Source organism: Epinephelus lanceolatus, chromosome 10 (assembly GCF_041903045.1).
Source record: "Epinephelus lanceolatus isolate andai-2023 chromosome 10, ASM4190304v1, whole genome shotgun sequence".
In the NCBI taxonomy this organism is placed as follows: domain Eukaryota; kingdom Metazoa; phylum Chordata; class Actinopteri; order Perciformes; family Serranidae; genus Epinephelus; species Epinephelus lanceolatus.
This window is the reverse complement of record NC_135743.1, coordinates 4,368,690-4,488,220: the sequence shown is the minus strand read 5'-3', so window position 1 is coordinate 4,488,220 and position 119,531 is coordinate 4,368,690. Positions and strand designations below refer to the sequence as shown.

General features: G+C 40.4%; 3 protein-coding genes and 1 long non-coding RNA gene across 5 annotated transcripts; 2 read left to right on the top strand and 2 right to left on the bottom strand.

The window, feature by feature from the left end:
• Positions 1–1,599: 1,599 nt before the first annotated feature.
• On the top strand, positions 1,600–14,803 carry cfap418 (cilia and flagella associated protein 418). The gene is made up of 6 exons (XM_033640192.2): positions 1,600–1,795; positions 3,502–3,604; positions 4,505–4,569; positions 4,989–5,054; positions 5,298–5,393; positions 13,970–14,803. Exons 1-6 carry the CDS (start codon positions 1,650–1,652, stop codon positions 14,127–14,129), a joined length of 636 nt encoding a protein of 211 aa, XP_033496083.1. The 5' UTR covers positions 1,600–1,649; the 3' UTR covers positions 14,130–14,803.
• A 6,761-nt stretch (positions 14,804–21,564) lies between these two features.
• On the top strand, positions 21,565–31,170 carry wdr73 (WD repeat domain 73). The gene is made up of 8 exons (XM_033639817.2): positions 21,565–21,696; positions 24,491–24,558; positions 24,768–24,853; positions 24,947–25,035; positions 27,019–27,086; positions 28,695–28,853; positions 29,118–29,477; positions 30,308–31,170. The coding sequence occupies exons 1-8, from the start codon at positions 21,638–21,640 to the stop codon at positions 30,550–30,552; spliced, it is 1,134 nt and encodes a 377-aa protein (XP_033495708.1). The 5' UTR covers positions 21,565–21,637; the 3' UTR covers positions 30,553–31,170.
• Positions 29,369–50,805, bottom strand: LOC117265367 (uncharacterized). 2 transcript variants are annotated; one of them, XR_004502408.2, is made up of 6 exons: positions 50,445–50,805; positions 50,231–50,353; positions 32,960–33,024; positions 30,687–30,736; positions 30,300–30,566; positions 29,369–29,505 (listed from the first exon to the last, which is right to left on the bottom strand). It is a non-coding gene; the product is annotated as an uncharacterized LOC117265367 (long non-coding RNA). The 2 variants fall into 2 exon arrangements; XR_013492146.1 differs by lacking the exons at positions 29,369–29,505; positions 30,300–30,566 and having other exon boundaries at positions 30,687–30,756; positions 50,445–50,597.
• A 9,879-nt stretch (positions 50,806–60,684) lies between these two features.
• plekhf2 (pleckstrin homology domain containing, family F (with FYVE domain) member 2) lies at positions 60,685–105,205 on the bottom strand. Its single transcript, XM_033641564.2, has 2 exons — positions 105,035–105,205; positions 60,685–62,446 (listed from the first exon to the last, which is right to left on the bottom strand). The coding sequence occupies exon 2, from the start codon at positions 62,433–62,435 to the stop codon at positions 61,701–61,703; it is 735 nt and encodes a 244-aa protein (XP_033497455.1). The 5' UTR covers positions 62,436–62,446; positions 105,035–105,205; the 3' UTR covers positions 60,685–61,700.
• Positions 105,206–119,531: the final 14,326 nt, after the last annotated feature.

The following is a 119,531-nucleotide window of genomic DNA, read 5'->3' as shown; positions in this document are numbered from 1 at the left end:
GATTCAACAAGGTGCTGCAAACATTCCTCAGAGATGTTGGTCCATATTGACATGATGACATCACACAGTTGCTGCAGATTTGTCGGCTGCACATCCCAGGTGCTCTATTGGACTGAGATCTGGTGACTGTGGAGGCCATTGGAGTACAGTGAACTCATTGTCATGTTTGAGATGATGTGAGCTTTGTGACATGGTGCGTTATCCTGCTGGAAGTAGCCATCAGAAGATGGGTACACTGTGGTCATAAAGGGATGGACACGCTCAGCAACAATACTCAGGTAGGCTGTGGTGTTTAAACCATGCTCAGTTGGTACTAAGAAAATCTCCCCCACACCATTACACCACCAGCAGCAGCCTGAAGCGTTGATACAAGGCAGGATGGATCCATGCTTCCATCTGAATGTGGTTTTTCCAATCTTCTATTGTCCAGTTTTGGTGAGAAAACCCGTGTGAATTGTAGCCTCAGTTTCCTGTTGTCAGCTGACAGGAGTGGCACCTGGTGTGGTCTTCTGCTGCTGTAGCCCGTCTGCTTCAAGGTTGGACAAGGTGTTGTTGCTTCAGAGATGGTCTTCTGCACACCTTGGTTAGAACCAGTGCTTATTTGACTTCCTGTTGCCTTTCTATCATCTTGAACCAGTCTGGCCATTCTCCTCTGACCTCTGGCATCAACAAGGCATTTTGGCTCACTGGATATTTTCTCTTTTTGGGACCATCCTCTGTAAACCCTAGAGATGGTTGTGCTGAAAATCCCAGTAAATACTCAGACCAGCCCGTCTGGCACCAACAACCATGCCACGTTCAAAGTCACTTCAATCACCTTTCTTCATCATTCTGATGCTCCGTTTGAACTTCAGCAGCTCGTCTTCACCATGTCTACATGACTTAATACACTGAGTTACTGCCACGTGATTGCATTAAGGAGCAGTTGAACAGGTGTGCCTAATAAAGAGGCCGGTCAGTGAATATTGCGATTTAAATATATTTGTGTTATAATAAATGCATCATAACTTATAAATGTCAGTTGAAATACAAACAGGACAGAGGCCAGCATTAAAGCTCATTATTATTTACATTAAATACTGGAATTATTATCAATCAATCAATCAATCAATCTTTTTTTTTGTTACATGAATCCATGAATATAATTTCAGTGAAATGTTAATGTGTGCATTCAAAATAGTGTAGTCATAATAAATGAATCTCTATAATAATAATAATAATAATAATAATAATTATTATTATTATTATTATTATTATTATTATTATTATTATTATTATTATTTCAAAGATCACAAGGTTAGATTTTGGATTAGTGGGAATGAGGGTAGTGCAAAAGGTAATTGTTTCATTTTCTTTTGTAGCTTTCTGCAGTTATATTATTTTTAGATATATTATTTATATCATTATATATTATCTTATATAAACAGTATGTTTTCCTACTTCTTTACCGTGCTGCTTTAACGTCTGAATATATGTTAAATCAACAGAACCGCAACATTTGTTTTTTGTGACCGTTGTAATCAAACATGACAAACTCTGAAACTCTTATTTTGAAGGCGGTATCGCTTAATTTCCGCTTCTGTTACATAGCAACGACGAACGCTGTGAGCGTGTTGTCTGGCTGCTGCTAGCTGGGGTTAGCACCAAACATGGACGATGAAGACGACCTGGACGAACTGCTGGATGAAGTTGAAAAAAAGTTTTGTAGAAACGTTTCTGTCGCGTCCGTCGCTCGCGTGGAGCCGAGCGAGGCGGGAAAAAGTGGGAAAGACAACGAAGGACAGAAAAAACACAGGTAAACGATGCTAATATGGCAGCTAATGGAAGCTAAGCTAACGTCCAACAGTGGGCTGTGCTGTGTGGCTGAACGTTTTATTTAAAGTTATCTGTGTTAATAACGTCTTAAGACCTTTTCCGAAACTTCTATGTGTTGATAACGTCTAAAGAGCTGCATACTCGGGGCATTAAATGGCCTAAACGTTAGCCAAGTATGCTACATGCTAAGTAAAGAAGCAGAATGTCAGTGAAGTAAGCTTGTGTTGATAAAGATACTTATCTTGTTGGATTTTGTCTACTTGTGGATATCTTGATTGCTGTAAGGAATTTAAGCGTTTATAGACATTTGGCTCTGTCAGAGGTTTTTGTATTGTATATTAACGATATATTGAAATATTTCTCAGTTGTATATCGTGGGCAATTATTTTCTGAATAAAGCTTTAGTTAGTTAACCTCCTAACCAGAGCTGTACAAGGTTCATATATTCATCATTTTACAACAAAGGGTTGCACAGTGAAATTTGAATTGTAACCACTCAGACACACAAACGATGCATACAAATTTTTAAATTGAAATAGAATAATAATAGAACATTTAATGTACAAATCCGTAGGGACTGTTGGTAGTTTATAAGGGTTGAGGGGGTGGTGCAAAAAAGGAGAGGCATGTCAAAGTTTTTTAAGCACTGGGGAGGAACTTGTGTTTTTTATTTTGGCTTAGGGTTGGCTTGTATTTTGTTTTTGCTATTACGGCATATTTGAAGAAAGGCATGCAGGCAGGTTTGGAAAGCATGTTTTCTTAAAAAATCGGCCAAATTACACCATTTATCACAGCCAGAAAAAATTATCGTTGGATTGTCACATTTCCAACAGTCCTTGGACACACCATGTGAGATGAATTCTTCTGTCAAAACAAAAATCAAATCAAATCTTAGTTTCAGTGATATTTTATCAAAATCTCTTAATTCTACATCTCATTTAACATTTGGCCAAAAATAAACCATTTGCACGAACTAACCAGCAGCATGACAAGAGTGAAAAATCAAAGCTTTTTCAACCCCAGGATTTAGTCTTTAACTTTTAACTCTCAAACATAAAAGAGTAAGTTTTAGAAATCTAATAAATCATTTACGGTGGAGGGAGGGTCATGCATTTTCTGCCTGTCACTCAGGGAGGCTTAAGGAAAAATATTTGTAGTTTATGGGGAGGGTAAAAAAAAAAAAAGTCACACCTCAGCCACCCCCTCCTCTGGTAAGTAAAGAACAGCCCCTTATATACCCAGAGAGACTTTGGTTTCAGTGGAAATGAGGGTAGTGCAAAAGGAGGTGGTATTGCAATGCGGAAAACCAGCATGACAAGGAGTTCAGTGTAATTTATCTGCAGCCAGTATTTTAGAAACATTGAGGTCACAGGAGTCCACCTAACACACCACTTACTCCCTGAAAAACATTAATCAAAGTTTTTATACTTATTCCCTACATGAAGCTCTGAATGCTACCTTCTCCAAACTACCAGGACTAAAATACTGGAGAAATACTGGACCCTTAATTTATTTATTCAACTAAAAACAAACGTTGTGCCTAAAATACTTGAATCCCCCAGGAAAAAATATCCAGTAAGTGTATGTGTCAGAGTTAAATTAATGAATTGTAAACATAGAGGGTTACTGTTAAAAATATTTTTTGATGTTTGAAACTTATTCACAATCTGGTTTCCTCTGTTTTAGTGCCACAAAACCTGAACAGCCGATAAGCAGCGACACCAACGATATTGACGCCCTCCTGGAGGAATTACTGGAGGAAGACTACAGCGAGTCGTCTCAAATAAAGGTGAACATGTACTTACACACAAAGACAAAAAAACACACTGCTATCGCGTTCCCAATATTTATTTATTTCCACAAGGACACAACAACTTCTCAACCACAGATGAACCTTCCCCTGAAAGCTGGGGATGAAACATTTCATTGAATGAAGCTGTGCTGTGAAGCAGAAGTTCTTTTCTTTTATGTTTTTGGAGTTAAAGTATTAAAAAACAAGGGAAACACTTGAACCTTGGTTTTGGTTTGGATGTTGATGCTGGAGAAAAAAAACTGTTGTTAAGTATTAATAATTTAAGAACTCACTGTGTAAACCAATGTCCAACACGTGTCACCTGTCTGCTGTGCACTGCAGTAGTTAACGGTCCACTTCAAGCATCATAAAAATAAATACACTTACAATAAATGAAACACTTATCTTAAGGGATAATCAGAATTACTTTATTGATCCCCAGGGAGAAAGATCAGGAAACCCTGATCTATAATAAGTATTTTAATGTTGTATTTGGTAATAAACAGTACAGTTGTTGGATCTGAAACAATGCAACGGTTTTAATTACAGGGGCACTGTGGATTTGTGTGTGTGTCTTTGAAGTCTAACAAACGAGAACAGTTAATTTCTTTCCTCATAAAATATTTGCAAAGCATTTTTAAACTGTTTTAAATCCAGCTTTGTTTTCATCCATATGTGCTTGTTTGCAGTCATGTTTGCTGCCACGCGGCAGCATAAATACAGTAACTACACTTGCCATCAAAGTAAATGTGGAGGACTGAAATAAAACATTTGCCTCTGAAATATACAAATTATTGTATGATGACCAAAAGATATCCTGGGTTAGTTGAACTGGCTTCGTAGTTCAGGCCTCAGGATGTGCAGATGTGTTACCTGCTCTTTTACCTTTCATTTCAGACTGAACAGTTTCCTAAAGGAACACAAGTGGAGAAGAAGCTGTCGTCTCAGTCTGGAGGGAGAAAGTAAGTCATTGAGTTCATTCTGAATAAAGACAAAAACGTATTGGTGGGAATAATAATTACAGTGTATAAGCACTGTCTTCAGCACTCAGCCTGCAGTACAACAGCATGACCTCTAGTGTGATGTTGCTGAACTGAAAACACAGTTATGAGTGAAATACCATTTCAGCCTACAAGCTTCAACCTTTAATCACCATCTAATAGATAATTAACCACAGTGACTTTTCTTTGATTGTGTTTTTTGTCTGTTAAATTTGTGTATATGAAAATGGAAACAAGGTTTGATATTTCTCATGATGTCTTCCGGATTCTGCTGTGTAAAATGTGTTTGTGTTGCTCTGTCGGCTCTTTTGATTCTCTTAAATGTGGATGCTGTTTTATGTGTGCTTGGAGTCGATCTGCGCTGTCTGTTTTGTGTCCAGGTGCTGCCCTGTGTTCGTTGGTGGGAGCTCCGTCACAAACGGTGTAGGAACAGCTACATCCAAGAGGTGTGAAAAATGATTTCATACCACGAGCGTCTGTCATGTTTGTCCTGCTTGTTGGTTTGTAATGATACAGCACTCTGATACCGATTGTCTCAGAGGCACCAAGTTTCCCCTCCACATACCTTTATTTGTTTAAATCAGTTTTACAAAGGTAGCGTGTCTGATATGTTACTGACACACTGATGTGCTATTTTTACAATAACTTTTCAAATACACTTCAGTTAATAGTAATTACTGTATCAACAGGTCATGTGACCAGTTGAGGTGTACGTCCTGTGACTTCCGGGTGCTGATGTTTGATGACTGTGAGTGGGACGTGTCCTGTGATTACCTGTTCCTCAGGTGAGTCTGCACACGCTCTCTCTTTACAACAAGACATAAAAATACAGGACATGTTTAGAGGTAGACTTTAAACATCATGGATCTTCATGTGCCAAGGGGGCTCGGTTGTGCCCCTTTTCTATGAAGCAGCCCCTGCAGTATGTTTCACCTAGAGGTATGAAACTTTGTAAGCATCTGTAACGTCCCAAGACATACAAAAAAGGGAGCCACGCCCTAAACCCAACAGGAAGACAGCCATTTTGACTTTACTCTGCCACTTTTGTGTATTTTTTGGGGTCGCACTTTGTCGAATTCCTCCTCCAGGCTTTGTCTGTACCATCTTAAGACCTGGGACATCAAAAGTTGCATAAAGCTTGAGGTTTCGTCAAACCGTGTGACCATGGTGAGGTGTCAAATGTCAGTGTTTCGCCACCAAAGAGGAAGTGGTTTGTAAATCTACATTACATGGTCCAATCTGCCCTAAAGGTCACATGTTTTTTGAGGCTTCAGGCCCAAAGCCACCTACGTCATCATGCACGTTTGCCAGTTGTGGCCAGTCCAACCAAAGACAGATTATTTTCTCTTGTTTTGTTCCAGAAGAAGTTAAATTGTTTTGTAGTTTAGAAAGAAAAAAAGCAAAACTTTGTGCAGCAGAAATGATTTTCCTTCTCTCCTCTTCTGTTCATCTCACGGCCCTTTAAATTTATCTGGTCAGACAACCAGAAATGATATTGGCATTGTACGATCCTGCAAACCACAGATTCGTTACATTTGCACGTTATTATGTAGGTCTGTGTGATGTGATGATATCGTGTGACGAGAGAAAAACGTCTATCGTTTCATATTTTTCTCTATCGTTTATAACGTTGCGATGCAAATTACACTTTTTACGTCAACATTTTTCGTCATTTGGAGTCTGTCCATCTTTTGCACGGATCACATTGATAAATTACTCTTACGGCACTTACAGTAATATAATGAGTTTATATTATATCATATTAATATTATATTAACTCCACCGCTGTCTGTCTCTGCTGCGCTGGCTCAGCCCCGCAGCGCTGAGAAAAAGCAGACAAGCAGCGAGACGGCGACAATATTCAGGGCCTATGTGAAATGACCTATATCGTGATATAAGTTTTTGATCATATCGCCCAGCCCTATTATTATGTAGTGGATACGTTGAATCCAGGGTGTAGGCAGGTCCTATGTAATTATTAAATATTAGGCCTTAATTGTCATTAAGTAGTTTTGAATTTTATTTTGTGAGGTCTTAATTGCCACAAACGTTTTATCTAATTGTATTTATCCACGTTTTAATTTGTTTTTGTCAAAATGAGTCAAGCTTTTCTGCGTCAAAGTCCACATTTCTTATGTTACAAATCTTTAAACCTACCACTGAACCTAATACTGTACTGTATACTTGCACTTACCTGTTGGCAAAATGTAGATTAACACGGTGATGCAGTGGTTAGCATTGTCGCCTCACAGCAAGAGGGTCGCTGGTTTGAACCCAGGGTAGTGTGGTCTGTGTAGAGTTTGCATGTTCTCCCTGTGTCAGCGTGGGTGGATATTGGATATTGCCATATTCCTTTCATGTTAGTCATCTTTTGACTGGGTCCGGAAATCACAGTACACCAGACTTTAGATATTGTGTCATTGTTTGTGTGATACTCTGGTATATTCACCTCACCTCACCCACACAGACACATAACATCTGTCTCCTGAAACAACCTCACCACCACAGACGTGGCTGAATCATCTGCACACAGGGCTGTTTTCAGTCTGAATTCTCACTTCTGTTTGACGTGTGACTCCCCTCTGATTCATGATGAGTCTGTCTCTGGTGACGTGGTTTGTTGTTGTTTACTTGAAGAAAGATATTCGCACATATAACTGTCTGAGATGAAGGTACGGTGGAAAATATCACTCAGGTCTGCCTGTATCACTATTCTGAAGAATTTGAGGCTTATGTATTTTGGGCAGCGTGTATAGCACTGGGCATACAGGATGTTTACATTTCACATTAAACTGTGAAGCTGATTTTCTGTTCAACCTCTTGTTGTTGTTTACTGAACAAAGTGCTCACTGTGTCACCAAACAGAAAGTACGGAGGAGTGTGTAGGAAGCCATATGAAACCTTTTAGTGCCTGCACAAAAACCTCTCTGTCTCAGTTCGCCTGTGGGCCTTTTTAAGCACCATTTGGCCATATTATGAGAATGGCTCCTCTAGTGAATGTTTTCACCTGCTGTATGACTGATAATAATTCTGTGCAACTTTAATTTATATAGAATATAGACATAGGAGTCACAAGCATGTCTGTACTACAAAATGATTAAAATCCCTACATTTTTATGGCATTTTCTACAATTTAAAAGAAAAAACGGTAGTCATGTGCCCAAAGACTAAATAGCATTTTTAAGGTAAGAAAATGGCTGTATCTCAGAAACTACAAGGAGCACAACCAACTATAAATATAGTTTAAAAAACTCATTTTTCAAACATCTTGACTTTGACCGCTGCTTTAGTGTCATTTCTTTGTGACCTAAAAAGTAGTACTGTTAAATACTTGCCCAAAGTCAGTCCATACCAGATTTCAAGACTTTAGACCAAGCAAAACATGTGTGGCATTTTCTGTCAGAAATAGTTTTGGGTGATCTTTCTCAGTTTGCCCGAAGGTGGCAGTGTTGAGCTGTGAAGCCGACCTCTTCTTCCTCACACACTCTGCTTTATGTCCACTGACAGATTTCTTGATCTCAAACAAGTGAGGAGGTGTAGAAATACATTAAAAATGCATTATTCATAAAAGTACAGAAACACAAATTAGTGAAAGTTTTGCCGTTACTGTTCAGAGCAGACTGAGTCACAAAACCTCATTAAACCATTTAGAAATTTACACATTAAGTTATAAAATGTGTTTTTTTTTTTTCACACTCAGGTTCATTTTTTAACACCCACATTCATGTCAAACAACATAAAAGCTGTTACCTTTTATTTCACAGTGGGAACGACTGCAGCTGCAGTCCACTCTGACCAGAATACAAACGAGCTGAGGCATTGTTGTTTTAGACCCCTGAACACAGCTAAAACCCACAATCAAGTGATTGAGTGTAACAATGAGAGGTTTGTCTCCAGAGTGCAGGTAGACACTCTGCACAATCGACCACAACCAACCCAATCACCAGAATAAATGCTGCCATTGTGCGTTTCTGCAAACCACAGATATGTGACATATGTCATTATGTGGCAGATATGTTGGAGCTTTTCGTTTCAGTAACGCTGTGGTTAATGCGTGGTTATGTTCAGGCACTAAAACCACTTGGTTATAGTTAGGTAAAGAACTTCAACAGTGGTCTGCTGCTTGGCAGGCATCTCGCCGAGGTGACATGCCATCCACCTCCCGATGACAAAGTCAGCTCACATTCCACGTCATTTTAGAGACACTGATATAGCAGCTTAGCCGAAACGTAAAGCCACTGAGGGGCTGCGTAGACAGTCTGCTTACTAATGGACGTGCTCGGCAGACCTATCCGACTGCTGCTCATCAGGTGAAAACAAAAATTCCACTTATTCTTCTTTGATAATAATTATTTATTTATCAGCGCTGTAGTCTTCAATGAAAAACTTGCAAACATTCATGAATCTTTTTCCATAAACCATTCAAAGGTACAAATTTTCACCATTACATTGAGCAGCGCACACCTGACCTGACGTGGCCCGGCATTGCGGTCAAAAATCCATGTGTGCTCCCCCGTTTAGCAACACCTGTCCCTCGACCTGTCCTACCGATATTAACAGACACCCATGATATTACAGTGCCTCCTACAGGACAAATAGCAACCTACACACATTTACACCATGGATGGCTCCTATAATTAATAAGATAGGTATGAAATGTACAAATGTAACGTACAACGCTAACATTTTCTTTTGGCGACTGGGCTGCTGTAACAGGAGGTTGCTCCTAAAGGGTTAGTTGTGTATAACCTTCAGCAGATGATGGTCAGTGCTTCCCCAGTTTGGAATTTCAGGCAGGAGTCTCACCAGGGAAGCTCAGCATCACATTGCTGTGGACGGGGGTTGATACCAAAACGTGCTATAGTCATCTTAAGAGACAGCCCTTTTCTTTGACACTACATTTTCTCAACTATAAAACTTTTGCATTACTGTGCCACCGCTGCCGCGCACTGTATTACTCCGCAGCTCAGCTGTTTGGATTGTCAGTGGTTTATGGAAGAGACAACAAAAACAAGTCTGATTTTGATGCCAGCTCCAGTTCTCGGTGGTTTTCGACACTCGATCTTGCGGACACTGTTAAGAATGAAAAAGGTTGACATTTAATATCCAGCCTAACATTTCCATCAAAGTAAGGAAATGTGAGAAATCAGCTCTTAATTACTATCACAGTATAAAACCACCCAGAGATCATGTGGTGACCGCTGACTTTGATTTCATATGAAAACTACAGCGATAACAGTCCTGTTTGTGTTCACCTGCAGCAGCAGGAAGGACTAGACTAATTCCTGGTGACACAGTGTTGTTTGTTACAGTAACAGGGACTGACAGGAAACACTCGGGTGATGGAGGTGTGTGTAGGCGAGGTGAGAGTTTGACTGAAGCTTGTCTTTTCTTTTTGTTCTTTATTAGACAGTAAGAAGAATCACAGAGGTTTATGTTATGTGTTTGTTCACGTGTGAACGACTGCATGTATGAGTGTGAGTCTGTCCGCAGCTAATCTCACCAACTAATGAACTAATCAGCCTCATATTATGTGTTCACAGTATGACCATGTGCTCGAGGACCTCTCATGTTTGCGGTTATTCAAAATAGTTGAAAAACCTTTTTTATGAACAGTTTTAAACCTTAATTGGCCTTTAACTCCTCTGAACCTGACGATAAGAGCCGCAAGTTTTCTAGAAATCTACCTGACTAAAAACAGCAAGCTTTACAATCTGTTGCAGGACACAGTTTGGCCTGACATTCATAGAAAAGTTATGATCCACTACAGTTTATGAGATGAATTATTTAGCTGTTAACGTCACTGCCATCTTGACTGTAAGAGAGTAAGAATGAGCAAGTATAGCTGCGGCTAGAGCAGCTATCCCCCCACCCAACTGTTGTATGATTCTTGCCTTGCAATAGTCTGGCCACCTGTCCAGGGCGTACCCCATCTCTCATCCAATGTCAGCTGGGATAGGCTCCAGCCCCCCCCCCGTGACCCCCAACAGGATACACAGTTACGGAAAATGAATGACTGGATGCCCTTTTTATCCAGAATTTTAACGTATCATCCAGCTTAGTTGGTGTAAAATCCAAATCATATGCACACATACTCAGAATTTTTATATCTTCCTCCAGTTTATGCTTTTCTGTCACAGCTCCCCACACCCTCAGAGTAGATCTAACCCAAAGATTTTCCAGTCTATCTATGCATCTCTGCAAGTTTTTATCTGGTAGTATCCTGTACATGGGCATCAGATATTATTCTACATTCAATCTCTTTCCACTGTGCTATATACAGTAAGATGGGTCACACCAATACAGTAACGCTCTAATCTGTGCTGAGATATAGTATGCTTTCTAAGATCGTAAGCCCCAGCCTCCTTTTTCTTTCAGTAGTTGTAGTATTTTGTGCTGTTCTCAGGGTCTCTTTCCTTGCCATGTGAATCTTGAGGAAACACGTTTTCTAAATGAAAGCAAAACACAAACATTATTTAACGTAACATAGCTGAACCAGTGCACATGAGGACATGTTGTTTGAAAACTTGGTTCATTTTATCACGAAACATTAACAATGAAAATATAGAAAAGTCAGATTTGTGTGTATGAATCAATCTGTAACAGCCTGTCAGCGCCTGCAATAATTCACACATCAAAATAGAGCGCCATTATTTCAGCACTCAGTATGTTTTCTTCCACGTTTCCTTTTAGAGTGATGTTGGTAAATTGAGAGCACTCAGGATGATGAGTCTGTCCTTCACATCCTGCAGCGGCACAGCTTCAACCAACCAGCTGCGAAAGGCAAATAATCAGATTCAGGGAGTGTTGTACTTCACTTCACCGCAGCTTTATTGCTAAAATAAATGTTATTTGTATGTTTTAATGTCCAGTTAGTAATTAAGTAAACACAACTCACTGAAGATTTACCTGCTGGGATGTGATTAAATTTCACTTAACCTGATTTTTATTTATAAATTGTTAAAAAAATGTATTTATTTCTTTTAATAATATCATTAAATAATATTTATATTTATATTCAGTAAAATAATTTATTTATTTTTACTTTATTTGATGATTTTATATCCCTGTAACCTTTGTCCTGTTGTTTTTTAAAAAAATATTTGCCATGTAGTTCTGATATCTATTAGAAACTGTGCATCCATTTCTGAGGCCACTTTCACATTTGTCTTATTATTTCATGTTATATAATTATTAATAGGCTTACCTGAGAACATTTACATTAACAAAAGTGTTTCAGTCTGTAATTTAATATAAAAGGTGAGTGTACATGGTGGTTTTATAAAAGCAATTACGACTGGAGTGTATGGATTTATGATTGTTAGTGATGCACATAGGCGTCATGAATTAATATGCAGCTTTTCAGTGTTAATGAAAAGAGATTTATTCGTATAAAAGACTGAAGTGACTTTGCTTTTATTTCCAGCAGAAAGCAGCAGCCGCAGCACATTTAAACAAAACCAGGAGAAAAACATTGCATGTGTGTTAAGTGCACTTACACATCCTCCTCCTCTTCATCATCACCCACCTGAATGTTACTATCTGACCTGTTGAAAGTAGTAGAGATATGAAAGGATACTGTGCGACCTGTTCCTCTTTCGTCGCGGCTGTGTCCTGCCGCCACATTTTTGTCACTGATTCTTGGTCAAATGTCTCTAAAGGCTCTGATAGACTTGAAAAACTGAGAAAATTGAGTCTGTTCCGAGAACTTTTATGACAGATGAAAGTTTCGGACTCAGTGTATAAACATGATTGACACAGCGTGGTCGTATTTAATTTTAGGCGTGTGACAATTTTGGACAAAAGAAACTGACTCAGTGTGCAAAGGCCTTCAGTGTGGACCTTACAGATATCAGGGCATGACGACATTTAAGTCACACTGACCAAAGCAGACACTCATGGACAGGCTGAAATGGAAACTATGAATTGGCTCTAACTGTTTATGGCAGTTAGCAAAAAAACTGCAATGCATGGAAGCAGTTACATACGTGGTCACTGCTGTCGCAAATTCACGTTTATCTGTTGTCAGTAGCAATGCGGGGTTCAGGATCTTTCAAAATCTGCAACAACCCAACCTGTTACGAGAGCCAATCTGCCCGCCCAGTGATGATAATGACATCGTACTTGTTGCTGACTAGATGTGTCATTTTCAGTAAATATCAAAACCTAGACCAACATCTGTTCAGAGTTGAATACCTAAAGAACACTACTGGGAAGTTACAGAATGATACAAACAACAACAACAACAACAACAACAAAATATAGATAAACTAGTTCATACCCATTGGTAGCTTTGTCACCTTCTACCTATGCCAGTCCTCAATGCCTATGTTCAGTTTCACATAGATTGACCACGTCAGTGAGTAGAAAAACGTGGAACAGACAGAATGACTGACTGACAGAATGACACACTGACAGTTTGCGTGATTATGTACAGCATACCATACCATGACTTAGTCATACCAAACATTAGAAACAACACCAACATTGGTCCACAGGGGGAGCCACAGCGATCGGTCGCATTTTAGCCATTTTGAAGCATTTTTCTGTTGTTATAGCGCCACCCAGTTGCCAATTAGAGTTAAATTTCTCCAGTCACCTTGAGGCGTCCTGTTCTACATATCTACCAAGTTTAGTAAAAATCCATATGGCGGTTAGGCCTAGATAAGAAATGAGCTCTCCAGCGCCCCCATTTTGTTTGATGGGGTCAATAATGGAGGGGTCCCCTCAGATTATGTGTGGTCATATGCCTACAAAGTTGCGTGGTGATGGGTGAAACCCTTGAGATGTTATACACCTTTATGTGATGAGCCACGCCCTCCGCAATATTCATTGCCTTATAGAAGCTCAGTTTTAGTAAGTTTTCCAACTTTTGCCAAGAGGGAACTTTAGATATTGGTCCCTAGATTATGTTCACCCAGTTTCATGCAGATGGCTCAAACTTCCTAGGAAGAGATCCATTTGAAGTGTTAAAAAAAATTCAAAATGGCGGAAAATCTATATAAGCGGAAGTTATGGGTTCTTGAGGCAAATGTGTTCCTCATGAGGAGAGGCATCTCTGTGCAAAGTTTCATGTCTCTACGACATACGGGGCATGAGATATGCCCATTCAAAGTTTGACATTTCAATGGGTTGCTATAGCGCCCTCCTTTGGCCAATTGATGTAATATTGCTTCATTGGCATCCTCCCATGACCCTCTACCACTGTGCCAAATTTCACATGGACTGACCAAGTCAGTGAGGAGAAAAACATGGAACAGACACACACACACACACACACACAGAGTTTTCGTCATTATATAGTAAGAAGATAAATAGAAGTGGAGCTGCCCTTTAAACGACTTTCTGTCTGTCTTTGCAGGAACAACATGCCGGACCGTCAGAAGCTCAGAGCCAAGCTGAAGAAGAGGAGAGGTTTACGGGCGTACGCCTGCCAGTGCAGCTGGTTCTCCACGTCGGAGCCGACGGACCTCAGAGACCAGCCTCAGCTCAGATGGGTCTGTGGAAAACACCAGGACTGATGGTCACTCCTCACTCTGGATAACAGAAATGTTATGGACAGAGAAACTTCTGCTGCTCATCTGTTCAGCTGATCCCTGTTTTTTACTCTATTGACTTTAGCAGCGTTTCAGAGGCGAAATCCGTCCTCAGACAGAATGAATGGATCTCCAAGTAGGAAACTTCAGGAAGGTTTCAACCCCAAGTATTCATGAGAAACAGTCGACAGCTTCATTATGGTGGTACATGATTTTCACACCACACAACAGTCACGTCTGTCATCTTCAGTATCTCAAATTTATACTTCTGAAACCCTGGAATTACTATCAAGTCACTGATGTGTTAAATAGTCAGACACTTGTGTTTGATAAAGCTGTACATAATAATATAATGTGTTGAGCTGAGGGGAAGTGCAGACTCGTTGAGTTTATCGCTACAGGCGACTCTCCGTTATAAAGTAATCGTGATCCAGTGTTAATATAAAACTGTTGATTAATGTAGCTTTAATCATGAAACACAAATTCATATCTGTGTGAAAAAGATCTGAAACATGTTAGGAAATGTTATTTTATATTTCAGCTGATGAACTTTTTATCACTGTGTTGTTAGTTTGATGCAAACACATTTATTATTTAACTTGTGAGCAGTTACATCACTATGGATGTGAAGTCTAATATTAAAACTGTTCATATATAAATGTGACATGCTCTTTTATAGACACACATAATGAATCAGTGACTCAGTCAGTGCAGAATTAATGAACTCCAAACTGTGCAGGTTCAAATCAACTGGTTCATTAGCGTTTAATTCTTTCCTGTAAGTTAACGTCACGTGTGGCCTGGTTTTATTTCAGAAAGGATTCATGCAAACAGTCTGTCACTAACACATAATCCAACAGTCCTGCTGTGTAACAGGATATTAACCCCCTCCACTTGTCCTGTTACTGATGATTTGTTAAATTAAAGTCACATAAAAGCTGTTTTGATTTTGTGATTTGATGATTCTGCAGTTTGTAGTGATGAGTTCAGGGAGCTCCAATCTGTCTGTTTAGCTGTGAACTTAAACAAAGCCATGCGTTGTAACAGCAGCAGTGTAATGATTCAGTGACGAGCTCTCTGCTGTGGGTTGATTGCGGCGGGTGGAAAGGAAGTGAAGGTTTGAGGTGATGGTTGTTTCTCAGAGTTCCATCCATCCATTTTCATCTGCTTATCCGGGGCCAGGTCAAGGGGGCAGCAGGCTGAGCAAAGCACTCCAGACGTCTCTCTCCCCAGCAATGCTTCCAGCTCCTCCTGGAGGACCCCAAGGTGTTCCCAGGCCAGATGAGATATGTAATCACTCCAGTGTGTTCTGGGTCTGCCCCGGGGCCTCCTACCAGTGGGACGTGCCCAGAGAACCTCTAACAGGAGGAGCCCAGAAGGATCCTGATCAGATGTTGAACCACCTCAACTGACCCCTTTTGACTCAAAGGAGCAGCGGCTCTACTCTGAGCTCCTCCCCCTATCTCTAAGGCTGAGCCCAGACACACCACAGAGGAACCTAATTTCGGCTGCTTGTATCCACAACCTTATTCTTTCGGTCACAACCCAAAGCTCATGACCACAGGTGAGGGTTGGGAGATAGGTGGACCAGGAAATCGAAAGCTTCGCCGTCCGGCTGAGTTTCATCTTCACCACAATGGTCTGGCACAGCGCCTGCATCACTGCAGAAGCCACACCAAACCGCCGATCCATCCCATGTTCCATTCTACCCTCACTCGTGAACAAGATCCCGAGATACTTCAATTCCCTCGCTTGAAGCAGTTACTCTCTCCATCATTTTCTGGCAGAGAACCATGGCCTCAAATTTGGAGGTGCTGCCTGACTCTCATCCTAACTGCCTCACACTCGGCTGCAAACCTTCTGCAATTATTGCAAAGACCATAAAAAAATACTTTCTATGTGAAAATCTTATATTGTATATTGTCCTCTATCCAGTCGAATGCACCCAAAAAGTTCCTTCCTTCTACTTTCAAAATAAAAGCTGGGACAGTTGTGATTTTAACCAGAGACAAAGATGAGTATTTAGTGTTTGTATGTATAAAATCAACACATTAAATGACTAAAATCATTAAGTTTATTGGCATTATGGTTATGGACGGTCAAATTAATTTAAAAGTAGTGACTAGCTTTACTGTATGTCATAGTGGTCGTGTTAGCTTCATGTTAGCTCCATTTCTGGTTTGATTTTATGGACCATATGTAGGGTCCTCCTTTTTCAAAAAGTTATGAGATGCATTATAAGAAAAACATCAAGGCTCATGAGCTGGAAATCTAATGATGTGATACAAATATAATGCAGTCAGTAAATACTTTCCTCTGGGTTTATTGCTTCAGTATGATTATAACAGCAGTAGGAAACACTTCTTCTCCTCCCTGTGTGCGGACAGTCAGTGCGAGGCATATTATTTTTATACTGCCAACACACACTTCAGCCTCTCACCACAGGCGGTCTGTGAGCTGTTTGTTCTCTTTGGCTGTAGTTATTAGAACCTGCTGGGATGCTATTGACGCTCGTCTGACAGACAGTCCGACAGTTATCATATCTGAGATAAACATGGCATTTTCCTGCTGCGAGGCTGAAACAACAGCCGTGAAAAGAAGACTGTTAGATCTCTGTGATGTGATCAAACTCTGCAGCTGATGTAAAACAAACTGTTTGTTCTGTTAGATGAGAGAGATCAATAGTGGTTTGTTTCTGGTGACTTCTGAATGATAGCTGTAAATATTGACTCTCTCTGAGTGGTGGTGCAGTTTAATGGCAGTGTTCACTTCAATAGCCTGGTGCTTTGTAAAATGTAGTGGCATGTTTTGGCACCCCCTGGTCAAAATTCTGTTTACACTTCTTTATACACTGATTTCCAAAATGCATGAAATAAAAGATGACACATTTCTTCAATGTTTTAAGCAAGATTACTTTTTAATTTCAGTCTTTTACAGTTTTAAAATAACACAAAATGAAAAGGGCCTGAAGCAAAAGTTTGATCACCCTTCGTGGTCAGTGCTCAGTAGCGCCTCCTTTGGCAAGTATCACAGCTTCTAAACACTTCTTGTATCCAGCTCAGAGTCTTTCAGTTCTTCTTTGGAGGATTTTCACCCATTCTTTCTGCAAAAGGCTTCTAGCTCTGTGAGATTCTTGGGCCGTCTTCATGCTCTGCTCTTTGAGCTCTTTCCACAGATGTTAATGATGTTTAGGTCGGGGGACTGTGAGGGGCGTGGCCAAACCTTCAGCTTGCTCCTCTTGAGATTGTCCACTGTGGATTTGGAGGTGTGTTTAGGGTCACTGTCCTGTTGTAGAAGCCATCCTGTCTTCATCTGCAGCTTTTTACAGATGCTGTGATGTCTGGAATTTAACTGAATCCATTCTTCCCTCTACCTGTGAAATGTTCCCCGTGCCACTGGCTGCAACACAAGCCCAAAGCATCATCCATCCACCCCCCGGGTTATCAGTTTGTCCGCCAAAGATACCTTTGCTCATTGTGTCCAAAAACAGGACTTGTTTCCAAAAAGCATCAGGCTTGTTCAGATGTTCCTTTGCAAACTTCTGACGCTGCATTTTGTGGTGAGGACACAGGAAAGGTTTTCTTCTGATGACTCTTCCATGAAGGTCATATTTGTCCAGGTGTGTCTGCACAGTAGAACAGTGCACCACCACTCCAGAGTCTGATAAATCTTTCTGCAGGTCTTTTGCAGTCAAACAGGGGTTTTGATTTGCCTTTCTAACAATCCTACGAGCAGCTCTCTCAGAAAGTTTTCAGCTTGACCTCCACAGTTCCTGTTAACTGCCATTTCTTAAAGACATGACCAACTGAGGAAACAGCTCCCTGAAAACACTTTGCTGTCTTCTTTAGTCTTGATCAGTTATTTTAGTTTTCAGAGTGCTAGGCAGCTGTTTAGAGGAGCCCATGGCTGCTGGCTGTTGGGACAAGGTTTCAGGAGTCAGAGTATTTATAAAGAAATCAGCATCACCTGGCCTTTCCTAACGATGACTGTGAACAAGCCAGAGCCCTAACAAGCTAATTAAGGTCTGAGACCCTGGGAAAAGTTGTCTGAGAGCTCAAATGTCTTGGGGGTCCCACACCTGTGGACAGTGCTCCTTTTGTTTTCTTTTTTTCACTCTAAAATTTTATAAAACAAAATTAATGCACTGATCTTGCTTAAAATGTTGAAAAGCATATGTGAGCTACAACGTTGTGCCTTTTGGAGACCAGTTCATCTTCTACTAAACTACTCACAGTAAATACAATTTTGACCAGAGTCAGTGCAGCCACTGTACGCAAGAGCCTGAAAATCTGAAAAAACGAGGAGGATCCAGAGAGACCAGATTTTTCACAGCTGTCAGGATACAATGACAATTTCGGCAGCTTTAGCATAAAGTGATTTCTATAAAGTTTCCTGAAGCAGCTTGTTAAAAAAGTGTCTCCCTAACAGCAGAAACACAGAGAACTGGGGTCTTTTTAAACTATGAATAAAACCTGTAATATGTTAAACGTGTTATTGATGCTTAATTAGAGAAAACTCTGAGAACACCACATGTAAACATTTGTGTTTATACTGACTCAGAGCTGTTGGTTCTGTCCCTGAGGGGAAGACTGATGGACTGATGGAGGAAGACAGAGTGACAGAGACATGACTCAGTGTCTCTCCTGACAGACAGCAGGAAGAACAGGATGACAGGAGGAGGAGGAACACGAGTGGGAGGAAAAAACAACAGCCGGAGAGATGGAGCTCTGCAGGAAGGATGAAGTGTCGGCATGTTGTCACATGCTGCGCAGTCGACCTGAGAAAACACAGGACTGTTCAGGTCCACACTGAAGCTTCAGCTCTTTAACCACAAATCATTGTGATAAACATCTTTAAAATCATTACGGATGGTTTTAGATCAGATTTTTTGTTTTGATCAATTATTTGTACTTTACTTGAATATTTCTGTTTTAGGCTATTTTATACTTCTACTCCGCTACATCTCAGAGGGAAGTATTTTACTTTTTACTGCACTACATTTGTTTGTTTCTTTTAAACAAGCGATTTTTATTAGCAATTAATAAAAACATACAGAGTACTGATAAATAAACAGAACCAATAAGGATGAAAAACAACCCTGTCAACACAAGAACAAACAAAGAAAGACATAAGATGACAAATTAAGTATTAAATTAATGAGTAAAATATAAGATAAGTGGGGGAGCATAGCGAGCAAAAGAAAGGTCTGGCTGGGCCGACTCTCACTTTAAGATTGGAGAAAAAAACGCCCCGGCTGCTTGTATTTCTTTCAACCAATCACAATCAATCTGGGCAGAGCCACAGCAACGGTACGCTTGCAAAAATATTGCCAGGGGGAAACAGGTTTTGGTGTAACACGCCCACAAAAATATCGCCTACAGGACGCGAACCATGGCAGAAAAATGGCTACATCCCCGCAAGATCAAACACCGCAAAAGTTAGTAAAGGATGTGTTGAAAACTGCTACACAACCAGAGGTGGTAGGGCGGGACTTCAGCGGGTGGCTCGTTCCGCCCAATGAGAAGCTGATCTATGCAGCGAACTTCCGCCCACTCAGACTGGTGTTGGAGGTGAAGAGTCCTTCCTTTTACACAGGGTCACCCTTCTGGCCCAAAGTGAATCAAGAGAAACAATGTCCACTTGGGCTCAACGTAAGTTAACATCTAGAGGAGTTACTCCAAATATTGCCATGGACATAGATGGGGCAACCAGCCGTCCAAACACTGTTGAAAAAGTTTTGAATATTATATCCATCCATCCATCCATTTTCATCCGCTTATCTGGAGCCGGGTCGCGGGGGCAGCAGGCCGAGCAAAGTACCCCAGACATCCCTCTCCCCAGCAACACTTTCCAGCTCCTCCTGGAGGACCCCAAGGCGTTCCCAGGCCAGATGAGATATGTAATCCCTCCAGTGTGTTCTGGGTCTGCCCCGGGGCCTCCTACTAGTAGGACATGCCCGGAACACCTCCAGCGGGAGGCGCCCAGGAGCATCCTGATCAGATGCCCGAACCACCTCAACTGACCCCTTTCGACACGAAGGAGCAGCTCCCTCTTCATCACGACGGACCGGCGCAGCGCCTGCATCACTGCAGAAGCCGCACCGACCCGCCGATCCATCTCACTCTCCATTCTACCCTCACTCGTGAACAAGACCCCAAGATACTTGAACTCCCTTGCTTGAGGCAGTAACTCTCCCCCAACCCGGAGAGGGCAATCCACCAGTTTGAACCAATCACCACCAAAATTTTATCATCTGTTCCTTGTCCCATTATCAACCTTTCCTGAAAATTCATCAAAATCCGTTCAGAACTTTTCGACTTATTTTGCATACAAACAGACCAACGCCAGCGAAAACATAACCTCCTTGGCGGAGGTGATAAAGATCATGTACATAATGTGCTTTGTGGTGCGAATATATGTTTAAATAGCAGTATAAAAAGAAATGTTTCATAGCGTTAGAGTTATTGCACAGAGACAGTGTGTGAAATAGTCTCAGGGCCACTCAGAGGGAGGAGTTGTACAGTTTGATGGCCACAGGCAGGAATGATTTCCTGTGGCGCTCAGTGGTACATCTTGATGGTATGAGTCTCCCACTGAAAGTACTCTTGTGCCTGACCAGCACATGGTGGAGTGGGTGTGAGACATTGTCCAAGATAGTTCGGAGCTTAGACAGCATCCTCCTCTCTGACACCACCATCAGAGAGTCACACTCCGTTCCCACAACGTCACTGGCCTTGCGGATCAGTTTGTTGAGTCTGTTTGCGTCCGCCACCCTCAGCCTGCTGCCCCAGCACACAACAGCATAGAGGATAGCACTGGCCACCACAGAGTCTTAGAAAATCCTGAGCATAGTCCGGCAGATGTTGAAGGACCTCAGTCGCTTCAGAAAATAGAGACGGCTCTGGCCCTTCCTGTAGAGAGAGTCAGTGTTCTTAGCCCAGTCCAGTTTATTGTCAGTGTGCACCCCCCCAGGTACTTATAGCTCTCCACAGTGTCCACACTGACCCCCTGGAAGGAAACAGGGGTCACTGGTGACTTAGTCCTCCTCATTGAACACATTAGTGCATCAGATATATGTTATTCTGAAATGGAGCATTCTGCAGAACAAGTACTTTTACATTTGGTACTTTGAGTATATTTTGATGCGTATACCTGTACTTAAGATATTGAATGCAGGATGTTACGTCTACCAGCGTGTTTCTACACTGTTGTATTTTACTTGAGTAAAATATATACTTCTTCAAACCACTATTACTTTGTTGCAAACTGTCCTGCAGGTTTTTTTTTTATATATATCTATTTTAGCCTTATTTTTAGAGAAAGAAGTGTGATTAAATAAAACTCTGTAGCTCCTGTCCAGCAGGTGGCGCTGTGCACTGTGTGCACTAGTTGAATGAACCACCAACAAACTGTAGAGTGAAACAAACAGGAAGTGAAACAACAACACACCTGCAGCAGACTCGTGTCTGCATTAACGTGATGTTCCAGCTGAGATGGAGGAGTCGGAGTTTGATGATATTTTAGATGACTGGTTTATCGAGTCCCTGAAAACGTGAGAAATGTTTCTTCTTTGTTTAAACGTCTATAATTTATTGTTGCTGCAAGCCAGGCGCTGCATTCTTCGCTAGCTAGCGTTGCAAACTGAACTCCGCTTAAAAATGTTAATAGTTTTATTTCTCCAACTCACCTGCAGATGTACACTCATTATAAATAATATCACAAGACATTTTCAGCATCTAATTTAGTCGTTTTTTAATTCGGCTTGGTTTCAGTACACGTAGCTCTTAGCAGCACCCTGTTTCACTTAAGGAAAAGTTTGAGAAGTAACGTTTTCTGTTTGGGAAACTTTCCTTCAGTGGACTTTATCCATGGCCAACTGAAGACCGAACTGCACTTAAAAATCTATGAAGTTTTATTTCTGTTCTTACCCGCAGGTGTACACTCCTTATAAATATTATCACAAGACATTTCCTGCATCTAATTTAGCCATTTTCTAATTCGGCTTGCTTTTTCTTCGCTTAAGATTTAGCAGCATCCTGTTTCACTTAAAGTTTAAGAAGTGACATTTTCTGTTTCGGAAACTTTCCTTCAGTGGACTTTATCCATGCCGAATTGAAGAGTGGATTATAATGATTTAAAAGATGAATACCTATTTCATAGCTGAGGTATGTGTGTTCAGCCCTGAGAGAGGAAATGTTAAATGTTTAAATTTTAGAAAGGATTCTGGTGTGAAAGGAGAAATACCGCAGAACAAAAGAAGCATTTTTCCTTTAAAAAACTGATTTTACATTATGGAGAATGGTGAAGTGAAGCTGTGGAGTGAAACATCAATATTTATCTATCAACACCCTTTTTCTTTAAATTAAAGGTCCAGTGTGTCAGATTCAGGGGTTTAGTGATGTGTATCAGTGAGGATCGCAGATTGTGAGCTGCTGACACTGCTCCTGGTTAGATTTCCTTCCCTGTTCATTGTTCAGGAGTAAAAACACTCAATAAATTAGTTTCACGTTAAAAAAGTCTGGGTTTTTTTTCGTCGCTGCTTGTCTTGGAGGTGCTTCTAACAACAGCAACTGAGGCAAAAACACAAATGTCCCCATCTAAAGCCAGTTTGTGCTTCTCAAAGTCAAGAATTTCAAGGAGGCTACGTCACTGAATCCCACTGAATGGGACTGTTCCAGTGTCAAGGATCCTTCCAATCCTACTGAGGACCAAATCCTTCCTTCAGAGAATGTTCAAGGACGCATGTGTGGATCCTAAGGGGGCATGAAGTACCCACAATTTCTTGCGCACGATGTGCCGGAATTGAAGGAGGGGCCATTTCAATGAAACACACCTGAGGTTCGTCCCAGTATCCCTCCTCGACTCCTCTGTCCTCTGTCCTCTATCCTCGAGACTTGCCATCTGGTTGGACGTCTCAATTCGTTAATGGAGAGAGGATGAGTCGAGGAGAGAGGAGGCTTGCAGTGGAGAGGGCAGCGAGGATACACGAGTGCAGCCTTTGTGGAAGTCTTTTACCAACCGACACACCCCCTGATTGGATATCAGTTATTGATTGGACAGCTGATCGGACTGATCTGATACATCCCAACATCACTGGAGTTTCATACCAGAGGGAAGACAAGATAAAATTGCAGTGTGTTGCTCCCAAGTTGTCTTTTTCTTTTGTTTTTTGATTCTCCATTGAGTTAAATATCTGAACAAGAAAAGCAGCACAAACTGCTGTCTTCATTTATTAGAAAGATTTTTCTCTTCATGATCTGTTACGTCCCTCATCAGTGTTTATTATCGATGTAATTAAATGCAGAGAGAGTCCATCTGTCTGTCTGCAAGAAACACTTTAACATCAGTGATCGTCATTTCTGTTCAGTCACATGTAAGGGCCGTTTCATAGTCTACACACGCAGTGCGAGCAAGCGACGCGAGCAATGCAAATCCTTTCATAGTCAACACATTGAACGCAAGCGACGCAGGCGACACTTGAAATGCAATACATCGCTCGTGCAATAGGGGGTAGCAGAGTCACCTGTACATTCTGGCTAGCTAGTACTGCCATTTTATTAGAGTGCAGGGCACTAGAACTGTCATATAATTGGGGGTGTGCCCGTACCAGTTTGCAAAGTTTTTCCTCCTCGCCCGCCATATTTCATACCTGCTTCTTCTGTGAATAAAAAAAGTGGTTAATCAAAAAAATAGACAACACATTTTGAGACGCAAGCACGCATCATTGTGGCCAATGCATCTTGATGCGTCCTAATGTGTTCGCGTCTGTGTGCCTTTGTGTCGACTATGAAACAGCCCTAAGTCTGATCATTCCTGATCCTGGGCACTCGCTAGCCTGTTCCAATGTGTGTTCGCTGAATGCCTGGAAGGACTCTTGCCTAGTCTCTGTAGGACCCAACATGGAAGGACCCATCCTATCAAGGAAGCATCCTTAACTTTGAGAAGCACTGTGTGTTTGGTTTGTCTGCTCTGGGCTACTGTAGAAACATGGCTGTGCAACTTGGTGATCTCAGTAGATGAGGACCTGCTCCCTGTGTAGATATAAACGGCTCATTCTGAGGTAACGAAAACACAGCAATTCTTATTTTCAGGTGATTAAATGAAACATACTTACATTTAATTTCTGCCAATATGTCCCCCTAAATCCTGGACACTGGACCTTTAAACTTTACATTAAGCTTCTTCTCTGCAGCTCCTACAACACACGTCACTCCTGCTGCTACGTTTACAGCTTGGAAATAAAAGATAATTGCTGTTTTTACTGTGACCTCCCCTGTGGTGTTTCTGTTACTGGGGTCCTGAACTGTTGGTGTGTTCAGTCATTAAAACTTGTCTGGTTTCTGCAGGTACAAAGATCTTCATGTGTATCAGCTGGAACATCCCACCCAGGTCATCGAGTGGACGTCAGGGAAGAGTAAGTACATTTATTTCATCATAACAATATTCATCATTACTGGTCTCACAATGTACAGACCAGAATCACAAACAGTACAACCAACAGACCCGTCTTTCATCCACACAGAACGTCAGCATGATACTGTTGATTATTGTTGATCATGTTACACAGACGTACACAGGAGGAGATGTGCTAACGCTAAGTAAACTTTATCATCATGTTCACAGCCGTGTGTGTCGCAGGATACAGTTCGACTAAAAATGAGATTCTGGAGCTGCTTTTACCTCTGAAACTGTTCGCTGATGAAAATAAGGTAACGATCTGTGTAAACTTTATTTATTTCAAAATAAACGCAGCATTCAGTCGTCACTTGAGCCTCTGCTGAATATATATGTGTTGTGTTCAGGGTCTCTGTGCAGAGAGGGATTTCAAAGTCGTCCACGGTGGGTTCACAGACGGTCCTGTTCGCTGCCTCAGACGCGTCCCAGGAACAAGGTGAGTTTGTGACGAACGATTTCACTGTGATTTACTTGATTTCTTGTCTTTCCACTCACGTCCATTAAAGGTCTTAAACTCAGTTACTGTTTGTTCTGCAGAAGTTTCAAAGCTTCATCATGAGCTTCAGTGGAGTTAAAATAATGTTCATCATCATTAAATGCTGGCAAGAAAAATTAAATCTTATCATCTGAAAGAAGAACACACAGTAAAAATAAAACAAACAGAATGAAAAGCACGTGGTTTATTATTCTCATGTTCGATGGCTACAAAGAACACTGTCGTTAATATTCAGATATTTTCTCAGTTAAACATTTATTCTATTAATGTCAAAAATCCTGATTATTCTCGATCACAGTTCACAAAAATACAAAATGACAAACAGCCCCAAACTCAAAGTATTATTTATGACATGACACAAAAAGCAGAAAAGCAAACTGATCGAACCAACTGTGTCTTATTTTTATTATTTTTTATCTTTTTCATCATTTAAACCAGTGACTAACTGAACTGTGTTCATTTTGGGGAGGAAGAAAATCATCTCTCATGAAATTGCAGATAAATCCTTTCTGAAGGACTCACAAAATGTCATAATGAACATAAAAGGAAATTATCTGATGTTGCAAATCACAGTTTGCATGTTGAACGTTGGTGAAATGAGCCCCAAAAATGTACTTTCTCAAACATCTTCTGACTAAACACATATTTTTTTGCCAATGTTGGAACAGGTCAGGGTATTTTAGATTATACATTTTCTATATTTTTAGTTTCCTCTGCTCTCCTGTCAGATTTAAAGATCTGAGCAGTTGGAAAAAAAGTCCCAATGAAGCCGATAATCTGAGATTTTCAGTGTCTTATCTTATATAATAAATACCTGAGGATTTGTTTTCAAATCTTTAGTTTCTGCAGAGTTAGTATCTGGTGCAGAAAAACCACCACTCCACCCAGCTTGGTCTTGTTAAGGTGCTGAAAACATCAATAAGTCCAGACTGGTTGAAAAACATTTTCGCACACTGACATCTTTGCAGAGTTTCTCTTTATTGGTGAGGTTTTCGGTCCATTAGACTTTAATCAGAGCGAACATAAAACAACAGCAGACCCCAACGATGCACCTTTAGTGCTTAACTGGTAAGAAGAACATGGGAAGAAGGTGAGCAGTGAGCAACGAAAGAAGAAATTAGTAAAAAGAGAAAATGAATAACAAGAAAATTAGTAAATAAAAAAAAAAAGTTATAAATTTAAATATATAGTTATGGTAATTAGAAATATAGTTTTTCCCCTAGCTTTTTTTCCCTTCATTTTCAAGCATTAAAAAAAAAAAAAATCTAAATCTATAAATTTTTTGCAAATTGTGGAACATTTCTAATCGATTTGTTCACTGCCTTTTTCGCCCATGTTTTTGAAAGACATTGCACCAGTTTGCTCAGAGGTTTAAATACTTGAGAAAGGCGTCTGAAAGCACCACAAGAAAAGTGATGTCACTCCAGGTTTTAAAGGGTTAAAGCCAGTCTGTAATTTTAACGCCTCTATCACCGGTGCAGTTATTATGTTTTGGGCTGTCAGTCCATCGCATTCTTGTGAATGCATATCTCAAAAACACACAAGCAATCAGCTGGAATTGAGGATGAACTGATTTGATTTTGGCGGCCAAGGGTCAAAGGTCACTGTGACCTTTCATTCATCACATTCTTGTGAACACAATATCTCAAGAACACCATGAGGGGAATTCTTCAGATTTCAGTGGTGTACAACCATGGTGCAGTAATTCTAGTTTAGAAGTAACTTCTTTAATAAATATTTTAAGAAGGGATGATGCTCCGATACCAATCTTTGAGATCAGTGGTCATTTTTGAAGTAAAAATAATAAAACTTCTGTATATTATTATCTTTCATCTCTCAGTAACACTGGAGTCAGGCAGAGAGGAGACAGTTTATTTGACTTTTATTTGAATATTAAAATAAATTCATGTCTTGTTTCTGCAGGTGTGTTGTTACCAACGATGGGCGGAGCTCTGACCTGCAGGTGTGGACCGTCGGAGGAGACGACAGTGGTGAGTTGAGTTTACTTGAAGCTCCTGAGTGAAGTCACGTCAGGTTAAACCATGAAGAAAAAAACAGAATAGATGCCGTGCCTACGCTGTAGCCTGACGTGCACCTCCCCAGATATGTAACTACACATAGCAGCGACTAGTTGGCGGTGGGGTTTCTGTGAAGTGCTGTAAAGTTTAGTTGATTCAAAACACACATTAAACACACATTAAACATGGCTTAATAGAGACAGTTTCAAACACAAGTACACAAATCAGCTTCACTATAACTGGCAGCATTCACAGACAAACACTTGTCTTTATCTGGACACATTTTCCCCACAAATACAACATGCTAACGTTATTAGCACAAGCCTATGGCATTTTACATTGTATAAATTAGCCTAGCAGCTAGTGAACTTTTCCTCTACTCATTTGAAGCCAGGGTCAACAGCAACATTTAACAAAGGTAACGTTACAAAATTCAGCTCCATTACAACTCACAAGGTTCACTGACAAAACAACTGTCTTATACTAAACACGTTTTCCAAACAAATACAACATGCTAACGTTATTAGCACAAGCCTATGGAATTTTACATTGTATAAATTAGCCTAGCGACGAGCAGTCATTTCCTCTGCTCTTATGAAGCCAGGATAAATCACACACAAGACTTAAAATTTTATATTTGTGGAGGCTTTACTGTCTTCACAATTTATTGTTTATCTGTGAAATTAAAGTAAATCAAAGCTTTGTCTCCTCTGAGGGAAATGGTTTTCAGGAGGTCGGTGTCGCAACTTGTAGTTACATTTCTGGGGAGGTGCATGTCAGGCTACAGCGTAGGGTACATGGACACAGAGCCTGCGCTGTAGGCACATTGTTGATGTATAAGTCTCGCTATAAATCATCGTTTCCTCAGTAATTTTTTTTTTTTTCTTTTTTTAAATAATCCGATAGATATTTGTTGTATTTTACTAAAGAGTACTTTGTGCTTTACTGTCTGAAATTTGAGTGATGTTAAGCTCGGTGTCTTAAAAATATTTAATTATTATTAATAATTCAGGAATACCTTTAGCTATGAAGGTAAGGCATAAAGCACAAGACTCAGATTTGTTTATGATGATGATGAGAGGACAATGTTCAGAAACTTTAAATCAACCTGAAACAATAAAAATAAGGAGAAAGAATTAGACAGAGTTCTGTCTCCACCCCAGCACAATACAGGCTGAATGGAAATTCAGTTTTGTGCAGCTCACTGGGTTGAAAGAGGATGTTTGGAAAATCAAACAGATTTTTTTCTCCACCCCACAAACAAGCTCTTTGTTATTCTAAATAATTCACAGAACTCGTTTCTCAGTTCTTTAAAAGTCCTTTTGTACTTCAGAAGAAACTTTTATTCCACTTTTTTATTTTGAAACAGCAAAACATACACACACACACACATCAATAAATAGTAATAATTTTTTTTAAAAAAACTGAAAAGTGAAAGAACAACTTTTTTTAACCTCATCTGTGAGTAAAAACCATCTCCTTCCTCTTTGTGTTTTAAGTGACTGAAGTTGATTCTTAAATGTGTCGTGTATTCTCAACGTCTGATTGGTTATCGTGCTGCGTCTTATCATCCAATGACAGACGTGATCAGAAGAACAGGAAGTGTGAAGGGGACGAGGAGTGTGTCGGAGGGAGGCAGCAGGATCGCAGCTCGACTCTCGTCACAGGTTCTTCACGGAGCTCAGAGCAGCGACGTCCGGCTGACTCAGCTGACCTCAGGACAGATTCTCTACACGCTCGGTAACACTGACGCTTTATTTATCGTCACGCTCAGTTAGAAACATGCATTTCAGTCTTTATTTGAAGTTTATCAAAGCAGCAGGGTGAATATGCAGGAATCATGGAGTTAAATTTAAGACTCATTAATTAAGACATTTTTTTTTAGGACCCTTAAATAGATTTTTAAAACCTTACAGTCTGTCTGTTCTTCAGTGATGTTCTGCTTGTACAAACGTTTATAACACAACGTCTTACAAGCTCTTTTGTGTCCTTTTGTCCAAACAGAGACAGACTCAGCAGATCCTCTGAGTTCTTTACACTTTGTGAGTGACACAGTCTTCATCGCCGGCTGCTGTAACGGGAACGTCTATATCGCCGACACTCGGACATCTGCTGCTCCTCAGCTTTCACCTCCACCAGTGTCTCCAGGTGAAGCTGTCCTCTGGTGGACAGACGCCTCCGCAGGTCCGTCCTGCTGCAAGGTCGTCAGACTGTCCTCGTCTGGACAGGCAGTGATTTCGGACCTGAGGAACACAGGAGGTTCTGTGAGTCGGGCTCAGCTGGACGTCCAGCCACGTCACTGCAATCTGGATGATGTCAGAGTGTCGTGGGCTCCGGCGCTGGACGACTGTATCGCAGTGTCAGGTGAGTTCACAGCAACACGGTGATCCAGCTGTTGATGTAAAGGGACAGTTTGACATTTTTGAAAAACACATTGTTGCTGAGAGTTGGACAAGAAGATCAATACCACTCTGTCTGTCCGTTACATATGAAATTACAGCCAGCAGCCAGTTAGCTGAGCATAAAGGAGAAACTGCTGAACCTGTAAAGTTCACTCATTAACATGTTTCATCAGTTTGTTTAATCTGAGCAACAAAGAGTAAAAAAAGTATTGTTTATACTAAATGAGACGTGACATGAGTGGTGTTGATCTTCTCATAACTCTTGGGAGAAGTATAAATAAAGAAAGGGACAGAGCTGGAGGTAGAAGTAGGGAGGGAGGTCAAGCTAGAGGAAGAAAAAGAGGGGGTGTTTGAGCTGGAAGATGAAGTAGCGTTAAAGCAAGAGGTAGAAGGGGTAGAGTTACAGCTGGAGGTACATAGAGAGAGAAATGTGCTGTTGGAGGGAGAGGTAGAGGTACGAAAGGGAGGAAAAGGTAGACCTGAAGGGAGAGGTAGAAAAGGAGGAAGGTGGAGTTGGAGGTAGAGGGACAGGTAGAGGTAGAAAGGGAGAAGAGAGCTAGAGGAAGACCTGAAGGTAGAAATGGAGAGAAGTAGAGGTAGAAAAGGAGGGAGAAAGAGAGGGAGAAGAGAAGGAAAGGTAAGAAAAGGAGGGAGAGGTAAAAGAGAGAGAGGTAGAAAAGGAGGGAGAAGAAAGGGAGAAGTAAGAAAGGGAGGTCCAGGTGGAGTTGGAGGGAGAGGTAGAGTGGGAGGTAATGTTTCAGATGAATGATTTTAAAGTCCTCACGTCTGCAGGTTTCAGTGGAGCCGTTCAGATCTACAACACGTCCATCTGGAGGAACGAGCTGCAGGAAGTTCAGCCGCTGTTCGAGCATCGTGGGCACGCCGTTTCATCGCAGTCTGGTGACGACGTCTTTGTTACCTCCCACGTCTGGCACCCCGAACGTTCACGGACGCTGCTGTCTGCAGCCTCAGACGGCTCCGTCCATGTGTGGGACTGGGTCGACCAATCAGCTGCTGAAGGTCCAACATCAGGGTGAAAGCAAAGGTTTACCTGAGAGGAAGAGGAGGAGGAGGAGGAGGAGGAAAGGAGCTGACGTTTACTCAGTGGACTTCAGGAACATTCACTGAAAACAGAAACAATAAGTGATCATGAAGTCTGCTGTTTCTTTACCTTCTGTGTGGAGTCCAGCATCGCCTCCATTTTTAACAAGGACCTGAAGACTGGAAAACAATTACAGGAACTATTTAGGAAAAAAAGAACAAATGAAAATCAATGTATTTACACAAGATCAGATATCATCATCATCATCATCAGAACTTTGCTTCAAACTATCTGCACAGACAGATGACAACAGGGAGGAATGAGACAGTCTGCTTTGGAAACTGGGCGACCCTTTTAAAATCCTGAAAACATCTGTGTCCCAACACGACACATCTGTGACGCAGTGATGCAGCAGCAACAGACTCTGTGGTTTGAAATGAATTAACGTCTCCACCAGAGAACAATGAGTGAAGTGTGACACGAGGACTCTGCAGGCCGAGTCTGTTTTTGTGTCACATGTAAAGTCTCTTTTGGGCCAGAAGAAGTTTAAATTCTGTTTTGTATAATTTGTCACAAGTTGTAGTTTAAAGAAATAAAACATCCATGTGTGTGATTCTCAGGCTGTTTTTTAGTTTTATCAGGGTGCGTTCATAACAAGCTGGTGTACAGGGTTCTCACAGTCATGGAAAACTTATTTATTTTCTTCTCGCTTGGTTTACGTTTCACTCGAGCTTTACCTATACAAAAAAATGTTTTGTGTCGCATTTATTGTACTTTTTTTTTTTGTTTGTTTTGTTTTATGTCTAACTACAGTGACCGAGTTGGTTTCTGAAAGCTGCCAAAACACAGGTGACCTACATTCAATAATGTCCCTGAATCAGTCCCTCCAGAAAATTCTTGCGATCACATTAATTAACCCAAATTCAACGAAAGTCCACAATATTTGTGGGGGCTTGCAATTTTTCAAAAGTCCCTCGATTTTTCCTCATTTTCCGACTGACCAGAAGTCGTTGCACATGCCGCATCATTTGAAACGTCATCAGACGTGTCATCAAATGTGCTAATGGCACTGCGGTATGGAGAAACACTCTGTATTGACATAAGAATTTAAATGCAGACAATATGTGTTGAATTTATTAAAATGTTATGTTTACAGAAGATGGAGCTTACATGTTGTTTTACAGTCACACTGTCTAGTTTGAGAGCTACAGTATTCACTCAGGATTTTTTGCAACATTATCGGAGTCCATGTTTTAAAACTAATTAAAAACTAAAGAGAACAATAAAAAAAACACACATTTGCAGCTATTTTTGTAATCAGTATGATTATTATAGCAAGTGATTACATGACTGATTGTCAGTTGTCGCAATTTCCTGCAAAAAAAAAAAAAGCCACAATTTTTGACAAAATTGGCTGCAATTTCAAGTTTTTTTTGCCGCGAGATCCTGGAGGGACTGCTTAATGCATCCTGTGTAGACACGGACTGCTTTGTTAATGTGCTGCTTTCATTAGACAAAAAAAAAATCTTAAAATTTTAGTTGCACTTAAACACTTAAAACTGCGAACAAATAGAAAAAGCTTATTTGGAGGTATTACTAAAACATGTAGTTCATTCAGTACGCAAGTAGGTGTTTCATAAATCTATCAAACTGTTTCATAATTCGTACCCACAAAATGACTAAATTAATACGCTTAAAGGTTCAGTGTATCAGATTTAGGGAGATTTAGTGGTGTCTAGAGGTGAGGAGTGCAGATTTCATCCAGCTGAAACTTCTCCTGGTTAGAATTCTTTCAGTGTCCAGGAGGTTTTTATCAGGAGACTAAATATCCGCAGAGGTCTCTTTCTCTCTGAAAGAAACGGACCAGCTGATTTAAACTGGTAAAAAGACTGAATAAAACAGTTTGACATTACAATTCAGTGTTTCTCTGAGCTGTTGGCACAGCACCTGCTGCTCACCTTTTGTCTCTGATAATACGTTCAGGAGCTGAATTATCCTACTCATTACATTTAATATCTGCCGATGTATCCCCCTAAATCTTACACACTGGACCCTTAAGTTAAGTGTCATAATGGACTGTTGGGATTTTATATTTTGCTTCACACTGATCCTTTTTATAACCTGAAGGGCTTCTCTTAGCCTGTAAAATCTATCAAAGTTTTGTCAAACCTTTTGTTTTGATCACATTAAAATAAATCCGTTCTGCAGAGTGAGAGCGTGTCGAGGGGGCAGATGAAATTAAGCTCATAATGACGCTGATTAGAAGCAATTAAGTCATTTAAGCGGCACAAACACGAGTTTCACAGAGCAAATGAGGTCATTTGAAAATGCAACTGTAGAGACAGATGAATACTTCACAAATATATAACTAAACTTGGACAATGATTTATTAAAAACATTACCTCCTGACTGCTCCAGAGGTCCAGACCTTCCTCACGTCTTCAGTCACCGAGTCACTTTTTGGTTCCTGTGAACGGACACACATCAACATCTGTAAATCAGAGCTGTCTGAGGTCACTTCCTGTTTGGCGCCTTGTTTACCTGATGAATCGTCACTTTGAGTCAGTTTATCTTTTTGTGCAAAACTGCCATTAAAATGCATTTATTCTAAATTAGAGTTTGAACAATCGCTCAATGAATCCAGTATTTGACTGACAAACAATCAGCAATTATTTCCATAATCAATCGATAATCTAAGTTATTTCTGGGGTCAAAACACGAGCTTTTTGCAGCTTATAAAATGTAAGAATTAACCACTCTTTTTTTTCTGATGTGACAGTAAATGAATATTTTGGATTTTGGACACCGTGTTGGACTTCACAGGTTTAATGACCATTTTCTCGTTTTACTGACAATTTGTAGACTAAAACAATAAATGAAGAAAATACTTGTCAGATCAGTGGATAATGAAAACAATTGTTAGTTAGAGGCCGACCGCAGTATAAACAGCTGCTTCATGCTGATGCTGCATTCACATAAAATCAGGTAGATGGCTGACGGAAGACAACGTTTGACGACACAGGAAAACAGTGTGACAGAACGTCAGTAAAACGAAACATGCATGACAACATGTTTTGATGGTGACACCGTATTGTTTACAAATAATGGAATAACATACATTAAATATCGTCATTTTATATTATTATTTTATTTGATTTTTCTAGTAATGTCCAGTAATTACCAACAACACCCGTGTTTTCTCCGTCTGTGACAGAGCTACAAAACATCTGGTTATAAATTCTGTCAGGAGGACGCCAAAAAGTTGAAACATTTGAACTTTAAATGGCAGTGTTGTCTCCCGTTACAGGTGTTCTCTGAAATGATGATTCCATGTGAACACATCATTCATCAACTCACCACAACAAATAACCTGAACAAAAAAAAAAAAACAGGTCATCTTGCCTGATATCTACCAGTCTCTTTGCTCTGCTGGATAAGGTCAGTGTTGGTGCAGATAACTGAGGAATGAATGAACTGAACTGACTTCAATCGAAACCATTCAGACTCTGAACATCAACAAACTTCTTTCAGTTTTCTGACAGAACGAAGCTCTGCTCATTCATCAGCAGTTTGTGTTGCTTCAGTTCACCTTGGTTTCTTTACATAACCCTTCTGACACACTCACGAGTTATTCTTTTATTACCCTGCCCTGTCTCTTTGACAGTTTACCTAACAGCCCACATGTTTGTGTTGGTGAGGAGACCCTTATTAACTGTGTAGCCTTCTCATTAACTCTGAGAACTTCATAACACAACAACTAATGACCCACGCTGACTCTCTTTAACAGGGAAAAAACCATGGTGCACAACTATGTGTGACATGTAAACAATTTCACGTAGTATCAATGACTAATGATCTCTATCACTGATGTCATTGGTCGCACTGATGGAACATAATTCCTATAGCCTAATATTGGGGATTATATGTTCATATTTCTGAGTGAGCAAAGGTGCAGCATTTCACTGTCTTTAAATTTACTACATTTGTATCTGAAATAAAGTCACTGAATGCTGTTGAGTCAAGATACAAATAGATGTCCAGCATTTTAAAATCTACTGTATTTTAACCTCAACATCTTTTTAAGTGCAAACCACCAAACATATTATTACTGGGTCAGACTGTGAGTTTACAGTCATGTCTTTATGTCTTTGATCTATAGCCTAGACTATATGTTTTAAATCTTCTGTCTCCTGTGTTTTTCCCCATCAGATTAAATCTGAACAAATATATTGTTATGTATTATTAATATAATGTAATGTAATGTATCTACAGCCTGATACACAGTCAGATTCCACCATTTTATCTTCATTAAGGAAATGTAAGTCTGATAAATGATGACTAAACAGACAACGCTGAATCAAACTTTTTTATTAACTTTATGGTTAACTTATTTACACTTTCCTCGCTCTGACTCAGGCTCTTCTTTTAAAGATAAACGTGCACCGTCTGCTACACATGCATTAATATTTCTACATCCACTGGATTAAAATGGAGGCGCTGTCTTTTATTTACCTGTTGCCATGGTGAATCGTGGAGTCGGAGCTCCATTGATGATGGCTTTTTATTGTCGGCTTAACTCAGAGTGAACATACTCAGAGTTGACTGAACTAACTCAGATCAGCTGTTCTGGAACCGGTAACTCAGAGTTTCCCATCTCAGCGTAAATCAACTCAGAGTTCAGGGTTAGACTCAGAGTTTGTTGAACCTCCTACCTGGAATACCCCTCAGGTAGCATATTGACAACAGTCTGTCAACAGCTGGGAGAAGCTGCGTTGCTACAGCAACATTTAAAATAGGGATGTATGATATTGGATTTTTTGCTGATATCCGATATGCCGATATGTAACAATGCTTTTCAGTGTATGTAATATTCATTCATTGTGCAAAATAAGAAAAAGCATGTTGGCCGATTCTGATAATTCACTTTGAAGCCGATATTGGCCCTACAGTCTACAATTTAAAAACAGAAAAATTAACACTTTGTGATATTTTACAGGCTGATCCCAGTATTTTAAACTCAGTACGTTCACTACTTTTATGCAAATAAATAAATAAATAAATAATTGATTCAGTATTTCCTCACTCGGGTTGCAGCAATATACATGTTTCAAGGTATACTGGGATATAAAGCTGTTGGTCATCATACAGTGTACATTTGCTCATCTATGACATTGAAAAAAATCATTCACTCCTTTAAGGCTCATTCTGACAGATAATAATGTAGAGTCTGTAATAACACAATACTGTGAGACTGATATTTTCTGAGACGATCACTGAACCATGAAAATCACATATCACTGCAACCCTATTCCTCACCAGTATTTTATTCCTGGCAGACTGGAGATGGTTTTAAAATATAATTTATAAATATATAAGTGAACTGGAAACAAGGGAAGAAATAAAGTGAGAAATAATCTAATAATTTAAAACTTTCTACGCTCTTATAACTACGGTGTGTTGTGAAACTTGCAGGACAGGATGTAGGGAGATGCTTCAACATGATCTCACTATTTTCCAAAATCAATCACATTAACAATTTTACAAACTGAGGTATTTATTTGTGTCATTGTTTTTCTTTTATCCCTTTTATACAAAGCCCCTGAAGTCATATGACATATTTCTTATCTAAAAAAAGAATTAGCTGGTATTTAACAGATACCAACTTTCAAGACTTTGAGTTATTGTCAAGGCTGTTGATCCTTAGTCTTTCATCAATCTTCTCCACGCTGTTATGGTAAAGTGCGATTTGCAAAATTTGGGCGTACATGGCCCGCTAACTCATCCAACAGGAAATAACCAGATAAACAAAGATTCCCGTGCAGCATTGTGCTTCTTTCCTCCTCGACAGGCAGCGACCAGCACTTTAATTTAAAGTAATAACCAAATAAATGGAAAATAAAAATGTAATTTCATACTTTGCTGCCTCCTCTGTCTCTTTAACGTGTCGCTGAACTCAAATCAAAATGCCACGTCAATAAATCATGATGACGTTCTCCAAACAGTTCCCTCACTGTTTACCATCTGTGTGTTGTTTAGCACAGCTGAGCAAATGTATTTCGCGCGCACACACACACACACACACACACACACACACACACACAGCTATTAAATGCTGAAGACAGAAAACTCTCAACTTCACCCTTCAGCGTGAACCTCCACTGTCTCTCTGCACACAACTCTTTCCTGTTGCACCTGAGGCCCTTTACACAAACTTCTCTAACTGACTCAACCACTTCTGCTTTACTCCTATAACTTTCTGAAGTTGCTGCCACCTCTCCCAGCACAGGAAACGCTCCTCTAAAGACGACTCACTTCCTGCCTCTGGGGTCACACTGAACAGGTTTCATTTCACAACTCTGGATTTTCACAACTTTTCCCGTGAAGAACCTTAAGTGTTTCTGTCTCTCGTCAGTTTAATAAGCCACCGGAACGAAAGGATGCATGCTGGGAGTTTTTTTGCCCCTCTGATAATTACATCAGTGTCCGTCTCAGCCTCCAGTGTGAAGTGTGAAGAATGACAATTAACACTGAGGCTGAGAGGCGTGTGAAGGCAACAGACTGCAGATGCAGAAATGAGCAGCAACAGTGATGGATGATACGGATCATTTTCCCTTCACCGCTTCCACCCAACAGCTGACAGTGTTGATAATAATGCAACTGTTTGTCATTTACAAAATCAAAACGCTTCATTTGCTGGTTTCAAACCTGCTTCTGTCTCTTTCATATCACTGTAAACTGAATATCTTTAGTTTTGGACTGTTGGTTAGACGAAAAAAGACATCTGAAGAAATCACACCACCCAGAGTCAACGATTAATCAATTTGTTATAAAAAAATAAGCAATAGAATAACTGGCAACATAAATAAGTCCTCAAATATTGTGCATGTACAATATTTGAGGACTTAAAATATTGTGCATGTACTGATACAGAGCCTGATCTCATGGTCATTTTCATTTAAAATATTATTCTAATATTATTTTAATTAAAATATTCAGTGAATGTAGAGTCTGTAGGCAAACCCTGGAGATCTTGCCTCTGGAAGAAGAGTGGAAGAGCCCTGGTTTCCGGTTGTAGGCTGTTTGTAGTCCGCGTGATATTGACCAATCACGTTTGAGCCGGCTGCAGTTGTTGCCAGGTTAAACGGTCTGTGCGGTGAACTAACAAGGCGGAACATAATTGGCGTCACTGCAAACTCTGAATCCACTGCAATGGTTCTGCATATTTACTTAAACTAAACTTAAACTAAACAGAAGTCAAAAACGGAAATTCGCCTCCTCTGCCCAAATCAAACGGTAATACCCAAAAATCGGGTGTCTGCCCCCAGAGGCTGTATCGCCGTCTGCCGGAAGTCAGACGCCGAATACAGCTGATGGGAATCATCACATGAGAATGTGCATGCATAGATGGAGACATGGTACCGTGACACACTACAGCAACGTCGTTACGGATGTCTCAGTTGATGCTGAACAAGGATGGGGATTAACAAGATCGTACAGTAATGTAAGAGACATTATTCTTCTTGGTAGGGCTGGGTATTGTCACCAATTTCCTAAATCAATTTGATTTCTGTTTAATATCAATAGGGGATTTTTCAGTTACAATTTGACCCTCCACCAGGGAATTTGGCCGGTGGCGGGTGGATTACATAAACCTACCCACCATGGTGTTGAGTAAAAATGTTTTATAAACGACTGAATTGTTCCATAAAAAAAGTCGGTGCTCGACCTATGTAGTGTAGTGTGTCCTCACTGCGTCTTCTCGATCAGTCAGAGTTAGGTTGTTTTTCTTCTTCCAATCAACCAACTGCCGTAAAAGAAGAAGAAGCAGATTCACAAAGTTAAAGGGATAGTGCACCCAAAAATGAAAATTCAGCCATTATCTACTCACCCATATGCTCAGGTGAAGTTTTAGAATCAAGTTAGAGGGAATAGTGATAAAGTGGTAAAACTTGGCATCGATCCACAGCCTCAGACGGATGCGCTCAAGCGTGCCGTGCACACAAGCTCCGTTGGTAGGCTATACTATATCTTCACATTTTTAACAATGCAGTTTAAAAGTTTTGATTTTTATTGATAACCTACATTTACCAACAACAAAAAGACTACATTTAGCACCAAAGAAATATGTAAAAAAAAAAAAAAAAAAGAAAGAAAGAAAATAAATAAATAAAAAAGGAATATCGAATACCAAATTTTCATAACGAATACCTACCCATAGAAACGAATATCCGAATATTTGGGTACAGCCCTAATATTTTGTGGTTTCAATTATGTGTTTTAGGACGTTTGAATCTGGGGCGCCGTCAGCCTCCATTAGGTGGAGTTGTGTTGCTACCTCCTCTCCCCTTGGATCTCCACAAGTGATGTGAGGACTCTAAAACTTCACCTGAGACTCCCTCGGCATATGGGTGAGTAGATAATGGCTGAATTTTCATTTTTGGGTGCACTATCCCTTTAAGTAGCCTCAGCAGTCAATGTTAGCATGTTTGTGTCTAATTTGACGAAGTACTTAAAGGACAACGTGGCGACATGTTACTGGCATAAGGAGAGTGGAAATATATATTTTTTAGGGTATTTTTGCATTTTGTTTTTGTGCATTTGAAGTTTGTGTGTCTGTGAGGGAGAGAATTATAAAGTGAGGAAAAATTAAATTAAATATTAAACTGACACTTTTCATGAGAACAATGTGTTTAAGTGGTGTTCTTCTTTGGACAGACTAATGTAACACAGCAAAGTGTGATAACAGAATGGTGGCTGGTAAAATTTTAAATCTGGTGGAAGAAAGAATTCATTTCCAACACTAGTTACAGTGCCAATTTTGCTTGAATGTGAAAGAGATTCTCGGAGAACTAATGCTGTAAATTTTACAAGGAATTATTTTAAAAAAGAATAAATTCAGAGCAGGATTAAAACTGAATATTTTATGATGAAATTTTGTTTCCAGAGCAGCAACAGTAAACTTATAACAGCAAAAGCACTACATAAACTCAATATCTGCCAATCTGCAGTCGCAAAATGTTTTTCACAGGCTGTCACTGCAGGGTGCACGCGTAGCAGCATAACATGGAGGCTGCTGTTAGTTTAGGAAGCACTTTAATTTAATATGCAGTGGAGGTTTTTATGAGCGTTTTACACATCAATATTAGGGGTGGGCGATATGGCCCTAAAATGAATGAGAAAAATCTTTTTATCTTTAGTTTGTGAACAACAACAGTAACTCAGAGTGAGATTCAGATTCTGTTACAATATTAATAGTTCAACCAAATAAAATCTACCACAAATTTCACATTTAAACAGCTCTCAAATACAAAAAATCTATATCTATATAGATATCTATATATCTATAAATCTATATATATATAAATCAACAGGTGATGAGTTGTATTTTTTTCCACCTGGACCTTTATGCTCTGCCATTTCTCCTCTAATCATCACGCTGTAACCTGTGACAGGCTGTTATGATACCACAACTATCACACATTCACATATATGGAGTTTTTTGTCGGCTGCAAGCGGCACGACACCAAAGGAGAGACAAGAGAAGCTGTGCTGCTGCCAGAGGAGCCGCTGAATGAGTTCCCTCTGAGCAGTAAGTCACTAAAAGAGTCTGAGAAGTCCGGGGCTGTTCATAAAACATTCAGGACGCCACAGTTTATTCCACACTACTGAAGCTGCTCCTCTTTTTGGAACCACTGTGGAGTCTGGAATAATGTCACTTTCAGCTGTGCTTGTTGTTACCGTGGGTAACAGTATGACCTCACGTCAAGAAGCAGAAATATCAGTATTATGGTGTGAATTGTTCATATCATATTAAAAATTATACCAGTATTATCGTGGACGAGATGATATGGCTCACCTCTAGTCAACATCACAGTCAATCAGGTTTATCTGATTGTGGGAAGCCAAAATCGTGATTGTGATTAATATTCGATTAATTGTGCAGCACTAGCAACTACAGCTTTAAATGTCGATAAAACACAGAGCGCTTAAAGTACAGCTACAAAATCTGACACACCTGATTTCTTGTGAGCTACTTGATCCAAATACTGAAGAATCTGGCTGAAAAATATGAACTTTATTATCTTAAATTATTGATCTGACTCCTGAAATTGTCGTGAAGCGAGAGAAGACGTCTCACCCTGCTCGAGTTGTTGAAACCGCAGAAACACTTGCGGCGGTACAGTGATGTTACAGAGTGGAGCTTCTTCCCACACAATCAATCCTTGGCTGAGCACAGACTTCAGCTTGCAGAGAGCACTTCAACCACACAAGTTTAATTCTGTTAATTAGCAATATAGTTTATACGACCTTACTGCTCTGCCTGTGACGGGACAGAATTATAGAGTGAACAAACATCATTAAACTGTTTCCAGATATTCACAACGTCAAGCTGTGAAACGACAAAATATCTAATGTTTGAATTTTCTGCTGTAAATATTCATCGTCTCCCGTGTTGATTCGAATGAGTCCAGCTGACAGCAACAACAGATGCACCCTGTTTGATTGTTACGTAACTCCGTGGGTTTCTCAGGAACAAAAAGCTGTTAAATTATTCCAGTGTAGCAGACGTGGATGAGCTGTGGGCAGCGAGTGAGAAACAGAGAGAGTATGCGAGTGTAGGAACAGATCAGCTGAGGGACTGAGCACAGGAGACGCTCTTATATGCCTTTTCAACCTTTTAATTAAACCTGAGCGGCTGTTTGTGCCACAGCAGCCCACTGAAAGCTCCTCTTCATTATCAAGGACAACACATTTATTAAATAAAAACACTGAGGACGTTTCTTACTGAGGGCTGTGTGTGACACACATTTCACAAATTTATGAAATTTGCTCAACACATCAGACACTATAAAAACAAACTGAGGTAAGATGAGGGCTGCAGAGAGGAAGTGAAGAGGATTATATGAGAGACGGTTGTTGAATTGACTGACAGAAGACTGAGCTGTGAGTCTGAACTCTCTCACAGCCTAATGATGCCAGAGTCATTATCACTAATCAATGTGAAATCGTCAGGACTATTTTCTGCTCGGTGACACCTCTGAAAACAGCCGCAGTGTCTGTGAGTCAATTTGAGTTGAAATGGAAATGTGAAGTTTTAAGGCCCAGACACACACTGTTCTGTCACCTCACATTGCTGGGCCAGAAAGCTGCACCTGGACACACCACAATCACTACAGTGATACAGACAAAATACGATATGGACAAAAATTCATATCTTGGTATTTACAGGCTGAACGGCGATACACGATATATATCTTGGTATTTTCTATGAAGTGAGACACATGTTCAGCTGCAGGTCAAAGCCACATTTGAGATGTCACAGGCACTTTTATAAAAACAGACTGTGACCAAAAATAAATGCAAAGATAGATTTTTTTTTCCTGTTTGAAAATATACAGCTGCACAACATGTACATGAAAAATTATATAAAATAATAAACAGCAGGGCTGTACGTTAACATTTTGCACACAGCACTGGAGCTACAGAGGTTGAAAGGTTTGCAGCTCAGGGGCCTCATTTATAAAAGAGTGCTTAGGATTCATACTAAAAGTTGACGTGTGCCCAAAAGCTGAAAATGGCGTGCGCCAAAAAATAATCTGATTTATAAAACCGTGCGCACGCACACTTGCACGCAGTGTTCCCTTTATAAATCACAGACCTCCTGGAGTTGTGCGCACCCAGATCCGCCTCATATTCTGCCCTCTACACACCCTAGTTCAACCACAAATGGTCATGCAAATCACCTCATGAATGCGATCTGCATATAAATAAGACAGCATGCGAGTGTTCTCTCGTGGGCGACAGGTGAGAAACGAAACAAAAAACGGAATTCCTCCGAGACTGAGCTAGAGACCCTTTAACGGGAGGTGGAGGACTGAAGAAAGATTTTATCTGGTGGCCACAGCAGCGGGATCACTAATAAAAGAAAGCAAAAAAGTGGCAACACATCAGCGCTGCTGATGCCGTCAGCTGTGTCTGTGGGACTGCACGGACAGTGACAGAGAGAGAAAAAAAAAAAAAAGTGGTCTGATCTAAAGGTAGACCAAATATTTCTCCTCCTTGACCAACATGTAGTTAATGTGTTGCTTTTAAATTTGAGGATGTTTGACATTGATGTGCGACATAAAGAATCACATTTATTAAAGGTGGAGGCAAAAAGGAGGATGTGCCAGTGCCATCTTGCGCAATTACACACGAGGGTATTTAAATGTTTATGGCAATTAGTCTGATCAGGCTCCCGGCCTAAATTACAGCATGAACCAGTGGTATCCCTGTCCCAAAATACAACGTGTAATTTGAAATACAATTCAAAGATGAAAGTGTAATAGGTGAACACGTTTCTTCATGCCGGTTTTGTCATGAACAGCACATGTCTAAGTAGGGCTGATGAAATGAGTGTAACAGTTGTGCTTAATGGCTGTATTTCGAGACATGATAAATGCACTGGAAATATTTAGCTAAACAAATAAATATATTCCATGCAGTCGCGCCGTCCTCTCCTCCTCCTGCACTCACAGAGTGGACAATGAGACATTAGAGGCAGTGTGGATTAAATACGTATTTAGAAAGAATTTCAATTCAGGATTTGAGTTGGATTTTACAACGTTTTATGAAACAATTATCACTCACTCCAAGCGCAAAATAAGGCTGCTGGATTTAATTTCAATGATAACGTGGATCTAAGGTGGATATAGCATGACATTAAATTTGTGTGAGACATCAATAAAAATCTGACTCCACTTCTCCGCCTCACCGTCTGCATCGCCACTTCCCAGTGTCTCCAAAATGTGCGCACGCATGACTCAGAGTTTGCTTACAGGTGCACACATTCTCCTGCAAAGTTTATTGTTCTAAATCACAACCTTTGCGTGGTAAGTGGCGTACGCCACTTTCAAGCCCCGTTTTGTGCGTAAGCAAGCTTTATAAATGAGGCCCCAGGACACTGAACTATAACATGACCATAAAAGGATCAAGTAGGTTTGAAACAATTAAAAATCTTTGTGGGCAGAGTTAAAAAGTCATTTTCCATCAGTTGGCCTTTCAAATGAATCTAGTGCTGGAAAATGATTTAAATATTTTATCTATTTAGGCTATTAATCTTATTTCTGCAAAGAACATCAACAGAGAGGCCGATACTTGGTCCTCATTATATACACGCCTTGTGTAGGAAACGTCTGTGTTGTCGCTGCATTTTTCAAACCCATCTGTCGCCTGTATCCAGGCTCTGTCTCAGTGTCACACATTAGACTACAACTACCAAGAAGAACAGCAACACACCATGATCCACCTCACACACAAACTAGCAGCGCAGCGCTGTACTGCACGTGTGCTACTGCCGTCATTTCATTCATCTCACAGAGTGATGTAGCGTAGCACGTGCAACATACAGACCGATGTCTCACTGTAGACTAATGAACAGACAGATTAAACAGAGGAGCAGCTCTATGTCTGAGTGTTGATGGAGAAACTGTGAGTGAGTGAGTGAGTGAGTGAGTGGGGCGTGTGTAGCAGTGTAACAGAGGAGAGATGCACATTGACATGTGTAATGTAACACAACTTGACCCTATAATCAATAAAAACTGTGTTGTCTAAATTTATATCTTGCTTGAAAATATATTGATATATCGTACAGTCATTATATCGCCCAGCCCTACTACAGTCAACATTCTTGGGCACCCTGGTACACCTAGTAGTTCTGGCCAGAGTACAAACTACTGGGGAAATCTAAAATACATTAACTTTAAAAATCTAATTATTTTGTCCCTGAGTCTTAAAGCTAAAGTGTGCAGAAGATGGCGGATGAAGAAGCTGCCTTTTAACTGAGCTGCAGTCAAATTGAGAAAAGTGGAGACTTGCTGAGAGGATGGAGAGCTGTCAGCGTTCAAATAAAGTGTCCTGACCGCTCGGCCTGGAAACGTCACAGGGAAAGTGACTAATGCAGCAAACACGCAACACAAAAGAAGCGTTTGTTTGAGTGTCTCTGTATGAGTGCCTGGTTACGCTCCATTCTGCAGAGCAAAATAACTGGTTATCATACAGCTTTTATAAGAGGAGTCGTTTCACGCTTTAATGTGAAAATGTTGGAGAGTTCACAGTTTGCTCCGACCTCAGTAATGACGGCTCATTATTCACCCATCATACTCGCACTATACATTTATATTTAAACTGCAGTCATGGGCTTTATTTACATTTACTTTAGTGTCTGCAATTATTTGTGATGGAGTGGGAGTCAGAGTCTTATATTAACATTAATATTATGTGTCTTATTCTTTCTTCCTCTGAAAGGTCAGTCTCGTTCACTGTTACTTTTAGAAAAAATCTGCTCTATGATTGTTTAAAGAGAAAGAAAAAGTTGAAGTTTAAAACCTGCCTTGTAGTTTCGTTGAGTTTTTTCTAATGGATGCACTGATTTATCAGTCAATATTCACCTTGTTGACCGCCATTGGCTTATTGCAAATAAGATGACATTCACCAATGGCAGTCTCCCATGTTTTTCTATAATAATAATTTCTCAGGGACACTTTACAAGACAGTTAAAGTAAAAAAAGAAGGATCGTTTTGCTGCTGTGTCATCGAAGTTGAAGCTCTGTCGGGATCCATGGTGAATGTATTTCCGCAAAAATGATTAAGCCGTATCAGGTGAAGACGTAACGTCAGTTGCGGCTCGGAGAGGTGGAAACGTAGTTGGCAAAGTTCTGCTGCTGTGTAATGAAATATCTGTGTTACTGGATGGAAAATATGAGACAGGTTAATCCAGGTGAACACGGTCCATACAAGCAGCCTGTTAATCCACATTGTTGCCGATGGTGTCCTGAACGCAGTACGCGGAGTGCAGCAATGAAAGCTGGGGAGGCAGGTGACCCGGCATCCGGTCGTGAAATTGGTGAGTTGTTAGTTCAAAACACGTTTATCAGTCCGAGACACAAAAGGACTATCAGTTCATTTAACAAAAAGGACAGGAGAGGCAACAGCAGTGCCCCAAAAAAGGATCCGAAGAGCAGCGACACTGAGATGCACCAGTGTTCACTGTCGGCTCTCGGGAAAATGATTCATTACCTGTTCTGTCACAATTATTTTAATCATATAATTAATTATATATCTACATAATATAATTATACAATTATTAAAATCTTACCAATTTTGCACAGGCTAATCAAGCAGGGCTCAAGACTGACTGCGTCCTGTTGTCCAGAGGATGACATAACTAGATACTGGGTACCAAGATGGCGCCTGTTTTTTCCAGGAGTTGCTTGTCTGGCGCATATGCCAAAAAAAAAAAGCTTTTAGTTTCTGGTTTACTTATGCAGTATGTGGCCAACTGAATATGTGCAGCAATATTTCCTCCTGCTGGCCCTTAAAATACCTTAAAACCTTAAAATACGAGGTCATTGTCTACTGGTGGTCCCCTGGGGACGTCTGTGCTACTCTGCTGCCTTTACCAGCAAACAGTGGCGTACCAAACTTCAGAGAGCCGGGGATGAGAACAGGTGAATGATCTGTGCAGAGCACCAGAATAAAACCCTGACACCAGGGGCGTAAATACAGACAGTGCAGGCAGTGCGATTGCACTGGGGCCCATGAGATGAGGGGCCCATAGAGAGAGTGGGCCCTCAAACAATGCCCTTATGGGCCCTTATGAGTGACTGCTACACTGAAAATATTCAAACAAATATAAATAGAGTCCATGGGACGAGGTAGACCACAACCAGGACAATCTATTTGTTTGAATTATTGAAAACTTATTTACACTGGATTATGACGTCTTAGACATACAGATGATGATTGCTGAGTAATATGTATGTTGATGTAATCCAATGTCAAGTCTCAGATCATGTAACAAGACGACAGCATGCAGTAGGGACCGTCGTCTTACACCACTGCCCAACACACCACGGACAGTATGATAATAACATCCAAAACACAAGTTTCACTCTCAGTAGTTTCTGTGACATGGAGAAAACTTCCCAAACTACTAAAGTCACTTGACGCCGCTCTTTAATCACCACATGCAGCGTTTGAATGCGTGGCACATGTAAATATAGTGTTCATCGCAGATGAGGCCGTCTTTTGTGATACCATGTTAATATCGCGATGAAGGTACATTTTCCATAAACTGTGCAGCCCTCATGTAACGTACATGCTGTAGGAAACAATATGATCTGTTACCTCTAAAACTTCACAGCTGCAGAATGTAGCTGTATGTCTGAAGAGGTGACCCAGAGCACTGATGAAATGAAGGATTAATATCCCTTCAAAATAACCACCATGATGATTACGGCCATTATCCTCCATTATCAGCTTACTAATGGCCACTGTTCACTTTGATTACCTGTCACTCACGGACGCTGCAGACAGTTTGAACTTTAACAGAGAAGCTAAGAGAGAAAAATAATCATCATATCCTGTTTTACATTTATATTAGTTACTTTAAATATCGCCACATCCAGAGCGATCATCTGTAGCTCAGAGAGCGTGTCAGGTTTGGTCTCTAACTTATATTTCATTGTCTTAGATACACACTTAATGGTCAAGTGTGTCGGATTTAGGGGGGTATATTTGCAGAAATGGAATAAAATGTGATCAGTAAGTTTTCTCAACTGCCTGGGTCTTCAACAGGTGGTCCGTGACCCCTAGGTCCTCAGAGTTACTATAGGGGGGCCACCAAATGACCTCTAAATACTCTGAATATAAGTATTAGTAAGTAAAATGTGTCTGAAAATCCACATTAATGGGAATCTAACATATTATTAGCTGAGATAAAATCAGCCTATTCATGATAGGCTAACTGTTACCCAGGAATCGTTTTGCGTTCATGTGAGCTAGCTAATGCTACATCACTGTGTGGCACCTGTAATTATTTTTGCATATTAGCCAGTTAGCTGTATTACTATGTCAAGTGTACAGACATTCTTGTGTGCCACAATGGATTGTTTCATAACTTTTTAACAGACTCTGACACACCGTCCACTGTAGAAACCACCACTGAAAGTGCAGAGGGTGAGGCTAACGCACCGAGCGATACCACAACTGCTGCTTAGTAAGCAGCTAGGCAAACAAGAGAAGACCCGAAAAATATTCAGAACTATCTCAAGTGCAACTCTTTTTTTGAAAATATTTGTAGTAGGGGTCCCTGCTGTCTGTCTTTGGGCCATGGGGTAGTTAGCCTGAAAAACGTTGAAGACCCCTGCTCTACTGTATTACCACCGGAAAATAAGAATTTTTGTTTTTTTTTGTTGTCTTGGAATGAGACTTTTTTGTTTTTTACTGGTTCACATCTCTTGGTCTGTTTGTTTTGGAGAGGAGAAGACCTCTGTAGATAATTCAGCTCCTGGTAAAAACGTTCTGAACAATGAACACTGAAGGAATTACAACCAGGAGAAGTTTCAGCTGGTTAAAATCTGCAGTCTTTGCTGCTAGACACCACTAAGTCTCCCTAAATCTTACACACTTAACTTTTAAGTAACTATAAAAATGAGATTTAACTTGGGATCAGCAGATACCCAGTGTTAAAGGACTCTGATCAGGATCCAGGTCAAAAAACCTCTTCAGCTTGTGTAAACCACAGACCTTATTTCAGACATCTAACTAAAAACCCACTGACTCTGAGATGAGGGAACCAGGAATGCTAAAATGCTAATTCATTTCAGGGTTTTAGGACTCACTCCTAACCAAAGCAAACAAAACGTAATCGCAGCACTGCAACATCTCCTGCTCATTCAGTCACTTTGGGGTAAAAAATATAACCCCTTTAATTTAACCGCAGTCTAATGAAGCAAACAAATTAAACTCTTTTCCTCGACAGCTCTGAGTGCAGCCTCGTAAAAGTGCCTCATAATCTTCACATTCACAATCTTTACATCTTGTTCAAACGGCTTCATTCATCAGTGCTCAGTGTGTCTGATAATCAGTCCAACTCACAGTAAAACACTGATACAAAGTATTATATTAATTTTCAAGATGTCTATTTCATCTCTAAAATCACAGGATTAGAACAAACTGTTTTAATGATTTATTAAACTGTTATTTATTTTTTCATCTGTGGATAATGGTTAATAGTTTGACTATAAACGTCAGAACACAATGAAATACAGTACAGGCCAAAAGTTTGGACACACCTTCTCATTTAATGCGTTTTCTTTATTTTCATGACTATTTACATTGTAGATTCTCACTGAAGGCATCAAAACTATGAATGAACACATGTGGAGTTATGTACTTAACAAAAAAAAGGTGAAATAACTGAAAACATGTTTTATATTCTAGTTTCTTCAAAATAGCCACCATTTGCTCTGATTACTGCTTTGCACACTCTTGGCATTCTCTCCATGAGCTTCAAGAGGTAGTCACCTGAAATGGTTTCCACTTCACTGCCCATCCTAAACTCACAGTCTAGACGCCTTAAAATGTCTCCTCTCATGTAAGCAAGTCCAAAACCTGAACACATTTACTATACAATGATATAAAACAGACAAAAGCACAATATAGTTTCTTCAATTAGTAATCATTTACCCACATTTCATATATATTAGGGGTAGATGATAAAATCAATACAGTACTATATCGCAATATTTTGCGTGGCAATGTTATATCCATACACAGACGCCAAGGATCAAAATTTTATTATCTACAGGATCAATGCTGCAACTACAATTAAACTCTTGGCAGCCTACAGGAATAATAAAACCAACTGCTTTTTTTTTGTTTTAGCTGCAATAAAAATGACCGTAGTGAGATGAACAGACCGAAAACTTTATCTTATTTGACACACACAGATGTTGACAAAGGTTTTCCTGAATATGAAAAAGGTAATAAACCGCAGTATACCACAGCATGTTATGGCAACACACAGCATACTACAAAACATTTAAAATTGCAATAATAGTTTCTGAATAATTCGGTTTATACACATTATACACATACACTAATATACAGAGGTGGAAGAATACTCAGATCCTTTACCTTTGTTAAGTAAAAGTAATACTGTGTTACAATTAAAAGTACTGCGTTCAAATTCTACTTGAGTAAAAGTACAAAAGTATTATCAGCAAAATGTACTGTGGATTGTAGTGGAAAAAACATACTTTTTCTTATTTTGCACAATAATTAAATATTAAAAACATCAAAAAGTATTGTATTTCATGTCTCCATCTGCTGGTGGGTCGTCACCTTAAGAGTATGTTTGTATCATGATGTTAATTCCACTACAGAACAGACTTGATGATCACAAAAAATTAATTGGGGAAAAAATGTGGATAAATCGATATCGGAATCTGTTATTGGCCAAATGAGTAGTTTTTTAGTGACATATCGGATATCGGCAAAAAACAAAATATCGAGCATCCCTACATTTTAATGACTTTATAAAATGCTAGGTAGACCAATCAATAAAAATATATCATAATTTATTATTTGATTATATTTTGTATTAATAATATAAATATGTAAAGTAACTAAAGCTTTTAATTAAATAAATGTGCAGTATAAAATGCAGTATTTACCGCCAAGATGGAAAGTAGAAAATGGAAATACTCAAGTACAAGTACCTCAAGTTGAGTAACGTTAAATGCACTCAGTTAATTTCCACCGCTGCTGATGGATCAGCAAACGGTTAATCGATAAACACACAAACTGCTCATTAAATCAAACAGTCAACACATTAACAGGTGTCTTACCTTTAAGCAGGTGTTGTGTAGATCAACCATGACGATACTCAGGTACATTAAACAGGTCTGATCCATTGTTTCACCCAGGGTCGTTAACTTTACCTCCCGGCCAGGTGCTTCTCGTTAAGCTAGCTGTTAGCAGGTGAGACAGGTGAGTTGATTGTTAGCCGAGCTGTTATCATCAACATTAGCTCAACACTTGTTCTTAAACATCTTATTTTACCTTCAGTGTCTTCGCAGCGGCAGACTGTCTAATTTCTGTTTTTATATATTCAATAAATGAATGTTTGTCCGCAGAAACTCCTGCTTGTTTTCCCCGCCATCGGTCGTCTTCTTCTTCCTTCAATGTAATGGCGGCTGTAAACCAGCTCATATGCTCAGTATCGCCACCTACTGTAGCGGGGCGATGTGGCGGCGGGAGTTACTGCAGGGAACTGACCGGCGCTGCCTTCAAATACAACCCGTAAATTCGACTGACAATCAGTGAAGGAAGAAGTACTGACATCTTTTACCTCCGTAAAGGTAGCTATTCTACAGTCGCAAAATATTTTTAACACCGTTTTTATTCGTGTTTTCAATTATAAAAGATATTACATGTTAATAAAATAGTCAGTCTTGGCAGCAAATATGGTAAAACGTTAAATGAGAAGGCAAAAAAAAAACAAACCTAATTAAAACCGTAATCATGGAGTACGCATGGGCTACTACACTTTATAATCTTAATCTAGTTGCCCCGCCCCCACTTCAGTCTTTGGTTTTATATATTTTTTATTTTATTTTATTCTATTATATTTTATTGCATTTTATTTTATTTTATTGTAATTTATTTTATTTCTGTATTTTTTTATTTATTATTTTATTTATCGTATTTTTATTTTATATTATCAAATAAAACGTTTAATAAAAGTCCACAAAGTATATTAATATATTGATTTGTACTTGGGGTTTTTTCACATCACTCCATCTTATAGCTTCAACTCTTTCAGCTTGTGAGAGACACAAGTCTATTAGCGCACGGCTTCTCTTCTTAGTAATAAAATATTTTGGATAAATCCTTAAAATGCACAACTTTGGCCAACAAGATATTTTTTATTTTGTTATCGGGTAAACCACGTCAAGAACCGCCTTCCAAAAACTTTTGACCCCATTATATTTCCACAAGCAATGAGAGAGAGTGTTGCTTTAGCACGTGTCTGGAATATAAGAAGCAATATTTTTAAAATATTTTATTTATTTTTAAAACTATACTTTAAATATATATTTTAAGATTTTGATTGTAATTTCTTCTATTATCAGTTTATGTTTCATGTCAATGTACAGAAACCCCAAACAGTCCAGGTGAGATGTGACAATAAATCCCATTTTCAGGGAAAGAGGTCAGAGGTCGTCACTTAAACCTCGGGTTAATAATCTTCTTAAAAAGCTGAAGCTTAAATTTTATTTCAGAAACAAGTCCTGTTTCTCTGGTTGCTGCTAAGTTTTACTGGTTCTGGATTACAGTAATCTGTTGTACATGAATGCATCTGCACATTGTTTGCACGTTAGATACATCATGGTGCACTGAAATTCGCCTTCACTCGTCACTGTACGCTTTATTCCAGGGCTGGTCGGCCATCTTTGACCTTTTGTGAGCCCAGTCAGTGGTATTTGCTCATGTATAAAGCCACACTGGGTGAACTCCCCTCGGACATTTGTACTTTGATTGAACAGAGATCTGTGTGTAGCTACACTCTGAGATCTCAAGTTTTAGTTTGTCACCTGTTCCTTAGCTTTAATGAGCTCTGCTGCTCTCACCTGGAAACCCTTCATAAAGACTGTATTAATATTTCTACATGTTACTGTGGATCTTCTATGTTTTTCATTGTGTGGTTGCTCGGCTGCAACTTTTTCATATGCTGCTGTCTTGGCCAGATCTCCCTGCAAGGAAAAAAAGAATCAGTGATCTAAACCGGACTTACCTGATTAAATATGGCTTAAAATAATAAGATAAAACAAGTACAGTATTATTATTTTAATTAATTATTTCCACTCATGTAACTTGAGCTTTTTAACATTTCCTCCCACTGACAGCGACCTTCATCAGCACGGACCAGCAGCGGCTGCAGTGTTCAAAGTACCCAATGTAAAATTAATATGTAATAAATATTGAACACCTTTATGATGCGTCTGAGGTGGAATTTATTTCAGAGAAGCTCTGGAGCCTGTTGAACATCTGATAATCCATTCATCATCAAGACCGCCCCACTGAGACTGATGTTTCTGATGTAGAGTTCATATTTTATTTCTTTAATATTAATGCTTTAATAGAAATGACCACAGGACGAATTCCCCCAGAGTCTCTCTTATATATAAAGCAGCTGATTGACTTTATAAAACACACTGATTTAATCAGAACCCAGTTTTGTTTTTTAATTAAAAAAATACTCTAATTTCACCTGAAACTTCAGTGTGAGATGATTTTAAGCCACAGATACAGTTTGTGATTAACCTGTCAACCTAACGTCAGAATTACTAACCAGTTATTAAAAAAATTCTATTTTTTGTTTTAAATCCAGTTTCAGATCAATTTTTTTATTGTTAAAATCTCTTTGTTTTTGGTTCAGTATTTCTTAGCTTCAGAATTTGTTTTATTAAATCATTCTTTTTTATTTGTATCTATTTATTATTTTTAAATTGTAATATGGGGGTATTTTAAAGAAGATGGTATAACAATACAAACACAACCTTTATGGAGGCTCACAGTCATGTCTCAATGAGCAGATGCACCAACACCTCATGTTGCTGTCGACAAATTTGACCAAACTGACTAAAACTGAAAACATTTCCTGTATTTCTGTTTTGACTTATTTATTTTTTTAACTAAACAATATTTTGTCTCAGTTTGTGTGTTTTAATCTAGTTTTCATTTTAGTAAACCATTTTGTCACATATTGTTTTAATTTAGTTTTGATTCTGATGATACTGCCACACAGTGGTTGTATAATTTAAATTACACCATGTCAAAATAACACTATGATTATTTAAGCCTTTGAAACCTGGAGCGACACCACTTTTCTTGTATTGTTTTCACACACCTTTCCCAAGTATTTAAACACTAAAACTCTGAGAACATTGGTACGTTTTATCTCAAAACCACGGGGAAAAGGGCAACAAGCAACTTGGTAAGAAATCTCTAACAAACTGCAAAAAAAAAAAAAAAAAAAATAGAAAAGAAAAAAAAGAAAAAAGGAAAAAAAAATTCTAAAATTATTTTAAAAAATTGGAAAAAATGAAAAAAGCTACTGAAAAATAGATATCATTATTATTTTTACATATTTAAAATTATGGCCAATATTGAGGTCATTTTTTAACTTTTTTTTTTAAAATAATTTTGTTTTTAATTTTTTTCTTTTTACTAGTTTCTTGCTAAAATTTTGGATCATTTCGTCTTCATTGCTCATGCGTTCTTCCTGTTTTCAAGCCAATTTGCTGTCAGGTTTTAAAGAGTTAAACCTGCAATAACGTATTTATTAAACATTTTTTGCTCAATAAAGAAAATAACTGGCAGATTAATTGTGTTGTTTTGTGCAGCCAAAAATTTCAGATAAAGAAAAATTCTCAGCTCTCTGTCACTAGCAGCAGCAGGAGCTCTAACCTGTTTTGTTTTGATTGTTATCCATGTATTTTTTTGTCACAGCTGCAGCAGAGATCAGAACAGAGCTGCGACTTGTGTCTCAAACTTGTTTGTCAATTTTAATGTGCCGATTTCATTTAATCATTGTTGGTTTCTGGTCTAGTTAAAAAATCATGCAGTGTCTTCTTTTCTGATTTTCCCGTTTAATATGTGTAAAGACCAAAAGTAAAAAAATAAAACAGTATTTTTTTGTTTCTTAGTGTATTGTTGTTTTTTTTACTTTATTTTATTTCTGGTAATTATTTTATTTTATAGATTTTTATTTATCAATTTAAAAAAACATTTTGTAATTTCCTAGTCTTGCAAAACTTGGCTGCATGTTTGCATCAAAGGCGCTGAATAATTCAAGTTGAGTTGAGGTTGACATCAAACCCAAGAAACTTCTAACAACAACATCTCATAAACTGTATTTCTATTGTGGCAATACCTCCTTTAATAATCAAGCCATCTATTCTCTGAATGACAACACAAGACAACAGTCCAGCTTTAAGCAATACATTATTTATATATAATATATACTTAAAGATTTCTGAAGGAATTAGTATTAAACAATGATATGCTGGGTTACATTCTGATTGAAGCCCTTTTGTTTTTAGAAGCTTTTAAAAAGAATTCAAATGAAACTAAGAAAACACAAAAAACACCAAAATGACACCAACAGAGTGAGAACATTAAAAATCCATGAGACAGGAGGCGAGCAGATAAAACACAATGATCTCTCTTTCAGCTGTCACAACACGTCTCCTCTCTCTGTTTAGTTTCCTCAGCAGACCTCAGCATCTGCAGCTTTGATTTCATCACATCACGTCTCCCACTGCTTCACACTGAGAGCAAAGAAAATTAAACCACATACAAGCTTCTTCCAGAGCCTTCAACAGGTGATGGAGCTCTGGATCTCTCAGGTGGAGCAAAGCAAGTAAGTGGACCTTGATTTAAACTTTCCAACTTGAGGAAGTGAGCTCAGCGTCAGCAACACACATTTGTTGTCGACCCCGCAGCTAACAAGAACAAACTGTCCAGCTCATCTCTAACAGGAGGCGTTCAGGAGGATCCTGATCAGATGCCCGAACCACCTCAACTGACCCCTTTCGACACGACGAAGCAGCGGCTCTACTCCGAGCTCCCTCTGGATGACTGACTCCTCCCCCTATCTCTAAGGCTGAGCCCAGACACCCTACAGAGGAAACTCATTTCGGCCGCTTGTATCCGCGATCTCATTCTTTCAGTCACTACCACGAGCTCATGACCATAGGTGAGGGCTGGGACAGAGATGGACCAATAAATTGAAAGCTTCACCTTCTGGTTCAGCTCCGTCTTCACCACGACGGACCAGTGCAGCACCTGCATCACTACAGACGCTGCACCAAACCGCCGATCCATCTCACACTCCATTCTACCCTCACTCGTGAACAAGATCCTGAGATACTTGAACTCCCTAAATGATGCTCTTGAATTATTTTAAAACCTAAGAGCTGAGGATCGAATGAATGCAGCAGAGTCAGGAAAACATAATTTTAAAAGACGACGTTTGAAGAACAATGAGGACTGAAGTAAAGATTGAAACCTCTCTTTGCTTGTCCCTGTTCTGCTGCTGCGCTATTTAAAAAAATCCTCTAAAATGACAATAAAAATCAGCCATTACAAACATGACTTATTAATATTTGTCACTTTCTTTGTTGCTACAAATCAGCTTGTAATCGAATGCCTTTAAATGCACAGTGAGAACAGATCCACGTGTCAGACACGTTGCTCACAGTGTGAACAAACAAACAGCTGGACGACAAGAAATAAAATAACACCAGGGAGGTGTGAAGTTCTGTTTCTGTTCGTCTACCACCCTCAGTCTGGAGGGTGTTTGGTATTTCACACTGCAGCAAAATCACTCAGCTGTGGGCAAATCTGCAAATCCTAGGATGGCGAAGGAATGACCTGACCTGGCTAGTACTCATCACCTTCATTGGTTGGATTGTTTAGGTTTAGGCGAGAAAAGTGGGATTGGTCAGGGTAAGTCAGTCAGAGGCAGGGTTAGGTGGGCCACTCCTTCCCTTTGGAGGGTAAATGAGGCGTTTATGTGCACTAAGAAAAACCAGGTAACATGCATGCATAGTAGTAACGATTTCAGAAGCTTACTCACTTACTTAAACTGCTGTTTTGGCTTATTTTGTTGTGCTTCTAAGCCAGACTGATGGTACAGTGTGACAGACTAAGCTCAAAAATTGAACACAGTCAGATGATTCGCTTCCCTGTCTGAAGTCTTGTCAAAAGCAGATTAAACATCCAGTTACTGTGATTTTCACTAATCTCCTCAGAAATTATCTTGTTTACATCAAGTTTGACGAATCAGCTCACTGGAGACCGTCGAATGAAACTCAGTTACTTAAGTGCACGTAAACAGGAGGAGTTCAAACCTCCGACACTGCTGAAGTGTCTCTGACCAGCTGCTGCTGCTACTGACGTCCCTGAAGGACCAGAGATCAGAGCATCCGCTGAGTTCAGGGATCACCCTGTTACTGTGGCTGCTGTATGAAGACAATTTTCACCTTCCTTTAAATCATGTCGAGTGTGAAAAAAGCTGCAGATGTTGCTGAGGTGTGACAGGAGGAGGAGGAGGAGGAGGAGGAGGAGGAGGAGGAGGAGGAGGAGGGCTGAGCACAGGGAGACCTGAAACAGCGTCATTTCAGAACTGATCATATCTGTACAACAAATAAACCCAAAAACAAATCTGTACAAATGTACAAAATAAAAATCAACAGGATTAAAACAACGTGAAGATTCATTTTTAAAACGTCCATCAGAGTCGCCATGGATCTGACGCTGTCTGAGACAACAACTCAACCTGGATCAAAGTCAATGTGCCAACTGTGTTAAGAGCAATCCACAGCAAACCTGAGGCCGAACCGTGACGGCGAGGTCACCTCGGCCGCAACGAGTATAAAAGGACAGCTGGTTAGTGATCATCAACATGTTAATTTCTCTAATCACTCAGAATGCGTTTAATGCAGCAACATAACAACATTAAATCTGTAAAAATCAAAAGACATAAAAAGAAAAAGATCCCTTTCTGCTCCCTGTTCTGCTGCTGATGAGGCGTTTGCTGTCACCCTGTCGAACATGCAAATCACTGCCTGCGGACAAACATAATACTCCAACTGTTTGCAGTCATAACGTAGATAAACATCTTGAGGCGCTCAGAGAAGTGACACATGTAAAGGTTGAGCTTCTGCTGTTTGTTTCCCTGTTTGACCTCAGGTTCTAGAGTAAAGGTGAAATAAGAGTCTTTAAAATGTACTCAGAGACGTCTTTTACTGTTTTATGTTACGGTGCACCTGCGAAGAGTTTCATTCCAAAATCTGCTCTTTTACCGAAGCGTTCAGCTCCTCAGGTTTGAGGCAAACCTGAGACGAAGCAACAGTGATTAACAGAGGGCTTGACAGGTCCACAAATTTGGAAATGACAAAAACTTGTGTGGAAATGGACTCAAGCCCAGTGTGCACTAATGACTTTAAGAAAAGGAGACCAGATCCAACAGGGAGGTGCAACCTGCTCGAAAACGTGGCAACAACACCAACACTGGCACTTTATGAGCAGCCATGTCCACAGTTCACACTCTTCAATGGTCTTAAGGCCCTGACACACCAAGCCGACAGTCGCCCATCTGTCAGTGTTTGAATGTGAGCGTCTGTTGCCCTAGTCCTAGTGACCCTCATCAGCCCTCACTGCCTTTATTTAGATAATTTAGTGTGCTGAATCAGCTCTGGACGAGAGCGGAGCCCATCACTGAAGAAATCAGTCTGATTGGCAGTTCAGCTCAGCACACAGGAAGATAAATGAAGTGAGGAACGTAAACAAAGAGCTAAAGTCCAGAGGGAGTGACACACAAAAGAACTTGTTCCACAAGGTCAGACTATTTTTCTTTATCCGTTGGGTTCTTCAGCAGAAACGTTTCCTGATGGTTTGTGTTATTGTTCACTGGCGCAATATAAATATACTCTGATATTTCAACATTAGATTGAGTTGTTAACATGCTAACTGGCTAACTAGCACCAAGACGGTGTTCTTGTTTCCCTTTTTGAATGACATTTACAGACTAATGCCATCTGCTGGTGTGGAGAGTTATTTCCTCTCACGCAGTCGCAGAATGTACGTGCTGGTTGGCCGTGAGACAACGCAGCAAGGGGTCTTCGTTGCTGCTAGTTCTCTGAAGTCGGTTCGGTGTGTCTGGGCCTTTAGTTTTTGAGTTTAAATAATTGGTTTCTACATTTTTATCCCTTGTGTTTATTTCTATTCTATTTACTTTAGTTGATTTTTAGCATTTTAATGTATTTTTAGTTTAATTTTATCGTTGTTTATATACATTTTTTTGTTAGAGTTTTCATTTTGTGAAGCAGTTTAGGCTGCATGTGTGTATGAAAGGTCCAAGACATGAATATAATTTGGACCAGAACTGACTATCCCAGTAATATCTCAGTCCTGGACCTGATCATTGACACTGGGATCTGAGCAGGCCTGTGATGATCTCTAATGATCGTGGGGCAACGTTCTGGAAATCTATTTCTGGGGAGGAAAAATAAAAACTTTAAGGGAAACCAGGGTGACATGACACAAATACAACAACTTAAAACTAAAATTTTTCATTTATTTAAAAGGTTTTGGCTCCCAAAATCCACCCATGCAAACTTTTAAGATTGTAATTACATTGTTTTTGAGACATGAGGAGTATAGTGTAGGCCAGGAGTGTGAGTCACTGCTGCCTCTTTAACAGGACTGAAACTCTTCACAGTCACCGGGAAGAGAAACTGATGACATGAACATCTGTGAGAGTAACTGAACCTGAAGTAGTTTGCCCATAATTCCCCCCAGGCCGCCTTTTCAGTTCCTGGTTCAGTGACGGATCACATGATTTACGTCGTACACACACACAAACACACACACTTACACACACTCGTCACATGATTTGTGGAAAGGAAAGTTCTAGTGCTGCAAAAACTAAGGAGGGAAGGACGGCTGCGTTCGCTTGTGTTGGCAGACACTGTGGAGAGAAAGTTCCTATGAGGTGACACAAGAGTTCAGAAGAGGGTGTGTTTGTTTTGTGACACAGCATGGCCCTCTGACCTCAGAGCAGCACAGGGAAGAGTCACTGACAGGAAGACGACGTGCTGACAGTTTGCAGTAAAAGCAAACCGTGTCAACTACCGAACGAGGAGGAATTCCACAGACTGTGATGCAGCACAGGATCATGTGATTACCAAAGAAAACAAAAGCCTAAGACTTCCTGGTTATTGCATTTCATTTCATTCACTGGAGCCATCGGCTACGTGTTAAAGAACCCATCTCAACTGGTGTGTAAATCCAAAATTAAACGAGACATTGAATCGCAGCTCGGGCCGAAGTGTCAAGCATCTCTCTGGTCAAGCAAACTGACAGCTTTGTGGAAAAACCTCCATCCCAGAGGAAGAGGAAACTTTGAATCTTTGTCCAACTTCTACATCATGGCCTCCTCCACTACAGGAACTTAAAGGGATAGTTCGCATTTCTTGAAGTGGCGCTGTATAGGGTACTTATTCATGATCAGTGTAGTCGGCAGTCGGCACGCCCTCAGTTTGGAGAAGCAGGCTGGAGTCTGACACGAAAGCTGAGTAATGTGCTGCTGTGGATGGCGGTCAGCAACAAAACAGATTTTAACCACCTGAAAAACAATCTGTATTGGTTGAAGTGTACGCTATACTGAGAGTATTTTCACTGCTTTATCTCTCCGTCAAACACCCTATTTCAACAAGCTGTAACGGCTTCAATTCCCCATCTATGCTCTCGTCAAAGCCACCAGACTCCACTGAGAAAAACAGTCATTTTAGGTGGCTGAACACAGGAGCTGCTGGTCTACTGCTGCTTTGATCAGTTAGTTTGTTTGTGTTATTGTGCGACTTTGGTGATTCCAAAGTAATCCTTTAAAATGCCAAACTCACACACTAACACAAACAAACAAACTCATCAAGGCAGTGGTAGACCAGCAGTTTGTGTGTTCAGCTATGTTAAATCAGTGTTTTTCTCAATGAGTCTGGCTTTGAAGAGAGCAACATAGCTTTATTTTCCTGTTGATAATCACTGTCTGACATGAAGGTGAAGCAGTGAAAATACTCCCAATAAAGCACACACTTAAACTGATACAGCTTTTTCTAGGTGGGACTTTTTTAGGTGGCTAAAATACTCCAAACTGGAGGCGAGCCGACTTACATGTACTGTTTATGAAACACCGCCTACAGATAAGTAGCACATACAACCCCATTTCAAAAAATCTGAACTATCCCTTCAACATTAAGCTACAATAATCCAATGAAGAATATCTGATGTGTGTTTTTGCAGCCTTGCAGCCCAGCCAGAGTTTTGGGGAGTATGTCACTAGCTGAGTTACACACTTGGGTACACTGGTATTTTAAAAAATCCTGCAACAGTTCCAGTAGTGACCCATGTTTTCCACTAAAGCTGGAGTTACACTTCAACAGAGGTCGCTTGGAGATGTTCACCAACTGCACCACACTCGCCTGCCAAACATCACAGAACAATAATGACGTTTGTCCCGATGTCGTCTTTTTAAAAAAGACGTGTATCCAAAACGCTCTGGTATGTAAAACACAGTGGAAACAAAGGGCAGGAAGTTGTTCAGGTTAAGGGAAACTCCAGATTACAGGTTGTTAAATAACATGGTGGAAAAAAATGCCTTTTAGCAGCTGAATCTGAAAACCGATGCCTCTCCTTTCAAAAACTCAAACATAGAATTTGAGAGTGGTGGCTGAGTCAAGTGTCTTTCAGGAAAAGTTCCAGGGAAAGCCCAAATTGAACTCTTCCCGTTTGTCGGCTGGTCGGTAGTCTCCCTGCTCTTCTGTTTGTAGCACACGCACACAAAACCAAACACCATCCTGGGTAATGTGTTTCAGAGTCAAACTGTCATGAAGTCCCTGTTTTTTTGCAGCCTGGATTCATTAACTAAAAAATAACCTATTTCTTACCGAAGGCTGAGCTTAATTTCCTACAAGGCACTACGTGACAGCATAGGCAAGAGGTCGAGTTAGTTTTTTGGGGGCGGTCGCTGAGAAAACTCACAGAAGTGTGTTTACAGAGACAAACACTCACTGCGAGAAAAGCTTCAGCTGATTTGTCAGAAGCAACTATATTAGGTCGACTAGAAAAGCTCTGCGTTTACAGTAATATCTTATTTATAAAAAGGGATCTTGACATTTTGCTGGAGACAAATTTACAAAATCAGGCAGAAAAATACCAAACTTCTGTTATGAAAAAAGTCCTGTTTGGTGTAATACCTGAAGGACAGAGGAGATAAAGGTTAGAGCCCAAACATTTAGTTTTCCCTGCAGAAATTACAAGCAATCACCTCGTGTAGTTCATGGACATTAAAACAAAAAGGGAAAGAGATAAAGAAGTAAAGAGGAGGAGAAAGAGGAGGGGATGTTTCTCATTAGCACCAATGCGTCTGTAGTGACTAACTGCAGCCTAACCGAGAGTCGAGAGAGAAGTGGAAGTGATGAAGAGTCAGGCTTTCTCCCAGAGTTCTCCTGGTCACCCAGTTAATTCCACATTTCATCATTTAAATCACTGTGTTCAGGAATATATTCATCCCTGCTGGAATCAGAGGAAAAAATAAAATATTTTGGTTTGAAGTGAATGAATGAATTCATCCTCCGAGGTGGGATTCATCATTGATTCGATCATCTGGGAGGAGAAAGAAACAAAAAAAGAAGTATTTCCTCCTTGACGTGGGGACGAGGCTGACCGTCGGGAGGATGTGCTCGTCTCTCAGTCACTGCTGTCGTCTTCGTCGTCATCGTCCGACAGGTTGTTGAACTTTGACCCCAGCCGGCTGATGGAGTCTGTGCGCGGCGCCAGGGCTCCTGACGTCAGCTGCACGTAGCAGTACTCGCAGACGCGAACTGGTTTGGACGACTGGCTGGGCAGGAGGTACTTCTTCTCCGAGCAGGGCCCGCAAACCACGTAGCCGCACTTCCTGCAGTGGTGGCGGCGGCTGACTGGCGTGAACTTTACCTTCTGGCAGCGCATGCACACTGTTGCCTCCGAGTCAGGCACCCACACGGCAGCATGCTCACCCGTCGGAGCCTTGCCGCTCTTTTGCAGCAAGTCTCCCACACACTTCCCTATGTGGTTCATCCACTCTGACTTCTCAGTGGCGGTGGCTGCGTAAACGGCGAAGGACTTGGTGGGTGTCTTGATGAGCCAGCCATTGCGCAGGTCGCCTTCGTCCGGCACCGTGTCGATGGTGACGCTCTCCAGCGGGATGATGTGCTGCTTGTTGTACTTCTTCTTCTGGATGACGATGTTGCCGTAGACCAGGATGTCGTTGAAGAGGAAGAACTGGCGCGCCTTGGGCTTCTTGCGGCAGAGTTTGGTGAGGACGCCCTCGCCGATCAGCACGCGGCCGGGGATGGCCAGCGGCTGGCCCGCAGCGCCGAAGCAGCCCTCGACCACTGCGATCCGCTTGGAGTTGGCCTCGCTGTTCGCAAGCCGGTCCACCATCTTCACCTCACCTGGAGGAAAACAGGGAGAGAGGAAAGTTTAAGGAAAAACATTTTTATAAACAGCTCTTATGATGTGAGAATAAAATGAATTATTTAAGTAAATATACAGAACATGAACAGCATGTTTCTTTTCACACATATTCATCACAAATTACTGCTGCGCAAAATGAAAAACGAAAGACACAAGATTCTTCTGCTGTGCTGACAGTGAAGTTGAGAGCGTGACAGACTTATCATCATCAGACTTATCATGTCTATGTCGCGCTGACGTTTTTAATGAAAGAGGGAGGACTAATAGATATGCCGTAGATGAATATTAGTCTACTATTAGATGCAGAAGTATGATCTTTTGTAAGGCTTTGATGTATTTTACATGGCATACATTCAATTTTCCATTAATCATCAAACCTGGCATCAATAATTAACCAGAACATTCAGCAAAGCAGTCGAGGCTTTGAAATGACTCAAGCGGTCAGAAGTGTTAATTAAAGATTAAAAACAATTTCCATATTCTTACTGATATTTGTTCTTTTCGTGACAAACAAACACAAGATGCAATTTTTATACTTTCTACACCTATAGATGAATATAAAACCTTCAGCCACAACAGTCCCTCCCACCTCGCTCCGAGGCAGCACTTTATCTCTTCCCACCACACCTCAGTTAAACTGTCTGGATCAGTTCTTCTACTAAAATCACACATAAAGTCACTGTTCCTCTTATTTCCCCTAGTTGTATCTCACTGTCCTCCACACTGAAACTGATCAGCAAAACCACCAAAATCACTACAAGTGTCTGAGTTCAAGGATGATAACATCTTAAACCATCAAAGGCCCGTCACATGCTCGCTGGTGCCACACGATCTGATTTTATGGAGCATACTTGAGTGGTTCAGAGTGAAAATACAGAATGTGACTTCATGCAGCAATCTGTTGATCATGCTAATTAAAAAAAAACCTCTGAACTTTGTTTTATGCTGCCTTTAGCAGTCTGCATTTTTTCTACAATTTAGTTAATATTTAGAAACTCTTGTACATATCTTTCTGCTTTGATACTCTGTTAGGCACACGTTCACTTTATATCTTGCATATTTTTAGTTTTTGACTGTTATCTAATACTCTGTTGTTTTAAAACTGGGACATGGAGTACAAGTGTTACTGAAGCACACATCAACTACGCTGAATGATTGGAGTATGCATTTTAAATAAATAAACAAAGCCGCACCAACAAGTCTTGGTGATGTGTATCAGACAACACAGTTTGTTTGGATTGCAGGGCTCGAAATAGCTCATGCAGTTGCACAGCAGCATGTGAAATTTGAGCTGTGCACGGGGCTACTTGGTACAGAAAATATGTTGTGCAGAGCTGCCAATTCTCACGCATCAACCATTGACACTTTTTACACACTCTCATGACATGCGTCCAATTTCTCACTCAGTACCAAACTGACAGAGCAACAACTGCACTGTAAAACAATGCGCTCAAGTCAGATGCCACTTGGATTTTGAAGCACATCTATTTGTGCTGTTAGGGTACCCAAACTTGGAGCAGCCCAAAGGATGAAGACCACATTACAGCAATATTCAAATAAGTGTTGCTGAACCAAAAATCCTAGCTGACCAACAGGCATCATTTAGGTCTATCAGTGGACTAGTCTCCTGCATGTTTCTGATATGAATGTAATGATTAAATGATATATTTTGGTGGTTTGAGTTGAAGGTGTGAGAAAGAATAGTATCAGTAACATTGTTAACACTGTGCTACATTACAGAGAAATACAAACCGTACTAATGAACCTTCATTAATAGAGGCCTATATTTTATCTCCAAGTGCACGTCACACACTGAGCGAGCCGCCTGTTAATGACGCTGTGGGCTAATGGGCATGTAGCTACTTCCATGTTTCAGATGATACGTCATGTTTGTAGTCGACCAATGAAGATGAGTTTACATATCACCTTGGGTTCGTCCTTCACCTTCTCAAAATGATCCCACACTTTGGATTTCCTGCCCGACATGTTATTAACCAGCCTGTGGAATAACCGCAGGTACCAGCCCTGGAAATTAACCTGACTCCTGTCTGACTGCTGAGCGTAGACACTTCCTCTGTCTGTCCTTTCAAATTAAAGTCACACATGCTCCAGTCATACAGGTTTGGATTTATTTTGACAAGGTGCAGCTCATAATAGAGTTTCAAGACTTTTTTTTTTTGTTTGTTTTTAAATTGCGACTAAGTGACTCATGAAATCTTGCCGACTAATGACCTTTGTGGTCGACTAACGTTTGGCCGACTATTAGGGGGCAGCCCTAGCTCCTGTGACCATAACAAATGTGAAGAAGTTTAAATGCACAGCACCGAATAGGGAAATTCAGCTCAAATTAAAATGTCCTCGTTTTTACACTCTAATAAATTTAATAGATTTAAGTTTTCCTGCAGAGTTTTCCTGTAATCTTCGATGCAATCCTATTCAGGGTGACTCCAACCATGACCGTGAAAAATCAATTTATTTTACAGTTAGTTATTTCCTGTGCTTTTTTTGAAAAATCAAATAAAAAGGGAAAGTGAACATAAATCACATTTTAACACAAGGACAACTTCCTTACATTTCAAGGTATAATATGTAGTTTTTCCACATAAATGTCTAATAAAGACTAAACCAATATTATATATTTTGTTTAGCTGTGTACTTTGATGATCAGAAATATTTCCAACAATTTTTCAAACCCAGATAAATATGAAATATTAATAAAAGTTACAGACCGTGTCATTAGGTCGCAATGGCGACATAACTCCGTTACCATAGCCATTAAATGAAGGAGAAGAAGAAGAAGCAGACCGGATGAGACGTCAGAGAATGAACGTTACTGTTGCTAGGTTAAGCTAACTCGTCATGGATCATGATTATACACCGACGGTTGCTGCACCTTCTGACACCGAAGCTGTCCCGGTAAACAAGCCGGTAAAACGGAAACATACGGGTCAACCAAGCGATCCCAGAAGAATTTGGGATAAGAAGAGAGCTAAATCAAGGATAAATATTGGTGTGGCCTTTCCGAGATGGAGAGAGCTTCGTGAAAATCTAGGACTACAATTCGACGCCGACCTCGCGTGTGTTCTACTAGACAGATAAGCAAACATCTGGCTGATGTTATGGAAATATTAATCATTTCCACCAGTGTAATGCAAGCACTGCTGCCCGCCGGGGCACCAGCGCTCCCGCCAGCATCTAACAACATCTAACGATAGGTTTCAATAATGCTGAGCTGATGCCGGTAAATTCACGGAGTGAGGAACGTCAGATCTGTATCTGTTATATGACTACAACTCCCATGATCCCACGCTACTTTGTGACATCATCCAACTCCGTTTTCTGTTATTGTTTTGGTTTGAGACCCCCAGAAGCAGAAAATTACATATTGCACATTTAAACTGCCATAAAGAAGAAAATGACGCAGCAGACGATGTTGGATTTTTTTGGTCGGATGTAGCCAAGAGAGAAGGACAAATACAGCAAATGGTGCAGTGAAATTTTAAAAGCTCCATTCATAGTGCTTTTCACAGAAAATAGTATTTTAGTCCTGGATTGTGAGGTTGACATGCTCTGCAGATCTCTGCACTGAAGCCACACAGTCAGGTTCCTGGACACTGACCAAGCTTTTAGCAATGAGAGTCTAAAAGCACAACCTTACTTAGTGTGTGTGTGTGTGTGTGTCCCCTTCATAAATAAAGGTTTCAGTTTGAATGGCTTCACTTCTGAAGCCATTCAGAGAGAATCCCATTATAAGACTGAAGAGCAAACACCACGATGCATCTCTCCTCTGCTGTGACCCTGATGGCAGCAGCTCATGGGCAGCGCCGCCCTCAGCTTTTCTTACAGCAAACTGAGAGGTCAAGGTCACTGATGATGGAGATGGAAATGTGCTGGCGCTCTCTGGCGAGCCCTTAGGGTCAAGCACAGAGTTGTGACCTCAAAGATGCTCACATGATGATGCCCTTATGATGTACGCTGTGTAGTATGGACACAAACACACGCCATACAGATACATACAACCCTACAAGTGAAGTTTGCTCTTTTAAAACTTGTATTTATGGAGGTGGAGCTCTAACCCTTTTCAGATCCACTCTGACTTGTGTACTCTGCTATTTTTCCTTCCCACTGCTCTGAATTATAGTTCACAGCACTTTATCTGGTTCCCTCCAGTCGGCCCTAATGAACCTCGTTGCTGTGAGACGCCATGGTTACCACTGATCCACCATGTTTAACATAAATAGAGGGAAAAATATTTCCTAATAATACACTCTGATACACCGCCTCCACAAACAAGAGCCTCAAATATTACCAGAGTCAAATCAGCTTGACTGACGACAACAGCTGAACATTTTCAGCTTCCTAATGGTGACATTTATCACAAGACCGCTCAACTGGATGGTGGTTCATTTGAAGGAGTTTTCACACTTGCAAAGTTGAGCATGACGAAATGAACTAATGAAAACAGTGGTGGCTGTTATATTTTAATATGAAGAAAAAATAACTCAACACTGCAACTAACAATTATTTTCATTGTTCACTGATCACTGTACAGTCAGTCCACCACTTTGGTACAGACTGAAATATCTATTGGTTATTGGATGGATTGGCATTAAAATGTGGTGACCAGTGCACTGACGATGAAGTCTTGGTCCAGATAACCACTGGCTACATCAGAATCCGCGAAATATTAGCTGTTACACCCAGAGGCTTAAGTGTCGACAGACTGAAAGCTGATATTCCGAGATTTGTTTTGTGACCAAATACTGCCTCAGCTGTGCTTTGGTAAATATTATACCTGCTGAACGCCAGCATGTAGCATTGCCATAATGAGCGTTAGGCTTGGGCTGTTTCATGGTATTATGGTACACCATGTTATTTAGAAATCCCACGGTATGATTTTCAATATTATCAAAAATACAGACGCTCCTCTTCCGTTTAAACCTATTCAGAGAAGCTGCAATGAGGATGTATTGTGCATTGTGCTCATCACGCACCATCAGAGGTCAGTCTGTGTTGGTGGAACAGGCAGTTGAGCTATTAAACATGGCATCAGTGAGTGGTGGGGATAACGTTACAGGACTGTAAACAGCCGGCCAGCAGCTGCAGAGAGACCACAGGGAAAAACATCTAACTTGGTGCTTTTGTTTTGACGAAGGAATAAGTGATTGTTGGAACAGTAGGCAAGGCATGGCAGATTTCATGCCCAAAGTGCTTTATAGACTGACTAACTAGATGACTAACAAGATGGCTGTAGGCTCTTAGTCTTGTTTCGCAAATAATCAATGAGTCATTTGTTTTATTAAATGTAAGAAAACAGTAAAAACAATAAATAAATATATTCTAAAAATAAAGAGATGTATTCAGGTTGCTTGATTTACCTGAAGATACTCAGTTTACTTTGACATAAAACAAAGTAAAGCCTCAAGTTTGTAAAGAACCAGAGAATATCTGGCATTTTTGCTTGAAAAGTCATAATAAATCAACTATAAAATTGTTTTTCAATTAATTTTCTGTCAACCAGCTCATCAATTAATTAGCTGGTTACTAATAATTTCACTGACACAATCAAAGTCCTCTAAGCCAAGGCAGAGTTTAGACTCTGATTTGCGGTAACTTCTAAACGTGAACTTTACCAAAAGTCTATCCAATAAACAAGCTACTGAGTCCATGATGTAACCTCTGTTTACAAGCACTTGTTTGTTTCTAAGTGGGCGCACTGCACTTGAACATACACAGAACCAAACTACTGTAACTGTAACACATAGTAAACAAAGTGTAGGTGTGTTTGGACACTCATTTCTTGTTTTCGCCCTTTTCAAAATAAACCACAGAGTTAGAAACAATGCTAATTAGCCGGCAGATGCAGCCTGGGCCGGACTCCCCAGTGATCTGCACACTAATAACCCAGGGAGCGAGCTGCTGCTGCTCAAAGCCCCCAAGAGCACAGAGAGGCTGCTGACATGTCAGCCCTGTCAGCGAGGGCTCGCTGCCCACCACCGAGGCAACCGGCCAACCAGCTCCCATCAGAAGACAGATGAGGGCACGGAGAGCAAAGGCTCTGCAGAGAGAGCATCATAAATACAGGCTGGAGGCTGCGAACCCAGTGATCATAGCGAGACTGAGTGGGATCAAACACACTGAAAATGCAGAGAAAACACAACACAAAGAAAGATGAGGTTTCTTTGCTCTGCTGTGACAAATGTATCAGTGAAGACAGCAGGAACAAACACTCATAGTTTGTTGATTAGGCCAATAATAAAAAGATTTAATTAATAAGAAACAAATGATTTTCAAAAAATGGATCATTTTACCTTCTTAAGAGACACCTTAATCGCCTTGAAATGAGAAAATAACTGACACCTGGAGATAAATGCTATAAGTCGCAGATCAAAATGTGCGTTACAACTCACAATTATTTTTTATTACCAATCAATTGTCTAATTATTACTTCAGTTACTGAGTTATCTAGTCTATAAAATGCTTGTATTTTCCAACCAACAGCCCTAAACCTAAATATTTTGATTAAAACTAAATTTAAAAAAGAAAAGCAGCTTGAAAAATGACTTTAAACATGAAGCTATATCAAAACTGTTGTTAATTTTTTTTGACAACTAACTAACTGGTTATTAAACAAATTATTTCAGCGCTATATACAACGTGCCAATGAAATGATACAGTGGATTTTCTTAGCTTGTAACTTAGATTAAAAATATAAGCTGCATTCTGCCATAATGAATTCAACTGGGATGAATGAAGGAGCTACCTTATTATCACTGTAACTCACTCTGGTTTGTGGTCATCTTCTTGAGTGCGTGTGGACTGTGAGGAAGTATTTTAAGTGGTACATAATCGTTTTCTTTTTCTGCAGCACGTCACGCTTTACTGAAACAAAAGACAGGAAGTAATTCCAGAGGGACGAAGGTGGGGAGTCTGCTGACATGAAGCTGTGTGAGAAGACCAATTAAAAAGGCCCACGAAAACCTGACAGCATCTGCGGGGATGAAATCAAGAGTCTGGATACAGCGCTGCTGTCAGATTTGTAGTTATACATGCTGGTTCCATGGTTCCAGTCTACAACTACTAAATTAGCTGAACAGCAAATGATGCATCTTGTTACTGAGGACAGACGCGATGGGATTTCCAATATGGATTATCGCTGAGTTTGGCCTTCTAGTTTTTTTTGTTTTTTTTTAGAAATTGTAATAAATTACAGGCTATAAATGTATTTAACAGAACAAGAATTCTACATTAATAAAAAAATAATCCTAAGAAATAATTTAATGTTCTATCAAAACCAGTATTTGTCTTTAAAAGACAGAGACTGTTTCTGCAAGAACTTTTTATATTCAGAACTAGCTACTGCTAACAATACTTAGAAGGCCTTTTCTTTTTTGACAAATACAATGTTTTCTTCTTACTGATGTTTGGCCATTGTTCTATTGGCTGTTTTAACCGTGTACCTTTATACTGCAGGACAAGGCTCTTTAGCGGAGAGTGAAGGCTCTGTAAATATAACCGTGCCCTTATTCTGTGAGATTACTTTTAAACTGACACCTTGAATAACATTCTAAATAAAGATTTCATTTCTCAAAATTAATTGATTGTTTGGTCTCTCAGGGTGCTTTCAGCCCTAGAGTTGGTTCATGTTCTCACGGCAGCATTTACAAGCGGACCAGATCAAATGCCTTGTGTGAGAAAGCTGCTCTTGATTGGTCAGAATTTCCATGTGGGAAAAATCCAGGAAGTAAAGCAAACGTTGAAGAAGAGTACACTTGCAAGATAAATGTGACACTTTCTAATGTCACAATGGAGGGACAACTACGCAGGTTGATTTTAGTGCTGCTCATCGTGGACTATATTGCTGTCATTATTCATTTTAGTCAAAGCATACAGTTTGAAAACGAGGCACGGCTCCAACTAGAAAACAATGTTTTGATGCATTGGATGTGCTGAATGTGCATATTAAGGCAGTACAGGAGGAGGTGCACATTAATAATCCTCCAGGACTGTAACATGCTCATGTTTAACCCAAACAATGTGTCATGTGACTGCAGTTGCTTCACATCCAGGTCGGAACACCTTCTCACCACAAACCAACCGCACCAGAGTTCCTTTGGAACCGGACTGAGACCACCTCTTCAAGAAATCTCGGTCCGGTTGCAATTGCTGTGTTCACACCTGCCCAAACAACCCGCACTGAGGGGGCAAACAAAATTGACAGGAAACAGGGCAGGTGCACAAGCAGTCCTCAGAGTCCAATGTGACATTTTCAAATGTTGTTTTCTCCGACCAACAGTCCAAAGCCAAAAAAGATTCGGTCTATTATCATAAAAGAGTTACAAATCTTGCAAATATTTACATTTGAGAAGCTGGAACCAGTGAATTTTGGCTTATTCTGCTTAAAAAATGTACTTAAAAAAAATAAATGATCAAAATTGTTGCAGATGAATTTTAAAATCGACTGCTCAATGCAGCTCTATACTGAATATTCAGAGGTTCATAGAGAAACACTATGAACTATTTGATGCTTAAAAGACTTCACAGGACGATTGTGCAGCAGAGGTCTGCAGAGTTTGACTGTGGTTTGCTGCAGTGTATTTAATTCCTGTGTGTTTGACACAGTTTGCTTAAGGCTGCTGGTGTCCAGAGATCAGGATGTTCTCCTAGTTCTCCAGTATTACTTCCCTTCTGGAGCTGCTGTGACAGCTTAGACTTTTTCTACAATACTCCTGATGAGTCAGTAGAACACTGTATTTCTATAACTGCATTTTTTTTTAATAAGAAGAAACTCTGTCCAAAGGTGTCAGTGAACGAAGAGTTTTAAAGCCACATCATCCATATTGATCAGTATATAACAAAAAGCATACTGACACTATGTTTGCACATGCACACACATCACCATCCTAATCATTATTCCAATAACGTTAACATTAATTAAAGTAACTTTCTAATATCTCTGAATGCAGACTATTTAATGAGAAAAATGTAATTCTGTTTTCCGCTGACAGCAGCAATAGCTTCAAGTGTGTTCACCCCTCAATCATGTTTAATTATCAAATGCGTATGTCAAATCATGAATACATGATGGCATATAAATGCCAAGTATTCATGTAATTTCCCTGCCGATCCTCTGAGTTCTTGAGATAACAGCTTTGGGAAATGGAGCCATTATCTCAAGATGGGAAGATGATTACGTCGGTATCTGTGGGATTTAAAATGCAGGACAATATGACTTTCTGCTTCAATAGTGCACTGTTCTATAGGGCAACATCTGTCTCTTTAGTTGTTAAATGTTCCACTGTGTTCACCAGCTAGTCATTAATTATGTCTGTCTGCTGCTCAGCAGGTAGAGCGTGGTGTCTTTTTTATATTTTTTCTCTGAAAATGACGCCATCAGAGCGCAGTGAACGGAAAACAGTTAAGTTGTGGCCAGACAGATAAACAATGTAAAGCTGAGGGGAGCTGCAGATTTCAGATTTGTAGACAGACTGTATTAAATGGGTTCTACTTACTCCGAATGAGGTAATCAGGTATAATATCTAAAGCTAAAATCTGTAAGTGGGTTATAGCTTTGATCATCTGACAATCTAATGATTAGCATCCAGGTAAATGTCCACAGTAACAGGTACTAACTGAATTCCGTCGGTACTACCACGCACAAATTCGCGTTAAATTAATCTGTGCCAAATTTTGGTTCCCAAGGCCCTGTATACACTGTGCGATTTTGGGCTGTCCCTGACAAAAGATGACCAACGTCAAAGAAACTAGTGGTCCTACGTCGCACAGTAAGAGAGGTTCAAGGATGGCTGTTGTCACCGTCTGTGATCAAAGACAGCCTTGGATAAAATTCTGCCAGTGTCAGAAATTTGGGATGACTATCTCACTGTGTGACTGCTGTTATCAGCTTTGCTGACAAACCAATCAATAGAAATGCAGCATGAAATGATGCACTGATCAGCACTAAACCCAAACAGACAGACGGACAGCAGCCCACCATGGAGGCAAAACACGCTAAAAGAAATGCGTGATTGCGTAAAGAAGGATGAAGCGTTGAAGGAAATAGCAGCGAACACACACCGCAGTATATAATGCCCACAAAATTTAAGGTTATTTCGTAATGTGACCCTCTACATTGAGCTTCACAGTTGGAGAAGCAATAAACCATGCAGTATCCGTGCACACTCAGTATGGGAAGCTATCGGATTGTATGTCGTAGCCTGCGATTCAGTAGGCGCTGTCATCGTACAGTCTGCATACATCAAACCTTATGTCGTACCCAAGTTTATTAGATCCACATCGCACAGTGTAGCTTAAACTTAACTTATAAGATTGCTAAAATATCTCACAGTCTGTAAGAGGCTTTAGAGTGCACCTGGGTGAGAACGTTGGGTTCAGGCATGAGGCAGGAGCAATGTGAAGCGCCGTAAATCTGGGAAGCCACCAGCAGAACTCCATAGCCGGTACTGTGGCTCTGGGGCACTTTGTGGCGCTTTGAGGCAGAGACAACGGAGCTCTGCAGAGAAAGAAAGCACCAAAGTGCCCCGAACCTGGGAAGCCGGCTACGCAGCTCCGCTGACTTCCAAGGGAGCTGAAACAATTACTGCAGCACAGATATTTTCAGTCTATCTGGTCTGTTTTCTTTTGTTTTTTATTTTAGAAATAGTCAGGTATCACTGCTGTTCTTTTAAATTACAAACTGTTTCCACATATAAGGAAGCAGACAGACAGACAGACAGACTTAGCTCTATATGTGATTAGAAAGAGAAGAATCCCTTGTTGGCTGCAGCTTGTTCAAAAATTCCATTTAAATTGTCAGCCTACAGACAGTGAAATACCGAAAAAAGGTTCCTTGGGTAGTGGTACAAAATTCGAGGTACCTTAATCGATACTCGTTCAAATGTGAATGGTCAGAAGCAATTATTTATTAGTATTAGGTTGGCAGTTGGTGTCAGTTTCCTGCCTTTGGGACAGGTTGGGTTTGTCAGCCAGCTGGAGAGTGATGCTCCACCCTCTGTGGAGCTAACCTCTACCATCTGAAAAAGCACTCAATCATCCAGACGGACAGATGTAGATGAAACTGAGCCAGGTCAGAGCCAAATATTTCATGTGTCACACACATGATCACCAAATTAGTCCTGGAGGAGTTGCAGATGTGCTCAGGGTTCAGAGTCTGAAGGGTCAACTGCAGCAGTGCAACTAACAGACATTTACACATCTGTTATTTCATAATAATCTAAATTAGTATTAATTAAAGTGGAAACAGAGAAATGTTTTGAGGCTGTAATTCTAGTTAAATTAGTTGGGCTGCATTTAAAAGCAACTTATTTAAAACAAATCAAGTATTTGTTTTTCCATGGTGAATTGTATGTTTGCTTGTAAACACATTGCACATTTCTACACTGCAGAAAACTTCACAAATAATTGTAAGGAACAGAAACACCTGTAAATTGAGGCTTTAATCCAACTATGACTTTCTTCAGTCAATATAATGTCAAAGACAGAAAAATGCCTCCAACAATCACCAAGAGATTAAGGTGACATTTCAAATGTCCTGTTTTGTCTGACTGATGATCCAAAACTCAAAGATATTAATTTTACAAAGATGTAAAATAGACAGAAAAGGCTGGAATCAAAGAATATTCAGCATTTTTTCTTGATAAAGGACCCAAATGACTTATCAGTTGTGAAAGGTCAAGTATAGGTAACATCAGGCTGAAATAATCTGCTCCCAGCATGCACATCGATTTAAAAGCTCAAACACAGCCAACTCTCATCCATTAGTCTTTTATACTGCAGGTACTGAACCGCTTGAATCCATTGCCACAAACAACTACTCTGACTCCATTATGCACAAATGATAAGAAAGTGCTGCGCGGAAATAAGAGAGAAAGTCAGACAGAGAACAGCTTGGGTAGTTTTGGTAATGCTCAGCTAGAGTTTGTGGTCCTGAATGCCAATGATGTTGAGGCGACCGGCTCTGCTACCTTGGGTTACAGGGACAGCAGTGGCTTTAGATGAGCCCAATGATTAATTCATAAGGAGTGCTGTCCGCTCTCTCAGCTTACAAGGTCCACTCACTTACTGCCGGGACAGAATCTGATTAAATAAAGAAACAAAAGGAAATACAGCACTTTGTTCTCTGTAACAGGTGGGACAAAGATTTCACACAACAACAGGTGGAGCAGGGCACAAGTGAGTTTTTGTTGGCCACAGCCATTGTCCTTGAGAGGAAAGGACGGACATCATTAACATGACTCAATAAAAAGAAACAAACTTTGTGACTCTATTCATGCAAGTTTTTGTTAAAGTTATTCAATGTCTCAAAAGCATCTAGGTACAAAGATGATCTGTCAAATTGTCATCCCAACAGATCCAGGGTATCTGCAGGCCTGCACGTCTTCAGATTTAAGACAACTACTGGTTAGCAACATCTAATAACGACATTTCCACTGCAAACCCTCTGATTATAAGAATTACCACTATAACTGTGAATGAAACAAGGCAAAAACTCTGGATCGATGTATCACCTAAATGATCAGTGATCCAATGTCATCGATGCAAAGTGAAAACATCAATCCATATCGTCATCTTTAGGATATGCCTTTATTTTGAAAGTCTGCATCACTGTCAAACAGCAGCAGGCAGATGGCAAGCAGCCAAGAGAAAGACGATGAGGATAACGTTATATACTCGGGATTAAATAAGCAGAGCGGAAATATTTTGTATTTTTGAGAAAATATGATCCAACAGAGCACGTACCGTAGGGAAACAATGCCGTTACGAGATAAAACTTGACTTAACGCTACCTGCATGGCCAGCACCTCGCTTCGCTAACCTCTCACTACAGCAACATTAGCTGCTCTGTTTCAACAATGTCAGGTTGAGGAAACGTGCACGCAGGCTGAAATTCAACCGAGCTGTTCTGTCGGGAGAATCAGTGACATAAACCTATGGTGAGTTAAAAAATAATAACGGTATTAGAGTCTGCTAGCCACTAGGCTAATTTATGCAGCGTCAACATGCTTTAACTAATAAAGGTGACTAGCAAAAAACTATTTTTTTTATTACTGAGATGAATCTGATACTTTCGTTCAACAATGTTGGTGTTAGTCCACGTTTTGTGGCTGTTGGGAGAAGTTTGCCTTCAAGGCTTTAAGCCAGATATTCCTTAAATTTTAGGGAGCTGATCATGTGTTGGGTTAAAATGAAAAGATTTCTTGCAAAAAGTTTCCTCTGACTGAAAGCCCTGAAGGTATCCCATGTGCTGTTATATGTCTGCGAGTGGAGTCAGTATAAAGTAAACTTTACTGCCCTTAAGCAGTTACTATTACTTACATTATTCATGTATTGTTTTTATCTTCTATGGCTAAAAGCAAAAAAGAAAGATGTGGCAGCTTCTTCTGTAAGACTGTGTTAAATGGGCAGATAATATCATCTCATATCGATCACAGGCCCCTAAATCACATCAAAGCAAAGTCATATCATATCGTGGCAGACTGTGTAATATCAGCAAATATCATATTGTGATGAAACTGGTGGTTTACTCTAGGGCTGTACCCAAATATTCGTATATTCATTTCTATGGGTAGGTATTCGTTATGAAAATTTGATATTCATTCATTCATTCATTCATTCATTCATTCATTCATTCATCTTCTAACCACTTCATCTTCTTGAGGGTCGCGGGGGGGCTGGAGCCTATCCCAGCTGACATCGGGCGAGAGGCAGGGTTCACCCTGGACAGGTCGCCAGACTATCGCGGGGCTGACACATAGAGACAAACAACCATTCACGCTCACATTCACACCTACGGACAATTTAGAGTTATCAATTAACCTAGTCCCCAATCTGCATGTCTTTGGACTGTGGGAGGAAGCCGGAGTGCCCGGAGAGAACCCACGCTGACACGGGGAGAACATGCAAACTCCACACAGAAGGGCTCCCACGCCCGGGATTGAACCGGCAACCCTCTTGCTGTGAGGCGACAGTGCTAACCACCACACCACTGTGCCGCCCGGTATTCGATATTCGTTTTTTTTTATTTACTTTTTTTTTTTTTTTTAATTAATTTTTTTTTTAACATATTTTTTTGGTGCTAAACGTAGTCTTTTTGTTGTCGGTAAATGTAGGTTATCAATAAAAAAACAAAAATTTTAAATTGCATTGTTAAAAATGTGAAAATATAGTATCCTACCAACGGAGCTTGTGCACGGCACGCTTGAGCGCATCCGTCTGAGGCTGTGGATCAATGCCAAGTTTTACCACTTTATCACTATTCCCTCTAACCTGTAACTGTTTTTTCTTATCTTTTGAATTAAATATGAATTATGGAGCCGTTTTTGTCAACATTTGTTTCCCCCGTTTTGTACAATATATTATTGTTTAAAGTTTCAACAAGTTTCTTTTGGAGTGCGTGACACAAGTGTGTTTTGAAAACGACCGCGGACTGTCACCTGCTCAACGCATCAGTACCTTCGGATGCCGTGTTAGTAATAGCCAATAATGTCAAAATATCATTTACAGACGGATTTAACAGACGATCACTGCTGCCCGACCTGCAGGTCCATTTGCGGGTCCCGCGGGTTACAGGTCAACCCGCGCATCACTACTCAGCTCAGTCTATAAGGCTGTACACAACAGTAAGGCTATAGACATTATATTCTATTCAGGCCGGCAGAACCAGCAGCACATCGGCTCTACAGTGCACGGCATTGCTGATTAACCATTTTATTGCAGCACAGAGTGTCTGCCAGCAACCAATTACTTGCAGAGGCTTCCTACAACTTGTTTCAACGGTTCCGATTTAATCAGAAGACAAATTAAACAGGATGACTAGCCAATGTGAAAATCAAAAGAAAGCATAGAATAATGTACTGAAGGAGACTGTTGTGCCATCACATTTTTTTGTGGTTTGAGAGCAAAGATCCGGGACAGCCCTAGTTTACACCCCTATCACATGGCTGTAGTCTCTTTAGAGTAATAAGGCTAGGAGAAATAAAAGGTACCTAAATGTGACTCCAGGTGTACGCATGTAGCCCATCATCCTTTTATGTGACAAAGTCAATGAAAGAATGTCAATAAAGTTTTTGTGGCAAATATAATTAAAGGAAGGGTCTGGAGGATTTTCCAGTTGCTGTTTGTAAACATACATTCAAATTCGGCCCCTCCTATCAGGCTCAACTCTCCCGGGTGTACAGAGCCCGGAGGTACGGAAGAAAGCTTCACAGAAGAGGTTCAGGCAAGGCTCGCGCTGGTGCATGCTCGGACACACTCGGGCACGGCACCTGCGCTCTCTCATTGGCTGGGGAAATCTCCGCCTAGAAGTGGTCCGAGCTCACAAAAACATCAAAATACAGTTAAAGGGCAGGAGCTCTGCAAACAGAGTCACCACCACATGAGTAGAAGCCCATAGGTGATGATTAAGCAGGATTTCATTTGTATATGTCTATATCTATATTCGATGTTTTGTTTGAAAATCCTCCAGATCCTACCTTTAAAGCACAACACAGCCTGATAATGTAAGATATCAGTCTGGTGATGCATTGGTGAAAAAAATGCAACATGTCTGACACTGAACTATAAGAAAAACCCTGCAGGTATTTACAGTATGTAAATCCATTGTGTCAAATATAAACCCATGCCAACTTCACAGCTGTTAAACTTAAAATTCAGACTGTCAAAGCAGCAATTTCCCACCTTCATAATTTTTCTAGTTGTCATGAAAAGTCCTTAACTTTGTCTTGCAGACACCTGGAAATTCTGCAGCTAATGACCTCAACATGCTAACTGGAAAAGGGAGGGGAAAAGCCACAGACCTGTTCAACCCAGAGGAAACCTAACCAGCTTAATGACAAGAGGGACAGTTCAATCAGGGAAGTTTGTTTTTGTTTACAGGAAAGATGTCCAAGATATTTGTGAAGGCACACTGGTGAACCAGTTACCCTTAAACAAAAAGAGGATGCAGGGTTTTCAACTCTTGCGGTACCACGTTGGGGAGAAAGGGAAGTATTGAGTCAGTCGCTAAAGGGAGCGAGCCATGATGACAAAGACGAGGAGTCAAGAGAGAAAGAGCGTTTCTCTGGGCTGTAAACAGAAGCCGCAAACAACAAGGGCAGCCATTTATCCTGAGGGGGTGATGTGAGGGCAGATGGTGTCGAGGCTGAGGCAGTGTCATTGTCCCTGCCTTCTCTGTTGGTATGTTTCTGTGCTGGAGCTGCTGCACTGTCTTGGATGAGCCTATAGAATGTAACACAACCTGTTCTTGACAAAATGTCATTATCTATAAATATGTGCAACCCTGGATCTATGTAGACAGGTCTGCATCAGCTTTACACTTGACACTGCAATATTTGCTCAGGATATTTCCATCATAGAGAAGTACAAGGCAGCTGCTTCCGTGAAATTTCGTCCCACCTCCAACTCTCAACAAAACCCTGACAGGTGTCTTCATTAAAACTATTTCCTAACTAGCATTGCACTTGGTGGATTTCTGTGATGTGTAAATGCAATTGCAGCATTAAACTGATGTAATGGTGTCATCGTAATCAGCACAGTGCGGCAGTAAAGGTGCTGCTTAAACTGCCAAAGAGGAAGAGAGAAGAGCCGTCTGTTTTTTGGCTGGACCGCAGAAAAGTCGGGGTCGGCCCTATGAACGTAAAAGTCTGTCACTCACTGACTGTGACGTTAATGATCACCTTGCGCCATCTTGTACTGCGCCTACAATACCGGAGTGTGTCTGTTTACACTGGTGAAATGTAAGGATATACTTTTTTAATCAACTCTTTTCCAACTTTAGCAAATACAGTACTAAAGTAATAAAGTATCTATCTATCTATCTATCGATCTATCGATCTACAAAACGTTCTGCTGAACACACACAGTAAGAAATTGGTTATAATTATCATGTCAGTCTGGGTCATATAGAGTGTGCCAGGGCTGACGTCAAAACCCGGAAGTTTAGCATCGCGCTGGTTCCCGGAAGAGAACGTGAAAGTGAATGTGATTTTTGCATTGCGTTTTGGATTATGTCAGAAAATAAGCTCTGTGGCTAACACAAGTTTATGATACTTACAGGTTACAACGTTAAATACGGATCCGGATACGGACGGAGCCCTCTGTCCGTGCTCCACGTTCATTTCGTCCGTATTTCTGCATGTTTCCATAAAGCTTACGGATACGGGCCAAACGGAGCAGTACCACCGGAAACCGTGGGGGCAGTGTTGCTGTCACTACCTGATACGTAGCTCTAGTGAGACACGAAGAAGAAACGCTGAAAATAAAATAAAAGAGGGAGACAGGTTTTTCCCTTTTCATCTTATTTTGTTATATTTCTCCCTCTCCCCTCTCTGGGAGCGTCCAACCTCCCGCCGCCCGCTCTAGTTTCAAAGACGGAGCCCGACCGCCCGCCCTCCCAGCCCCGCACATACCCCGAGGCTCGTCTCGCCGAGCAGGCGGGCTCCGCTCCGCTCCCAGGGCCGACCCTCGCGCCCTCCGACTGGGGTCCTTCTGTTTATGTCTTTTATGCAAGAGGTACATTATCAATATCTCCTCCACAGTCGGCATGTTTGTTTTTGAGTTTGTTGTTGTCATAAACTTTTGACTCTGGGCTGCCTCCTGGTGGATATATTGGTTAACATCCATGCCAACGTAAAGGACGCATGGAAGTATTTGGGCAGTGACAGTAACATCGTTTGAAACGGACGTATACATTTTCGTATGTAAAGGGAGCATAAATGGGCCTTAAATGCGATCGCCAGAAGTAAAAAGCTAACATTAGGCTTTAACGGACTACATGACTACTCCATGGTCTCATGACTCTTGATGTCACCGCCACTAAGCTTTCAACTGATTTCGGCCGCTTTATTTTAAAAACATTGTATAATGAGGAAATTGGACTGTTTAAGCTAAATAAGAAGCTGTAATGGCAGACTGCCAGCACTCTCGCCTGTTCGGGGTGATGATGTTTAATGTCCCCGACAGGGTTTGTAGTCGTATTGAGCAACTTGTTAGCAACCGCCTTTTTTACGACACGTAAAAGCTTCAAAATTCACAAGTAGTTTTGTTACCTCTAGGCTGGATTACTGTAACTCTCTATTATCAGGTAGCTCTAGTAAGTCCTTAAAAACTCTCCAGCTAATTCAGAATGCAGCAGCACGTGTACTAACAGGAACTAAGAAACAAGATCATATTTCTCCTGTTTTAGCTTCTCTGCACTGGCTCCCTGTAAAATCCAGAATTGAATTTAAAATCCTACTGTTAACTTATAAAGCTCTAAATGGTCAAGCTCCATCATATCTTAGTGAGCTCATAGTGCCATATTATCCCACCAGAACACTGCGCTCTGAGAACGCAGGGTTACTCGTGGTCCCTAAAGTCTCCAAAAGTAGATCAGGAGCTAGAGCCTTCAGCTATCAGGCTCCTCTCCTGTGGAATCATCTTCCTGTTACGGTCCGGGAGGCAGACACCGTCTCCACATTTAAGACTAGACTTAAGACTTACCTCTTTGATAAAGCTCATAGTTAGGGCTGGCTCAGGCTTGCCCTGTACCAGCCCCTAGTTAGGCTGACTTAGGCCTAGTCTGCCGGAGGACCCCCCTATAATACACCGGGCACCTTCTCTCTCTCTCTCTCTCTCTCAATTTCAATTTCAATTTCAATAAGCTTTATTGGCATGACTGTAGATTAACAATATTACCAAAGACATTAAAAATTTACAAATAAAGTACAATAATAAAAGTAAGTCAGAAAACTATAAAAAAAAAAGATTAAATATATGATATATAATACAAAATGCACCAATCTACAATACAATACACCAATATATAATATAGAAAAAAAAATGAATAAAGAAAAATGTAGGTTGTGAGTTACAAGGACTGTAAATATAGACAGGTGTGTCAGGTGTTGTGATGGTTGTCCCTCAGGCTGTGGCATAACCTGACATATTTTGCTGCTGCTAAGCTGCTGACTCTGTTCTCTCCAAGGATGTGTTGCATTTTAGTTTGATCAGGCAGAGAATCAAAGTCAGTGACTTTATGTTTTATTTTTGAGAGGAAGTCGGCTCTGATGTGTTCATACTTGCTGCAGTGCAACAGGAAGTGTGTCTCTGTCTCCGCTTGTCTGTGTGGACAGAGCTCACACAACCTGTCCTCTCTGGGCAGCCAGGTCTGCCTGTGTCTGCCCGTCTCTATGGCCAAGCTGTGGTCACTGAGTCTGTACATGGTCAAAGTCTTCCTCAGTTTCTCATCAGTCACGGTGCTCAGATATTCTGCCACCGTGTACTGTCTGTTTAGAGCCAAATAACACTGAAGTTTGCTTTGCATTTTTGTGGTTGATGTCCAATAGTTAATGTAATGTTCTTTTTGTTTCTCTATAATTTGGTGGGTCCAGATTGTGTGAGGGCTGTCCTGAGGTCTTGTGCTGTTAGAGGAGCTGAGCCTCAGGACCAGCTGGCTGAGGGGGCTCTTCTCCATGCTCTCCTCTTGGCATTGCAGAGCTTTGTAGTGGTAGGAGTTGGGGTCACTTGTTTTAAGGTGTTTATAAAATTTGATGATCTCTCTCTCTCTCTCTCTCTCTCTCTCTCTCTCTCTCTCTCATCCTATTACTGCATCTTGCTAACTCGGCCTCCTGCTGCTGCTGCTGCTGTTATCATTAGTCATTAGTCATACTTCTACTGTTATTATACACATATGACTACTGTCACACATGTATACTGCCAGATAATACATACTACTACATACTACAACATATTGTACCACAGTAGCCAGAACTATAATATTATTACTTTCAATAATGTTGTTGTAAGCTACTGTCATTACCTGCATCTCTCTCTCTCTCTCTCTCTCTCTCTCTCTCTCTCTCTCTCATTGTGTCATGTGCATTACAGTTAATTTATTATGCTGATCTGTTATGTACGACATCTATTGCACGTCTGTCCGTCCTGGAAGAGGGATCCCTCCTCAGTTGCTCTTCCTGAGGTTTCTACCATTTTTTCCCCCTGTTAAAGGGTTTTTTTTGGGGAGTTTTTCCTTATCCGCTGCGAGGGTCATAAGGACAGAGGGATGTCGTATGCTGTAAAGCCCTGTGAGGCAAATTGTGATTTGTGATATTGGGCTTTATAAATAAAATTGAATTGAGTTGAATTGAATTTACTGACGTGTTTTATGTCGTAGAACAAAACCTGAAACTCGTTTAAGCTTTTGTTAACCACAGACCTATTTGAGGCATTTTACCAAAATCCCATTAAAAAAACGTACTGACTTTCAGACGAGAGAACCGGAAGTGCTAAAAGCGCTAACAGAGTTCCGGGTTTACTGGCACACTCTATTGATCACATATATATGACAGATTTTATTGACACATTTAGAAAATATTTCTTTGTAATGAAACCGACACCTACAGCTTTTTCTTTACAGGGGTATTAAGGGATCCAGAATTATCAATCCGCCTGATGATTGCAGTTTCAGCCACAGGTGCTCTTCCTGTGCACATTTGTTTTCCATCTCCATCACTAGCAGCCATAACCTTTGAGGACAATACATTTTTCATTAAGAGAAAATTACTTTTTCTTTCCAGTGTGTAAGCAGCACTATCCTCAGTTCACCAACTGGAAGGAGACGATTACAGTGAGGCAAAGTATCATGGGAGTGAAAACAGAAAAGGAATTACTGTAGCTTTGAAGGTTTTTTTCATGTTATCACGTATGAAAAGGCCCAAAATGGACACTGTAAGTGGACTACTTGATTACTTTACTTGTAAAGGAGAGATTCTGTCTCAAGCTTTTTGATCCATATAAGAAGATCACTGTAACCCTGAGCACTTAAAGTAGTTTCCACTGCAATAATGTCCTAACAACAAAGTTTAAGTCAGAGAAACTTGTTCAACATCTAATGTATACTTCGTCGGAGAGCTATACAATTGGCACACACCCAAGATCAGTGTCATCAATTCAGTATCTGACCAAATGTCTCCCCTTCTGTTCCTGAGATATGATGTAAGTAATGGCCAAAAAATGTGTTTTTGCAGAATATTATGATGTCACAGAGAAGTTGACCTTTGACCTTTTGGATATACAGTGTCATAATTTCATCATTTTATCCTGTTAAGACATTTGTGTGAAATTGTGTCATAATTAGCATCTGAACTCTTCAGTTATAGCTAAAAACATGTTTTGTAAGGTCACACTGACTGTGACCTTTGACCACCAAATTCTAATCAGTTCATTCTTGAGTCCAAGTGGACGTTTGTGCCAAATTTAAGGGAAACTCCCTCAAGGTCTTTTTGAGATATTGCACAAGAATGGGACTGACAAACAGACAACCTGAAAACACAATGCCTTTGACCACAGCTACAGCCAGTGCAGAAGCATATGAAATCGACCTGCAGAGCAGGTTCAGGTAATAATAACTTGTTCACACCAAGACAAAGACCCAGTTTACACGTTATTAATATGTGAAATGTGATCTGGATATGTGACATCCGATCCACCGGTTATTTACGTCTTGGACTTGTTATGTGCTATTTATTCTTTGGATGACAGCCTCTTATTGACTCACACCATTAAAGCTACACTGCTAGCGTGGCTACAAACAGGTTTTCCCAGAGTTGCTGCTCTTGCGTGAAAGAGGAATAAAGAACATTACTGCACTGTGAGGGGATTACCTTTCACACTTTGTCAGGTAATTTTGGATATGCACGCTCAGTGTGACTGAAATGAAACGGGACAGTCCTTGATGAGAGAGATTCTCCTTGTTGCGACGTGTCAACACCATCCTGTCAGTCTATACGCAGGATTACACACAGCCGGTGTGTGAGTATGAGCACAGATAAAAGGATTGGAGGTTAATCTGTTGTGAGAGGTGACGGTGTGTAAACTGAACCAATGGGCCTACCTGTTATCCTACCTGGAATAGTACTTAAAAAAAAAAAAAAAAAACAGATTACCAGGCTGTAACACAACAAATGACACCAGACACACAAATCTGGTGTCGAAATGAAAGTTACGACGCTTACTGCTCAATATTAGTCCTACTACTAGGATTACCAGCACTATATTTAGTGTTGCTTACAGTAAGTGCAGCCCAGCAGTTACCCTGTCAGTGCACTTTGGTCACTAACTACAGTTCTTATCATCCATCCAGTTTCAGATTGACTAACATAATCTTTTATAAACACTGATAAACCTTTCCTGCAGCAGGCCAGCATGAAGCATTTGATTTTCCAGTATCTGCCTGGAGGCTGGTGGTTATTTCCCACTGTGGAAGGTAAAAAGTCACGTAGCTTTTCCGCTCTTTAATTAACAACTTGTAAAATGACTACTCTGCATTTCATAAGTATAACCTGAGGGGAAATTTAAATTATTAGAGGATTTCAAGCTTTAAGCAGGTCTGGGAACTTGCGAGTAACAGATATCCAATAACTCTACACTGCTCTGCACACTGGTGTAAGAGGTACTCAGGTCTTTTACTTATGTAAAAGTAGAAATATCAGCGTAGGAGTACTGTGTTTAGGGTCCAGTTAACCGCTGAGAGTATTTTTGACCAGTTACGCATGTTGGTGTATAGGTTAACTCCTCTACTCTTTAGTTTACTGCACTGTGCACCACCAGGATCTGATGGGCGACACACAGTCGGCTATATGCTGAGAATGCCCACTGCCCACTCTCTGGTCTCCACTGGCTCTCCACTAGCAGCATCGCTCATTTGACATCGTCCCAACCTAACAGCTTTGCTGTGGAGACACTGTGTACCCTCTAGTCTACCCCTCAAGGTCGCCCCGGTGATTAATCAGCTCAATTTCGAGCCGCAAACCCCTGTTAGCATTGTTAATTAAGTAATCACTGATAGCTCTGTTGACACTATTAGCATTGTATGCACAGCTAGTGGAGCATGCTAACATAATTAATAGTGCTAAAGTGGTTTTGTGGCTAAAAATAAAGCCACTTATTCACCAGGGTAACGTGGGGGGAAACCATAGGGTGGCCACCATGTTTCCGCAGCAATGCTTTCCTGTCAACAGGCTGGTGTTACCAGCTGTAATCGAGAGTGAGTGGCGTCAAAAGCCAACTTAGCACCCACCTGACCTAGGCAGTGCTAAGTATAGAGCAGTCAAGGCTAAAATTAGCTAACCAGTGGAAACCAGAGGGTGGGAAGTGGGTCCTAACTGTTCACATGCTCACGCGGCTAGCCGGCCGTCTGTCAGCAACACCAACAGATAATAAAATGAAAGGCAAAGCAATTTACAAAACATTAAAATTTCACCACGTCTAAATGGATAGTGCTTTGAAATGCAGGGCTAAAGCTCACTGAGCCAATGGAGCACCGGACTGAAAGGAAATGGCTCTTGTATTTAGAGTTGCAATGGTATGAGATTTTCATGGTATGGTGATTACAGTCTCAGAAAATATTGCAATTTCACGGTATAACGAAATTACAGAATTTTAATAATTATCCATCAGAATGACCCTTAAAGGAATGAAAACAGAAGGGTTATTTTTGGTTGAGCAAACATTTTCTTACTATAATTGAAACCTGAAACCATTTTGTCAATGTAAGTTTGTGTAAAAAGTTTCCTCTTTAAAAATAACTAAAATAAAGACGAATTTCTTCGTCCAGTTGCATTTTTTTCCCCAATATCGTGGATACGCAAATGCACATGGTATGATAATCATCAACTTGGTATGACTTAAAATCAGTATATTGCTGCAACCATACTTGTATTTAACCTCATTTTGCATTTTTGTTTAAGTTTCTTAAAAATTAACCAGTTAACCACCGATTATAAAGTGTCAGGCTATCGAAAGCAAAATTTACCAAAACTGATGTCTCTGTCACAAGTTAAGTTCTTGCATTCACAATTAGAGTAAAAGTACAAAAGTATTTACAACAAAATATATTTAGAGTAGCAAAAGTAGTTTTACCTTATATTAACACATTTTTAATTATTGAATATATTTTGTACTTTTTATCCAAACCTGCTAAGTAACTGAAGTTATCTCCTGTGAGAAGTAGTGAAGTGGAAGTATAAAGTAGCAGAACATTCACATCATCAATAAAAGTACAAGTACCTCAATTGTGTACAGAAGTACAGTGCTTAAGTAATGTCCTTGATTAACTCATTTATTTTCTTTTAATTAAGTTCTGTAGTTTTCTTAGTGACCCCTTTCTATAATATTTGGTATTTTGGTTTAATTATCTACTGCTAAATTATGGCAAACTACCCAGTTCTTCTGTTAAATCGGAAAAACACTGAAAAAAACAGCACTTCCTGTGCAGCAACACAGACGTTACTGTGCAAGACAGTAAGTGTTTACAACTTGGAAAACTTTTCTCCAGAGGAGAAACTTCCTGATGAGACAGACTTAGATAAATGTTCTATGACGTAAGGGGAAAAACTTCTGTGAGTCCACGATAATGAGACTTAAATAACGGCAATGATTAGTTGAAGATGAATCTTTTCAGTCATTTCAAAAGTAAACAGACCTGCTTCATGTTGAGTTTATGAACAAAACAAGCCTTGAGTAGAACACCTTGGTTAACAGGCATGAAATTAAACAATCATTTACAGAACTGCAGACATTTTACTTTATTTTTAGTCTAATACAAATAAGATCTTGGAGAGAGCATCACTAAAAGATGAATTTCAATGAGGCCAAAAAGTTGCCTGTCTAGGACATCCCCCACAAAATAATAAACTTAAATAACTTTGCTCTTGTTTCCTTTATCTGTGGTGTTAATAGGCTGCTGATTTCTGTTTTCCCATAACACCGTCCTGTTCTCAAACCTTTCAGGACCTGTTTTCATACTTTCTCAGACTGACCTCTGGTACGCAGGAACAGTGAAAACCATTTTTCTCAGCTCATCACAACCATGTCCGATCACATAAACACTCTCAGGAGCCCTCAGAGGGGAAAGAAAATCAGGCTTTTAAACAGATTACAAACCACAGAGATGTGGGGGCAGATCCAGGGTAATAATCAGAGTAATAACAGACCGAACCTCAGGTTAAATGACAGTTCAGCTACACTGAGACATCAGATTCTGCCAAACAGTTCACGCACTCTCTTATTCTGAAATGTCAGGTTTGTGTGTGTAATATGGGCTGCGAAACGAGGATAATTATTACGTAAGATATTATCATAATAGTCCCAATATCTCCTCCAAAGGAAAACTGCTCAAAACAAAAAAAATAAGAAGACAAGATGTAAGTGCTTGCAAAGATATAAGTACAATAAACATTTTTCAGAAGCTAAGAGCAAAAACTCATTAATTATATGAGCAAACAAAGCTTTTAATTCTTTGTTTTTAGTTTCTAGAAGCTTGAAATGAGAGAAATGACCAAAACAGTCATTTCCAGCAGCTGCTCCCTCGGGACCGAGCTGACCAGCTCCATGATTAAACTCTTTTCCTTTTGAAAGTTCACACGCTGATGTCAGCAGGAATCTGACTTCCTGCAGGAACGAGGGAACTTTCAGAGCAAGTTTTTAAAATGGGATGACTCTGAAATCAGGTTTCAACAACTACGGTAACATCACTTTAATATGCTGCACTTTTTTACAGCTCTAGCACTAACTCATATCCCCATAATCTGTTGACTCAAAGCCAAAAATAATGTGCATGATATGATTTAGTTGAGTTTATTTAAAAAGATGTTACACAAGGCTACCTTGAATACAACAAGGCACAAAAACAGTGCCTAGAATACCTACCCGCCCTCGAACTACAGGTTGTACATCCACAATTTCGCTTTGCCCACCACCCAGACACAAAAGCCCCTTTTACACTGCCAGATTTTGCACGAATGTTGGGCCATTTTGCCGGCAAGCTGCAAGTGTTTACACACACAGAGCCAGATTGGCGAGTTGATCCGAGGTGCCCAATTTTCTGCCTCGTAGGGTAGACATATTTGCGGAACCCTTTTAGTTTAAAAAGACCGAGGCGGCCTTCCGCAACGGGAAGGGCTGTTGAAGTCTTGTGGGAGGAGCTGTTGATGACGCTGCACGCGCTAGCCACTGGCGGTGGATAAACAGGAAACAGCTGATAGTAGGAATTAGCGAGCAGCTAGTAGCAAGAGGGAAACACAAACCTGACAGACACTGTAAAGATGAGCAACTGGGGAGACAAGGAATTGGACGCCCTCCTTGTCCTCGCAAATGTAGAGGCCATTAACCGTCAGATGACGGAGACGGTGAAGAATGGGCCGACTTACGAGAGAATCGCTGCCTGACTGTCACTGCGGCTTCCCTCCCACGTTACTGTTTACGTCACGCTGAGCTACACATTTTGTTACTTGCTCACGCCCCCCATTACCCCGAAAAAGGCGCATTCTGTATAAACAAAAGTAGGTAGGTGGCATTTTCCTGCACTCCCCGATTTTGTTTTTATACCGCCAACACTGAAAGAAGGCTTTCCTGCAAATTTGCACAACTCCTGTCTAAAAAGGGCTAAACACTAGAGATGTAGATCAAGAGAGAGACTCCCCCCGAAACCCAGGTCAAAATCCGATCAAATGTAAAACTAGGCAGCACTGATCAAATATAAACCAAGATTCTGTCACTAAGTTACCCACTTCTCATCTCAAATGTTTTTAGAAACACATTTTAGCTTACTGTTTAACTGCAATACAAGGTCATTCATTGCCAGCCGGCTGCCGTGAAGTAAAACAGACAAGTTCGCATTATGTCACCCACCAGCAGGAGGATGTATTGGTCTGCATTCTAGCTCTTGAGCAAAAGTGACTGCCACAGCCCTTTTCAGTTTTCTCTCGTCAGTAGCACCAATTTTCAAATGTATTTGCACCTGCCTACTGCAGAGACATCCCAGTTTCATGAGAAGACCATCTTTACGGCAATGAAAAACTTCTTGAAGTATACAATCCATAACAATAACACTGGTGTGCTGAAAAGACAATTGGCTTGCAAAATAGCTCAATAGGTATGATCATCCTTTAGTCTGTCAATTATATTTTTCTATTAATCGTTTAAAATTGCAGAAAATGGCCATCATCAGTTCCCAGAGTCCAAGGTGACGTTGTTGAATGTCTTGTCGTCTGACCAAAAACCCAAAGTTATTGCATTTACATTGATATAAAACAACTAAGAGCTGCAAAACCTTTGTAAACACTGTTTGTGAAGCTGGGCCAAGAGAATGTTTGAAGTTATTCATCAAGAAAACCTGCCAAACAATTAAATGATTATTTCAGTTTCCGTGTTTAGTTTGCTGGTTTCACAGGCCGCAGGAGGCACTCAGGCCTTCACTCATTTGCTGATGAAATTTTATGCAAACTGGTATCACTGCAAAGCAGAAAACAAAACAACAATATCTTCAAGACCAAAACAAAGTTAAGGTCGCCATAGTAAAGATTGCCTCAGGTGACTTGAAGACCTAGAAATTGGTAAGAAAATCCTTCTGAATGTGAGAATCAGGACACCTCAGCTGCTGCTGTGGTGCCAAAACAAATGCTGGACACTTTATCATTGTAAAAACTTCAGGTCCTAAGAGACTGTGTGTTGTTGGGAAAAGAAGCCAAACAATACATTTATCTAGCAGTAGAGATTTTTGTTTGGCTTGGGAAAGAGCCTGTTCAGTCCAGTCTGTCTCTGCTGTCGGCAGCCGGGAGGTTTAATCAGTCATTTATGCAGGTTCAAACGTGAGATGGCCAAACTATCTGACTAACTGATCAGTCGCATACACGTTCAAACATGCAGGAGATTCCCAAGACGAACCATCTGATGCAGTCTATCAGTTGCTAAAACAAAAAACAATCACAGAGATCTGTCTCATCTTTATATGTTACAAAGCACGAAAGCAGTGCAAGAGATGGATCAATGCAAATCATAAGAACCATTAAACCCAGGAAAATGATTATCATGAGCTTCTATGCAGAGTTGTTGTCGTCGTTGTCTTGCCTGTGTTTCCTCGTGTATCAGTCTATGTCCCTTTTCTAAATTCGGAAGTTTTGCAGGTCTGTGAACGCAGCACAGGCGGAACTTCTTATGAGTTCTTTTTCCCCTCAGAGTTTGTGGGTTTTTCGCAGGGCGACTGGTTGATCTGATCAGAGCTGATCAGATCAGATCGATGGATGAGAGGAGCCTCTCTTATGTGAGTGATATCAAACTTTTAGACTCTACCCAATAAACAGTTAAGTTTCACTTTCACTGTGCCTATCGTTCTGCTGCTTCATCTGTGCCCAGAGTACGCGCCACGCTGCGAGAGATTGGTGCAATGAATAACCAAACAGTATATATTCCAACAATGCACCTAATAAACGGTTCATCTTCAGAAACAGTGTCGGCAGACATTTATTCGACATGGCGGGCTGCCACAAATAAATGAATGTGTGGGAAACCCTGCATTTTTAGGGTAGGTGTGCGGTTTTCAATATTGGGATACAGGTATTTATTTTGGGCCTTTTCTTTTGAGAAATTACAGTAAAAAAAAATTATATTTGTGGTGAATATAACTATTTAAAATGGGTTAAATCTTTTTCCAGTCCAGTTCAAGTCCAGCCTGTGGCCCTTTGCTGCATGTCATCCCCTCTCTCTCTCCCCCTTTCACACTTAACTGTCCTGTCCATTAAAGGCAAAAAATAAATATCTTTAAAAATCTTTTTCATTGTAGAGCTGAGCTAAGGCTCCTCCTTGCCCATCTGCCTATTTCTCTGTTTATTATGAGAGCTCTGCACCGCCGAGACAGTTGGTGAGTCTGCCCACAAACACAAAGTGGCAGAGCTAGCTGCTAGCATCAGACAGCTGACGTTACCTAATGGTTATGGACAGGTTCACCGACAGAGTCCAGTCATTTTTGATGTTAGCTTCTACTGCGTTGACGTTGAACAACTTGTCGGAACTAGCTTGCTGTTTCTGTGCTCCTGTTTTACAGCTTTGTCAGACATTGTACAGGATTCGGAGCATTATTATGAGTATTTGTGTATCTGGGACAAGCCTAGAAAATAATCATACACTGCATCACTAGAAGACACTGAAACTCATGAAATCAAGTCGGCCAAAGCTGCTGAAGTCCATCAATGAGATTTTGAGGATAAATCATAATCCTTGACACAAATATATGTTGAATTCAGTCTAAAAAACAACCAATATTAGCCAAGACTTAATTTCACACTCCAGAAACAGTGGCAAACACCAGTGATGCAGCAGTGATGTTTGACGCTGAAAGGAAGCTCGCTGGCTCACTGAGCAGTAAATAACAAAACCTCTCAGACCACAGTGTTCTTGGTCTGTGGTTTAAACACACACTAACTAACTAAAGTGGCACAGCTTGTAGTTTGGTGCGTACTGTTGGTGTGTGTAGTAAAAAAACGGGACTGACAGGATGGAGTTTCTGAGGAATGTACTCTGAACAGGCCTCCATCTGTTTCCCCCATTCTGCTGAACTTATGTGTGCAGCAGATCAACCTTTGAGCCTTTCCAATGCAAATCAACCCAACAGGTAGCAGAACACTATGACTTGAGCTCTGGCTTCAGTCTGACATTTTCCATCCCTTCATGGTTAATTCATGGTGTTTCTGCATGCACCATGAGAGCAAATATCTTTTGAAACACCTCATTCTTCATGTTCACCCACTCCTATTTGATTCAAACGGAAGAGAAAATAACTGGAGGCTACAAAGTCAGTCCTAAAGATAATACATAGCTGTGCTATAAGCAGAATTTTAATGTCAGATTTCCAGTGTTTGGTATTCATTATTTATCGTATCCTGTCTCTACAAAATAGTGAAACCCAGCATTTATGGGAGAAAAGTTGCCACGCAGAGTACAGGCTGGAAATTCAGAATAAATGCACCTGGGGACACAGATCACAAGTCGCCTCGATGGGATACAGTAGATATTTTGATTATTTTCAAACTTGTTCGAGTTTTGAAATCTGCTTTGTTTGCACCTGGGACACATTTGCAAGCACTGCTTAGACTTCATCCCCAATGGAGGCAGAGACATGTTTCACAATTGCAGATAAAGTAACAAGCCTTACAGAGCATGGATCGCGTGGCATTAGCATGGTGCTTGTTTTGATTAGCAAATCCAGTTTAAATGAGTCAGAGGAATTGATCTCACATTGCAAACAGCAGCCTGAGTGTCTGCTAATTCGATAACAAGAGCAACAGAATGGAGCTGTGAAATTCTGCATAGAAAATACCTTATTTTCTCTAATTGAGACAACTGATCTGGATCTGAACTGGACAAGTGAACACTTGAAACATACTGAAGCTTTAGCGCTAAAATTAATTTTCATGCAGAAGCATATAACACAAGCCTCATGTCACTGCAGTGGGTGATTTTAGATAACATGCCAGCAATGCAGAAGCAAATCAGACGACTAACACAAGAGCATTGGTTTCTAGTGTGACATAAAACGTACACTTCAGGCAGCCAGCACTTTCTAAACAATAATAAAATCAATCAATTTACTGTCCATGTTGTACGGTGGCTGATCTCAGACCTCACTGACTCACCAACTTGCGGACATTTTACAGTGCTGTTCTTCCTCTGAGTTAGCTACTAACTGCTATCAGCTGCTTTTTAAGCTTCTCGGTGATGGGTCGCGCACACATTGCCAAACCGTCACACCTGTCCTGTCCATGCTCCTGTCCTGTCGGCTCTCCCTTTTACAGACGCCAATTAGGCGCTGTTATTACTAGAGATGCACAGATCCAGCTTTTTCAGTTTCAATACCGATCCCGAAGTTGTGGCTTTGAGCATCAGCCAATACCTGATACCGATCCAATACCATGGTTGACCTAAAAAGCTATACACCTTTACATGTAGAACAGAAAAGACTAGAGGCATCAGGCAGTGATGACTACACAGTTCTTTCCTAAGATAAAATGAAACAAGATGAAACAGATTACTGCAATGATGAACTAATTATTTTTGACAAAAATAAACAATTGTGCAACAACAGTTGAAGTGTGAAATACCTCCACATGTAGCTCACGTCACAATAGATTTAAAGGGAAAGGATTGCCTCAGGTAGGTTGCATTTTCCGATACCCGATCCATCTATTTTGATGATATCGGGGCCGATATTCGATCCAGATATCGAATCGGTGCATCCCTAGTTATTACCTCCGCTGCAGACCTTAAGGCGAGACAACTCTGTCCCACAATTCCTTGTCTGTACCGTTCATAAAGAACAGCGAGGCAGAATGACAGGGCAACATTCCCACCTTGAAGAGGTGGTGTACAAGGGGCCATCACAGTCAACCATCACGTTTTCTGCTCCCTCTTAAACATTGGTAGAAAATTAGTGGAATTTTCCACTTGTCTCTGGAAAAGCTGGATCTATACTTAAAAGATAAGAAATGGCTTTATTCTAGAGCTGCAATGATTAGTCGATTAATTGATGTTTTGATGATCAAATAATTGTTTAAATAAGCAAAAATACCAAATATTTGATGGTTCCAGGCTCTCAAATCTAAGATTTTATTGGTCTTATTTCATAGTAGATTTAGTGTTTTGGGGGCTTTGTACTGTTGGTCTGACACAATCAAGACATATGAAGATGTTACATTGGACTTAAGTAAATTGTGACTGGCATTTTTCACTGTTTGCTGATGTTTTATAGATCAAATGTTTAATCAAGAAAATAACCAGCAGATTAATGAATGGTGAAAATAGCTGCAGTCCTTGTTTATTTAGTTCAGTCAAATCACACAAATCCTCCTATTAATGATTCTGTGAATAAGCTAACCCTCCAGGCTTTGATACTTTTATTTAATCTTTTTGTTTTTGTATTTCTATTGATGTTTTTCCTTTTGTGCTTTTTCTTTTTAGCTTTCTCTCTATTGAAGGAAGCACCAGTGAAAGCTGCTGATCAGAGAAGCAGATTTAGGGCTCTTCAGATGAGCAGCAGGCCAGCTATCAAGCTCCTGCAGTCTAATCAGCCCGTCAGAAATATGAGCAAAATGAAACACCTGCTGTTTCCAGACCATCCAACAACACTTCACACCATCTTAAAATGTGCGTTTCCACTTCAGCGCAAGGAAATGATGTCAGTGCTGTGACTTAATACATCCACCTCCTACTGGGTGCTCTCAATCTGGATCCACTTCTGTAAGAAGCTGCTACTTGTGTGCACTTAAAATGATTTTGGATGACTTTTTAGATGTAACAGCTATGTCTCTTCAATGCTGACGGCCTAGAAGTAGGGCTGAAAACAACCACTGATTAGTTAATCATCAGAATATTACATCATTTGTGACAAGTTATTAAAACAATTTAAAATGCAAATACAAATTGCAATTTCAGAAATACTAAATTTGCTTTCCTTCGCTCATAATAACATCCCTGCTTGAGATTTTTTTTATGATTGTCACACTAATTTATTACTTTTTTAAGCCCGAAAGTGCTGAAAGTGAAAATAACTGTCTCATTTAATAGATTAAACAAATACTTTAACTAAATAATTGACAGACGTATTGGTTTTAAACATAATTATATTACATTTACCCAACACACTCACACAGAGCAACAGAAAAGAGTTTATATTCAAAATTTCATTTCCAATATTTTCACAAGATGATTTCACCCGACAGTTATTTATTTAAGTTATTAAAATAATAAAGGTCAGATTAATTTAATGTCATTTTTTCAAGTAAACTGGTTAACCATTTAGTGCTGAGCTCAGATAATGTTGACTTACTCAAACAGCCACAGTAGCAAAGTAACTCAAACTAATTTCGGAAAGGTGTATTCATGTGTGAGATGGTATTTCCTATCACTACAGGTTTCCAGTTAAGCAGAAAAGACTTTTGATTAGCTGAAACACCATGCCACGTTATCTCAGTTCCTTTATTGGATTCTTTGATTTTTCAGTTTAATCTTTATTAACCACTTCCTGTGGTTAAAGTTGTTACTGAATAAGTTGTATTCTTATGAAGTATCTGCAACTGCATGGATTAACATTATCTTAAGTACACTGAAGTATTAGCAAGTTAAGTCAGCTGACACAAAAGTGTTGGTGGGACTTGATGTGACCTTTTCTATACTGATGCATCAATGTGTGAATGATTAAAATGCTAATATCACACAATTATTTATCTGTCAAAATAAAACACTTAGCCTAAGTGCTTCCTGTAATCATATCATCATCACCGCTGCTGTCTTAACTAAGTGTCAGTTAACACTTTAATGGAATAATAGCAACATTCAGCCTCATGTTGCACAATTAATTACATCCAAACAACCTGACTCCATCTCACACATACAGAGAACTTCAACTATCCGCTCTTACACTTAATGTTTAGGGGAAAATTGCGAGAGCAGCCAGAAGCAGGCCAAACATACAGTAAATTATATGAGAGGGAAAAAAGGACAAGAGAACAACTGATTTCATATTTGAATACATGTTAAATCCTGAGTGTTAATGTCATGTCTCATGAGTGTAGGCTTCACCTCAAAATTTAAAAACATCTTATGTCCTTAAATTTTAAAAATCTTATCAAAGACCATTTCATTTTTAGGGATCCGTGGAAAGATACCCTGCAAATTAACAATTGTCAGCTGTATGTCCCAATCCGATCTCAAAAGATCAGTATCAAGGCTGATCATGGCCTTTTTCAACTGGTGAGGATCTGGTGTTTCTACTAGCGAAGGTTGCGTGCACAGCGACCCAAAGAGTGCAGCCGTCGTCAACTCTAAAACTCTCCATCTCTTCTCTGCTCTGCTTCGCACCCGCCCACTGTACCACATGCCATAAATAACAGCAAAAAGCTGCATGAGACGGTTTGTTATCTACTGAGGTAAAAGAGATAAAAGTATTTTATCTAGTGATCCACAATAATATCCGCACATCATCGGTATCAGCCAATATTGGCTTTAAAATGAAATATCGTTATCTGCCAACATTCTGATTTTTTGCCAATAAGACAAACTGATATATATTATTTTAGAAAAAGAGAGAGACGGCTGGTTGCTCTGTATAATCAAACGTAGATCAGAACGTTGTGTCAGGTGCTCATGGAGAACAGGAAACAACAGGATACACAGGAAGGCGATCCAGGCGCTCTGAAAATACAGAAAACGAGGAAGGAGGCATTAAAAAGCCTTTATTGAAGAGGCTAAATCATTAAAGAGACGACATGTTTCGACCACTGCAGGTGGACTCTGTATCAGATTCTCCATTTTAAATGACTCAGATGAAGATTGGTGTCAAAAACTTCACTGGGATCCCAAGTTAGTTGCCATGAAGCAGTCCTGCTTAACATTTTCAGCATGGCCACAGTGATCAAATACACTCAGAGAAGTTAAAGAAATACAGCAGCTGCCGCGGTAAACACTACAGAAAAATCGTCTCATGGTATATATCTGCACATTACCTAAGCCTGTGTATCTCTCAGTGATCAGAGCACACATTACAGTCATGACTCTGCAGGCAGATGAAGCAACAGTCTGCCTTGTTTGTTCCTCCTCAGTGTTAACCTGTGGATAGTTTTGAGGCAGGTGAGCCAGCAGACACAAACTACAGTGACAGAAGTGTAAAAAGCTGTGCTGAGGCCACATGACAAAAAGAGAGAAGTGAAACTCTGACTTACTATGAAACAACAGTTAAATAAATGTTGAGTAATGCTGAATGTGGACAGATATGAAAATGAGAAGTGTAGATGTTGAAAGTAGACACTGACTGTACGTAATACTCTCCTTATTAGGTCTATTAACTTTCCTGCCCTGTCGGTCCAGCGGAGATCCTGTGGCTGCTGCAGAATCTAAATTATATTATCACTGTTATATTCTAAGTATTAAACTACATGAGGGTAACACCTGTGACGTCAATCAGAAGTTTGATTTGTGAAGAACAAGCATGTGAGGGTGGGTACAAAGGACCGATGTTAAATTGGTACCAGCTCCTGATTGGTCAGAATAGTAATACTGATGGTTCATTTAAAGGTGCTTTCACACCTGCGGTGTTTGGTTCGGTTCAATCAAACTCAAGTTCGTTTGCCCCCTCAGTGCGGTTCCTTTGGGCAGGTGTGAACACAGCAATCACACTCAGGTGTGCACCAAAACAACCAGACTGAGACCTTCTTGAAGAGGTGGTCTCAGTCCGGTTACAAATAAACTCTGTTGCGGTTGGTTTGTGGTGAGAAGGTGTTCCGACCTGGATGTGAAGCAACTGCAGTCACATGACACATTGTTTGGGTTAAACATGAGCATGTTACAGTCCTGGAGGATTATTAATGTGCACCTCCTCCTGTACTGCCTTAATATGCACATTCAGCACATCCAATGCATCAAAACATTGTTTTCTAGTTGGAGCCGCGCCTCGTTTTCAAACTGTATGCTTTGACTAAAATGAACAATGACAGCAATATAGTCCACGATGAGCAGCGCTAAAATCAACCTGCGTAGTTGTCCCTCCATTGTGACATTAGAAAGTGTCACATTTATCTTGCAAGTGTACTCTTCTTCAACGTTTGCTTTACTTCCTGGATTTTTCCCACATGGAAATTCTGACCAATCAAGAGCAGCTTTCTCACACAAGGCATTTGATCTGGTCCGCTTGTAAATGCTGCCGTGAGAACACGAACCAACTCTAGGCAATTATACAACTTTGCAATTACAAAATTTGATTCTGTGGCCTGTGATCGATATGAGATGATATAATCTGCCCATTTCACAAAATCTTTCACAGAAGACGCTACCACACCTTCCTTTTTTTGCTTTTGGCAATAAATATAAAAACAACAAATAAATAATAAGTGCAGTAAAGTTTACTTTAAATTGACTCCACTAAAAACTAAGGATAGACCGATACATCGGGCCGATATTTGAGTTTTTTACTTGTATCGGCATCGGCCGATACGCGCATGGGTTCGCGGATTTATTTTTCCCTGGCACTTTTTTTTCATTTGAAAGTATGTGGTTAAGTTGAACAAAGCTGTTGAATCCTACTGTGTACAGTAGTTGTTGTTTTATTTATGCTTCAGCTTAAATATTTGTTTATTTTATAAAGACATTACTGGAAGATTTAAGAGCACTGAACTCTTTTTTTATTTGAATGTATAATAATAATAATAATAATAATATTCTACCTGTTCTACCTCAACTTTCCATCTTGTTTTAGTATTTTTTACTGTTCAATAAATGTTTCTTATTTTAAACTTGAGACCTGTAATATTTGTTTTGTTTTTTTTTGTTTTGTTTTGTTGTTTTTTTTTATGTAAATTGAGGGAGCAAAAGCAGTATCGGCCCCAAATATCAGCTCAAGAAAATCGGCAATCCATAATCAGTCATCAGCTAAGGGTGATGGAAAAAAATCGGTATCGGCATCGGCCCTAAAAAATCCATATCGGTCTATCCCTACTAAAAACAGCACAACCTTGCATACAAAGGCTGATTTTTTCCCATCTGCAGCTGCAACATTCAGGAACGGTTTTCACTGCATGCTGCAGCAAGGTGAACGTGTAGCAGCATGACAGCCGCCATGGCTTTTATTTTAGGAAGCACTTGATTTGATACGTAGTGGAGTTTTCTATGAGCGGAGCACACATTTTAAACATCAGTATCACAGTCTACTGTGTTCTTTTAATTGTAGGAAGCCAAGATTAATATTCAATTCATTTTGCAGCCCTAAACTGTAATTCCAATATAAATAAACTGCATGTTCTCATAATTATAAGCAGCATGGATTTCTTCATAATACCCATCCCCACGAGCATGCTGGCTCGGAGTGCATCAAACCAAGCACTCCCTGTTCTGTTGGTTTACCTGCGAACTACTTGACGTGTCACCAAGGAGGTAGCCTGCTCCTCTTATGCTCCTAATCTGCATCCATTTATAAACAGAGACATATTGGATTATGTGCTGGGTGATGGATTACACAGGAAACCAGACCAGACCTCCTGTGCTTTCACAATAAAAGAGGCCAGAGGGGGAGGTGGGTGATTACCTGTCAGGTGGTTCCTTTCCCTCGGCCTCACCCTATTTAGCTCTGGCAGAACTCATTTTACAATGCTACAGACACAAAGAGGAGGAAGTCTTCTCTGCTGACTGACTTTCCAGCAGGAAACTCTCAGTCTCATCCAACAGCTTTGACGATTAATCACAGTGAACAGCTGATTACCTGGAAAAACTATATGTTGTTATTTAATCTGGTCAGGGACTGGAAATAGAAAGTGACATTGCCTTTCCTGAGAGTGACAAACCGGAGGTTGTCTCTTAGTTCTTTATTTAAATGTGACTGAGCTGATGGTAATTTCCTGCTCAGAGACGAACAACTAAGTGACAACCTCCTACTTTCAGTCCTCTACAAAGTGAGAACATCCTTAAGACCAGCTGCTGTGGACAAGACACTACAGAAACCACATTTTTCTCGTTCTCAGCCGTCAGTTTCAGGTTAAAACCAGATTGTTCTGTCAAGCAGTTGCGCTCAGTATCAATTAAAAAGGCTGCCAACTCCTGAGTTTAACTACTGACACATAATCATTTTATTGGCAACACCTTCTAATTATAATCCAGTTTGTACTTTTTGTTTTGTCTACTAAACAAAAGAAGAACATTTCTCATATGAATCATTGTTTTACGTCAAGTGAATGTGAAGAGCAGGCCTTCAACTGTCCGTGCAACTTTTGAGACATGGTGCTCTTTAAAGTGAAAACAATTAGTTGATTATCAAAACATTAATCAAAATAATTAATGAATAATTTCAATCATTAATCAAAGGCCAATCAATTGCTAGTATGAGCACCTCAAATGTGAGGATTTGCTGCTTTTCTTTGTTTTGTAAAACTGTAAACTGAATATTTGAGGGGTTTAGATTGTTGGTTGGATAGTTCAAGACATTTTAAGATGCCACATTGGGTTTGTGGGAAGTTTTCTAAAATTGTATAGACTCAACATTTGAAAACATAAATGCTATAATTGTTAGTTATAAGAACTGATGATGAAAATCATCTGTAGGTGCAGCTCTACAAGTATTAACATAATTCAGGAGGATTCCAAGAACATTAAGATTTGACAGTCGGGGGAAAGGGCAGGGTGGTATTTCAGTCTCACACACCGTCTCATTACCAAAAAGGTCACAGGTTTGATACCAATTATGGGCCAAACATCCTGCTGACAAGTCTTGGAAGTATGAAAAGTTGCACTGGAAAAAACATCTCAAACACCAACTTTAAATTTTTGACCACAAACAGACGTACTTTATCACTACATATCTGTCTGAGCTGCACCACAAGGAAACAACATAATAACCACTCCTATCATCTAATGACTCATCTGATGACAACATACTTCTACTAAGATGTTATCTCTTACTTTAACCTTCACTTCCTGCAGAAGTGCTTGGTCTAACAGGGTGGTTACATTAAATAACAAATTCAATCTCATGTTTACCTCATGATATTTCTGTCAAAATGCTGTAGATATGCAAGTAAATTTATGACTGTACTTGAGCCTGACAGAGACATATGAACATTTTTATGAAGATGATGCTTTCCTAAAATTGTTTCCACTCCACTTCAACCAGCTTACAGTCCAAAACTCCAACCAAAATACAGTTTTGGTCTCTATGGCAAATTTTAGCATTCATGCCAACTGCACAGGGGCTGGATTTTTAAATAATTCACCTCTTTACATTTTATTAAGTTTTAAAGTTACGCACAATTAAGGGTGCGACCACTCTAGATGAGTCAGATCCACCCCTCAGTCCTCCACAGCTCCAGCCTGTCAGCCATGTATGGTCACTTCTGGCTCAAAAAAATCAAGATGGTGACGGCCAAAATGCCGAACTTGAGGTTTCAAAATGAGAATCCACAAACCAATGAGTGACGTCACAGTAGTTACATCGTTATTTTTAGAGTCTATGTAAAAAAACACCCACTGATACTTCATAATGGTATCAAATAGTGAAAAACATAAAGTCTTACTTTACTCTTATTGTGACGGCCCACCAGCAGATGGAGACATGAAATACAATATTTACAAATGTCTGTAATATTCATTCAGTGTCATTCACTGGAATTTCTCAATTATGGGATCAATAAAAGGTGTATCTTATCTTAAAATAAGGAAAAACATGTTAGTCGATTCTGATTCATTTTACAGCCAATATTGGCCGATACTGAGGACGTGTCAATATTATTGTGCATCCCTGTGTACATACATGATGTTCGTTTCTAAAGGCGACGGTATTTAAGCGTAACAACAGCAGCAACAACAGGTTAAAAAGACAAAGATAGTTAGAAGCTAAGCCGAACTATAGGCTACAGATCACAGTGTAAAGGTGAACCACCACATCACTGCTGATCGCCACAGAACACAATGAATATAAAGGGAGACAGCTGATATTCAACCAGCTATGTGTCATCACAGTGTGTGCAGATGAACTGTGTTTGGCTTCGCCCCCGTGTAGCTGCCAGCACCTGGACCTCCGCCGCCAGACAGGCAGGGCTCTCCGGAAGTCAAACAACGTTCATCTGCACACACTGTGATGACACACAGCTGGTTGAATATCAGTCAAGTCTCCCTGCTTCCCTTCACTGGTTCCTGTACAGCAGGGTCGGTCTTTGTTTCACTGTTATAATCATTAAAAAGCAAAAGCAGCATGTGTATACATTCAGTAGGCTATATCTTCAGCGGCTAGCTAGCTAACCCTACACTTTTCAGGGTTTGATTTTGGTTTTGGAACAGGGAAGAAACGTATATCTGTTTCCAACCTCTCCAGGTAACGAGTATCTTTAGCCCCTTTTACACTGCCAGATTTTCTGCGAATGTTGGGCCGTTTTGCCAGCAAGCTGCGAGCATTTACACACACAGAGCCAGATTGGCGAGATGATCCGAGGTGCCCAATTTTCCGCCTCGTAGGGTAGTCATATTGCTGCTACCCTTTTAGTTTAGACAGAACGAGGTGGCCTTCCGCAACGGGAGGGGCTGTTGAAGACTTGTGGGAGGAGCTGTTGATGATGCCGCACGTGCGACCCACTGGCGGTGGATAAACAGGAAACAGCTGATAGCAGGAATTAGCGAGCAGCTAGTAGCAAGAGGGAAACACAAACCTGACAGACACTGTAAAGATGAGCAACTGGGGAGACAAGGAATTGCGCGCCCTCCTCCCAACCGCGGCTTCCCTCCCACATCACTGTTTACGTCACACGCTGAGCTACACGTTTTGTTACTTGCTCACGCCCCCCATTGCCCCGAAAAAGGCGCATTCTGTAAACAAAAGTAGGTAGGCAGCATTTTGCTGCACTCCCCGATTTTGTTTTTATACTGCCAATGCTGAAAAAAGGCTGATTGGGCTTTCCTGCAAATTTGCACAATTCCTGTCTAAAAAGGTCTATTAATACACAACGTGCCCCAGGCACAACATTTAGCCCCAAATCCACAAAACCAGCCTGACAATGAAGGAAATCTAGAATTAATGGAGGACAGTTGTTTTGTTGTCGGACCCTGGTCTGAGCAGCCCGATGCTACGTTATGATTGGCCAGTCTGCAACTGGGGCTGGGACTCAGCAAAGGATCAATTGCCCAGTATGTTTCAATAGTACGTAACTATTAGCTAACTAGTTTACTGACTTATCTTGCCTAATAATATATTGGATTCATGTTAATATGTATCTCAGACAAAATCTTATTATTGGGAAAAAAAAAAAAAAAAAATTGGTCAAGTACCCCGTACCCTGATGTTGAGTTCACTTGGGACAGGTAGACTTCCTCCTGCATCCTTAGCACACTCATTCTGGCTGTGTCCTAATCTGTCCACTTCAAAACACTATCAGACGTCTTTAAAATGAAAATTCACCCAGATCCTTTGACAGCCATCTTTGACATAGCAGGAGAGAAAAATAAGAATCTAGCATCTTTCACGGAGATTAATCCTCCTCCACACGAAGAACCATCAACTGCTGAGATGGACTTGAGGGAAGTGACGCAACATCTCAAACTTGAGAAACCAAGACTCATGTTAAATGGCTGTTCTGATAAATCTATGGGAATTTGTAATCTATTCTTGGAATATATAAAAGCCAGACTCTAAACCCTGACTTTCTTGATGACTTCATATGAAGTAAGTCATATTTAATTTTTTTTTTTTTTATCTTTGTTACAAAGGTAAAAATCTTCAGTTCCTTCAAAGGTTCTGTGCATATCTAGTTATCTGTATATGTGTCTGCTTGTGCATATGTGTACCTTTCTTTCCTTTTTCTTTTATACTGCTGTATAGCATTTTATATGTTGTTTAAAAACCAATAAAAATAGGCCAAGTACTCATCAAACTACTAGTCAATCAAACAGATGTAAATGAGACTACCTGTAGTTTTGGGATATTTAGTCCGGCTGGCAGCTGTTAAAGCAGAATCTACAAACACAGTGCAAAGGATTACAAATTATTTTCCAAGCAGCAAATTGTTGAATGGAAATGGATTCAGATTCAGATTCAGATTCAGAATACTTTATTAATCCCCGGGGGGAAATTGTTTTTGTTCCAATGCTCCGTGCAAAGTAGAAATAGAAATACAGCATGAATGGAAACAAGAGATAAAGATGAAGATATAAATAAGATACTAAAATAGACAATGAAATAAATAAAATAAATATTAAAGTAGACATTAAAATAAAATAAAATATTAAAGTAGACATTAGAATAAAATAGAATAAAATAAAATATTAAAGTAGACATTAACATAAAATAAAATATTAAAGTAAACAATAAAGTAAAATAAATAATAAAAATAGTAAAGTAGACAATCTGAAATATATACGATATACAATGAAATGGTTGTAGCGTTATAAATGAAATAAGCTTACAACCAGCAGGGCAGACAACATGTGAACGAACCTTGACCTTAAGAGGCACAAATACCAGTCATGGGAGAAGTCAACTGAAAATCTTTGGACTCGAGCAAACTTCCCTTTTTGTGGTGGAAAACAGTTTCACCAGCAGGCTGGATCACATTCACTTCCACAAGGACCTCTGACAAATGACAGGTTACCTGCACGCTGAGGCACAGGTGGGTGGAGTGCACCCAGACACTTTCTAAAACTTTGAAAAGTACTTCTTATTAATCATGCAGCAGAACAATCGATATAAAAGCTGTTACACCTGATAAATGGTGCGTTTGCAGTTCGTCCTGAGCTGCTCTGAATAAATAAACCACAATGACTTTATCTCACTGAGCCAACACAGGACAGACACATAAACTCACCACGAGTTACTGTCTCCTTTAGTAATCATAATCACCTCCAACGACATGATTTAAAGTTTCCACAATGACTTTTAAAGTTATCGCCCAAGTTTGGAGTCAGCTGGCAGCGTTCAGTTAGTTAGCCGAGCTAGCTCTGAAGTTAGCTTCAAAACTCAACTGTTGCTGCCTGAGCCGAAGCTAACCAAACTCTGACGGCTAGTTTTTGACACCACACACACCCATGTATCTTTATCTCAAAGTTTAAACCTTTAGTAAAGTCTGGAGATTAGCTTTTCACAGCGCCGATTCAAACAGCTGCTAGCGTCTGTTAGCATGAATGGGAAAAAGTAGCACCAACAGTCGGAGTGAGCTTTAGCTCGTCTTGAGCATGAAGTGTGACAGAGCAGCTAGTTTTAAATCACAATAAGTACATACCCGACGGCTCCTCTCGTAGTCCGCTAAGTTTGACAGTGACTTGAAGCTCAGTTGTATTCCAGATAACGTCAGTGGAGACCGCTGAGTCCGCAGACAGCGACTGAAACTCCCAAACTCCGCCGCTGCCCCGAAAATATCACAACAATATGGCAGCGGAGCGCCGCGCTGCCTTCACGGCCCACTGGACAAGTCGGAAATATAAACACAGCGTAGTAAATACTGTTCAGTTCAGCAAATATCAAACCACCGCCTTTTCACAACTCAGTGATCACACACTTATCATTTATACACCATTAAACAACCAGTGGTGGATGAATGATGAGATCCGTTACTTAAAAGTATCTTAAGAATACCACAATGTGGAAAATACTCCACTTCAAGTGTAAAGTGCTGCATTCAAACACTTAAAGGTCCAGTGTGTAGGATTTAAGGCAGGGCACGGGTGTCAAACTCAATTTAATTCATAGGCCACATACAGTCTGATTTGATTGCAAGTGGGTTGGACCAGTAAATTCACTGCATAATATCCTATAATAAGGAATGGGCACAGTGACGTCACCATGGACGTTGCCGCCATGTTGATGGCTACAGGCAGCAGTAAACAAACGCAGTAGTTGAGTCGCATCGAGTGGAGAAAGCGAGGGAAAAGATGTTAAGATGCCAGAAAGGAAAGGGAATTTACCGGGATACACTGAACCACGAAGCCAGGGACCGGTATATGGAGAAAATGAACGCTATAAATGGTTTGGACCTAGCCTTGGACCAAAACGTCTTGAAAACGAACCCCGCTTTTCATTTGGGGGTTCCCGGTCTAGACCGATTCACGTCTCCATAAACGTTCAAATCAAACATGTAATGTACTCACCTCATAGGCACAGATGTTAGGAAGGTGTACGGGGGGTTGCCATGTGTTTGTATATCCGTTATTGTTCAATAAACATGCATTTTTATCTCGGATGTCTGAAATTTTCTTCACCCCCTCTTCGTCCTGCAATGAATGAGTGCACCAGCTTTCTACTGCGCCACAGCGCCACGATAGCAGTTGGGAGGTGTATTGCTGCACATTGGTAGTAAGAGGCTTACATCCGAGATAAAAAATGCATGTTTATTGAACAATAATGGATATACAAACTCACAGCAACCCCCCGTACACTTTCCTAACATCGGTGCCTATGAGGTGAGTACATTACGTTTGATTTGAACGTTTATGGAGACGTGAATCGGTCTAGACCGGGAACCCCCAAACAAAAAACGGGGTTCGTTTTCAAGACGTTTTGGTCCAAGGCTAGGTCCAAACCATTTATAGCGTTCATTTTCTCCATATACCGGTCCCTGGCTTCGTGGTTCAGTGTATCCCGGTAAATTCCTTTTCCTTTCTGGCATCTTAACATCTTTTCCCTCGCTTTCTCCACTCGATGCGACTCAACTACTGCGTTTGTTTACTGCTGCCCGTAGCCATCAACATGGCGGCAACGTCCATGGTGACGTCACTGTGCCCATTCCCTATTATTATTTTTTTAATTTAATTTTATAGACTTTATTTGTCCCCATGGGGAAATTCAATTTTTTCACTCCATTGTCATATACATAAACACACACACACATACACAGGCCCAAATTGCACACACATGTACAAACATGACCTAAACATGCATTAAATGCAGAGATGTCAGAGGGGGGGCTGCCCATGGACAGGCACGTTGAGCAGTTCGGAGGTTCAGTGCCCAGGAAGTGAAATGGCACCTCTCCTGCTACCAGTCCATGCTCTATATCTGGGGAATCGTAAGTGCTAATATCATAGGCAACTGGACTTGCTTGCATTTCTTGAAGATGTTTCGCCTCTCATCCAAGAAGCTTCTTCATTTCTAAATGACTGGTACGAAGTTGCAGGCTATAAACACTGTGTGGGTGGGAACCCTTGCAGAGTCGTAGGGATCACGTGAGCTCTTAGTTTCAGAGTTGTTAAGGTCACAATGTGAGTCGTTGACCCACCTGGCCACCATGTGAGTCGTTAGGGTCAGGTGGGACCAGGGGTGAATGGGTGTGTAGTCATATGGGGAATTAAACCAGTGACCCTCCGGTTCCCAACAGAAGACCCTGTGGCTTGAGCTACTGCTGCCCAAGTAACAAACACCTCCAAATTTTTCCCATTATTTTAGTTTAATGAGGTACATTTTAAAAACGCTTATCCATTGACAAAACTGATGACAAACAGCCTGTGATTTCTGCAGAAGAGTAAATGCAATTCCAACAATATGTCTCAGTTGCTCCACATTCAGTCAGTCGACTATACTCACTGTCATTACATGTGCATTTTTCTATTCATGTCCACTCCTGTGTTGTAACCCTGACATCATCATATCAAACTTTGCTCCTGCAAAAGAAAGTAATTCGGATCATTCATGGGGCAGAATATGGGGATCATACACACTCATTATCCTTAAAATAAAAACTTAAAATTAAACTTCAAGACTCTGACTGTGCGTACAAGAAAAGGTTTTTGTCTTTCTATCTGTAGAGTGAAACTATGGAACTGTTTGAATGTGGAGCTGAAGAAATGTCCAGACATAAAACAATTTAAAAAGAGATGAATTTCACAAGGTACAAGAATGAAGAAGGTGTTAACTCTGTATTTATTCATCTATTTATTACATACACAATATGACAAAGCAAACACATCTGTCATTATTTGATAAGGATGTAAAGATCAGATTATTTTTTGAATAAGGTATAGATATATAGATTTCTATTTTTTTGTGATAATCCTGCCGTAAGACAAATATTATTGGTAATTAATTCAATATATTAGAATATTGCTAGGAGAATTAATTATTACACAGCTTTATAGTGATGGGAGCTACATAATTGACTATTATTAATATTTGGAGAAGGAGTGGGAATAAATAAGTTTGTACTCCCTCCCATTCTCCACCCAACATCATTGGAGGGCCAACTCTCTCCATGCCTCACCTCACGGGCCCCTGTGCAACCACACTGCCCACATAAATCTTAATGTAGATGTCATATTAATAATGAAACAGCAGCCAGGTGAGCAGTTTGGACCAGAGTCCCTGTGGACCAACAACAAACCCTGTTTTTTAAGTCACTTAGATCTTTTCCTCTCACCGTCTTGATACAAAATCAGATCTAACCGGGCCTGTTCTGCATTTTTATACATGCCACAGCGCATGGTTTTATGTAAACTGCGTCATGGCACAATGGAGCAGCTGTGGCTCAGGGGCAGAGCGCAGTCATCCACCAATCAGAATATCGGCAGTTCAATCCCCAGCTCCTGTCTGCGCGTCAAAGTGTCCTCAGGCAGGATACTGAGCCCCCAAGTGCTCCCAATGGCTGTTCCATTGGTGTGAGTGCGAGTGAATGATTACTGAGCAGCAGGTGGTACCTTGTATGGTAGCCTCTGCCAGTTTATAAATGTGTGTGTTCACTTTAAGTCGTCAGAAGACTAGAAAAGTCCTGGACAAGTGTGGTTCATTTACCTATATGGGAGCATCTGCGTTCGTTATGTTTCTCCACTCATTTATTTAAAGAAGTGCATGTTGGTGGATGCACATTAAGGTGAAGCAAAGTGAGTTTACTTGTAATTTAATATGCTATATGTCTTCATGATGTGACTTAACAAAGAAAGGTCAAAATAAACAGTTGATCTTTGTTCAGCTTTGTTTTTGGCTTTTATTTATGTCTTCCTGTAGATTGTTCTTCAAACTGTACTAATAAAGTTTATTACAGTTTCAAGTTCCAAGTTATTTATTGTCATTATATGCACATCAGCAGTCGCTGGCTATTAATAGATCTCCTGTTCTTTTCTACAGCGCTCATTAAGTATACAAAAGAAGAAAAACATGCATGTAAAAAATCTCAGACATAAAATAGTTCAGAGGGTAAAATGTAGGCATAAAATAGAACACGTGAAATACATAAAATATCCAGAGTAAATCAGCTCACAGATATGAACTGTCACACACACATGTCTCTGATGATAAGCCATGACAGCTGTGAGCAGGTCAGAAATGTGCAGTGTTTATCACACTGGAAGTCAGTTAAGAGTCTTATTGTTTATGTCTTTTATCAAAGAATATTTCAAGCATTATGACTTTAGTCAAAATGATGAGATGTTGAGTGAAATGTATTACTTAACATTTATAATAATAAAAACAAATGATTATCTCCTAAATCCATATTTGAAGGTTCACCATCATGGTTTTGACTCACTAAATCTAATGAATTATGATAAAGTGAGTCTTAATTTTAAATTGCTGTCATTGTTACACTTTTATTTTCAAGAGAGAGTTAACATTTAATCAGTCCGTGCACTATTGGAGGTTTTCTGTTTCTGCATCAGCCATCAGTTTGATCTTCTGTTTTTTAATCCTTTATTGTTTCTTTCAACATCTTGCAAAAATTTTGTGTAAATCATTACTAAATCCAGTGCATATTTTTATGCTTTTTGTGTGAATAAAAGCTTCATACAGGCTATAGCTACCATAAACAAATACACAAATTGGTGGCACAGTGATGCAGTGGTTAGCATTGTTGCCTCGGCAAGAGGGTTCCTGGTTCAAACCAGGGCTGGGGGGCTAAGACCTGCGCTGGGGGAGCCCTTCTTCCTCTCTGTGCAGAGTTTGCATGTTCTCCCCATGTCAGTGTGGGTTTCCTCCAGGTGCTCCAGCTTCCTCCCACAGTCCAAAGACATGCAGGTTAATTGGTGACTCTAAATTGTCCGTAGGTGTGAATGTGAGTGTGAATGGTTGTCTGTCTCTATGTGTCAGCCCTGTGATAGTCTGGTGACCTGTCCAGGGTGAACCCTGCCTCTCACCCAGTGTCAGCTGGGATAGGCTCCAGGCCCACCATGACCCCCAACAGGATAAGCGGTTATGTAAAATGAATAAATGAAATGAATGGAATAAAGTGCAAAAATACAAAAGTTATTTTAACCCTCATTTTCATTATTATTAATAGCAAAACTGATAACAATAGTAGTTTAAAAAAGAAGTGTGTGTCTAAGTGGGTGTGTGTGAGGGTGCTGTAATTCACCTGTCTAAAACAGTATGTCATTTTGCATATTCTGCTCATTTTACTCCAAGTATGTTGGTTTTTATCTTCATGCTGATTAACTTGTTTTTTTGTGATTTAATCTTTTCTGGTTTTCATAATTTCAAATTGATACTCGGGTATAACAGGCACTCAGCAAGGCCCAGTTTTTCTAGGTTGGGCACTTAACATGTCACATTTTCTAACTCACTTCTTTTTATTTAAACAATTTTAACTAAATAAACCAAGCAAATATCACTTACTTGTAATCGTAATAATAATAATGACAATGTTTTAGATCTATCATATCGCTTTTCAGGGAGAAAACGCTATAAAAATGAAATCTGGAGGTTTTGATGCCTTGGTCCTGAGTTCCTAAATCCTAAAATTACTGATCAGAAAACAAGTCAATCATAAGACCTTTTTAATTACACAACTCCGTGTTGGGACAGAGCTCCTGACTGTCTCATGTATTGCATGTATTACTCACAGGAGCTCATGTGTGCAAAAGGATTAACATCTTCAGTCCTCCCATTATAAAGCATTCAAACGAGTTTCAACAAGTGACATGAAACTCTCCTCTTTCCTGAAGTGAAGTTGTCCATTCAGTTTACGTTTTTTCCCACGCACCATGAAGGCAGCACGAGCAGGGCCAGGAGCTGAGCTGCTGGGAGGAGACCTGCTCCTGCTGCAGAGGAGTAAACAGGACAGGACATGCTGCGGCTTCTACACTCACAACAATCTATAAAAAAGTTCTTCCTCACTTTTCTTCACTGAAATACGGTTTTGTTTTTTTGCATCTGAGAGCAACAGAAGAATCTCGTCTAAACTTTTCAGTATGCCAGAGACAGTTCAAATGCTGCCTCATCACTCAGCGAGGTCCTTACTCTGCTGTCAAAACAATTCAAGATCAACTTACTAGCTATTGGTAAAGCTTTCAAACACATCACACAGTCTTCATCAAGTTGCTTGACGTTCTCCTACATCATATTCTCGTGCTCCACATCATCATTTTGATCAACTCTGTATACATCATCTATTGCATGTCAGTCCATCCTGGAGGAGAATCTCTCCTCTGTTGCTCTGAGGTTTCTTCCCTCTTTTTTACTCGTTAAAGCTTTTTTGCTTTTGAGTGTTTACTTATCTGAGTCGAGGTTTGTATGCTGAAGAGATTCAAGAGCCCCTTGAGGGAAAGTTATGATTTTGGGCGATATAAATATTGCAGTACAGATTTGACTTGAATCTGCATCGTCCCTGTGTTTAGTTAAAGCAAAGCAACTTTCTCTGTGTAGCGCCAAAGCATCGAATGCTTTATATGAGACATAATTTGACATGTAGACATGATATAAAAGAAACACACGGCAGTATAAAAAGAGATGTGCAAAGCAATTGTCAGGAAAAATGTTGGCAATGTGTGCTTCTGCAAACCACAGACACGTAACATTTGCACGTTATAGGCACAAAAACCTCTTGGTTATGTTAAGGAAGATGTTTTGGCTTAAAAACATGATTTTAAGGCCACTGCAATTGTTTCCTGGCCCCCCTGTGGCCCAGCTGCTGCAGCCAAGATGCATTACCCACATTCAAATGAATAGGAGGGGAGGTGTTTTCGCCGCAATGCCAACACGTTGGCATCCTAACTTGTAATATATTGTCACTTTGTTTGTGGTCTTTCACGTCTACATATGACAAGCTAGGTATCCTCCTGCATCTGTTGTATCTGTAGTATAATAGGATTTAATTTATGCCTGTTTCATGCATTATGTCTTTTAAAACACCTCCTTCCTTGTGCAACAAAAGCATGTGGTTAGGTTAAAAAAAAAGAAGAAAAAAAACATCATGGTTTGGCTCAACATTCATACAGGAAGTGAACGGCATACTTGTTGACAAAAAATGGTTGATATCTATTATTTATGGAAAAATCGACCTTAACCCAGCCCTCACTGCACCTCTCAAAGACTCCTGGGAGTCTCGGGTGTTAATATTTCTGACAGCCAGTGGAGCAATATTCTTGGCCTGGTGCACTCCTCATCACTGTGTTCCAGACACGTCCTACTGGAGTGCAAGGTGTCCCACAGAGCAAACCTTACCAATGCCAAATTGGCTAGAATACATCCTGAAGTGATGCGTGTAATAGATGTAAGAAATCCCCAGCCCAGAGCTAACTGACTTTTGGTCCAGGATGTTAGAAACTCTCAGACAGGCCCCTGACGGCTTTGTTCAGCCTCCCTCCAACTCAGAACATGCCAGCTACCATACAGCATGTCATTGCTTTCATTACTCTGCCGGTAAGATGCTCCGTTCTTCTTAAATGGAAACATATTTCCCTCCCTCAGTGCACAACTGATGGAAGCAGGAAGTCTTGAAATGCATTCAACCAGAAAAGTTAAGATTCTCACTGAAGGGATCCTGCCACAGACATTTTATTACACTCTGTGTTTGCTGAACTGACTGTTTTAGTCTGCAATAAAGTTAGTGAGAACATTTGGAGAAAAAAAAAGTTTCTCATATCACTCTCCCTGCTGAGAACATAGCGACTGGTCGCTACAATACACCCACATTTGGTGCCTACAAAGCTGCTGGAGGTACAGCAATGACTGGGGAAACATGCAAATATAACGTATTCGTGGTTTGCAGAAACATTATGCCAACATTTACTTCTTTTCTTTCTTCTTCTGGACTGCACATGAAACAAGTTACTAAAAAGTTAAAAAGTAATTTATAAATAAAACACATTGAACAGAAAGATAAAAGTACGGTGCAGCCACAGAACAAGACTTGAATAAACAGTCCCAGATTTAATTCATTCATTAATTCATTTCCATAACCACTTATCCTGTTAGGGGTCGTGGGGGGCTGGAGCCTATCCCAGCTGACACTGGGCAGAAGGAGGGTTCACCCTGGACAGGTCACCAGACTATCACAGGGCTGATGCATTAGCCCCTTTTACACTGCCAGATTTGGGCAAATGTTGGGCCGTTTTGTCGGCAAGCTGCGAGCGTTTACACACACACAGCCGGATTGGCGAGTTGATCCGAGGTGCCCAATTTTCCGCCTGGTAGGGTAGACATATTGGCGGAACCTTTTTGGTTTAAACAGACCGAGGCGGCCTTCCGCAATGGGAGGGGCTGTTGAAGACTTGTGGGAGGAGCCGTTGATGACGCCGCACGTGCGAGCCACTGGTGGTGGATAAACAGGAAACAGCTGATAGCAGGAATTAGCGAGCAGCTAGTAGCAAGAGGGAAACACAAACCTGACAGACACTGTAAAGATGAGCAACTGGGGAGACAAGGAATTGCGTGCCCTGCTTGTCCTCGCAAACGAAGAGGCCATTAACCGTCAGATGACGGGGACGGTGACGGGCCGACTTATGAGAGAATCATCGAAGGACTGACCAGCCGCGGCTTCCCTCCCACGTCACTGTTTACGTCACACGCTGAGCTACACGTTTTGTTACTTGCTCACGCCCCCCGTTGCCCCGAAAAAGGCGCATTCTATATAAACAAAAGTAGGCAGGCGGCATTTTGCTGCACTCCCCGATTTTGCTTTTATACTGCCGATGCTGAAAAAAGACTGATTGGGCTTTCCTGCAAATTTTAAAAGGGCTATAGAGACAGACAACCATTCACACTCACATTCACACCTACGACAAATTTAGAATCACCAATTAATAGGGCTGCCCCCCTAACAGTCGACCAAATGTTAGTTGAACAGAAAAGTCATTAGTCTGCAAGATTTCATTGGTGACTCAGTCACAGAAAAACAAAACAAACAAAACAGGCAGACATGAAACTGTCGGGCAGGAAATCCAAAGTGTGGGATCATTTTGAGAAGGTGAAGGACGAACCCAAGGTGATATGTAAACTCATCTTCATTGGTCGACTACAAACATGACGTATCATCTGAAACATGGAAGTAGCTACATGCCCATTAGCCCACAGCGTCATTAACAGGCGGCTCGCTCAGTGTGTGACGTGCACTTGTAGATAAAATATAGGCCTATATTAATGAAGGTTCATTAGTACGGTTTTGTATTTCTCTGTAATGTAGCACAGTGTTAACAATGTTACTGATACTATTCTTTCTCACACCTTCAACTCAAACCACCAAAATATATCATTTAATTATTATATTCATATCAGAAACATGCAGGAGACTAGTCCACTGATGGACCCTGATGAGGACTGTTGGTTGACTAGGAACATTCTTAGTTGGGGACAGCCCTACCAATTAACCTGCATGTCTTTGGACTGTGGGAGGAAGCCGAGGTACCTGGAGAAAACTCACGCTGAGACAGGGAGAACATGTAAACTCTGCAGTTTACCGGGTTTGAAGCACAGTCTCTCTTGCTGTGAGGTGACAGTGCTAACCACTGCACCACCATGCTGCCCAAATTTGATTCAATAAAGCTCAAACAGAAACAATTTTATCATCAGTGTGAATTAACAGAGAGTTAAATCAGACTTTTTGTTGCTTGTGGTGCACAGAAACTAAACGCTACTCCTCTGACCCTGGTGACAGTAATAACAAGCAAACCTGTCTCTGCTGACTGGAGAGTTTGTGGTTGAAAGAGGATCAGGAAACACATCAATCACTTCCTCAATCCATCTGTAGGAGGGAGTAATGTGATTACTGCCTGAGGCTTCATAACAGAACTAAATACTGCACCGAGACACTGGAACAGATTAGGACACGACAATTATAGTAACACTAATCACCTCTCTTGTACAGAGACCTAACAGGGCTGTGTTCAGGTATATGCTGGAGGTCATGGTATGATGAAGCCAACAGAACCACATCATCTGCAAAAAGCAGAGATCTAATCCTGAGGTCCCCAAACCTGATCCTTCCTCTCCCTGGCTGCACCTTCAGATCCCGTCCATGAAAATCACAAACAGGATCGGTGACAAAGGACAGGGGTTGAAACCCTCTAACAAGCCGCAGCAGGATATGTACTACACCTTATTTAAAAGCCCAAAGCCTCATGATTTAATCTATAAATACTAATTTTAAGATCCAAACATCTATCATCAGATGTTGTTACAGGAGTGCAAATAAAAACAGGAGAGAAAACTAAGAAAAAGTGAGCAAACCTTTGATTTTTACCTTGTTTGTTTCCGTAAACTTGGCTTAGACTAATTGGTCATAACCTTTGAAGAGTCTGAAGAGTTAGAGAGGGTGAAGATCATGGGTGTCATCTGAAGGAGGGACAGGAGAAATGCTTATTTAATAACCTGTCATCTCCTGTTTTCTCTCAGCCTCCTCTCTTCCACGTCATGCTCCCTCTTTCATTCTCTGCACATCTCTTCGTCTTCTGGTGTCCTCTGAGGCTAAATAAATAATTAATTTTTGTGAACGGACGTGTTTTTGACAGATTATTTCCTGGACGAGATTCTCATTTCGTCCTGTTGTCAGGTGATTGACAGAATGTAATTCAGTGTAGATTATTTAGTTTGTTCTTGCAGGGCATTTCTGATTTCTTTTTTGTGACTTTTGACAAAGTTTGTCAGATGAAAACTGGAGATTGTTGTTTATTCTGACACCAGCAAATTGGTCCCAGAAACTGAATTTATCCCCTTTATGATTTAGCTGCAGATTCTGCTGCTGCTGTTTGGTACAGAGCAAGAACGCAGTCCTGCTACATTTGGTGCGGGATGATCTGTGACAGAAGGGTCACAACAACAGCTAAAGTGTCTACAAGCAAAGCAGCTCTGCGACCAGGAACAGGGTGCCGACTCTCCTGCTCACTCTGATACAAGTGTCAAGTTATCTAAATGCAAATGAAGTTCTCAGTGATGTAAAGGAACACATACTTTGACTTAAATTAATGAATTAACTTTGTGGCCCTGAGAAAATAGTTCATTTAAAGCAGCGACGAGGAGTTTTTAACCGCTTCTGAAACAGTCTCAGTTTAATACTGCTGCCTCTTCATGACCTACAGGAGCAAATGAGACCATCAGCAAGAAGACTGGCTGTTTTTATATCATTCTTAATGTCTCTGTGTCAGAGTCCCTGATTTATGGGGCACAAACTACTGGACCAATCAGCCTCATATTTTGTGTATTGTTTTATGGCTTTATGCTCAAGGACCTCTCATGGTTGCGATGATTCACACTTGTTTTATTGACTGCTAATACCGTCATCTGCTGACTCCTCACTCTTCTTAACCGGTCGATAGGTGCTGCACCTTTTCCAGGAATCATCTCAGCTAACAACAAGCCTCACTGTGTGTTGCAGGACACATTTTGGCCTTTGTCATGTCTCAAAAAACTGACATCCACAGAAGAGTTTAGTCTCATGTTGAGCCGGAGCATCTGCAGATTCATTCAATACTTGGTATGTCCTGATCCACTGAAGTAAGGCACCACACCAGATGAAGCAGTAAATTACTTTTCTTATCGTCGCTGCCATCTTGACTGTGAGGAAGCTGGAGAGGACAGTTTCACTGGGCGCTTTAAGCTCTAACGCAGTTTGGTTCTGCCTGTCACACAGCGTCAGACCACACTAGGAGCACAGAGTGTTTTGCCTGCCCAGTTTTGTGTGCTGCAGATTTTGCTAATTTGGTCATTTTCCCGTAATATCTTTATTTCTAGCATAAGTAAGCTCTGTAGTTTGCAGCCCTTTCTGACAGGGACTGAAATAAAAGTGAAACTTACTCTTAAGCACTTTTTAGACAGGAGTTGTGCAAATTTGCAGGAAAGCCCAATCAGTCTTTTTTCAGCATTGGCAGTATAAAAACAAAATCGGGGAGTGCAGCAAAATGCCGCCTACCTACTTTTGTTTATACAGAATGTGCCTTTTTCGGGGCAATGGGGGCGTGAGCAAGTAACAAAACATGTAGCTCAGCGTGTGACGTAAACAGTGACGTAGGAGGGAAGCCACGGCTGGTCAGTCCTTCGGTGATTCTCTCGTAAGTCAGCCCGTCCTTCACCGTCCCCGTCATCTGACGGTTAATGGCCTCTTTGTTTGCGAGGACAAGGAGGGCGCGCAATTCCTTGTCTCCCCAGTTGCTCATCTTTACAGTGTCTGTCAGGTTTGCGTTTCCCTCTTGCTACTAGCTGCTCGCTAATCCCTGCTATCAGCTGTTTCCTGTTAGTCCACCGCCAGTGGCTCGCATGTGCGGCATCATCAACAGCCCCTCCCGTGGCGGAAGAGCGCCTCATTCTTTTTAAACAAAAAGCTTCCACCAATATGACTGCCCTATGAGGCGGAAAATTGGGCGTCTTGGATCAACTCGCCAATCCGGCTCTGTGTGTCTAAACGCTCACAGCTTGCCGGCAAAACGGCCCAACATTCACGGAAATTCTGGCAGTGTAAAAAGGGCTTTACTCTCTTTGCAGCCAGACTCCACTGACAAAAACAGTCATTTTACCCTGCTGAACACAGGAGCTGCAGGTCAGCTGCTGCCTTGATCAGTTTGTTTGTGTCATTGTGTGACTCTACAGAATCCAAACCAACCCTTCAAAACACCAAAGTCACACAATAACAGAAACAACTTCATTGAGGCATCAGGAGACCAGTTCAGTTTAATATTGTAATGTCTCAGCAAAAATGCATGTGTTTTGGAAGTACTGAGCATACGACTGGATGAATGAGACCTTGATTATACTGCACGAGTTGTGTGAGTTTGTAAAATGATGTTTTGATACAGTTGTGCTGTTGTTAAATGTGGTTCCCTGATACTTCAATTTTATCAAATATCTTCTCTGTTTTAAGAATCTTTGTTCACAGCGGAGGCATGCGGAAAGTTTCTCAATAAATTCAACATAACACACAGTGAGTTATTGATATACAAATGATCATTTGGAGGGTGAAGTGTTCCTTTAAAGGGAGAGGAAAGACAGGAACTACTTTTTTTGTGAAATATCAGTGAAATTAAGCAGTTACTTGAATGAACGTATTTGAGTTTGGAGGAGAAATAATTAAATGACAATATTATTTTACTGGTCTCTGCACGGTGACTCTCCACAACATGCCAGTCAGTATTCAGTGTTTTTAACTCTGCCCTCACCTGTTGCTCTTCGCCTGTAATCCTGTCAGCATCTGTATGATTGTTTCGGAGCTCCTTGTTGCAGTCTGCACGCTAACAGACCTACCGGGGGGCTGCAGTTGTTGACTGCTCATAAATGATTCTCTCTGCATCTTTGTCAAGATGACAAAATACTGACAGTTTGTTCTCTTTTCACTGGCAATAACAGCAGTGTCGTATTCATAATTAAATTCAGTATCATTTGGCTGCAGAGAGCTGCAGCGCTGGTGAAAAGTCTCTGTGGGTTTGTCTACACAAACAAACAACCATCATCTGAGTCATTATTAAAAAACATATTGATTCATGGAGCTTTAAAAGCTTTTACTGATTGGATATAATTATGTTTTGTGTCCTATTTTCTTAATATAATTCAATCATTTCTCCATGTCATTTAAAATAAATGACATACTCGGAGGTGCAGGCGGTGTGATGGCAACAAAGATTCTTTCATCCTCCTGTTGAGGTTCAACTTGATTATTTATGCTCCATGACGAGCTGTGAGAAATGTCTGTATCCAGTCATTCCTGAGTCTGCAGGTCGTCTTAAGAAGAAGAAGACATACTTTATTAATACCATAGGGGAAATTCAATGTTGTCACTCTCTTGTCATGAGGTTGGCAGTTTGGTGCTTTGCTGCAGTGGCCAAAAAGCAATCTGGCACCTCTCCAGCTGCCAGTCCACACTCCATACTTGGTCCATATGGGGACTTGAGCTGGTGATCCTCCGGTTCCCAAGTCAAGTCCCTATGAACTGAGCTACTGCTGCACCCAAAGTCCCTGATGTAGCTGTAGTTTCAGATGCCCCTTTAACACTGTCTGTTCAAGCGGGACTATCATGCTGTTAATGCCGCTGAGAGTTGTCTCACCTTTAAGTCAGCATCGGAGGTAGCAATAGCGCCACATTATTTATTTAACCTTTATATAACCAGGAAGTCCCACTGAGATTGAAAATACACACCCCAATCAGCCAAAACATTAAAACCACTGACACTTTTTAGCAGATACATTCACTGTCGGTTTGAGTCTTTTCCTCGGATTTGTTGACAAAAGGAAAAATATCAAACACCATCGGACTTCTACCTTTAATATTTGTCTTCCTCCTGATATTTCTAAGTGTGGAATATTTTATTTCCGAGCAGCATTCCTCAAAAACAGCTACAGCTGGACCTTAAGGACGCTCTGTAACCTCTGACCTCTGAATCTGGACTGCAGGTGGACAGTAGTTGCTCTACTTCTGTCTCAGGTTGTCAGGTTCGGAAATCAGAGCTGACTCTGCACACCCACAATGCATCAGTGCAGCTGTCACTTTGTATGACTGACATGCAGGAGGCCTTGTGTACTGCTGACAGCGTCCATTGTTGTTTCTCTCTGTGGTGGCTGAAATATGCAGACTGCACTTCCTCAGGAACATGTCATTATAT

What these genes read in the sequence shown, in the direction of transcription:
- cfap418 (XM_033640192.2), top strand. Translation starts at nt 1,650, where the DNA reads ATGGACGATGAAGACGACCTGGACGAACTGCTGGATGAAGTTGAAAAA. An exon ending in GAAGGACAGAAAAAACACAG is followed by an intron (nt 1,796 to 3,501) that starts GTAAACGATGCT and finishes CCTCTGTTTTAG; the next exon opens with TGCCACAAAACCTGAACAGC. An exon ending in GGAACAGCTACATCCAAGAG is followed by an intron (nt 5,055 to 5,297) that starts GTGTGAAAAATG and finishes CTGTATCAACAG; the next exon opens with GTCATGTGACCAGTTGAGGT.
- wdr73 (XM_033639817.2), top strand. Translation starts at nt 21,638, where the DNA reads ATGGAGGAGTCGGAGTTTGATGATATTTTAGATGACTGGTTTATCGAG. An exon ending in TTTATCGAGTCCCTGAAAAC is followed by an intron (nt 21,697 to 24,490) that starts GTGAGAAATGTT and finishes TGGTTTCTGCAG; the next exon opens with GTACAAAGATCTTCATGTGT. An exon ending in AGACGCGTCCCAGGAACAAG is followed by an intron (nt 25,036 to 27,018) that starts GTGAGTTTGTGA and finishes TTGTTTCTGCAG; the next exon opens with GTGTGTTGTTACCAACGATG.
- plekhf2 (XM_033641564.2), bottom strand. Translation starts at nt 62,435, where the DNA reads ATGGTGGACCGGCTTGCGAACAGCGAGGCCAACTCCAAGCGGATCGCA.